The sequence below is a fragment of the Columba livia genome, chromosome W (genome assembly GCF_036013475.1).
Source record: "Columba livia isolate bColLiv1 breed racing homer chromosome W, bColLiv1.pat.W.v2, whole genome shotgun sequence".
Taxonomy (NCBI): Eukaryota; Metazoa; Chordata; class Aves; order Columbiformes; family Columbidae; genus Columba; species Columba livia.
Genome location: NC_088641.1, coordinates 15,439,959 through 15,583,240, shown reverse-complemented (window position 1 = coordinate 15,583,240; position 143,282 = coordinate 15,439,959). Strand labels below are relative to the sequence as shown.

At 46.0% G+C, this 143,282-nt stretch overlaps 3 protein-coding genes and 2 long non-coding RNA genes across 39 annotated transcripts in view; 2 read left to right on the top strand and 3 right to left on the bottom strand.

The window, feature by feature from the left end:
• The first annotated feature begins 14,655 nt into the window (after window positions 1–14,655).
• Window positions 14,656–35,667, top strand: LOC135577150 (uncharacterized). The gene is made up of 2 exons (XR_010468734.1): window positions 14,656–15,599; window positions 17,193–35,667. It is a non-coding gene; the product is annotated as an uncharacterized LOC135577150 (long non-coding RNA).
• A 7,494-nt stretch (window positions 35,668–43,161) lies between these two features.
• On the top strand, window positions 43,162–106,197 carry LOC135577146 (arrestin domain-containing protein 3-like). Of its 26 annotated transcripts, none has more exons than XR_010468725.1 (12): window positions 43,162–44,247; window positions 53,822–53,885; window positions 56,909–57,022; window positions 61,513–61,660; window positions 63,179–63,281; window positions 63,809–64,065; window positions 64,478–64,640; window positions 82,642–82,809; window positions 86,341–86,483; window positions 88,412–89,651; window positions 94,282–94,308; window positions 98,072–106,197. XR_010468725.1 is itself a non-coding variant. In XM_065044934.1 (12 exons), exons 1-10 carry the CDS (start codon window positions 43,968–43,970, stop codon window positions 89,639–89,641), a joined length of 1,572 nt encoding a protein of 523 aa, XP_064901006.1. In that variant the 5' UTR covers window positions 43,162–43,967; the 3' UTR covers window positions 89,642–89,651; window positions 94,282–94,308; window positions 98,072–106,197. The 26 variants fall into 26 exon arrangements, 19 of the variants coding, with proteins under 19 accessions (XP_064901006.1, XP_064901005.1, XP_064901003.1 ...); XR_010468724.1 differs by lacking the exon at window positions 98,072–106,197 and adding an exon at window positions 94,672–95,489; XR_010468727.1 differs by lacking the exons at window positions 94,282–94,308; window positions 98,072–106,197 and having other exon boundaries at window positions 88,412–88,504; window positions 89,219–89,367; window positions 89,510–90,873.
• LOC135577148 (uncharacterized) lies at window positions 63,777–66,081 on the bottom strand. The gene is made up of 3 exons (XR_010468732.1): window positions 65,523–66,081; window positions 64,524–64,625; window positions 63,777–64,115 (listed from the first exon to the last, which is right to left on the bottom strand). It is a non-coding gene; the product is annotated as an uncharacterized LOC135577148 (long non-coding RNA).
• On the bottom strand, window positions 106,187–110,413 carry LOC135577147 (gamma-secretase subunit Aph-1b-like). 3 transcript variants are annotated; one of them, XM_065044951.1, is made up of 5 exons: window positions 110,169–110,413; window positions 109,358–109,528; window positions 107,219–107,346; window positions 106,823–106,946; window positions 106,187–106,595 (listed from the first exon to the last, which is right to left on the bottom strand). In XM_065044951.1, the coding sequence occupies exons 3-5, from the start codon at window positions 107,339–107,341 to the stop codon at window positions 106,558–106,560; spliced, it is 285 nt and encodes a 94-aa protein (XP_064901023.1). In that variant the 5' UTR covers window positions 107,342–107,346; window positions 109,358–109,528; window positions 110,169–110,413; the 3' UTR covers window positions 106,187–106,557. The 3 variants fall into 3 exon arrangements, 2 of the variants coding, with proteins under 2 accessions (XP_064901023.1, XP_064901021.1); XR_010468731.1 differs by lacking the exon at window positions 106,823–106,946 and having other exon boundaries at window positions 110,169–110,408; XM_065044949.1 differs by lacking the exons at window positions 106,823–106,946; window positions 107,219–107,346 and having other exon boundaries at window positions 110,169–110,411.
• A 19,777-nt stretch (window positions 110,414–130,190) lies between these two features.
• Window positions 130,191–143,282, bottom strand: part of LOC135577143 (tropomyosin beta chain-like) — a 13,761-nt gene continuing 669 nt past the window's right edge. The window contains exons 2-9 of one of the 8 annotated variants that reach the window (XM_065044926.1): window positions 142,929–143,054; window positions 136,859–136,992; window positions 135,660–135,777; window positions 135,500–135,570; window positions 135,174–135,249; window positions 134,464–134,526; window positions 134,103–134,172; window positions 130,191–130,974 (exon numbers count right to left, since the gene is read on the bottom strand). In XM_065044926.1, the coding sequence (XP_064900998.1) occupies window positions 130,892–130,974; window positions 134,103–134,172; window positions 134,464–134,526; window positions 135,174–135,249; window positions 135,500–135,570; window positions 135,660–135,777; window positions 136,859–136,992; window positions 142,929–143,054 (741 nt within the window). In that variant the 3' untranslated portion in view covers window positions 130,191–130,891. Of the gene's footprint in view, window positions 133,769–134,102; window positions 134,173–134,463; window positions 134,527–134,656; window positions 134,733–135,173; window positions 135,250–135,499; window positions 135,571–135,659; window positions 135,778–136,858; window positions 136,993–138,995; window positions 139,550–142,928; window positions 143,055–143,282 lie in introns of those variants that run through there. The other 7 variants (XM_065044923.1, XM_065044925.1, XM_065044924.1 and 4 more) reach the window with 7 other exon arrangements.

The window sequence follows — 143,282 nt, the reverse complement described above, 5'->3', positions numbered from 1 at the left end:
GATTGAATTGGGTGTTAATTTAGAAGTAACGGGGAAAGAAATTCGGATAAGATTATGTCCTCTCAGGGTGGAAGATGAAAATAAAATTAATCCTGAAGTATGGTATACAGAAGACTCAGTAGGGAAGCTGGACATAACACCCTTTAAAGTTAAAATTTCTAGTCCAGAAATACCCATTCGTGTAAAACAATATCCAGTATCCGAAGAGGGCCGAAGGGGATTAAAACCAGAAATAGAAAGATTACTAGATAAAGGCCTACTCGAGCCCTGCATGTCCCCCTTTAAAATGGAGACTAGTACATGACCTGAGGGAGGTGAATAAAAGAACCGTGAGTCGATTCCCTGTAGTGGCCAACCCGTATACCCTCCTGAGTCAATTAGGTCCGTATGATCAATGGTATAGTGTTATAGATTTAAAGGATGCCTTTTGGGCTTGCCCGCTTGATGAAGAGAGCCGAGACTATTTTGCCTTTGCGATGGACTGTGCTTCCCCAGGGGTTTACGGAGTCACCTAACTCGTTCGGGCAAGCTTTAGAACAAATTCTGCAGGGATATGAGCGCAGTCCAGAAGTGGTACTAGTGCAATATGTAGATGATCTCTTGTTAGCAGGGCAAGACGAAGAAGTGGTTAGACAAGAAAGTATTAAATTATTAAATTTCCTTAGTCTACAGGGGCTCAAAGTGTCAAAGACCAAACTCCAGTTTGTTGAGCAAGAAGTCAAATATCTAGGACACTATTTAAGCAGGGGGACCAAACATTTGGACCCAGAAAGAGTAAATGGGATCTTGTCATTGCCAGCCCCAAAGTCTAAACGACAGATAGGACAAATATTAGGACTAACTGGATACTGTAGACAATGGATCGAAAATTATACAAAGAAGGTAAAATTTTTGTATGAAAAGTTAACACAGGAAAAACTGGTACAATGGACAGAACAAGATGAGGAACAATTTGATTGCATAAAGAAAGAGCTGATAAGTGCCCCTGTGTTGAGCTTGCCAGATGATACGGAAACCATTTTATTTGTTCACTAATATAGATGCAGGGACTGCATACGGGGTCTTGGCACAAGAATGGGCTGGACATAAAAAAAACAGTAGTTTATTTATCTAAATTGCTAGACCCCGTTAGCAGGGGTCGGCCAACATGCCTACAAGCAATAGTATCAGCTGCATTACTAGTAGAAGAAGCACAGAAAATAACATTTGGAGGAGAATTGCATGTTTTGACACCACATAATATACGAGGGGTGTTGCAACAAAAAAATCTGATAAATGGATAACAGATTCTAGGTTGTTAAAATACGAAAGTATTTTAATCAAATCCCCTAAATTAACCCTAGAAATTACTTCCTTGCAGAACCCTGCACAGTTCTTATATGGGAAATCTAGCAAACAATTAACACATGATTGTTTGCAAACAATTGAAGAGCAAAAATAAACAACAAATAAGGAAACGAGTTCCTGGCAGAAGGGAACTCACATACCGGCCATTCTCAACAATACAGATTGATTTTACAGAGTTACCCAAGGTCAGGCGATACCGCTATTTATTGGTGCTTGTAGACCATCTCAAGCACTTTGTGGAGGCATTTCCAACAACTAGGGCCCCTGCTCGTACGGTAGCAAAAATATTGTTAGAAGAAATAATTCCCCGATATGGAATAACTGAAGCTATCGATTCCGACCGGGGCCCACATTTTTCAAAGATTATTACAGAAATCTTTCAGGCACTAGGTACTGACTGGCAGTATCATACTCCATGGCATTCACAAAGCTCGGGAAGGGTCAAACGAATGAATGGAGAGACAAAAAAAGCAGCTTACTAAATTAATGATGGAGACCAAGATGTCATGCGTAAAATGTTTGCTGCTAGCAAGCACTGTTAAACATAAGGACCCAGCCAAGAACAGACCTCGGAATATCACCCTTTGAAATGTTATATGGAATGCCATTCGATTTAGAAACGCCACAAGATCACCCAAAAGTGAGTGATTTTCAGATGAAAAATTACTTAGTGAAGTTGTTGAAGCGAAGGAAATACCTTTGGGAAAAAGGGTTGGTGGTACAGCGTCCACCTCTGGACATAAAAATACATACCCTAGAACCTGGAGATAAGGTACTCATAAAAACATGGAAAGAAACATCATTAACCCCTCGATGGGAGGGACCTTTTGTTGTTTTACTCACTACAGAACAGCCATCCGAATTGCCGAAAAGGGGTGGACACACGCCAGCCGAGTTAAAGGTCCAGTCAAGACTAACGCCTGGACTGCAGAGCCCACAGACGACCCTCTGAAAGTTAAACTACGGAAACAATAAATGGACTTGGGCTTGTTGAATCATATCGTGCAAGTACAAAAAACAAAAAACAAAAAAAACAACAAAAAAAAACAAACACAAAAAACCACACAAGGATAAAGTTGTTTATGAATAGTTTATGAATATCCCATTTGTAAAAATCATAGAGTTAGATATATTAATATAAGTTGTAATTGTTATCCTTTTTATATGCTTTAGGTGCATAGTGTGCTGAAACAATTGGTGGTTGCATTGTATAGACGGTATTCCCCTAGAGGAATATGCAATCAGTGTTATAATATAGAATTAGAAATTACAGATTTGGCATTGAAATCAAAAGTCACACGAAAAAGAGATCCAACCCAACAGTCCTGACTGGTGGTGTATATACAGCCACGAAATATAGCCTGGGCGGTTTTGCTCTCACCCTAATGAACCAACCCCTCTAAAATACAAATAACAAGAGTGTGCTGTAGAACTACCATAAAGATGGTACCGTGCCACTCTCCTATAGTCAAAGACTATAATTGGGAAGCGTATAAACAAAGGCATGGAGAGCAAAAGCATTCAGGGTTTCCTGAAGAATATTCTTGCTGCCGAGAAGATTGTTTATCTCGTGGCTCGAAGCAACCAGGTCGACAGGCGAGGCACAGGAATAAGAAACGGTGGAAACAAGAGCCTGAGTGGAACTACGCCAAAATATTGGCCGAGCTACACACCCAGGCACTAGCTAAAAAGCAAGGAGGAATGAGCCAGAGTCAGTGCAGCCCAATCTGGTACACTATGTTGATGTTGCTATTATTGCTGAGCTATGGAGAAACAGCGCATAGACTGTATAAGTGGACTTCTAATTCAAGCAGAGGAAAGTCATGTGATTGAAGAAAATGTAACTGTAGGTGCACCCTCATTTAACGTAACCATTTGTGATTTATTAGGACATTTAGGTTCTGGGGAAGACTGGAATTTTGGTCACTGCAAACCTCCACATAAAAAGGGAAGTGCAGTATCAACTTATTGGTGCCCTAGCTCCAATCCAGGAAAGGGATATTGCAACTATCCTAATCAATATTATTGTGCTTATTGGGGTTGTGAGACAATCTCTCCCATCGCTTTATGGTAGTTCTGACCCAGGGAATTGCAAAACATTAGAAATTACAGTCTCGCAACCGCAAGACCAGGGGTGGTCAATTGGCAAAACTTGGGGTGTAAGGATCTGGGAGACTAGGACTGATCGAGGGACACTTATAAAGATACGAAAAGAACCTGCCCTAGAAGGGAAATCCCAATCAATAGGCCCTAAAGCAATAATAATGGGGAAATTAGAGATAAATAAAACTTCTAAAGATACTTCATATAACAATGACAGATAGCTCTGATATAGATGCATTTACACAATCGGAAGAAGTGAACCCACTTTGGACTCTAATAAATGCGAGCTATCAGGTGATTAACAAAACACACCCAAATTTAACAGCAGAATGCTGGTTATGCTTAACCACCAAACCACACCATATTTCGAAGCTGTTGGACTCGGCAGAGTTGGTATGAAACCTGGTTTAGACAATCACCTTGGCTTACAACCCTCCTCTCTACTATAGCAGGGCCGTTGATTCTCTTAATGCTAGTGTTGATGTTTGGACCATGTATTTTTAATAAAGTTATAGCTATTGTGAGAAGCAGGCTAGAAGCAGCACATTTATTATTAGTTAAAGCAAAGTATGAGCAGTTACCCAATCAAGATGATACTGAGTTATTTGTATTAAGTAGTCAAGAATTACAACGCTTTAATGAACAAAATAAGTAGAAAAAGAAAAGGGGGGAATTGTAATAAACAATTCTAAGAGTTAGAGATGCTTGTTCATTAAAACTTCTTAAAAGGAAACGCTCAGGGGTTATTGTGCAACACGGGAAGCCCCTGCCCTTTGTTATGCAATTGCCTTAAATGTTCGATCCTCTAAAGGTGGGGGGGGGGCAGGGGTAGGTGAGAAGATAGGAGATTAACTGCCTGGCAACAGAGGACACATTCGCAGAAAGAACGAGTGACGTGGCACTCTGAGCAACCAACCCGGGACCCTATAAAAAGGCTGGAAGAAGTTTTCCCGGTGCGCCATTGGAGAAGCCAATCTCATGGCCGCCCAGCGCTGTCTCTGCTTATTGCGTTGAAATCCATCGGGAATAAATTTGTGTTATTCAAGTTAATTTCGAGTCTAAATTTATTACAGTCATGAATATGTATAGGCGTTTCTGGGGTCATTATGAATATGTAATACCATACTGTATTTAAGCACACTTCTTATTGTTAAAAGTGTGCGTGTTGGGCGGAGTGAATCCCCCGCGCACCCAGCGCTGTTTTGCTTATGCTCTAATGAACACGTGTTTAAGGAATACAAGGAATTGGATTAAATGTTGTTTATCCATAGAAAAAGCGTAAGTTACTTATTTCACCGGTTTCCCAGGAAAGTAAACTTGCACTCCTCACTTCACAGCTAGCGCCCTCCCCCACCGTGCATACTCTGCCTCAGGGAAGCGGGGCCCGGAGCGCCCCCAATCCTGCACAGGGCTGACCTCGGGGTGGCCAGAGCCCGTTCGCCCCGCCCCCAGCACACACTAGAGTGCGGCCAAGGGAACCTACTCCCTCAGCCTCGCTTTTCCCCCACGTCCCAGCCCCCTATAATCAGCGGCTGTCATCGCCTTAGCAACAGGCTAACAAACTCCAGCAGGCCAATGATAAGGCGCGGACAGGGAGTGGGTCATGCTAGAGTACGAGGTGTTGAGTTAAACTCCGCTCCCTGAGGCGAGTGTTCGCAGTCCTGCCCCTGCAACCGAGGGAGGGGCAGCGGTGTTCCAGGACAACTACTTAAGTTTTTACCTGCCGCACATGGAACGGTTCGCACCCTGTCTCGCTTCTGGCGTCAGAACGTGTCAGATCTGTCCCTTCCCTGCCACTTTTTGTTCCCTTTACAGCCAAATGCAAGCACCTACTATCGGGGTCAGCATTTGGATCTACAGTCTGCATGCAAAGTCATTGCTGCTGCTGCTGCTGCTGCTTAAGCAGACAGTTAAAAGCATGGGGTGGCCCACCTATTTGTAAGCATACATCCTGCTATGCACGTTTCTGTCATCTGCAAAACAGAGGTGAACGAACTTCCACATGAGAGTTATTTCCGAGGCGCAAGTACAAAGAACATTTGAGCTACAAAGCCACCTCATGAGCGACCTGTGCTTGCTTGCATCAGGATAACATAATTTAAATCAATAGCAACTCCACTCTGCTACAGTATCTCTGCAGTAAATACATTACATATTTAAAAACAAACAACAACAACAAACACAAAAAGAACAAACCTACAAACAAACAAAAAAAAAAAACAACAACACACAAAAAACACCAAAAACCCACAAACAACACACCAAAACAACACACCAAAACACCCAACCCAAATTGTGTAATCAGTTTTAACATTTTTCTTGTGCATTTTCTTGTGCTATGAATTAAATCATCGCCACCACCTGACGTGTGCAACCAATCTGCAGAGAGAAGGAGTACTCCCTCCCTTCTTCCCAGGACCGGTCCCAAACAGGATTGAACCGCTTCTAACAAAGAGTGGAAACTTGAGAAAAAACAAGCTTAGAGCCCCCTTATACTTTCAAAATGTAACTACGTGAACAATAGATTAGCAAACTTAAGACCCACAATCCTGCTCACAATGTAATACCCCATTTCCATACCCAAAATAAGGGAATTATAGCAGGGCGCTTTCCATTTCTATAGGGGCTTCAAAGACCAGGTTTTCATTGAACGCAGGTTCTAGAACTCCCCAACTCAGAATCGATGCTCCGATCGTACAACCATGACCTCTTATTTGGCCTTTCAGACAGATTTTTACATTTGAGTCCCCTATAGAGGAGTCAAATAAAATAAATGAAAGCAATTTATAAGTATACTAGTTTAGAACAAAGAAAGAGATCGAAAACTACAGGTGGGGTGGTGATAGCACGTCAAATTAAGCCACAGGGAATCTTTTATCTGCTAACAATGAACCAACCTTAAAAATCGTCACATATCAGTCTGAAAGTCCAGACCTATATCTATTATGTGTCAAAAAGTCTAGTGTTATGTTTTAATTACATTTATAACTCAATAAGATGCTACCAAGAAAGCAATTTACTGCACATTCATATCTGGTTTTGATTTAACAACTGTTTTCCCCACAGAAAAACAAATCCTGCTAATATCACTAAGAAAAAAACGACATCGCATATATATATATATAAAAAAAAAAAACAAACAAACAAACAACAAACCACACCCCTGTTTAAAAAAAAATGCAAATCCTTATGAAAAGACTCTGTATTTTTACAGGTATTTAAGAAAGCCCTGTTTGCAGGTACTCTGAAAATGCCCCTCAACATGATTTTAATATTAAGTAAACATTCAAATAACAAAAAACCAAACAAAAACAAAAAACCCCCACCCCAAAACTAAGAACGTAACCAGCGTTTCCTCACCTTTAGAAACCGTGAAATCTATGAGACTGCATATTAAAAAGGGATAAACCAAGACAAGGCAAAGATGTGTCTTTTTCTGGAAAAATGTCTGCATGTAGTGAATAAGTGAAAAGCTTACCTCTTTCGTGCCCGAGTAGAACATCCTTATGGTTAAAATACTCTACTTCTTCAGTGTAATTTTGTGTATAGGCAGTGTTGGATCCAGCATTTCTAGATTCAGTCCAACGTACTTTTGCATATCCTCTTGCATGAATTTTAAGAGATTTCACTCTAGTTTCCCCAGTAACTTCTAAACTGACCCTTCCTGAGACTGTGTCCCCGCTAGAATAGACGAGGATATTGCTACCATTGAGACAGTCAAAGCTTATTGTTAAGCTCTTCACCTTCCCCAGCACCATATTTTATAGCAAAGTGTACAAAAATATACTGTAAAGGAAAAAAAAAAAAAAAAAACAAAAAAAAAACCAAAAAAAACCACAAACAAACCAACCAAACAACAACCAAAACCCCAAGGTCTCATACAAAATGCGATCTTCACTGCACACTGAACAACGTCTCTGCCACGCAAAGAGCCTACCAACAAGATCAGCGTGTCCTCTACAAATACTTCATCGGAATTACTGAGAAAACCCCAGCGACGGCAGCAGTCGCCTAACACTGCGATCTTCTTACAAAAACAGCTGCCCGCATGCTGCCAGCTCACTTTAAGAACAGTTTAGTGGAAAACAATTCCGCTGCGCATGCGCGAGTCGAGTCGTGGCGGTGGTTTACTCTGCCGCTTGCGCGTATCTTCCTTGTCGTGTGCGTTTTTCTTACGTTATTGCTTCCGTTTCGTGCAGAGAGCTGGAGTACTCTCTGGTGGAGCCAGGGCTCTACTGTGAGCCTGCAGGGCGGTGTTGAGATAGGTATTGAAGAACTGAAGAACTGAAACGTCTGCGGCGGGGGTTGGTGAGGGCTCCTTGTCCAGAGGGCTTCGATCTCCGTCTTGTATCACTGCGTGGCACGGTCTGGGGGCCCTGGCTGGCTGTCTGGGAGGTGTCTCGGAAGGAGCGGGCAGCTGAAATCGGGCAGCGGGCGGTGGGCGCCGGGCCCCGGAGTCTGGCCCGCGGCCGGCACGGGTTGTCCTCCCTCAGCCACGGGTTGCCTGGCTTAACAGCAAAAATAGCAACGATTCTGTCAGGGAAATGCTCGGCTTGTCTCTCAGTTACAGATCTCGCCCAAAGCTTTTGTTTTTCAAGCGGCCTTTGCCGGCCTGGCCCTTCGCTCTCTTCCCCCCCCCCCCTCCCCCCCCCCAGCAGCAGTACCCACCGTATTCACTGAGGGGGTGAGGGTACAAAAGCGAGGCATTATGCAAAAGTAAACATTTAAACCTCTATCAAGGTGAAGTTTTCTATGTTAATCCTTTTAAATGTAATTGTTCTACAGTATCGTAGTTTGGGGTCTGGTTTGTTTGCTGCTGCTGTTGGTTTTTTCCCCTGTGGTGCCTTTCTTGGATAAAGAAATGGCACCCTTCCTTCCATTCATGGAGTTCAGACAGGAGGGTCACAATTCCTGTCCTTCCAGTTCTGGGTTCGTTGTGACCGTGTACCTCTGTCAGTGTGGATCTGCACAGAATTTAAAATGCACAGCAGTTACCTTCTGCAGGTCCTTGAAGATCTGCAAAGTTTAAAGACCCAAATCTTGCTAACCAAGTAGATATTCATATGGATTTTTTTTGTATACATGTTGATAAGGAAGGGGACCTTCTTACATAATTTGGATATGGCATTGTGGTGGGGTTTTTTGGTTTGGTTTGTTTTGTTTGTTTGTTTGTTTTGTTGTTTGTTTGTTTGGTTTTTTTAATGCAGGTGATGTGTTTTGTATACTTGCTAGTTTGCCGGTGTAACACCCACCCCCACCCCTCCACCTTATATGTGATCTACAGACAGCGTAGCCCTAACTTGCCTTCCTCTCTCAGTAGAATTGCTGTCTCTTGCCAAGCCATTTTTGGACACACAACTTCAGAATAACACGGCTGCTGTCATGATGCGGGATGTGTTCTAAGCATTTCATGCCAACTCGTAGTATATTAATTTGAGCAATTTGCAGGCTGTTTGAATCCCGATATGTTATACTGGGCAGCAGACAGCTCTTTCCAGTTTCTGGATTATAGTCTGGTGGAAAATGCAGTGAATGGTAACCCTACTTCTCAGACATATTGGATCTCTTAGGAACAGCACTGATAAATCTAAGTTTCACTGCAACAGTGGCACGGCAGCAATTCAGAGCAATTTCTGGGGCTGCAGGCATGGTTCAGACTTCTTGGGTGTTTTTCTAAACACATTGAAATTTCTGGGAAATTTGGATTTCTATGCAATGCAAAAATCCACAATCTTTGAAGCTCCCTGATTTGCGTATATCAATATGCTGTTGTTATGATGTATGTTATGTTGTATGAGTTAATTAAAAGATATCCTGAATGATCAGATGTACTGATTTACATGAAAGTGACTCAGTTTTCAAGACTAGTTAGTGCTATAGGGACAACTTTTGTCCAAGATAAGAAGTAACAGGTGCCCTGGAGGTCACGCCCCCTCTTCTGGTCACACAGTCTGTTGTGATTGGGTGGCAGGACCAGTTGCCCCTTCCAGTTTACCCATAAGTACATCAGACCAGGAAGTCCCTTCCCCCTACATACACAGAGGACCACTGTTTGGTTGGGGTTTTTGGGGGGTGTGTGTTTTTGGTTTTGATTGTTTCCTTTGCTTTTGGGGTTTTTGTTTTGTTTTCAGATGCCGTTTTATGACAGGGAGCTGCCATTTTGTTAAACTTCAAAACCCATGTGTTTTCATACTGCTCTGTGATTGGCTGACAACCATTTCTTGATATCGTCATACTCACGTGTTCTCAGGCAGCCCTGTGGCTGGCAGGGCCAGCCACCCCTTTCTGTTTACAGAAGCATGTCAGAAAAGGAAGCCCCCTCTCACTCCCCATATGTTTTCGTACTGGTTTGTGATTGGCTGAGGGCTGGTTTCAACACTGTCATACCTACATGTTCTCAGTTCTCCCTCTGGTTGGCTGCCTGCTTCCTTTGGACCAGGAAATGCTCAGATATAAAAAAAATATATATACTTTTATATACAACGTATACAATATATATACACACACATATATATGAATGAGTGTACAAATATATATAAATATGTATTTTATTTATGTATACATAGATACGCTATTTTTATGTATCCTTGTATATGTGTATCTATATATAGACATATACGTTTATAAAGATATAGCATGATTGGCTGTTACTGTCAGATGACCTGGACAACAAGTGTCCCTGATAGTCTGCCAGAGCCATGGCATCACTTACAATCCTGTGTTTGCCATCAGTGATTGGGTGAGTCACCGCATGGGCGCATTGATGCTCATCTCAGTAAAATTTGGTTTATAATGTGTTGGCAGACTCCATTACTGTTCGGACCACACTAATTGGCATAGCGAGCAGGAAGGAGTCTTTCTAACACCTGCTGGAGACTTTAGCAAAGGAACAAGGTTGGAGCTCTCCCTGATGGGTAGAGGATTGGGTCCGAGATAACTGGACGAACCACCAGGCTATCGGGGATGAATTTGAACAGTGGCATGAGGCCAGCCATTGCAAACAAGGTAAGGGCAAAGGTGCCTTGATTGGCCTCCTGAGTTGTGCCCTAGATGCTGCCTGGGCTTAAATTACTGGGCTGCATGGCGCCCTTGAACAGGAAGAGGCAGCTAAGCAAGAGGATGAGAGTGATGCAGCAGAATGGTGATCCAACTGCCTGGCCTCTCAAACCCGTGTATCAATATTGGAGCGTAAGTGAACCCCCTTGGCTCAGTGGGGCCCAGTTCCCTCGAGGCCCGGCACGATCGTCCTGGTACAACAGCCCAAGTTAGGGCCGCCATAGGTACCATAATAAGTAGGAATATGCTGACCTTGACAATCAGGGCACGCAGCAACAATAGCACGTGCCTCAGAATTTGAAATGCCAAAGTGTCGTCTCAAGGCACGATAGCCTTGATGATAGAAATGATGTGAGGCTATTGCCTGTTAATTAACATCAGGAACAGGTCCTAAAGTCACTGCTGAAACTAGAGAATCTGCTTTTGCATTTCCTTCTATTATGAAACCTGGTAACGTAGTATGACTTTTAACATGCATGACATAATATTCATGATGACGCTTCTGAATTTCAAGCCATAACAGTTTTAAAATACCAAATAACTTTTCATTAGACACATGTCCCAATACAGCTTTATCCAACCGTTGTACAAGCCCAGCCACATAAGCAGAGTTTGTCACAATATTCACAGGGCCAGGAAAGGCCTGAAATGCCATGGTCATTGCTCTAAGTTCGACCACTTGTGGTGATCCTTCCTGATATTCTACTTGATGTTGCCACTGTGGCCCATCCTTCCAAACAATGGCTGCCTTGCCCGTCCTTCCTGATCCATCTGTAAATACTGTAGGTCCATTTACTGGGCTTGATTGATTCAATTGCTTCTGACCAAATCTTATCTGACTGCCTAATTTAATCACTGGATGTGAGGGCAAATGATAACTGATTTGACCTGTATAATTCATCATAGCTGCTTGTAGTGCAGAACTATTAGCCATACACCACTCAAAATAATCACTTTGCACAGGAAGCATGATCGTTTCTGGATCTCTTGCCATTAATTCCATGCAACGTAATCTGATTTTAATCAGATTTAATCTGAGCCACCAGTTCAAAAAGACCTGGGGCTGTCTTTTTTGACTTGGCTGGCAAAAAGACCCACTCTAAAATATGTAGAGGATCTCCCCACTTCTCATGCCATTGTGCGATCATGGCAAAAGGAATGCATTGATCAATCAAAACAATTGTTTGTACAGGCACTGTCAAATCAGTTCTCCATACGTGCTTACTACTGATTGCTTGTTCAATTTCTGCAATTACCTGCTGTGCTTCTGTTGTCAAGGTGCGAGGGGCAGAAATATTAGTGTCTCCTCGCAAGAGATCAAACAATGGCTGCAATTGAGAAGAGGGGATTCCTACATAAGGCCTTACCCAATTGATCATTCCTGCCAATTTTTGCACATCATTCAGTGTTTTGATTTTTACTTGCAGTTTTATAGGTTGTGGTATCACTGTCTGATCCAAAATTTTCATGCCCAAATAAAGCCGTGGCTGTTGTCGTTGCACCTTTTCAGGTGCAATAACCAGCCCATACTGATTTAATGACTCACGTGCTTTATTTTCCATTTCACTCAATTCTTGTGGCGTTGCTGCAGCCAACAAAATGTCATCCATATAATGACAGCAATACCCTGATGGAAACAAAGCACGTACTGGACTCAGAGCTTTTGCCACATACCATTGACATATGGTAGGTGAATTTTTCATCCCTTGTGGCAGCACTTTCCAATGATACCTTTTCGCTGGCTCTCCATTATTTACAGATGGAACAGTAAAGGCAAACTTTTCCATGTCTTGTTCTGCTAAAAGAATAGTAAAGAAACAATCCTTCAAATCTATTACAACAATTTCCCATTGCATTGGAATCATTGTAGGAGAAGGTAAACCTGGTTGCAAAGCTCCAATAGTTGCCATAACCTCATTAAGCTTTTGTAGGTCATGTAATAATCTCCATTTTCCAGATTTCTTTTTGATAACAAACACAGGAGTATTCCAAGGGCTATGTGAGACCTCTATGTGTCCCGCAGCTAGCTGTTCCATCACAAGAGATTGCAGGGCTGTAAGTTTTTCCTGAGCAAGGGGCCACTGATTGACCCATACTGGTCTTTCAGTTAACCATCTTAGTGCTAAAGTGGGCCGAGAAACACCCTGCATCACAGTGACCCCTGCTAAAAATCCGTAGTTATCCGTACTCCCCACTGCCCTAGGCAATCCCTCCCCCATAAATTCAGCGGGGCTGGGGCCACATAAGGTCTCACTGTAGCCCTTTGGTTTTCAGGATTAGCAATCACTATTGGTTTAGCTGACATCAAACTGTTTGCGACTCCACCCAGTCCCATCACACCCACAGTATTTGAAACCAAAGGCCAAGAAGGAGGCCAGTCCTGTTGTGAAATTATAGTGACATCTGCTCCTGTATCAAGCAGTCCAGTAAGGGTCACCTGGCTGGGAACAAAAGCATTCATTATGAGTGTACAAACCATTTGTGGCCTTTTCTCTGACGCTGTTTGAGACCAAAAAATAAGTGGCTTTCCAGTTGAACCAGGTCCATTGTCCCCACGAAGAACTTGCTCAGTCCTAGGAACAGAACTCAAAAAGGGCACAAGTTGAGCTAAAAGTGTTCCTTTTTGTATTGTCACAGGTGGTGTCGCTGTGGAAACCAAGGCACAAATTTGTCCTGTATAGTCCGCATCAATAACCCCCACGTGTACCATTAATCCTTGCAGGGTACTACTTGATCGTCCTATTAACAAAGCACTCAGTCCCCTGCCAATTGGCCCCCAAGCATCCAGGGGCACTTTATGCACCTCTTGAGTTGTTATAGTTACTGTGTGGGCGGTGGATACATCCATCCCGGCTGCTCCGCTGGTTTTTCCTGATAGTGTGTCGCAGAAGACTGCATGTGCACTGACCCCAGAAACGGATTGCCAGGGTTGCAAAGTGTTGTTGAAGGAGGCATTTGTGTCTGCACGCGCCCCTTCATGCTCTTCTTGTCGTTTCCCTGTGGCAGTAGCTGTCCGTTAGAATGATACCTAGAATGGCACTGCTTAGAAAAATGTCCCTTTTTTCCACATTTGAAGCAAGTTACTGAGGCTGTATCATAGACAGGTGTGTGTACAGCTTTTGAAGCCTGTTTGTTTTTACGTGGACTGATGAGTCTTACATGACCATTCCGACCGCGTTCATAGCACTTTTGATATTGTGTTTTAGCTGCTGCCATAGCAGCAGCAAGTGCAGTCATTTTATGTTCCACTGAACCGACCTTGGCACAAGCAGTAATCATTGCTTCTAAAGTTGGATCCCCTGGCAAAGTTTCAATCACTTTTTGGCAATCTGTATTAGCATTATCACGAGCTAGCTGTTTTACCAACAGTCCCCGGACATTCGCATCGAACACCTGACGTTCGACAGACGCTAGTAATTTTTCAACGAAGGAAAGAAACGGCTCTTTAGGACCCTGCTTGATAGCAGTATATCTCTGTTTTGGTTCTGCCAGCTCTGCTGTTCTAATTATAGCCTGGATCCCTATGGCCTTCACTTGCTCAAGCACTAGAGGAGGCCATTGCGCTTGAAGTTGCGGATCAATAAACCGCCCCGAGCCCATCAATACATCCACACCAGTAGAAGAACGGGGATCAGTTTCTGGGAAGCGTACGTTTACCACTGCTTGTGCCTCAGCCCTTTGCTGCCAAATACTTCGAAACACTGAGAGCTGTACAGGTTGAAAAATAACCTGAGCTAACTGAGAAACATCGTAGGGAGTCATAGCTTCCATAGATAACAAACGTAACAGCTGCATAACCGCAGGGGAGTTAGGCCCGTACTGAGCAGTGGCTTTTTGCAAATCTCGAATTACTTTCCAGGAATAAGAAACGTGCTCATGGGGCTCCCCCCCTGCAGGGTTATGGTATATGACGGGAAACGCCATAGAGTCAACAGGTTCAACGGGTGGCGCCTCAATAACAGGGGTAGGAACCGATATAGTTTCAGATAAGTCCCAGTCCCCCACCTCCATAGCTTTTTCCGTCACCCTTTTCCAGAAACGCACAGGGTCCCGTGGTCTAACTGTAATCGAAGCTGGGGGTAAATCCCAACTTTTTGGTAAGTTCTGCTTACGCTCTGAAACTACCCCCACCCTCAGGAATTTGCTCTGCAGCAGCGTGGGAGGGGGGCGGGGGCAGGCTGGGGGGACCCAAATCTATAGGAATTACGTTATTTGGCTCGGTCTGGCTCACCACGGGGGGGTCCTCCCCACCTAAATCTTCAGGCAAGGGGGGATAGGAAAAAAAATGTCCATTTTTTTCTTCCGTGACTGATAGCGGCGGGGCAGAGGGTTGAACTGTGATTAATGGCGGTGACGCAGACGGCGGAACCGCGGTTGATGATGGTAGAGCAGAGGTTTGAGCCGTGATTGATGACGGCGGAGCAGTCGGTTGAACGCACTGCTCTGACCGGTGCTCCGGGGGCCCCTCCCGAGATCGTATATAACCCAACGCTGTTTTTTCATGGGAGTCTTTCATAGCTTTTATCTGATCTCGGGGCCACACATACGTACGCTCCTCCTCTATTCCTTTTAACTTTCCAAGAAAGTGTCGCGGATCCTTATCCGTGTCAGATAATATGGACTTGGGCGGTTTTGACGAATCTTTAGTAACAGGGGGGGTCGGAGTAGTACTTAATCTTGCCTTTTCCTCCGAATCTGGCCCAGGAGGGCCAGGAAGACCATCCCCCTCCGCCACCTCTGCCTTATCCTGTTGCTGTTTTAACTCTTTCAGAGTATCTAATAACAAGCGCCAGGTTGTTAACAGTTCAGTTGCTTCCTTGGACCCTTGGGTAGCACTGTCAAACAGTTTATCTCCCAAGTCCATCCATTGTGACACACTAAATGCTGTCACAGGATTAACCTCTAAACCTTGTGCTTTGCCCCATAGTAACATTTTTCTTAAAGTCAGTTCCGGAAGGCTAACACCCCGCTTCTTCAGAAGCAGCTTCCATGTGGATAATATGTGGAGACGGAGCCCGGTACAGCTGATAAGAGCAGCCGAGGAGAGCTGCCGAAGATCCGGATCGTTGAAAAGACACCTCGCTAAGGAGTAGGTGAGCTACCGGGAACATGGGGGGAAACTTATCTAAAGAAGAGGGTACTATATTATCCACATGCTACCCAAGGGTCCAAGGAAGCAACTGAACTGTTAATGACGTGGTGCTTGTTATTAGATACTCTGAAAGAGTTAAAACAGCAACAGGCAGAGGCGGCGGAGGGGGATGGTCTTCCTGGCTCTCCTGGGCCAGATTCGGAGAAAAAAAGCAAGATTAAGTACTACTCCGACCTCCCCTGTTACTAAAGATTCGTCAAAACCGCCCAAGTCCATATTATCTGACACGGATAAGGATCCGCGGCACTTTCTTGGAAAGTTAAAAGGAATAAAGGAGGAGCGTACGTATGTGTGGCCCCGAGATCAGAAATAAATTATGAAAGAGTCGTATACATATGTGTGGCCCCGAGATCAGTTAAATCTATGAAAGACTCCCATGAAAAAACAGTGTTATAGTCTCGGGAGGGGCCCTCAGAGCACCAGTCGGAGCAGTGCGTTCGGCCGACCACTACGCTGTCATTAATCACGGCTCAAACCTCTCCTCTACCATCATCAACTGCGGTTCCGCCGTCTGCGTCACCGCCATTGATCACAGTTCAACCCTCTGCCGCACCGCTATCAGTCGCGGAAGAAAAAAAATGAACATTTTTTTTTTCCTATCCCCCCTTGCCTGGAGATTTAGGTGGGGAGGACCCCCCCATGGTGAGCCAGACCGAGCCAAATAACGTAATTCCTATGGATTTGGGTCCCCCCAACCTGCCCCCACCTCCCTCCCACACTGCTGAAAAGCGAATTCCTGAGGGTGGGGGTAGAGTTTCAGAGCGTAAACCGAACTTACCAAAAAGCTGGGATTTACCCCCAGTTTCGATTACAGTTAAACCACGGGACCCTGTGCGTTTCTGGAAGAGACACTAATTGAGACACCACAACTACAGGCACGATAACTTTCTGAAATCCTGAGGCAGTCAACAGACCTCGCATATCAAGCTATGATAAAGGTGCCTGAAACCAACAATACAGCCAAATCATTTGCAACTATTAATCAGGGTCCCAATAAGAATTACATGCAATTTATTGACCACTTTCAAGAGGCCATCAATAAGCAGGTTGAAAACTTAGAAGCTAAGGAAGCACTGGTCTTGAAAGTAGCAGTAGAGAATGCTAATGTTTGCTATCAACATGTTATCTGCAAGTTTTACAGTACATATTATGTGTTTCTGTGTATTGCCTCTCTGAAAATCAAGCAGCTTGTTAGGAATGTGAGTTAATTGCTTTACAGTGCGCCGTAAAAATCTCTCCCCATTTTTCCCAGTCGTGCTGCAAGCAGCCTGTGTTTTCTACCCCTCCCTCCCCCTTCTCAAGGTTTTTACTTGCAAGATGGGGTCAGGAATAATTGTTTTCAGTTGTGTTCCTGAAAAATCAGTATTGGGAGGTGTTTTAAAACTTAGGAAAGCGCTCAGAATTATGAGGAAGGAAGATCTTGTTAAATATTGAAATCAGTGTTCGCTGCTGTTTACGTTAAATGATTGGGAAAAGTGTCCGGAGAATAGAATCTTGAAGTATAACACCTTGTTGCAATTTATGTTGTTTTTAGGGCGAGAAGAGCAGGACAAAATAAATCCCTACAAGAGATCATTAGATCATTACAGACAGTTTTACAGCTGGAACGGTTTGAACGTCAACAAGCTGAGACAGAGTTAACTGATACCACACAGGTCACAGTAAACTTGCTGAAGTCTGCAAGCTGCTTTCCTCATTAACCTGTTTTCTTTGTGGGTATCGGTTTAAGCATGTTGCAATTTTGGTAGGTCTTTGTTATATGGTACGATAAGTTCACAGTCTGTTAAATTATGAGAATCCGTTGACTCAAAAAGTGCGTTTTGTGATAATACAGAAGATCATAAGTAATTTAGTTCTTTACTGCGTGAATGTGATGGTAAAATTTTGTGTGTAGTAGCTGTTATTTTTTTTTTCTTTTCTCTAGCATGCTACCTTTATTCCAGCATTCAGACTTGCGCAACTCTGTGACAGGCTGTGTCTCATCTCGGTGTGGTGGATTTGGCTTTTCCATATGCACACCATGTAAAGAATCCTGGTTTTGGAATAACAGCTGTAGCGCACCAGATGAGACACTAAAAAAAAAACAAAAACAAAACAAAACAAAACAAAAAAAAGGCCTTGCCCAGTCCAGCTCGCTGTGGTGGCCGATGGGGCTCCAGCGCGCACTGACCTATTTTGTCAGGGAGACCCAGAGGTACCTCCACCTGGCTGAGCAGTAAACGGTTCAAAGGTGCAATACAAAAATTGAGATATTGTCTTAAATTGGTGTAACTGTGATCCATCTGCTTATTTGAACTTGGTATATGGTTTTCACATCTGAGCTCAGTATTTTAGTTTGCATATTCATATTTGGTACCAAAAGAATCTTGTTTGGGGAGATAATTACAAAATGGGAACCGGTTCCACTGCTAAAATTTCACCTTGCCTCCCCTTAGGATGCATCCTTACACATTAGAGTAATTGCTTATATTGTTAGAAAAGCATTTAAATTGTTAAAATGCTATGACAGCTGTGAATTTGGAAGAGGTTGTATTTAAAAATTGCTAGAATATTAACTGATTTGGATCTAGGAAAATAGACTAATGGATTTATATACTGTTTTTTGACATCTCTAAATTGTAAAAGGTAAATGGAGCTAAGGAATGTAACTATTTCTGAGCTACTTGAAATTGCATATAAAGTGTATTATGGCTGGAATGAAACGGGAAAACTAAAGAGCAAAATATCCCAGGCCTCTGTGTAGGTTGTAACTGAGAAGTTTCCCAGAGCCTCCTACTTCATACCAGCCAGTATGCCAGCTGCGTGACCTTGGTTATATCTAAAACTGCAGCAGGAAGAGAAAGAAAAAACAACTGGAATAAACTGGCTGCCTGCCTTTAAAGCAGTGAAAGGGGGGTTCTCTCTTCCCCCCCCACTGCAGCGATGTAATACTGAATGGAGCAGTCCGAGGGTGAAGTTTAAAGGCATCCTTAGCAGACCCATAGTTCTAATGAAACTGGAAAATTAAACCAAAAATTTAATAGACTTATTCTGTGGTAATTAGTTGTAAGTGACTTCTTAGTAAATTCACCATGCTAGTTTTTGAGGTCATGAGAGAGAACGAAAGAAAAGCCGTTTTTTGAGACCAATGGAATGCCAAATTTGGAACAAAGTTTAAATACATGAATTCTTATAGTTGTTAGAAACGCCTATACCTCTCCTAGGTTAAGATTTGTTAAGTAAATTGTAAGCTCAAATAACATTTTCTGAGAATTCTGTTTAGTTGCATGTCCTACAAGAAGCTGCTTGGATGGCGCAGATCTGCTTGCTGCAAGTGAGAAATCTCCAAGGAAATTTCAAATGCTGTATTTCCACTAGTATTAACAGCCAATGTTTCGATAAAGCAAATACTACACTGATTGATCTGAAACAGGACTTCGATCTGGTAAGGGAAAACAATATCCAATAAATATGACAGCCAAAATGGAGTTGGAAACTTTGAGGAATAAATTTATGATAACCTTCCAGGTTGACTGCATTCGATTGGACTTGCAGATTTGTCTATGAAACAACCTGTGGCTATTGTGGGACAGTATGATGAGAATGCTAACAGACTGATATACCAATTGTTACTCTGATCAAGAAATGCAGGGAATGAATTTAAGTCTCATTAGGCCATGATCATTTTGTCATATATGTACCATTTGTGAAATTTAATTTTGATTTTTTTATTTGCAATCTATGTCCTTGTAAATTGCACTAGCTGATTGTCTGAACAGCACAGCTTTTGGCATGCCTAAATGTAAAATCTAAATTGCTGCAGAACCTGCAAGTCTTTAACATCAGGTCACCGACCATACTTGTATCTGGTCTGATCCTACATACTTGCACAGTATTTGTTGATATTTCTGGGAAGTCTCATGAAGCTGTAGTGGTCTGACGTGAAGATAACAATTGGCATCATTCTGTAAACATTACTGAAGGTTCAACCCAATTAGCAGAACTTGGCACAGCTTTACGTTACTTAGAGCTTTTTAAGGAGGAACCTCTAAATTTGATTTGTGATTTTGAGTACGTAGTCAAGATCCAATGCACGTATCTGAACTACTTTTGGTTTTTGTTTTTTTTTTTTAAACAAAAAGGGGGGAGAAGTAGGGAAAACACCACAAAACCAATTGTCAAAAGCATAGTATGTGATGAATCACTTATATCTAAGTGGTGCAACCCAAATTTGCCCTGTGATGAAACACTTTGCAAGTATGACCCAAAAACATGCTAAATCAGAAAGAACCTACGTTAGTTATGGTCAAATCACTAGTTAATGGTCAATGGAAAAGGCCACATCAATTGATAACCTGGGAAAAGGTTATACTTGTGTCATTACAGGCCAAGGATCAAAGTGGATTCCCACAAAATGGGTCAAGCCATGGCTGAATAAAGACAATAAAGATTTAACGGATGCAGATGGACAGGAGGGAGATAAGTTGTGAGGACTGTTTCAGATGTAAACCGTTGATCCTAATTCAGTGTTATAGATGCTCACAGACCTGGTGGTCTAGAAGCCTATTAGTAAGCAGGTGGTGTACCTTCTGTGGAGAATGGCAATTTGAACAATCAGCAGGAGAGCCAAAAGGGCGATATTACACTTAGACAGTCAATGCAAAGATGAGGTAAAATTATGAGACATTCCTACCGTAGTACCTACTGCACTCCTTCTCCCTAATCTAGCAGCTGGTAAAGCTTTAGGAGACATATCAAAGTTAAGCTATTTGTCTTCTGACCAGGCTAATCTAACTTCTGAGATACTAACTCAATTAATAGTAGATGTTGATGGTATTAGGCATGTTACACTTCAAAATCGTGTTGCTATAGATTTTTGTTGTTATTGTAAGGACATGGTTGTGATGAATTTAAGAGCAAGATGTTGTATTAACTTGTTTAATCATTCTGGATCTATTCATAGTACTTTAGACAAACTAAAATAGCACGTTAATAAGACTGTCATAGTAGAATTAAGGTTTGACAAATGGTTTAAAAGCTTGGAAATATGTGGGTAGGTGTTTCATCTTATGAAGTAAGGCTTAGCTACATCATATGTAACTGTAATCATTGTTGTTAATCATATGTTGTATGCTGCAGTGTATTTCAAAGATGATTCAGCATGCTGTAAACAAGGCCTGGCTGGTTCAAAAACAAAAAGGGAGAATTGTGGGAGATTTGAGGGATTTTCTTGAGGTTGTTGTGTGGATGGGTTCTATTAGATGGAGATTTAGTTCTGAACTAGCCAGGCTCAAATGAATTTCAAAGCCAGCTCGAAAGCTGAAAGCAGGACCTGCTGTGGGAGTGAGGCAGTTCTTCAATAACAGGGCCTCAACAAGATGTAAATCAACAGACCTATTAGCAATGAGATTCGGGTGCATGGACAGCTCGTGAACATAGACAATATCCAATCCACTAATGCATGCTTGGAGCGTGGACGTGTGATCAGGAAATAACTGCATATATAAGGAGGCTTGTTTATGTAATAAATGGCTTTGCTTGAATTCATATTGGATTGTATGGAGTCCATGAGTTTTTGCCCTCGCACGGCTGCTCCATCCCAGATAACTGCACAACCTTTGCCTACACAATCTATGCATATCAACCTATTAACAACCACACTTAGTGCTATTCCACCAGCCACGACTCAACACCTCCAGGCAGAGCAGTTCCAAGCCAAACGGGCACGTGCACACAGTCCCTTAAAATGGATGGCTAGAGAGCAGAGCTGCCAACGCAGCCCAGAACGACACCATAAAACACAGTCAACTGGAAAAGTCTGAGGCGCAAGACCCATCCACGCTTTCGGCTCATTACGCAAGGAAACCAGCACCCAATTGGCCATAGGCCAATCGGGACTGGCATTGCGGACCCCAGGAAGACAACTGAGAAGACTGCCCTGCCCCTTGAGCACAATGAGATGCCAGGATCGTCTAACAGGTGCAAGGCAGGCTTCCCAAACTACTCAACAATGCAGACACACAGGCCGGAGCTGCCCTGCCCAGCACAACCTGGCATCATGCTGAAATGTTCCCTGGCCCGTTTACCTGCCTAAAGGGGACTGTTCCAGGATGGCTCTCTCCCCATATCAACTTTTGTTGGAGCGATAAAGGACTCAGCAAACAATTCGATTCAATGTGAATTACGCTAAAGCCATTTATTACAGAAACAAGTCTCCTTATATACGCAACTATATTCTAATCACACGTCCACGCTCCAAGCATGGATTCGCTAAATGAGTATCATGGGCTGTCCATGCACTGGAGTCTCACTGATGATACATCCGATGATTCACGCCATGCCAGGACCCCGGTGATTGTGGAACGCCCCTCTTTCTCACAGCAGATTCTGCTCTCAGCTTCTCTAAGAGGCCTTGAGATTCCTTTGAGCCTGATTAATTCAGCAACAAATCTTTATCTATCAAAACCCCTCCACAAACTTTCAATACATTCATCAGTGATTTGGATGAGGGAATAGAGTGTACTATCAGCAGGTTTGCTGATGACACAAAGCTGGGAGGAGTGGCTGATATGCCAGAAGGCTGTGCTGCCATCCAGCAAGACCTGGACAGGCTGGAGAGTTGAGCAGGGAAAAATTTAATGAAATATAACAAGGGCAAGTGTAGAGTCTTGCATCTGGGCAGGAACAACCCCAGGTTCCAGTATAAGTTGGGGAATGACCTATTAGAGAGCAGTATAGGGAAAAGGGACCTGGAGGCCCTGGTGGACAGCAGGATGACCATGAGCCAGCACTGTGCCCTTGTGGCCAGGAAGGCCAATGGCATCCTGGGGTGTATTAGAAGGGGTGTGGTTAGCAGGTCAAGAGAGATTCTCCTTCCCCTCTACTCTGCCCTGGTGAGACCACATCTGGAATATTGTATCCAGTTCTGGGCCCCTCAGTTCAAGAAGGACAGGGAACTGCTGGAGAGAGTCCAGCACAGGGCAACAAAGATGATCAAGGGAGTGGAGCATCTCCCTTATGAGGAAAGGCTGAGGGAGCTGGGTCTCTTTAGCTTGGAGAAGAGGAGACTGAGGGGTGACCTCATTAATGTTTACAGATATATGAAGGGTGAGTGTCACGAGGATGGAGCCAGGCTCTTCTCGGTGACAACCAACAGTAGGACAAGGGGTAATGGGTACAAACTGGAACACAAAAGGTTCCACTTAAATTTGAGAAGAAACTTCCTCTCAGTGAGGGTGACAGAACACTGGAACAGGCTGCCCAGGGAGGTTGTGGAGTCTCCTACACTGGAGGCATTCAAAACCTGCCTGGACGCCTTCCTGTGTAACCTCATCTAGGTGTTCCTGCTCAGGCAGGGTGATTGTACTAGATGATCTTTCGAGGTCTCTTCCAATTCCTAACATTCTGTGATTCATTATACCTGAGATTCCTGCTTTGTTGTGAGAAAGAGCAGAGCATACCAGGAGGCTGCGTCTGCTCTGAACCTTGAGATATAGGTGAATGTAGCAGGCCCAGTGATCATCTACCACGGCCGAATTCTGCAGTGCCTGCATCTCCACTTGTGTCACCTCTGCCGGGGAGCTTAGTTGCTGTTGTGGAGATCCCCCGGTAGCGAGGTAACTAAATAAATTTGCTCTTTGCAATTGCATATATGGCCTTTGGCTCTTCTTGCGACCTGCCTGCGCCTGTGCTCAGAACCTTGTTGAACCTCATGACGTTTGCACAGGCTCCACCTCTCAAGCCTGTCGAGGTCCCTCTGGATGGCATTCCTTCCCTTCAGTGTGTCGACCACACCACATATCTTGGTGTCGTCAGCAACCTTGCTAAGGGTGCACTCAATCCCACTGTCCATGTCACCAACAAAGATGTTAGACAGCACCGGTCCCATTGCTGACCCCTGAGGAACACCACTCATTACTGGTCTCCACTTGGACGTCGAGCCGTTGACCGCAACTTGGAGTGTGACCATCCAGCCAATTCCTTATCCACTGAGTGTTCCATCTATCAAATCCACAACTCTCCAGTTTAGAGACAATGATGTCATGTGGGACAGTATCCAGGTAGAAGTCCAGGTAGAAGATGTCAGTTGCTCTTCCCTTATCCACCAACGCTGTAACCCTGTCATAGAAGGCCACCAAATTTGTCGAGCACGATTTGCCCTTAGTGAAGCCATATTGGCTGTCACCAATCACCTCCTTATTTGACATGTGCCTTAGCATAGTTTCCAGGAGGATGTGCTTCATGATCTTTCTGGGCATAGCAGTGAGATTGACTGGTCTGTAGTTCTCTGGGTCTTCCTTTTTTCCCTTTTTAAAAATGGGGGTTATGTTTCCCCTTTTCCAGTCAGTGGGAACTTCACCGGACTGTCATGAATTCTCAGATATGATGGATAGTGGCTTAGCAACTTCATCTACCAGTTCCCTCAGGACCCATGGATGCATCTCATCAGGTCCCATGGACTTGTGCACCTTCAGGTTCCTTAGATGGTCTCGAACCTGATCTTTTCCTACAATGGGTGATTCTTCGTTCTCCCAGTCCCTGCCTTTGACTTCTGCAACTTGGGCGGTGTGGCCAGAGCACCTCCTGGTGAAGACTGAGGCAAAAAAGTCATTGAGTACATCAGCCTTCTCCATATCCTGGGTAACCAGATCTCCCATTGTCTTCTGGAGAGGGCCCAGATTTTTCTCTCATCTTCCTTTTATCACTGACAGACCTATAGAAGCTTTTCTTGTTGCCCTTGATTGACCCTGGCCGGATTTAATTCTATCAGGGCTTTAGCTATCCTAACCCGATCCCTGGCTGCTCAGACAATTTCTTTGTATTCCTCTCAGGCTACCTGTCCTTTCACCCACCCTCTGTAGGCTTCCTTTTTGTGTTTGAGTTTGTCCGGGAGCTCCTTGTTAATCTGTGCAGGCCTCCTGGTGTTTCTGCCATGGAGCAAATCATACTGAGTGCCACCACGTGGCACAGACAAGACAACAAAGTGATCACGCCCAGTCAGCATGGGTTTATGAAAGGCAGGTCCTGCTTGACCAACCTCATCAGCTTCTATGACAAGGTGACCCGCTTAGTGGGTGAAGGAAAGGCTGTGGATGTTGTGTACTTAGAATTCAGTAAAGCCTTTGACACCGTATCCCACAGCATTCTCCTGGAGAAGCTGGCAGCTCATGGCCTGGACGGGCATACTCTTTGCTGGGTAATGAACTGGCTGGATGGCCGAGCCCGAAGAACGGAGTCAGATCCAGTTGGTGGCTGGTCACGAGTGGTGTTCCCCGGGGCTCAGTATTGGGGCCAGTTCTGTTTAATCTCTTTATCAATGATCTGGATGAGGGGATTGAGTGGACCCTTAGTAAGTTTGCAGATGACACCAAATTGGGTGGGAGTGGTGATCTGCTGGAGGGTTAGAAGGCTATATAGAGGGATCTGGACAGGCTGGATCGTTGGGCTGAGGCCAATCGGATGCGGTTCAACAAGGCCAAGTGCTGGGTCCTGCACTTGGGTCACAACAACCCCAGGCAGCGCTACAGGCCTGGGGAAGAGTGGCTGGAAAGCTGCCTGGAAGAAAAGGATCTGGGGTTGTTGATTGACAGCCGGCTGAATATGAGCCAGCAGTGTGCCCAGGTAGCCAAAAAGGCCAGCAGCATCCTGGCTTGTATCATGAACAGTGTGGCCAGCAGGACTAGGGAAGCGATCGCGCCACTGTACTAGGCGTTGGTGTGGCCCCACCTTGAACACTGTGTTCAGTTTTGGGCCCCTCATCATAAGAAAGACATTGAGGTACTAGAGAGAGTGCAGAGGAGGGCGACGAAGTTGGTGAGGGGCCTGGAGCACAAGTCTTATGAGGAGAGGTTGAGGGAACTGGGGCTGTTTAGCCTGGAGAAAAGGAGGCTGAGGGGAGACCTTATCACTGTCTGCAACTATCTGAAAGGAGTTTGTAGCATGGAGGGTGTTGATCTCTTGTCCCAAGTAGCAAGTGATAGGACAAGAGGAAATGGCCTCAAGTTGCGCCAGGGAAGGTTCAGATTGGATATGTGTACACATACGCAGGCACGTCACAAGAAGAGCCAGAGGCCTCGAATGAATTGCAAAGAGAAAGTTTTATTTTAGTTACTTCTCTACTGGGGGATCTCCGAAGTTGCACCTAAGCTCCCAGGCAGAGGTGACACAAGCGGGGACACAGGCGCTGGTAAGTTCAGCCCTGCTGGAAGATCACTGGGCCTGCTGAGCTCACCTGTATCTCAAGGCTTCAGGCAGGCACAGCCTCCCATTCTTTCTCAAAACAAAGCAAGAATCTCAGACATAGTGATAAGGTGCCTAGAGTTTCTCACAGGCCTATGTTATCTAACACAGAGGTTCTACACATCAAGCACATAAGGTCAGTAAAACAATTAGTGTGATCTATGTGTTTTTTCTACTGACAGGTGCAAGTCACTTGAGCATATTTACATTTAACTAACCTCCTCGCCAATCCTGCGCTACATTCCCATACAGGATACTAGGAAAAAATTCTTCATGGAACGGGTTGTGAAGCAGTGGAACAGGCTGCCCGGGGAAGTGGTGGAGTCACCATCCATGGAGGTGTTTAAAAGGCATTTAGACGAGGTTCTTAGGGACATGGTTTAGTGTTAGAGCTAGGTTATGGTTGGACTCGATGATCCTGAGGGTCTCTTCCAACCAAAATGATTCTATGATAGGAAAAGGGGTAATGGCTTTAAACTGAAAGAGGGTAAATTTAAATTAGATATAAGGAAGAAATTATTCACCATGAGGGTGGTGAGGCACTGGAACAGGCTGCCTGTAGAAGTTGTGGATGCCCTGTCACTGGAAGTGTTCAAGGCCAGGTTGGATAGGACTTTGAGCAACCTGATCTAGTGGAAGGTGTCCCTGCCTGGAACTGGAAGATCTTTAAGGTCCCTTTTTCTGCTAGATCCCCAGTAGCAGAAAAAGCGTAAGGCTTTTCATCCATTTTGAGCTTTGTTTTCCTTATGACAGGGTCATAGACCAGGCCCATTGCTGGAGAGTCAATGGCTGAAGCTTTGTTTTGAGGGTTAATAAAATGGTTCATACATTCCATCAACATGGAGAGGGACAGATAATAGCCTTTCCCCGAAGTATACTACCATGTCTTACCCTGCAGCGCTCTTTCAAAGATGGTGTCTTCCCTGATGTTATTCCAGCTGTGCGGATACTGTATTTTCTGCCAGCCCCACCTCCCACTTCCTCAAGAACTCCAGGGACGTCACCAGCTGTACAGTAAAGTTCAAGCTGGTGTTTTGTGGGAAGATTCTGGCACTGGCATTGCTGAATAGTGTCATGTAGAAACTGCCATCCTTCTCCCCCCACCCCCCCTGATGTCCTGAACTTGGAAGGCTTCTATCCAGCTGCTAAATTTCTGGGGCTAGCAACCCCACATCAGCAGCAGCTGTTTCTTTCTGCCTTTCCCTTTTGCAGCAATTGTCTTCTCAATTTTGTAGATTCTGTCCTCATCGGGATTCGCAGATTCACTTTTGAAGTTCTTCAGGGTAAAATGTCCCCTCAGTTGCTTCACGACCATAGCCTATTAAGTGGTACACAGGTCTCTGTCCCCTTCTCACAATTTCAGCTGCTATGAAAATTCCATCTGTGAAAGTCTGCTCATAACTTTTCTCAAATTTCTCTTTTGTTCTAGACACCCTGATGTGGTCTCCCTTTTTGAGCAGAGGCGCGAGTTCTTTAATTTTAAACACAGCCACGTATAAGGTTTTCCAAACCCTTGCAGAGTTTAAAGGGTTCATGTCCACAGTCCTGGCTCTGACAGTTCTGTGGAAGCTATGGTTATAGCTCTTTATAGACTCCAACAACACACCAATGTAGTGAAAATTGTTGCATGCTGTAAAATATCTCCACACCTTGGTTTTGAGCATCCTGCTAAAACACTCTATGACAGAGGCCTTTACTTCATTATTAGCAACAAAACAGTGAACATAGCTTTAACAGCTTGTTTAAAGGCTGGTTTAAAAATTCTTTTCCCTTTTAACAGAAGTGGCTGCGACGATTAGAAACGACGCACACCAGGACACAGACAGAAATTCACGCAGAGGCAGAGATCTTGTTCAGGAAGGAGTGCAGAGCCTGGCCAAGCAGAGAGCTGACCTAGGCCTAGGCTACCTTCTTTATTCACCATTGACAATTTATAGGATTTACAGGACTAAGATGTTTACAAAAGGTGTTTTTCCACTAATTGTTATTAAAAACACACTAAACTCATGTGAAGTTTGTCTCACTTGTTTTTCCACTTATTCACAGACCAGGCCCAAGGACATTCACACATCCCATGCACTTGGGGGCGGTTATCGGGCCCAAGATACCATTCTCACAAGTCTGGGCTATAACTTTTTACAGTTATGAGAAACGTACTTCAAAGTAATCTGTCCAAGGCCCTTTATATGTTATTATGTTAGTATTATGTCTTCAACCGTCCAAATGGTCATGTTAGTATTGATCTTCCTTTATCATCCAGATGGCTGGAACCGCACATCTTGCTTTCCCACATTTTACTTTCCAACAAGTGGCAGCGTGGACATGCGTACATAGTTGTTTCTCTCATATTCTCACTCCTCTCTCTCACAGCTGCTGTGCAGCATTTTTTTTACCCTTTCTTAAATATGTTATCACAGAGGCGCTACCAATGTCGCTGATTGGCTCAGCTTTGGCCAGCGGCAGGTCCGTCTTGGAGCCGGCTGAAACTGGCTCTGTCTGCCTTCTCACAGAAGCCACCCCTGCAGCGCCCCCACCCCCTCACTACCAAAACCTTGCCACGTAAACCAAATACAACAAGATATAAGGAGAGTGGAGGGGAATATGGAGTGGCAGGTGTGTCTTCCTCTGTAGGGCTGGAAGGGGGTCAGGGTCTGGTCTGGGGCCAAAAACATCCCCATCCCAGTTATCGCAGAACCACAGAATGTTAGGGATTGGAAGGGACCTTGAAAGATGATCTAGTCCAATCTCCCCGCCGGAGCAGGAACACCTAGATGAGGTTACACAGGAAGGCGTCCAGGCGGGTTTTGAATGTCTCCAGAGGAGACTCCACAACCTCCCTGGGCAGCCTGTTCCAGTGCTCTGTCACCCTCACTGTGAAGAAGTTTGTGGGAAACTGCAGCAGGTCTGTGGAATCCTTGATAGAAAATATGGCAGTAGAGATCAGCCTTGAAGACATTAAGATTTACCCTTGAGAAGGATGGGAGTAAAGGAGTATCCAGAGGTATGGAGTTGTACCCGTGAGAGAGGAGAGATGTACCCGTGAGAGAGAAGGGGATAGAAGAATAACATGGATGATAGCAAAATTAACCAATGAGATGTTAGTGCTGTAACTTGTAACCAATAGTGAAAAGACACATGAACTGGTAGAATTGTATAAAAATGCACTTGTAGCAATAAATGGCACCTATTACCTGTCACTTTCATCTTGAAAGAACTTGGTCCATGTCGTTTGTCCGTCTCAACCGCGACATCTGGTGACCCCGACGTGATCCTGCCTGAAGAGGATCTCGCATGACAAGGTGACAGCGTGAAGCTGTGAACAGCCGAAGAAGAGCTGTGGAGACGGAGCCCGGTACAGCTGATAAGAGCAGCCGAGGAGAGCTGCCGAAGATCTGGATCGTTGAAAAGACACCTCGCTAAGGAGGAGGTGAGCTACCGGGAACATGGGGGGAAACTTATCTAAAGAAGAGGGTACTATATTATCCACATGGAAGCTGCTTCTGAAGAAGCGGGGTGTTAGCCTTCCGGAACTGACTTTAAGAAAAATGTTACTGTCGGGGATTGGCTCAAGGAGCACAGACATGAGTCCACCAAGCAACTGTACGAGCAGAGCCCATTTTAGTTGACATAAGTAGGCCTTAGTTAGCTTGTCTATTAGGCCGTGGGAAAGGGGGGAACGGAAAAGTACTAACTAAGGCAGGGTCAGGATATTTTTGAAGAGATAAGAGTCAGAAGAATGTGGGATGCGCATAGCTAGCTAAACCCAAGTAGGTGGAGTAAGTAAATGTGCTTAGCCTATTAGATAGAGACAAGTATGCATAATTATGGTATTTGGTATAAATGCACGCTATCTCGGGCAATAAAGTTGAAGTATGCTTTATCACTCATATTGAGTCGGCTGCATTTCTTCCTCCGTCTGCTCGGGTCTGGAACTCTGATGGGACTTTTCTCTGCAATTGGCGCCCGAACCGGGGATCCGAAGCGGCGGATAGAAGCAAAAGGCGCCGGGAGAGCAGCGACCGGCGGGCAAGAGCGACCGAACACTGTGCTGCGGTGTGTCGACTCCGAAGCCTGAACCGACTGAAGTTCGCCAGTGCTGGGCTACAGGAAACAAGGGCTGCAAGAGGTCTCTTAATTTACCAAGAGGTACCGTACTATAATGATGAATAACGGGGAAATAGATTAAAAATGATGAATAACGGAGAGATAGATAACAGAGAAACGGATTAAAAGTGATAGATAATAGAGAAACGGATTAAAAGTGATAGATAACAGAGAAACGGGTTAAAAGTGATAAATAACAGAGAAACGGATTAAAAGTGATGAATAACGGAGAAACGGGTTAAAATGATGAATAACAGAGAAATGGATTTAGAAGTAGCCCTAGATTTATTACAAAGCTTTTTAGAAAAGCGAGGTGTTGATCATAGTTACGTTAAACAGCTAGCTGGTCTAGTAACATTGGGAAAAACTAAAGGCTGTTTTCAGGATCCTGATTTATTGTTTGATGAAGGAGAGTGGAGGAAATTGGGGGATGTGTTGTGGGATATGGTCATAGACGAGGATAAAACAGCTAAGAAACTGATGAAACCGTGGAGGGAAGTAATTAATAATATTAAGCGTCATAAAATGGAAAAGAATTTAGCCGCGGTAGCTTCACAGAAACTCGGCAAAATGGAGCCTTCCGCTCCGCCGATGGAAACGGGCATATCTGCGTTATCAGCGAAGAACCTTAAAAGACTATTAACTTGGTGCAGAGGCAATAGGTATCCTGCTGACCTGTCAGGAGTTTTTCAAATAGAGACTTGGAAAAAGATGGGAACTGTGTTGTGGAAGGCAATTAGTCACCGCGAAAGATATATTCTCGGCCTTGTAACCATCTGGAAACTGATAAATACTACAGTGAAGCAATTAAAACCTGAAAAGACTGTTACGAGCATTAGTGACTCAAAACTTGAACTTTGGGACAGTATAGAGCAGAAATTATGGGATAAAGTCAGCAATGGACATACAGAAGCTAAATCATTAGTAACTACATGGAAGCTTGAACGGTCTGCTGCTGCCGGAATTTTTGCAGCGTTGCAGCCTGATAAGTATCCTGAAAGTTGCGGTGAAGTTCACCCGGTTTGTGTCTGCGATACCCTCCCTATTCCATCCCCTGCTGTGCTTTCAGCATCCCCGATGGTTCAGCAGTCTGGGGCAGGGGGAGGAACAATGCCAAACGGTTAGCCTCCTGTACCATCATCTAACCCTGGTGAGAACAGCAAGTCCAGAGGATTGGTGTCAGACAAGTTACTCAAAGAACCTGTGAAAGCTGAGAATGCTAAAGTCGTAAACAAGTGTACTATCAGTTCCTTTTACCAATTTTACCAATCTGCTTTTCCTGCATTTTAACCCTCTAACTTCCACGAGAGAACAGAAGAAGTCACTGAAAATAGAACTGGACAACAGAACTGTGTGACAGATTAGATCAGCTAATAGCAAGTGAATCTGACAGTCAGCAATGTGGTCATGATAATCGTGACGGGAAACGGGGTGCTTCTGGGGACTCGGGGTATAAAACTTAGAAGTTAAGGAAGTACTGGTGTTGAAATTGGCAGTAGAGAATGCTAATGTTTGCTATCAACATGTTATTTGCGAGTTTTACAGTGCATATTATGTGCTGCTGTTTATTGCCTCTCTGAAAGTCAAGCAGCTTGTCAGGAATGTGAGTTAATTGTTTCACTGGTTGTTGTTAGAATTGTTTCTTTGTGGTATAAGTGCACCGTAAAACTTTCTCTCCACTTTTCCCACTCACGCTGCAAGCAGCCCTGTGCTTTTCCGTGGGGTCAGAAATTACTGTTTTCAGTCGTGTTCATAAAAAATCGGTATTGGGAGGTGTTTCAAAACATAGGGAAGCACTTGGAAATATGAGGAAAGAAGATCTTGTAAAATATTGTAATTAATGGTGGCTGCTGTATAAGTTAAATGATTGGGAAAAGTGTCCGGGGAATAGAATCTTGAAGTATAACACCTTGTTGCAATTAATGTTGTTTTTAGGGCGAGAAGAGTAAGACAAAATAAATCCCTACAAGAGATCATTAAATCATTTCAGACAGCTGAGAGAGAGTTAACTGATAACACACAGGTCACAGTAAACTTGCCGAAGTCTGCACAATGTTTTCCTTATTAGCCTGTTTTCTTTGTGGGTATCTGTTTAAGCACGTTGCAATTTTGGTAGGTCTTTGTTATATGGTACAGTAGGTTCACAGAGATTCATGAAAATCGGTTGACTCAAAAGGTGCGTTTTGTGATAGTACAAAAGATCATGAGTAATTTAGTTCCTTACTGCGTGAACGTGATGTTAAAATTTTATGTGTAGTAGCTGTTATATTTTTTTTTCTAGCGTACTAGCTTTATTCCAATATCCAGACTTGCGCAACTCTGTGACAGGCTGTCTCTCATCTCGGTGCACTAAATTTGGCCTTTTTGTATGCACATCAAGTGAAGAATCATGGTTTTAGAATAACAGTTGTAGCGCACCAGATGAGACACTATAAAAAAAAAAAAAAAAAAAAAAAAGGCCTTGCCCAGTCCAGCTTGCTGCGGGGGGGGGCGGATGCCAAATGGGCCTCCAGCGCGCACTGACCCATTTTGTCAGGGAGACCCAGAGGTATCTCCACCTGGCTGAGCAGTAAGCGGTTCAAGGTGCAATGCAAAAAATTGAGATATTGTCTTAAATTGGTGTAAGTGTGATCCATCTGCTTATTTGAACTTGGTATATGGTTTTCATATCTGAGCTCAGTATTTTAGTTTGTATATTCATATTCGGTACCAAAAGAATCTTGTTTGGGGAGATAATTACAAAATGGGAACCAGTTCCACTGCTAAAATTCCACCTTGCTCCCCCTTAGGATGCATCCTTACACATTAAAGTAATCGCTTATATTGTTAGAAAAGCATTTAAATTGTTAAAATACTATGATAGATGTGAACTTGGGGTATTGTATGAAGTTATGAAGTTGTATTTAAAGGTTGCTGGAATGTGAACTGATTTGGATCTAGGAAAATAGAATAATGGATTTATGTTTATTATACTGGTTTATACTCTAAATTGTAAAAGGTAAATGAAGCTAAGGAATGTGACTATTGCTGAGCTACTTGAAATTGCATATAAAGTGTATTATGGCTGGAATGAAATGGGAAAACAAAAGAGCAAAATATCCCAGGCCTGTGTGCAGCTCATTGTAACTGAGAAGTTTCCCAGAGCCTCCTACTTCGTACCAGCCAGTATGCCAGCTGCGTGACCCTGGTTATATCTACACTGCACAGAAAGAAAAAACAACTGGAAAAACCTGGCTGCCCGCTTTTAAAGCAGTGAAAGGGGGGGTTCTCTCTCCCCCCACTGCAGCGATGTAATAGAATGGAGCCGTCCGAGGGTGAAGTTTAAAGGCATCCTGAGCAGACCCGTAGTTCTAATGAAACTGGACAATTAAACCAAAAATTTGTTGGTAGACTTATCCTATGGTAATTAATTGTACGAGACTTCTTAGTAAATTCACCATGCTAGTTTTTGAGGGCATGGGAGACAACGAAAGAAAGGCCATTTTTTGAGACAAATGGAATGCCAGATTTGGAACAAAGTTTTAATACATGAATTCTTGTATTTGCCCAAAAGTCCTATACCTCTCTTGGGTCAGGATTTGTTAAGTAAATTGTAAGCTCAAATAACGTTTTCTGAGAATTCTGTTTAGTTGCATATCCTACAAGAAGGTGCTTGGATGGTGCAGATCTGCTTGTGCAAGTGAGAAATCTTCAAGGAACTTAGCAGCCAATGTTTTTGATAAAGCAAATACTACACTGAGAAATCTGAAACAGGACTTCAATCCGGTAAGGGAAAACAATATCCAATAAATATGACAGCCGAAATGGAGTTAGAAACTTTGAGGGATGAATTTATGACAACTTTACAGGATGACTGCATTTGATTGGACTTACAGATTTGTCTATGAAACAACCTGTGGCTATTGTGGGACAGTATGATGAGAATGCTAACAGACTAATATACCAATTGTCACTCTGATCAAGAAAATGCAGGGAATGAATTTAAGGCCATGATCCTTTTGTCATATATGTACTATTTGCGAAATTTAAGGAGCCTCTGAATTTGATTTGCGATTTTGAGTACGTAGTCAAGATCCAACGCACGTATCTGATTCTGAACTGTGTTTTTGTTTTGTTTTGTTTGTTTTGTTTTGTTTTGTTTTTTAAACAAAAAGGGGAATTGTCAAAAGGATTGTATGTGATGAATCACTTGTATCTAAGTGGTACAGCCTAAATTTGCCCTGTGATGAAACACTTTGTAACTATGACCCAAAACCATGCTAAATCAGAAAGAACCTGCATTAGTTATGGTCAAATCACTAGTTAACGTTCAATGGAAAAGGCCACACCAATTGATAACCTGGGGGAGAGGTTATGCTTATGTTTTTACAGATCAAGAGCTGCAATGGTTGCCAGCACGAAACGTGAAACCTGTGTTATCTTCCTGACAATGATTGTTGCAGCTGCTGTGTTTTGGATGCCTGCACAGACAAAGACTAACATGTGGATTACTTTAGCCAACATGACTGACCATCTATATGCCTAACTACGATGTCTCTGGAAAAAACGTTCCACACATGCTTGGTTGGTGTCTTCCTTGATGACTACAGCAGCATCACACGACTGTTTCAAATAGTGGTTGATGCAGAGGCATTGCAACGAACTGTAATAATACTAACACGGCACTTTGGATTAATTGCCACCTGGAAGCAGACATCGAACCACAGGAACTGGAATTGATGGCATCTATGCCCATGGATGCTTGTATTCAGCCGGTTTGTGAAAAGTGTCAGAACAGTATACAAGAACATGAATGGACAAAACTACAAAATGTTAATGCTACTCTTGGTGACTACAGAAATGAAACTCGACGGTGTAATGCTTCACAGAAGAATGCAAGGGATGTCATTGACAGCAACCCTAAAACCTCCTGTATGGTGTATTCTTGATCTGTGAAGATAGAGCCTGACCAGGAATTCCTTCTAACGCTGTTGGAGGACTGTGTATTTTGGGACTACTAACTCTCTTAACGTCCAATGTATCTATGATAATAGATCACAAAAGAGCAAGACGAGAAAAACACTTTTATGGATTTACAGAATAAGTCGAGATCCATCCACGAGGAGATTAAACAACTTACGGACCATTCACAGAAGATCAGAGAGGATGTGGGCCTCTTTGGCTTAGACGGCCTCATGAACTGGTTTGGACTAGGAGGATGGGTAAAAGGGCTTTTGCAGAGTGCTCTGGCTCTCTTAATCATAGTAGTAGTTGCATTAATATGCTTGAGTTGTGCTATATCATGTATTAAGAAGATTTTAGAGCAGACACTTGGGCAGCCTCTGCTCATTAAAAAAAAGAAAAAGGGGGAGATGTCGGGGATTGGCTCAAGGAGCACAGACATGAGTCCACCGAGCAACTGTACGAGCAGAGCCCATTTTAGTTGACATAAGTAGGCCTTAGTTAGCTTGTCTATTAGGCCGTGGGAAAGGGGGGAACGGAAAAGTACTAACTAAGGCAGGGTCAGGATATTTTTGAAGAGATAAGAGTCAGAAGAATGTGGGATGCGCATAGCTAGCTAAACCCAAGTAGGTGGAGTAAGTAAATGTGCTTAGCCTATTAAATAGAGACAAGTATGCATAATTATGGTATTTGGTATAAATGCACGCTATCTCGGGCAATAAAGTTGAAGTATGCTTTATCACTCATATTGAGTCGGCTGCATTTCTTCCTCCGTCCGCTCGGGTCTGGAACTCTGATGGAATTTTTCTCTCGGCATGTTACTATGGGGCAAAGCACAAGGTTTAGAGGTTAATCCTGTGACAGCATTTAGTGTGTCACAATGGATGGACTTGGGAGATAAACTGTTTGACAGTGCTACCCAAGGGTCCAAGGAAGCAACTGAACTGTTAACAACCTGGCGCTTGTTATTAGATACTCTGAAAGAGTTAAAACAGCAACAGGATAAGGCAGAGGTGGCGGAGGGGGATGGTCTTCCTGGCCCTCCTGGGCCAGATTCGGAGGAAAAGGCAAGATTAAGTACTACTCCGACCCCCCCTGTTACTAAAGATTCGTCAAAACCGCCCAAGTCCATATTATCTGACACGGATAAGGATCCGCGACACTTTCTTGGAAAGTTAAAAGGAATAGAGGAGGAGCGTACGTATGTGTGGCCCCGAGATCAGATAAAAGCTATGAAAGACTCCCATGAAAAAACAGCGTTGGGTTATATACGATCTCGGGAGGGGCCCCCGGAGCACCGGTCAGAGCAGTGCGTTCAACCGACTGCTCCGCCGTCATCAATCACGGCTCAAACCTCTGCTCTACCATCATCAACCGCGGTTCCGCCGTCTGCGTCACCGCCATTAATCACAGTTCAACCCTCTGCCCCGCCGCTATCAGTCACGGAAGAAAAAAATGGACATTTTTTTTCCTATCCCCCCTTGCCTGAAGATTTAGGTGGGGAGGACCCCCCCGTGGTGAGCCAGACCGAGCCAAATAACGTAATTCCTATAGATTTGGGTCCCCCCAGCCTGCCCCCGCCCCCCTCCCACGCTGCTGCAGAGCAAATTCCTGAGGGTGGGGGTAGTTTCAGAGCGTAAGCAGAACTTACCAAAAAGTTGGGATTTACCCCCAGCTTCGATTACAGTTAGACCACGGGACCCTGTGCGTTTCTGGAAAAGGGTGACGGAAAAAGCTATGGAGGTGGGGGACTGGGACTTATCTGAAACTATATCGGTTCCTACCCCTGTTATTGAGGCGCCACCCGTTGAACCTGTTGACTCTATGGCGTTTCCCGTCATATACCATAACCCTGCAGGGGGGGAGCCCCATGAGCACGTTTCTTATTCCTGGAAAGTAATTCGAGATTTGCAAAAAGCCACTGCTCAGTACGGGCCTAACTCCCCTGCGGTTATGCAGCTGTTACGTTTGTTATCTATGGAAGCTATGACTCCCTACGATGTTTCTCAGTTAGCTCAGGTTATTTTTCAACCTGTACAGCTCTCAGTGTTTCGAAGTATTTGGCAGCAAAGGGCTGAGGCACAAGCAGTGGTAAACGTACGCTTCCCAGAAACTGATCCCCGTTCTTCTACTGGTGTGGATGTATTGATGGGCTCGGGGCGGTTTATTGATCCGCAACTTCAAGCGCAATGGCCTCCTCTAGTGCTTGAGCAAGTGAAGGCCATAGGGATCCAGGCTATAATTAGAACAGCAGAGCTGGCAGAACCAAAACAGAGATATACTGCTATCAAGCAGGGTCCTAAAGAGCCGTTTCTTTCCTTCGTTGAAAAATTACTAGCGTCTGTCGAACGTCAGGTGTTCGATGCGAATGTCCGGGGACTGTTGGTAAAACAGCTAGCTCGTGATAATGCTAATACAGATTGCCAAAAAGTGATTGAAACTTTGCCAGGGGATCCAACTTTAGAAGCAATGATTACTGCTTGTGCCAAGGTCGGTTCAGTGGAACATAAAATGACTGCACTTGCTGCTGCTATGGCAGCAGCTAAAACACAATATCAAAAGTGCTATGAACGCGGTCGGAATGGTCATGTAAGACTCATCAGTCCACGTAAAAACAAACAGGCTTCAAAAGCTGTACACACACCTGTCTATGATACAGCCTCAGTAACTTGCTTCAAATGTGGAAAAAAGGGACATTTTTCTAAGCAGTGCCATTCTAGGTATCATTCTAACGGACAGCTACTGCCACAGGGAAACGACAAGAAGAGCATGAAGGGGCGCGTGCAGACACAAATGCCTCCTTCAACAACACTTTGCAACCCTGGCAATCCGTTTCTGGGGTCAGTGCACATGCAGTCTTCTGCGACACACTATCAGGAAAAACCAGCGGAGCAGCCGGGATGGATGTATCCACCGCCCACACAGTAACTATAACAACTCAAGAGGTGCATAAAGTGCCCCTGGATGCTTGGGGGCCAATTGGCAGGGGACTGAGTGCTTTGTTAATAGGACGATCAAGTAGTACCCTGCAAGGATTAATGGTACACGTGGGGGTTATTGATGCGGACTATACAGGACAAATTTGTGCCTTGGTTTCCACAGCGACACCACCTGTGACAATACAAAAAGGAACACTTTTAGCTCAACTTGTGCCCTTTTTGAGTTCTGTTCCTAGGACTGAGCAAGTTCTTCGTGGGGACAATGGACCTGGTTCAACTGGAAAGCCACTTATTTTTTGGTCTCAAACAGCGTCAGAGAAAAGGCCACAAATGGTTTGTACACTCATAATGAATGCTTTTGTTCCCAGCCAGGTGACCCTTACTGGACTGCTTGATACAGGAGCAGATGTCACTATAATTTCACAACAGGACTGGCCTCCTTCTTGGCCTTTGGTTTCAAATACTGTGGGTGTGATGGGACTGGGTGGAGTCGCAAACAGTTTGATGTCAGCTAAACCAATAGTGATTGCTAATCCTGAAAACCAAAGGGCTACAGTGAGACCTTATGTGGCCCCAGCCCCGCTGAATTTATGGGGGAGGGATTGCCTAGGGCAGTGGGGAGTACGGATAACTACGGATTTTTAGCAGGGGTCACTGTGATGCAGGGTGTTTCTCGGCCCACTTTAGCACTAAGATGGTTAACTGAAAGACCAGTATGGGTCAATCAGTGGCCCCTTGCTCAGGAAAAACTTACAGCCCTGCAATCTCTTGTGATGGAACAGCTAGCTGCGGGACACATAGAGGTCTCACATAGCCCTTGGAATACTCCTGTGTTTGTTATCAAAAAGAAATCTGGAAAATGGAGATTATTACATGACCTACAAAAGCTTAATGAGGTTATGGCAACTATTGGAGCTTTGCAACCAGGTTTACCTTCTCCTACAATGATTCCAATGCAATGGGAAATTGTTGTAATAGATTTGAAGGATTGTTTCTTTACTATTCTTTTAGCAGAACAAGACATGGAAAAGTTTGCCTTTACTGTTCCATCTGTAAATAATGGAGAGCCAGCGAAAAGGTATCATTGGAAAGTGCTGCCACAAGGGATGAAAAATTCACCTACCATATGTCAATGGTATGTGGCAAAAGCTCTGAGTCCAGTACGTGCTTTGTTTCCATCAGGGTATTGCTGTCATTATATGGATGACATTTTGTTGGCTGCAGCAACGCCACAAGAATTGAGTGAAATGGAAAATAAAGCACGTGAGTCATTAAATCAGTATGGGCTGGTTATTGCACCTGAAAAGGTGCAACGACAACAGCCACGGCTTTATTTGGGCATGAAAATTTTGGATCAGACAGTGATACCACAACCTATAAAACTGCAAGTAAAAATCAAAACACTGAATGATGTGCAAAAATTGGCAGGAATGATCAATTGGGTAAGGCCTTATGTAGGAATCCCCTCTTCTCAATTGCAGCCATTGTTTGATCTCTTGCGAGGAGACACTAATATTTCTGCCCCTCGCACCTTGACAACAGAAGCACAGCAGGTAATTGCAGAAATTGAACAAGCAATCAGTAGTAAGCACGTATGGAGAACTGATTTGACAGTGCCTGTACAAACAATTGTTTTGATTGATCAATGCATTCCTTTTGCCATGATCGCACAATGGCATGAGAAGTGGGGAGATCCTCTACATATTTTAGAGTGGGTCTTTTTGCCAGCCAAGTCAAAAAAGACAGCCCCAGGTCTTTTTGAACTGGTGGCTCAGATTAAATCTGATTAAAATCAGATTACGTTGCATGGAATTAATGGCAAGAGATCCAGAAACGATCATGCTTCCTGTGCAAAGTGATTATTTTGAGTGGTGTATGGCTAATAGTTCTGCACTACAAGCAGCTATGATGAATTATACAGGTCAAATCAGTTATCATTTGCCCTCACATCCAGTGATTAAATTAGGCAGTCAGATAAGATTTGGTCAGAAGCAATTGAATCAATCAAGCCCAGTAAATGGACCTACAGTATTTACAGATGGATCAGGAAGGACGGGCAAGGCAGCCATTGTTTGGAAGGATGGGCCACAGTGGCAACATCAAGTAGAATATCAGGAAGGATCACCACAAGTGGTCGAACTTAGAGCAATGACCATGGCATTTCAGGCCTTTCCTGGCCCTGTGAATATTGTGACAAACTCTGCTTATGTGGCTGGGCTTGTACAACGGTTGGATAAAGCTGTATTGGGACATGTGTCTAATGAAAAGTTATTTGGTATTTTAAAACTGTTATGGCTTGAAATTCAGAAGCGTCATCATGAATATTATGTCATGCATGTTAAAAGTCATACTACGTTACCAGGTTTCATAATAGAAGGAAATGCAAAAGCAGATTCTCTAGTTTCAGCAGTGACTTTAGGACCTGTTCCTGATGTTAATTAACAGGCAATAGCCTCACATCATTTCTATCATCAAGGCTATCGTGCCTTGAGACGACACTTTGGCATTTCAAATTCTGAGGCACGTGCTATTGTTGCTGCGTGCCCTGATTGTCAAGGTCAGCATATTCCTACTTATTATGGTACCTATGGCGGCCCTAACTTGGGCTGTTGTACCAGGACGATCGTGCCGGGCCTCGAGGGAACTGGGCCCCACTGAGCCAAGGGGGTTCACTTACGCTCCAATATTGATACACGGGTTTGAGAGGCCAGGCAGTTGGATCACCATTCTGCTGCATCACTCTCATCCTCTTGCTTAGCTGCCTCTTCCTGTTCAAGGGCGCCATGCAGCCCAGTAATTTAAGCCCAGGCAGCATCTAGGGCACAACTCAGGAGGCCAATCAAGGCACCTTTGCCCTTACCTTGTTTGCAATGGCTGGCCTCATGCCACTGTTCAAATTCATCCCCGATAGCCTGGTGGTTCGTCCAGTTATCTCGGACCCAATCCTCTACCCATCAGGGAGAGCTCCAACCTTGTTCCTTTGCTAAAGTCTCCAGCAGGTGTTAGAAAGACTCCTTCCTGCTCGCTATGCCAATTAGTGTGGTCCGAACAGTAATGGAGTCTGCCAACACATTATAAACCAAATTTTACTGAGATGAGCATCAATGCGCCCATGCGGTGACTCACCCAATCACTGATGGCAAACACAGGATTGTAAGTGATGCCATGGCTCTGGCAGACTATCAGGGACACTTGTTGTCCAGGTCATCTGACAGTAACAGCCAATCATGCTATATCTTTATAAACGTATATGTCTATATATAGATACACATATACAAGGATACATAAAAATAGCGTATCTATGTATACATAAATAAAATACATATTTATATATATTTGTACACTCATTCATATATATGTGTGTGTATATATATTGTATACGTTGTATATAAAAGTATATATATTTTTTTTATATCTGAGCATTTCCTGGTCCAAAGGAAGCAGGCAGCCAACCAGAGGGAGAACTGAGAACATGTAGGTATGACAGTGTTGAAACCAGCCCTCAGCCAATCACAAACCAGTACGAAAACATATGGGGAGTGAGAGGGGGCTTCCTTTTCTGACATGCTTCTGTAAACAGAAAGGGGTGGCTGGCCCTGCCAGCCACAGGGCTGCCTGAGAACACGTGAGTATGACGATATCAAGAAATGGTTGTCAGCCAATCACAGAGCAGTATGAAAACACATGGGTTTTGAAGTTTAACAAAATGGCAGCTCCCTGTCATAAAACGGCATCTGAAAACAAAACAAAAACCCCAAAAGCAAAGGAAACAATCAAAACCAAAAACACACACCCCCCAAAAACCCCAACCAAACAGTGGTCCTCTGTGTATGTAGGGGGAAGGGACTTCCTGGTCTGATGTACTTATGGGTAAACTGGAAGGGGCAACTGGTCCTGCCACCCAATCACAACAGACTGTGTGACCAGAAGAGGGGGCGTGACCTCCAGGGCACCTGTTACTTCTTATCTTGGACAAAAGTTGTCCCTATAGCACTAACTAGTCTTGAAAACTGAGTCACTTTCATGTAAATCAGTACATCTGATCATTCAGGATATCTTTTAATTAACTCATACAACATAACATACATCATAACAACAGCATATTGATATACGCAAATCAGGGAGCTTCAAAGATTGTGGATTTTTGCATTGCATAGAAATCCAAATTTCCCAGAAATTTCAATGTGTTTAGAAAAACACCCAAGAAGTCTGAACCATGCCTGCAGCCCCAGAAATTGCTCTGAATTGCTGCCGTGCCACTGTTGCAGTGAAACTTAGATTTATCAGTGCTGTTCCTAAGAGATCCAATATGTCTGAGAAGTAGGGTTACCATTCACTGCATTTTCCACCAGACTATAATCCAGAAACTGGAAAGAGCTGTCTGCTGCCCAGTATAACATATCGGGATTCAAACAGCCTGCAAATTGCTCAAATTAATATACTACGAGTTGGCATGAAATGCTTAGAACACATCCCGCATCATGACAGCAGCCGTGTTATTCTGAAGTTGTGTGTCCAAAAATGGCTTGGCAAGAGACAGCAATTCTACTGAGAGAGGAAGGCAAGTTAGGGCTACGCTGTCTGTAGATCACATATAAGGTGGAGGGGTGGGGGTGGGTGTTACACCGGCAAACTAGCAAGTATACAAAACACATCACCTGCATTAAAAAAACCAAACAAACAAACAACAAAACAAACAAACAAACAAAACAAACCAAACCAAAAAACCCCACCACAATGCCATATCCAAATTATGTAAGAAGGTCCCCTTCCTTATCAACATGTATACAAAAAAAATCCATATGAATATCTACTTGGTTAGCAAGATTTGGGTCTTTAAACTTTGCAGATCTTCAAGGACCTGCAGAAGGTAACTGCTGTGCATTTTAAATTCTGTGCAGATCCACACTGACAGAGGTACACGGTCACAACGAACCCAGAACTGGAAGGACAGGAATTGTGACCCTCCTGTCTGAACTCCATGAATGGAAGGAAGGGTGCCATTTCTTTATCCAAGAAAGGCACCACAGGGGAAAAAACCAACAGCAGCAGCAAACAAACCAGACCCCAAACTACGATACTGTAGAACAATTACATTTAAAAGGATTAACATAGAAAACTTCACCTTGATAGAGGTTTAAATGTTTACTTTTGCATAATGCCTCGCTTTTGTACCCTCACCCCCTCAGTGAATACGGTGGGTACTGCTGCTGGGGGGGGGGAGGGGGGGGGGGGAAGAGAGCGAAGGGCCAGGCCGGCAAAGGCCGCTTGAAAAACAAAAGCTTTGGGCGAGATCTGTAACTGAGAGACAAGCCGAGCATTTCCCTGACAGAATCGTTGCTATTTTTGCTGTTAAGCCAGGCAACCCGTGGCTGAGGGAGGACAACCCGTGCCGGCCGCGGGCCAGACTCCGGGGCCCGGCGCCCACCGCCCGCTGCCCGATTTCAGCTGCCCGCTCCTTCCGAGACACCTCCCAGACAGCCAGCCAGGGCCCCCAGACCGTGCCACGCAGTGATACAAGACGGAGATCGAAGCCCTCTGGACAAGGAGCCCTCACCAACCCCCGCCGCAGACGTTTCAGTTCTTCAGTTCTTCAATACCTATCTCAACACCGCCCTGCAGGCTCACAGTAGAGCCCTGGCTCCACCAGAGAGTACTCCAGCTCTCTGCACGAAACGGAAGCAATAACGTAAGAAAAACGCACACGACAAGGAAGATACGCGCAAGCGGCAGAGTAAACCACCGCCACGACTCGACTCGCGCATGCGCAGCGGAATTGTTTTCCACTAAACTGTTCTTAAAGTGAGCTGGCAGCATGCGGGCAGCTGTTTTTGTAAGAAGATCGCAGTGTTAGGCGACTGCTGCCGTCGCTGGGGTTTTCTCAGTAATTCCGATGAAGTATTTGTAGAGGACACGCTGATCTTGTTGGTAGGCTCTTTGCGTGGCAGAGACGTTGTTCAGTGTGCAGTGAAGATCGCATTTTGTATGAGACCTTGGGGTTTTGGTTGTTGTTTGGTTGGTTTGTTTGTGGTTTTTTTTGGTTTTTTTTTTGTTTTTTTTTTTTTTTTTTCCTTTACAGTATATTTTTGTACACTTTGCTATAAAATATGGTGCTGGGGAAGGTGAAGAGCTTAACAATAAGCTTTGACTGTCTCAATGGTAGCAATATCCTCGTCTATTCTAGCGGGGACACAGTCTCAGGAAGGGTCAGTTTAGAAGTTACTGGGGAAACTAGAGTGAAATCTCTTAAAATTCATGCAAGAGGATATGCAAAAGTACGTTGGACTGAATCTAGAAATGCTGGATCCAACACTGCCTATACACAAAATTACACTGAAGAAGTAGAGTATTTTAACCATAAGGATGTTCTACTCGGGCACGAAAGAGGTAAGCTTTTCACTTATTCACTACATGCAGACATTTTTCCAGAAAAAGACACATCTTTGCCTTGTCTTGGTTTATCCCTTTTTAATATGCAGTCTCATAGATTTCACGGTTTCTAAAGGTGAGGAAACGCTGGTTACGTTCTTAGTTTTGGGGTGGGGGTTTTTTGTTTTTGTTTGGTTTTTTGTTATTTGAATGTTTACTTAATATTAAAATCATGTTGAGGGGCATTTTCAGAGTACCTGCAAACAGGGCTTTCTTAAATACCTGTAAAAATACAGAGTCTTTTCATAAGGATTTGCATTTTTTTTTAAACAGGGGTGTGGTTTGTTGTTTGTTTGTTTGTTTTTTTTTTTTATATATATATATATGCGATGTCGTTTTTTTCTTAGTGATATTAGCAGGATTTGTTTTTCTGTGGGGAAAACAGTTGTTAAATCAAAACCAGATATGAATGTGCAGTAAATTGCTTTCTTGGTAGCATCTTATTGAGTTATAAATGTAATTAAAACATAACACTAGACTTTTTGACACATAATAGATATAGGTCTGGACTTTCAGACTGATATGTGACGATTTTTAAGGTTGGTTCATTGTTAGCAGATAAAAGATTCCCTGTGGCTTAATTTGACGTGCTATCACCACCCCACCTGTAGTTTTCGATCTCTTTCTTTGTTCTAAACTAGTATACTTATAAATTGCTTTCATTTATTTTATTTGACTCCTCTATAGGGGACTCAAATGTAAAAATCTGTCTGAAAGGCCAAATAAGAGGTCATGGTTGTACGATCGGAGCATCGATTCTGAGTTGGGGAGTTCTAGAACCTGCGTTCAATGAAAACCTGGTCTTTGAAGCCCCTATAGAAATGGAAAGCGCCCTGCTATAATTCCCTTATTTTGGGTATGGAAATGGGGTATTACATTGTGAGCAGGATTGTGGGTCTTAAGTTTGCTAATCTATTGTTCACGTAGTTACATTTTGAAAGTATAAGGGGGCTCTAAGCTTGTTTTTTCTCAAGTTTCCACTCTTTGTTAGAAGCGGTTCAATCCTGTTTGGGACCGGTCCTGGGAAGAAGGGAGGGAGTACTCCTTCTCTCTGCAGATTGGTTGCACACGTCAGGTGGTGGCGATGATTTAATTCATAGCACAAGAAAATGCACAAGAAAAATGTTAAAACTGATTACACAATTTGGGTTGGGTGTTTTGGTGTGTTGTTTTGGTGTGTTGTTTGTGGGTTTTTGGTGTTTTTTGTGTGTTGTTGTTTTTTTTTTTTGTTTGTTTGTAGGTTTGTTCTTTTTGTGTTTGTTGTTGTTGTTTGTTTTTAAATATGTAATGTATTTACTGCAGAGATACTGTAGCAGAGTGGAGTTGCTATTGATTTAAATTATGTTATCCTGATGCAAGCAAGCACAGGTCGCTCATGAGGTGGCTTTGTAGCTCAAATGTTCTTTGTACTTGCGCCTCGGAAATAACTCTCATGTGGAAGTTCGTTCACCTCTGTTTTGCAGATGACAGAAACGTGCATAGCAGGATGTATGCTTACAAATAGGTGGGCCACCCCATGCTTTTAACTGTCTGCTTAAGCAGCAGCAGCAGCAGCAGCAATGACTTTGCATGCAGACTGTAGATCCAAATGCTGACCCCGATAGTAGGTGCTTGCATTTGGCTGTAAAGGGAACAAAAAGTGGCAGGGAAGGGACAGATCTGACACGTTCTGACGCCAGAAGCGAGACAGGGTGCGAACCGTTCCATGTGCGGCAGGTAAAAACTTAAGTAGTTGTCCTGGAACACCGCTGCCCCTCCCTCGGTTGCAGGGGCAGGACTGCGAACACTCGCCTCAGGGAGCGGAGTTTAACTCAACACCTCGTACTCTAGCATGACCCACTCCCTGTCCGCGCCTTATCATTGGCCTGCTGGAGTTTGTTAGCCTGTTGCTAAGGCGATGACAGCCGCTGATTATAGGGGGCTGGGACGTGGGGGAAAAGCGAGGCTGAGGGAGTAGGTTCCCTTGGCCGCACTCTAGTGTGTGCTGGGGGCGGGGCGAACGGGCTCTGGCCACCCCGAGGTCAGCCCTGTGCAGGATTGGGGGCGCTCCGGGCCCCGCTTCCCTGAGGCAGAGTATGCACGGTGGGGGAGGGCGCTAGCTGTGAAGTGAGGAGTGCAAGTTTACTTTCCTGGGAAACCGGTGAAATAAGTAACTTACGCTTTTTCTATGGATAAACAACATTTAATCCAATTCCTTGTATTCCTTAAACACGTGTTCATTAGAGCATAAGCAAAACAGCGCTGGGTGCGCGGGGGATTCACTCCGCCCAACACGCACACTTTTAACAATAAGAAGTGTGCTTAAATACAGTATGGTATTACATATTCATAATGACCCCAGAAACGCCTATACATATTCATGACTGTAATAAATTTAGACTCGAAATTAACTTGAATAACACAAATTTATTCCCGATGGATTTCAACGCAATAAGCAGAGACAGCGCTGGGCGGCCATGAGATTGGCTTCTCCAATGGCGCACCGGGAAAACTTCTTCCAGCCTTTTTATAGGGTCCCGGGTTGGTTGCTCAGAGTGCCACGTCACTCGTTCTTTCTGCGAATGTGTCCTCTGTTGCCAGGCAGTTAATCTCCTATCTTCTCACCTACCCCTGCCCCCCCCCCACCTTTAGAGGATCGAACATTTAAGGCAATTGCATAACAAAGGGCAGGGGCTTCCCGTGTTGCACAATAACCCCTGAGCGTTTCCTTTTAAGAAGTTTTAATGAACAAGCATCTCTAACTCTTAGAATTGTTTATTACAATTCCCCCCTTTTCTTTTTCTACTTATTTTGTTCATTAAAGCGTTGTAATTCTTGACTACTTAATACAAATAACTCAGTATCATCTTGATTGGGTAACTGCTCATACTTTGCTTTAACTAATAATAAATGTGCTGCTTCTAGCCTGCTTCTCACAATAGCTATAACTTTATTAAAAATACATGGTCCAAACATCAACACTAGCATTAAGAGAATCAACGGCCCTGCTATAGTAGAGAGGAGGGTTGTAAGCCAAGGTGATTGTCTAAACCAGGTTTCATACCAACTCTGCCGAGTCCAACAGCTTCGAAATATGGTGTGGTTTGGTGGTTAAGCATAACCAGCATTCTGCTGTTAAATTTGGGTGTGTTTTGTTAATCACCTGATAGCTCGCATTTATTAGAGTCCAAAGTGGGTTCACTTCTTCCGATTGTGTAAATGCATCTATATCAGAGCTATCTGTCATTGTTATATGAAGTATCTTTAGAAGTTTTATTTATCTCTAATTTCCCCATTATTATTGCTTTAGGGCCTATTGATTGGGATTTCCCTTCTAGGGCAGGTTCTTTTCGTATCTTTATAAGTGTCCCTCGATCAGTCCTAGTCTCCCAGATCCTTACACCCCAAGTTTTGCCAATTGACCACCCCTGGTCTTGCGGTTGCGAGACTGTAATTTCTAATGTTTTGCAATTCCCTGGGTCAGAACTACCATAAAGCGATGGGAGAGATTGTCTCACAACCCCAATAAGCACAATAATATTGATTAGGATAGTTGCAATATCCCTTTCCTGGATTGGAGCTAGGGCACCAATAAGTTGATACTGCACTTCCCTTTTTATGTGGAGGTTTGCAGTGACCAAAATTCCAGTCTTCCCCAGAACCTAAATGTCCTAATAAATCACAAATGGTTACGTTAAATGAGGGTGCACCTACAGTTACATTTTCTTCAATCACATGACTTTCCTCTGCTTGAATTAGAAGTCCACTTATACAGTCTATGCGCTGTTTCTCCATAGCTCAGCAATAATAGCAACATCAACATAGTGTACCAGATTGGGCTGCACTGACTCTGGCTCATTCCTCCTTGCTTTTTAGCTAGTGCCTGGGTGTGTAGCTCGGCCAATATTTTGGCGTAGTTCCACTCAGGCTCTTGTTTCCACCGTTTCTTATTCCTGTGCCTCGCCTGTCGACCTGGTTGCTTCGAGCCACGAGATAAACAATCTTCTCGGCAGCAAGAATATTCTTCAGGAAACCCTGAATGCTTTTGCTCTCCATGCCTTTGTTTATACGCTTCCCAATTATAGTCTTTGACTATAGGAGAGTGGCACGGTACCATCTTTATGGTAGTTCTACAGCACACTCTTGTTATTTGTATTTTAGAGGGGTTGGTTCATTAGGGTGAGAGCAAAACCGCCCAGGCTATATTTCGTGGCTGTATATACACCACCAGTCAGGACTGTTGGGTTGGATCTCTTTTTCGTGTGACTTTTGATTTCAATGCCAAATCTGTAATTTCTAATTCTATATTATAACACTGATTGCATATTCCTCTAGGGGAATACCGTCTATACAATGCAACCACCAATTGTTTCAGCACACTATGCACCTAAAGCATATAAAAAGGATAACAATTACAACTTATATTAATATATCTAACTCTATGATTTTTACAAATGGGATATTCATAAACTATTCATAAACAACTTTATCCTTGTGTGGTTTTTTGTGTTTGTTTTTTTTTGTTGTTTTTTTTGTTTTTTGTTTTTTGTACTTGCACGATATGATTCAACAAGCCCAAGTCCATTTATTGTTTCCGTAGTTTAACTTTCAGAGGGTCGTCTGTGGGCTCTGCAGTCCAGGCGTTAGTCTTGACTGGACCTTTAACTCGGCTGGCGTGTGTCCACCCCTTTTCGGCAATTCGGATGGCTGTTCTGTAGTGAGTAAAACAACAAAAGGTCCCTCCCATCGAGGGGTTAATGATGTTTCTTTCCATGTTTTTATGAGTACCTTATCTCCAGGTTCTAGGGTATGTATTTTTATGTCCAGAGGTGGACGCTGTACCACCAACCCTTTTTCCCAAAGGTATTTCCTTCGCTTCAACAACTTCACTAAGTAATTTTTCATCTGAAAATCACTCACTTTTGGGTGATCTTGTGGCGTTTCTAAATCGAATGGCATTCCATATAACATTTCAAAGGGTGATATTCCGAGGTCTGTTCTTGGCTGGGTCCTTATGTTTAACAGTGCTTGCTAGCAGCAAACATTTTACGCATGACATCTTGGTCTCCATCATTAATTTAGTAAGCTGCTTTTTTTGTCTCTCCATTCATTCGTTTGACCCTTCCCGAGCTTTGTGAATGCCATGGAGTATGATACTGCCAGTCAGTACCTAGTGCCTGAAAGATTTCTGTAATAATCTTTGAAAAATGTGGGCCCCGGTCGGAATCGATAGCTTCAGTTATTCCATATCGGGGAATTATTTCTTCTAACAATATTTTTGCTACCGTACGAGCAGGGGCCCTAGTTGTTGGAAATGCCTCCACAAAGTGCTTGAGATGGTCTACAAGCACCAATAAATAGCGGTATCGCCTGACCTTGGGTAACTCTGTAAAATCAATCTGTATTGTTGAGAATGGCCGGTATGTGAGTTCCCTTCTGCCAGGAACTCGTTTCCTTATTTGTTGTTTATTTTTGCTCTTCAATTGTTTGCAAACAATCATGTGTTAATTGTTTGCTAGATTTCCCATATAAGAACTGTGCAGGGTTCTGCAAGGAAGTAATTTCTAGGGTTAATTTAGGGGATTTGATTAAAATACTTTCGTATTTTAACAACCTAGAATCTGTTATCCATTTATCAGATTTTTTTGTTGCAACACCCCTCGTATATTATGTGGTGTCAAAACATGCAATTCTCCTCCAAATGTTATTTTCTGTGCTTCTTCTACTAGTAATGCAGCTGATACTATTGCTTGTAGGCATGTTGGCCGACCCCTGCTAACGGGGTCTAGCAATTTAGATAAATAAACTACTGTTTTTTTTATGTCCAGCCCATTCTTGTGCCAAGACCCCGTATGCAGTCCCTGCATCTATATTAGTGAACAAATAAAATGGTTTCCGTATCATCTGGCAAGCTCAACACAGGGGCACTTATCAGCTCTTTCTTTATGCAATCAAATTGTTCCTCATCTTGTTCTGTCCATTGTACCAGTTTTTCCTGTGTTAACTTTTCATACAAAAATTTTACCTTCTTTGTATAATTTTCGATCCATTGTCTACAGTATCCAGTTAGTCCTAATATTTGTCCTATCTGTCGTTTAGACTTTGGGGCTGGCAATGACAAGATCCCATTTACTCTTTCTGGGTCCAAATGTTTGGTCCCCCTGCTTAAATAGTGTCCTAGATATTTGACTTCTTGCTCAACAAACTGGAGTTTGGTCTTTGACACTTTGAGCCCCTGTAGACTAAGGAAATTTAATAATTTAATACTTTCTTGTCTAACCACTTCTTCGTCTTGCCCTGCTAACAAGAGATCATCTACATATTGCACTAGTACCACTTCTGGACTGCGCTCATATCCCTGCAGAATTTGTTCTAAAGCTTGCCCGAACGAGTTAGGTGACTCCGTAAACCCCTGGGGAAGCACAGTCCATCGCAAAGGCAAAATAGTCTCGGCTCTCTTCATCAAGCGGGCAAGCCCAAAAGGCATCCTTTAAATCTATAACACTATACCATTGATCATACGGACCTAATTGACTCAGGAGGGTATACGGGTTGGCCACTACAGGGAATCGACTCACGGTTCTTTTATTCACCTCCCTCAGGTCATGTACTAGTCTCCATTTTAAAGGGGGACATGCAGGGCTCGAGTAGGCCTTTATCTAGTAATCTTTCTATTTCTGGTTTTAATCCCCTTCGGCCCTCTTCGGATACTGGATATTGTTTTACACGAATGGGTATTTCTGGACTAGAAATTTTAACTTTAAAGGGTGTTATGTCCAGCTTCCCTACTGAGTCTTCTGTATACCATACTTCAGGATTAATTTTATTTTCATCTTCCACCCTGAGAGGACATAATCTTATCCGAATTTCTTTCCCCGTTACTTCTAAATTAACACCCAATTCAATCATTAAATCCCGTCCCAAGAGATTATATTCAGCTTCAGGAACTAAAAGTAAATTTCCCGCTCCTATTTTGAAATCGGTTTCAATAACTACTCCTTTTATAACAGGGAGCCAAAATGGCTCTCCCTTTGCCCCAATTACTTGCATAGTGTTGGAAGATATCTCACATCCCTTGGGTAAAGTTTGCATGGTAGATCGTTCTGCTCCAGAATCTACAAGAAATTCAATTTCTTGCTGCTGAGGACCCACTTTTAGTTTTATCAAGGGCTCCGTTCCTTTTTGGGTCCCCAGCAAAAAGAGCCCCTGACACCCCTATTCCGCTTTAAACATTTTCTCATCCGCCATTTTCTTCCTACAGTTCCACAGTAAAAGCATTCTCTCTGCTCACCCCGTTCCATTGCAGTCTTTTCATTAAGGGGTCTTGCCTTAGGAATAGGGCCCCTTATACTGTGCCCTTCGGTCTCTGGATTTCCATTGCTGCTGGGCTGTACCTTCTCTGACTGCTGCAACCATCATTCGTACAGTCCTCCGCTCTTTCTCATCCTCTCTCCTAACATACACTTTCTGAGCTTCCCTCAATAGTTCATCTAACCCACGATTTTGCCAATCTCCTAATTTTTCTACCTTTTTCCTAATATCTATCCAAGATCTAGCTACAAATTGTGTTTTTAACAGCGCCTCTCCCACAGGGGTACTAGGGTCTAACCCCGAATACAATTGTAAGTTTTTCCTGAGCCGTTCCAACCACTCTGTAGGTGTTTCATCTTTCTTTTGGTGTTCACTAAATACCTTGCCAATGTTCTGACCCCTTGGAACAGACTCTCTAATGCCTTGGACTAATATAGTCCGTAGGTCTTGCATATGACCCCCATGTAATGGATCCTGATTGTTCCAGTCAGGTCTTTGCAGCGGCCATTTTGTGACGGCTGCAGGACCTTGCTGATGCTGTTCATCCCAAATCCGCATACCGGCCCTACGGATCATTCCCCTCTCTTCTGCAGTGAACAATATTCCTATTATCGATTGCAACTCGTCCCACGTGTATATGTTGGGCCCTAAAAATTGGTCAACACGCTCCGCTACTCCCAACGGGTCTTCTAGCAAACTCCCCATTTCCTTTTTAAAATCTCTAACATCCCTGGAATTAAGAGGTACCGCCACATAACCCATTCCCACCTGAGGTCCTCCCATTGCGATCTGTCACAGCGGATGTAGTTGCCCCAGTGTTTGCTGTTGCTGTTGTCTAGTCTTGCTAAGCGTGACAGGCCCCGTGGACTGGTTATCATCCGAACCCTCTGGGTTCGGTGCCGAAGGGGGTGTACTAGGGACTGGGCTAGGAACTGGTACCGGGGGTGGCGGTGGTGGTACATAAGGTGGGGGTGTCATTGGGATCTCTTCCTCATGCTGCTTATTTCTCTGGCGGCCATGTTTATCACCCCCCTTTTCTTTTAATGGGTGTAGATTAACCCTAGTCTCTGATCTTATCCATAATAATGCATATTCACTTTCTTCTGAACTAAAAGGCTCCTTTGAATTAACATAAATGTTTAAAGCCTGACAGATCCAGTCCTCAAATGATCCGAAAACTGGCCAATATAGGTGGTCTCTACGGATCTCTTTACCACCCCAAACTTCCATACAATAATTCATCATTTTCGTTTTGCTTTTACCCCGCCTAGAGGGATAATCATCCCAATACTTAATCATTAATCCTAACGGACTATCTGGGGGAATTGGGGGAAGCCTTTCCTGCGGTTGCCCTCCCATGGGAACAGAATGCCTACTTTTCTTCTGTCCCATCTTCTGAGATACCCTCCGCTGTATCTCAGGAATCCCAACCCAGTGGATAACCGGCCTATACTCACGCGTCCTGCGTCTTCACTCGGGTCTTCGTGCACAAAGTTTAAGGGGCTGCCGGCATTTACTTTGCTTATTGCAATTTAGAATGTTCGTTGGTGAAGGATCCGGTGACAAGAGTCCCACAAGGGCCGCTTAAAAAAAGAAGCGGGGCGCCTCCCTTAGAGGGGTTGCCACCGAATATCCTTCATCCGAGTCACGGCACCAAATTGTAATAAATTTTGACTCGAAGTTAACTTGAATAACACAAATTTATTCCCGATGGATTTCAACGCAATAAGCAAAGATGGCGCTGGGCGGCCATGAGATTGGCTTCTCCAATGGTGCACCGGGAAAACTTCTTCCAGCCTTTTTATAGGGTCCCGGGTTGGTTGCTCAGAGTGCCACGTCACTCGTTCTTTCTGCGAATGTGTCCTCTGTTGTCAGGCAGTTAATCTCCTATCTTCTCACCTACCCCTGCCCCCCTCCCACCTTTAGAGGATCAAACATTTAAGGCAATTGCATAGCAAAGGGCAGGGGCTTCCCGTGTTGCACAATAACCCCTGAGTGTTTCCCTTTAAGAAGCTTTAATGAACAAACATCTCTAACTCTTAGAATTGTTTATTACAACGACCTTTCCCGCTTTTTATTAAAATGAGTCTCAGATAACCATTTACATATTCCCCTCCTTGACCCCTCCCCTGTTGCGCCTGCGCAATGTCACTTGGTGAATTTGAGGAAGGGTCTTTAGGGGTCTTTGGATGAAGGCTCCTTCAGCTTTGTCACAGTGGACTTTTTACCTTTGGCTCATTAGAAGGAACTGGCTGGAATCCAAGCTACCAAAACGACTGGAACCAGACTGGTGCCTCCTTTTTGCTGTAAGTCTTGGCTATCTTGTCTCCTCAAGGTTGCAGCTGGTGCTGTAAAACTTCTTATCTCTGCATTTAACGAAGTCCTGCTTTTTTTTTTTTTTTTGTTGTTTTTCTTAGCACAATTAGTTATATATAGCTCTAAACTAGATATTAATTATGTGGTTTAAAATGTTAGCTTGTTAGTAGGCCCTTATTATATAGTTGCTTAACCCTTAAAATGTTAGTTTGCTCTATCAATATAACTTCCTAAACAAGTTTCATAACTTTTTACATAGAACTTAACCACTTTTCCCTTTTCCAAGTTCAGAGTCCGTGCCTCATTTGGTTATACCTGTAAACATTAAACATTTTAGCACGAATCACAACTGCATTTTTCACACCGGGAGGTGGGGTGTTTAATTTCAAATTCAGCAGTTACTGGTTACTGCTTTCTTCCTTGCTGCCCGTCCCCTCACCCCCTCTTCTGGATCCGATCGTGGCCTTGGTAGGACGCTGTGGGCGCTGCACCGCTAAGAGAGAGTGCTGTCACCCTGGTCACTTTCTGTTGGTAATGCCTGTCAATGTCACCCTTGACGGCTCAGAGGGCACACAGCCTTTATTGGCAAAGTCCACACATCCACTGGGCTAGCAAGAGGCTGCGAGCAGGGGTGGCCATTGGGACACATGGCCCTGCAGCCTCTCACTTGATTGTCTTTCCCCTCCCACACCCCTGGCCAGCACTATCTGTAATTGCTTTTCAGTAATGGTCAGCATGTGCTCCTGAGAGAAGTGCAGGATTGGGGTGCCACCTTGCACATAGCGCGGGGCAGGCCGGGGCAAGCCAGCAGCATGGCCCTGTGGTATGAGGAGACCGGATGGTGAGGCATGGGTGGTGCCCTTACCTCTGCGGTAGTCAGGGTAGGCTGTGAGCAGAGTTGCTGAGCAAATGCACTGGGGTGTAATGTATACTGTATGTATATGAGTGGCTGGCAGGGGATCTGCTCATGCCTGTTTAGGCCAGTCCTCTCCTGCTCCAGCCTAGTCTGTGATTGACAGCTCAGTACTGGAAAAAGGGAAACATCGCACCCATTTTTAAAAAGGGTAGAAAGGAGGACCCCTGGGAACTACCAACCTGTTAGCCTCGCCTCTGTGCCTGGGAAGATCATGGAACAGATCCTCCTAGGAACTATGCTAAGGCACATGGAGGACAGGGAGGTGACTCAATATAGCCAGCATGGCTTCACCAAGGGCAAGTCCTGCCTGACCCAGCCTAGTGGCCTTCTGTGAGGGAGTAACTATGTCAGTGGACGAAGGAAGGGCTACGGATGTCATCTGTCTGGACGTCATCCAGAGGGACCTGGACAAGCTTGAGAAGTAGGCCCGTGTGAACCTCATGAGGAGAAGGAGTTAGAGGTACTGGTGGATGAAAAATTGGACACGAGACAGCAATGTGCGTTTGCAGCCCAGAAGGCCAATTGTATCTTGGACTGCATCAAAAGAAGCATGGCCAGCAGGTTGAGGGAGGTGATTCTGCTCTGGTGAGACCCCACCTGGAGTACTGCATTCAGCTATGCAGCCCTCAGTACAGGAAAGATGTGGACCTGTTGGAGAGGGTCCAGAGGAGGGCCACAGAAATGATGAGAGGGCTGGAGCACCACTCCTGTGAGGACAGGCTGAGGGAGTTGGGGTTGTTCAGCCTGGAGAAGAGAAGGCTCCCGGGAGACCTTGTTGCAGCCTTTCAGTGCTTGAAAGGGGCCTATAAGAAGGATGGGGACAGACATTTTAGCAGGGCCTGTTGAGCAATAGGGACTGCTGATCTGGCAGGAAGGCAGTGAAGAAGGGATGGAAAAATGCTTATGTGCAAGGAAAAGATTATTACTTTTATTGAAAAAGAAAAAAAAAGCACACGCAAAAAAACCCCAACAAACAAAAAACAGACAAAACCTTCTGAGTTTTTTGTTAACAATAACAACAAAAAGCATTATACACATTGTTTTGATCTTTCAGCGTATTGAAGATTCTGAATTCATGACATTGTGTGGAGGATGCATTTGTGTAAATAGCCTTTAGTGTTTTTATGTTTTTGTTCAGTTTTGTTTCAGCATTTGTCGCGCACTAAAGGAACTGGAGCATCAACATTTTTGTAGGACAACAGGAACTAAAAATAAAAACATCTTAGAATGTACCAACATTACTTCATGATGTTTCAGACTATTAGCAATAGGTAGCATCTTTTGCATAATCCCACTACATGTGTTTTTATTACTCCAACTCTTGTATATGTGGTGTGCAATTATTTTCTCTAAGTAACTTTATATTTTGATGGAATCAGCATTTTTCTGGTTTCATGGTAATTATATCAGAACAAACCACAACTTTGTTGGAGCATTTAAAGCTATACAAGGAATCATGACTATAAACCAAGGTCAGCTTTCTTGTTGAAATTAGAAGATGTTTGCGTCTTTGCTTTGCCCCCAAATTTGTTTGCTAATTTCTAGGTGGTGCTTCTGCACTTAAGAAGAAACCTCCCCCCCCCCCCCCCCCCCCAAAAAAACAAAAAACAAACAAAAAAATAAACAAACAAAACAAAAAAAACCAAACCAAAAAAAAAAAAAAAAAAAAAACACAAAAAAAACCCACACCACCGAAACAGACAAACAAAAACCCCAAACAACAATTTTTGGACACTTGCTAGGCAGGAGATAGAAGGAAGCTGAATTACTAAATTTGATCTATTAACGTAGCAGACTTAATACTAATATCACTTAATAGTATTAGAGAGCTCTATTTCATTTTAAGTTTTAACTAGAAATCATATTGGAAAACATAGTTTCCTTTACATATCTTAAAGCAGTTAATCTTCTGCTTTTATGCAAGGTTAATCTTGCCTAACCTTAAAAATTCTGCATCCATACATCTAGCAGTTAATACAGATGGACTGGAGAGACTTGTTTCTGGGACGCTGCATTCTTTGTATTGTAAAGAACGTATAAATCTCTCTTATTCTGGAAAAGAAACCTATATAATTATGCTGTGTAAAATGTTCACAGGTGGAATAGCATATTGAGTTTTTCCCTCCTAGATGATGACAATTCTGAAGCAGGCCTTCACACCATTCATTCAGGAAGGCATGAATATGCATTCAGCTTTGAGCTTCCACAGATGTAAGTACTTGCATGCAGTATGCAGCTTGTGTGAGAGAAGGCTAAGATACATACCTGCTTAAGAAAAACTCTTGCGGGTGGAGGGGAAACCTTTTCAATGGTAGTAGGAGTTGTGTCCAGATGTGATAGAGGACATAATCTCATTAAACTGAAGAGGTTGCTTTTAAACTGGTTAAGAGTTTTTCACAAAACAGGAACACATTGCTGCCCAGTTGGTTACTCTCTCTCTTTTGACTGAGGTCTATTGACTCATTATGTTTTGTAGTATTTTTCCCCTTTGCAGGAGAGGGGAATTTGTGTCGAGTCCTGCGGAGTGGCTGAGGTATCTTCTAAATAAACAGGGCTTTACTGGAGCCGTGCAGGCCATCAGAACTAGCAATAACAGCTGAACTGTTCAAGCTCAGTCTGAAACAGATGTGGCAAGCTTAACCACATTTTGGGGGGGGGGGGGAGAAAAAAAAAAAGTTTTGTGTTCTGTTTGTTTTTTAAATAGTTTAAATAGGATGTATGCACTCAGGCTGACCTTTATGCAAAAAGCCAGGATGGAAATAAGGAAATAGATGGGTGAATGAAGCAAGAAATATTCCCATACCTAATCCTGCTTGTCTTGGAAAGCAAAGGTGAAGCAAGAATGATAGCAGAAGTCTTAAGATAAATTGCCACGTACGCAGACAAAAAAAGTTTGAGGTGTTTAATGTATATGTTGTGAAGGGAAGATTTATACATAGAGGAGCTACCAATGTGGAAAATAGCTAAAACACAAGGTGCAGGAAAATTAAACAAAAAGGAACAGAGAGAGTGTGGAAATGGATGAAAGAAGGGAGGCAGGAGGAGCCTTTTACTTTAAAAACTGAGTGCTGAAGTCATTAAGGTTAATAAAAATTGGCAGAATATTAGACTAACATCTAATATGAAAGCTAATAAACCATCTGCTTATTGGAGGGGCTGGCTATAGCAGAACCTGTAGATGATAAATGCTTTTATGGATCAGTTTCAGTGAATAGCACGGGGCTTTATGGTAGATATTATTGGAACACTGAAGAAGACCCATATATATGGAGACTTTTAGAAGCCAATTTAAGGTTCGGATGAAAGTCTCATGTGTAAGAAGTGATAAGGATGATACTGGTTTAACAAGGCCAAGTGCCAGGTCCTGCACTTGGGTCACAACAGCCCCAGGCAGCGCTACAGGCTCGGAAGAGTGGCTGGAAAGCTGCCTGGTGGAAAAGGATCTGGGGGTGTTGATTGACAGCTGGCTGAATATGAGCCAGCAGTGTGCCCAGGTGGCCAAAAAGTCCAACAGCATCCTGGCTTGTATTAAGAATAGTGTGACCAGCAGGACTAGAGAAGTGATTGTGCTGCTGTACTTGGTGCTGGTGAGGTCCCACCTTGTGTGTTCAGTTCTGTGTTCAGTTTTGGGCCCCTCATCATAAGAAGGACATTGAGGTACTAGAGAGGGTGCAGACCTTATTGCTGTCTACAGCTACCTGAAAGGAGTTTGTAGCATGGAGGGTGTTGGTCTCTTCTCCCAAATAGCAAGTGATGGGACAAGAAGAAATGGCCTCAAGTTGTGCCAGGGGAGGTTTAGACTGGATGCTAGGAGAAAAATCTTCACGGAAAGGGTTGTCAGGCATTGGAACAGGCTGCCCAGGGAAGTGGTGGAGTCACCATCCCTGAAGGTGTTGAGAAGGCATTTAGATAAGGTTTTTAGGGACATGGTTTAGTGTTAGAGCTAGGTTATGGTTGGACTCAATGATCCTGAGGGTCTCTTCCAACCAAAATGATTCTATGATATTCCCTCGAGTTGGAAGGGATTTTTAAATATGAATGAACAAACTAGTATATGTGAATATGGAATATTATGTTTGAGATGACCAGTAAAATAGCACAAGTGTTGATTAAAATACTGAAGTTCTTTTCAAGTGACTTGAAGGAATAACGATGAAGCCATCTTTGATAATACCGAAACAATGAAGGCTGGTAATAAAAGGCCTGAAGAATATCAGTTTGACACTGCCTCCTTACTGTTTCTTCCTATCTTGTATCCATAGAATAGTTCTAAATTTTATTTAAAACAAAACCCATGTGGTGGGTTGACTTTGGCTGGCTGCCAGCCCTCTACACCATTGTTCTCTCACTCTCCCTCATGAATAGGACAGGGAGAGAAAATAAGGTGGGCGAGCTTGTGGGTTGAGATAAAGGCAATTTAATAAGAAAAACAGAAACTGTACATGGAAGCAAAGCAAAAATAAGAATTCATTTGCTGCTTCCCATCAGTAGGCAGATGTCGAGCCATGTCCTAGAAGGCAGGGCCTCAGTATGTGTAGTGGTTGCTTGAGAAGACAAACACCATAACCATGAATGTCTGTGTCAGCCCTGTCCATCTTCTACCCCCTCCCCCCCCCCCCCCCCCCCCACACTTCAGCTTTTATCGCTGAGCCTGACATCATATGGGATGGAATATCCCTTTGGTCAGTTTGGGTCAGCTGTCCTGGCTATGTTCCTTCCCAACCTCTTGTCCACACCCAGCCTATTGGCCTTTGGGAATGGGGTATTGGAGAGACAGCCTTGATGCTGTGCAAGCACTGCTCAGCCGTAGCTAAAACATTGGTGTGTTATGAACACTGTTCTAGCCACAAATGCAAAGCATGGCGCTATATGGACTGTTTTGAGGAAAGCCAACTCCATCCTAGGCAGACCCAGTGCAACCAAACACAAAGCAATAGTGGAAGAAAACAAGACACTGACTAGCCTTACTGATTTTTGCCATACAGGGTACTGAAGCAGGATGAAACAATGAAGACTGATTAGAAAAACCTTTCATTTGCGGTATTGGGGGGGGAGAAGTAAACATTTCCAATGTGCAAAGGGATGTCAAACCTGTAGCAGAAAGAATCACTCTATTAAAGTACTAGCACATCTAGTATTATTCCATATACAAGTTAGGGAGGGAAGCTTTGACCATAACTTATCTTTTGTTAGGATGCATTTCAAACATAGTGCAATATACAAGTTCTTCCTTTGAGATTAAAGGCAAAAAATGTTAGGAAAAGACAAGTTACAGTTAGCAGGACATGAATATAAAAATCTTATGCCCTTCATCTTATGATGTTGGGGGAAGGGAAGGGAAGGAAGAGGGAGAGGAAGAGAAAAGGGCAATACTGAAAAGTTTGGAGTCCCTTTCCACTTCCCTCACCCCCCCCCCCATCCAGCTCTCCAAAATGACTTCCTTTGTCTTTCAGCATTCAGAGCAGAATAGTCTTTACATTTTATATATATAAATATAGTCGAGGTTTTGATTGCGGGGTGACAATAAAACCGTGGCAGATGTATTGTTAACCCCCTCTCTCCCCCCTTCCCACTAAGGACGGGCGGTTGGGAGGGAAAGGAGGACAGAGAGAAGAGAGTTGGAAAAATTAAGTGTTTTACTAATGCTACTGATAAAATAGAGGAAAATGGTACAAAATATACAAAACTAATCTTGAAAGTCCTGGCAACTGCTCCTGCAGATTGTAGGGCTGGCACCCAAAGTCCTGGACTGGACTCTGCAGCCAACCGGAACTGGATTCAGTCTGTCACTAGGCCTCAGTTTGCAGGGGCGACTAGCAAGGTCCTCTCCTAATGTTGGCCATAAGGAAAAAAGGGGCAAGATCCTCGTGATCTCCCACTTTTATATGAAGTATGACGTGAATGGGATGGAATACTTCAGTTGGTCAGTTTCTTGGTCACCTGTTTCTCATCGCCCCTCTCGCGAGATGCGCATCCATCCTTGTGAATAACCTTGCATTCCATTGCCATGTTTACCAAAACATGTATCTGGTTTTCCAGGAAAATGCAGTTAATATGAAAGCTTTAGCTGACAGGCGAATTCACTAAAAGAGAAACTTGTTTTTAACAAAACCAGGACACTATCTATCTATCTATCTAAAAAAAAATAAGATGGCCTCATCAGGGTAAAGGAAAATTAGAAGATGCTCAAAATAGCCTTTCTCTATTCAGAACTCTAAATTGAAATATTTAACTGCTGTACTTAAGGCAAAACAAACTACGAAAGCACTCAGTTATAGCTAAAATAAACCACTGAGATACTAGCCAAGTAAATAATACACAATTATTTACAGAATAGTGTCCAAACCAATAATTGGATGGTACTAATGCTAATTTTATTTGGTGGTCTTAATTTGACCTTAAAAGGGCATGCTTTATTCTACGCTTGAAAATGGTCTCTGAAGTCCAAGGGAAATGTGTACTATTCTGGCATTTTCTAGCACAATTCTTTAATTGAGTCTTAAAACTTCTACAGAACTACTGTTGGATGAATTGGAGATGATATTTTCTCCCAACTTTAATCTTACATTTTTCTGTGATATGGAAGCTTTGCAAATAACATTTGCTTATTATGATGCACTGAAAATACAGTTTTACATAGTAATTCCTAATCTGAGTGTTATTGGAAAGAGAAAAATTTTATTCAACTTTGTCCTGCACAGACCACTTGCTACCTCCTTTGAAGGCAGACATGGCGGTGTGCGCTATTGGGTGAAAGCTGAATTGCATAGGCCTTGGCTTCTACCAGTAAAATTAAAGAAGGAATTTACAGTCTTTGAACATATAGATATCAACACTCCCTCATTACTGGTAAGAACTGACAGAATCACTTGTTCTTTTTTTGAGATAAAAATAATGAAGTATGACTGAAACAACATCAACATGTAATTTTACCTAATATTTATTTTCTAGTTAAACTGCAACTCATATTTTAAGCATTGTATCAGTTTAGCAACTCTTTAACTGCTGTTACTTTGAAGGCTAAGTTATCCTATACTTGGAGTATTGGAGATCCCACAATTTAGTAGTATCAAGGAAGAAAACTTGGTGAACTGTTCCTCTTCAATTACAAATAAAGAATAATCTATGGAAGGAACAGCGCAACTCTTGATATTTGAGTGAGGGGCTGCTACCTTAAAAATGCAAAGTAAAAAGTTTATTGCAGTGCATAGTTGATAATTTCCATGTGGATAGTTTCACAGTATCACAGTATGTTTGGGATTGGAAGGGACCTCAAAAGATCATCTAGTCCAATCCCCCTGCTGGAGCAGGAACGCCTAGGTGAGGTCGCACAGGAACATGTCCAGGCGGGTTTTGAATGTCTCCAGAGAAGGAGACTCCACAACCTCCCTGGGCAGCCTGTTCCAGTGCTCTGACACCCTTACTGAGAAGAAGTTTTTTCTCAAATTTAAGCGGAACCTCTTGTGTTCCAGTTTGATCCCATTGCCCCTTGTCCTATCATTGTTTGCCACCGAGAAGAGCCTGGCTCCATCCTCATGGCACTCACCCTTTATATATTTATAAACATTAATGAGTTTTCAACTGTTGGGGAGAAACTATCACAATTCTGTTTAATCCTTTCCTGAAATTTCATTTTATAAAAATAACTTTAATATCACAACTGCTTTCAATGAGGATTTTATTTCAATCTGGCCTAAAAATCCTCTATTTCATCCCTTCCTTGAATTTTAATCTAGAGGAACAAAAAAATGTGCAAGTCCACTGAAACGGGTTTCTTGTGTGTATGGGTGAAAAATCAGGCTTGCAAAGGGACCTTGCACAAACTCCATCAAAATCAAAGTTCTCTCTTTGGATCAAGCCTTAAGTCCTGATGTTGTGTAAAATAAGTCTTTTTAATATAGATGAAACAGGATCATTCAGAAACCAAGGAAATAGAAGGAGTCAAGATTACAGTAGTTTATCTTAGTTAATTTGCTTCTGAAATACAGCTTAATGGAAAATGTGAAGATGTTCTAATTTACTGTTAGTTACATTAAAAGCTCTGCAACAGTGCGCTGGGATGTGTAGGCTATGAAGCTTTTTGTTTTAAGCTATACAGTGTTTATTCTTAGTATTAAAAACTGTTTTAAGTACGGCTGTAATATGGAGAATGGCAGAAAAAGCAATACTAATACAGCAGTGGAGTTAGGACAAACATTATATAATACCATTTAAATTGCTGAGACTTTTCCTGTGGATGTTGCTTTATCAAAATATGTAATAGTATGCACATCATCAAAATGATTATTTTCCTGTGTTGATTTAAATACCTGAAGAGTTTTCTATGAAACTTCTAATTTAATGGACAATATTTTTCCCTTCTTGCAGTCACCCCAAGCAGGCACAAAAGAAAAGACTCTGTGTTGTTGGCTTTGTACCTCAGGCCCAATATCCTTAAGTGCCAAAATTGAAAGAAAGGGCTATACCCCAGGTATGTAATATAAGTAGTTATGGGAGATGTTTTTCCTTCCCTTTTAGAGTTTGTGCTTAGTGTTTTTGTATAAATGGAACATTAAGGATATTTTTACCGCCGTAGTCTGCACTTTGCAATTTTCTCGGTGTACTCTGTTAACAAAGACAGCGCTACTTGTATCTCTAGATTGTTGAAGGACTGGTATGGGTGGGGTTTTTTGTTTTTTGGTGATGTGTGGTGTGTGGGGGGGTTTTTTTGTTTTGTTTTTTTTTTTTTTGTTTTGTTTTTTTTTTGTTTTGTTTTGTTTTTTTTTGTTTGTTTGTTTGTTTTTGTGTTGTGGTTTTTTTTTTTTTCCTTTTAGAGCAGCTCATGTGGATTTTGCTTCTATTAGCATCAGTGGATGTTTTTGCAGGTAGACCAGTGAAAGTAGCATCTGGTGTGTTATAACAGTATACAGAATGTGACAGTTTGCTTAAGCTGCCTTGTAAACATAAAGAGAACTTGAAATTCTAGTGTGGTTTTGTTTGTTTGTTTATTTGTTTCAGGTGAATCAATTCAGATCTTTGCAGAGATTGAGAACTGCTCTTCCCGTATGGTGGTGCCAAAAGCAACCATTTACCAAACACAGGCATTCTATGCCAAAGGGAAAATGAAGCAAGTCAAACAGGTTGTTGCCAACCTCTGTGGGGAATCCTTGTCAGCTGGCAAAACAGAAACCTGGAATGGCAAACAGTTGAAAATTCCACCTGTTTCCCCTTCAATCCTTGACTGTAGTATAATCCGCGTGGAGTATTCACTGACGGTATGTTGGGCGGTCTGTTTCACTCTTGAGAATGAATAGCTTCTGACGTTCTGTACAAATTCATAGCACAGCATTTTGTGATAATTAGTTATGAAAAAAATGCATGTTCTGGTATTAGTGTCCTGACAGGAGATCTGGTAAGTAAATTTAGTTTAAATCATGCAAGTTCTTAAAACAGTTGTGTGTCAACTAAGCAAGCATTTAATTAGTAGACTGCGTTTCCATGTGAAGGCTCGTGTTAAGACTCTTAACTTGAAGAGCTCATGTCTCCATAGAGGCACGGGCCCTAGAAGAGACTATTAGAAACAAGCTCCTCATGGAAACTTCTATAGAGAGACAACTTAGTCTAATACTTATGAAGTGCTGATAAAACCTCACATTTTAATCATACACTTGTTTCATTTTTCTTCAGGTATATGTTGATATTCCAGGAGCTATGGATTTATTCCTTAACTTACCACTGGTTGTTGGTACCATTCCTCTACATCCATTTGGTAGCAGAACATCAAGTGTGAGCAGCCAGCGTAGCATGAACGTGAATTGGCTTGGTCTGACACTGCCTGAAAGACCAGAAGGTAGCTTGACAATACAAATCCCGATCAATTTGCTAGTTTGTTTTGATTTTTGTCTGCTTTATTCATTGCAGTCTTGCTAAAAGAGTCAAATTACACCCCTTCGTAATAAAGCCCACAGGAAATCTGTTGTGGATGTTTTCTTGACACCTGCTTGTCCTATGTGCAAGAGCAGAGTTTCTTCCCTCCTGGCCTTTCTTTCTCTAGGACAGGCAGTGGGCTAGTGGACTAGAGGACTGCAATGTTCTGTCATTCCTACCTGTACAGGAATAAATAATCTTTGGTATGCTTTAAATTTTAAGGGGATAATTAAGCCACAATAAACAGAGGTCAGTCTGGTTTTGGACATAAGCTTAATATTAGAATAAAATTAAATAGTCTAGTCTCACTGTTTTGTTAAACACATTTTTAATAAGTTACCTACCTGCTGGTGAATCTTACAGACATGGAAGTCTGTTGTTATTTTACTAATATTGACTTGATCATGCCTAATTTTCATAATAATATTATATATTAGAATTTGGAATATGGTTAAATGAATAGACTATGTAACATATATGACAAAAGTTTTAATGAAGGTTTAAGCTCAATAGCTACAAACCTTCAAAAAAAGAGGAGAGATTAATACCTGTATTTCTGATTATTAAGCTGTATTTCTGATCATTAAGAAATCACAGGTGTTATGGTTTAAGGCAAAGCGGCAATAAACTGTGGCAGACGCTCTCTGTTATCCCCTTTACCTCCCACCACCCCTTCCTTTAAATCAGAAAGATGATAAAAAAGATAAGGGGAAAGGAAGAGAGACTTAGACTTCAAGTTGGAGAGTTTTAAGGGGTTTTACTAATGCTACTAATAAATAGAGAATATATACAAAATATACAAAACCAATCTCAAGTGCTCTCGATGTGGAGTTGGTGTCCCTCCAGCAGCAGTGGAGCTGGATGTACGGAGCTGGCACCTCCAGCAGGTGCAGCTCAGGCCCCCGGAAGTCATGGGCAGGACTTCACAGCAAACTAGAACCTGGTTGCAGGGATGCAGGGCCTGAGGCCTGTAGATCATAGGCAGACAGACTGGGTCCTCTCTAGATGCCGGCCATGGTCAAAGAGAGCGTGACCCTCGTGATCACCCTCTTATATAGGGGGTATGATGATTATGGGATGGAATGCTTCCATTGGTCAGTTCTAGTCACCTGTTCCATCCACCCCTCCTCAAACACGCCCCTCTCACAATGGACCGTGGGAAAACTTATCAGTCTTTCTTGGCTACCATAGTAATAAATCTAAACACGAGCTTCTTCAGCATTCCGTTGGTCTCTTATCAGCACCGAGTACAGCATCTTAGGAGAAATATGCAGGCTAAGTCTCAGAAACGTACAGTCACCTAGAAGAACTTAGCTGAAAGAAAAATCACTGAGAGAACCAGTCTTGTTTTTAACAAAACCAGGACAACAGGATTCATATAGTTTAGGAAAATATAGGAGCGTAGCAATTTTTTTTTAAGACTAACCAACCACAATGTGCTTTGTATAAGCGTAACTTGTACCAGAGGTAACTTTGTGCTTAGTAATTATACCCTGTTGTTAGGATTGTCATAGATTTATGGCATATTCTTCTGAAACAAGACCTGGTCTTGAGAAACCAAACCTGAAGCAGGATGCTGAAGTAATAATTAACCAAAGGCTATACAGTGTTGCTTAACGGATAAGCTTGTGTACTGCCAACGTGGAGAGTTTAGTTAGTAGGCATGCGATGAAGATGAGAAATGACCTCTGAAGAGGAAGAAATGACCACCAAAAAGACTGTAGTACCCACAAAAGGGACGTTAGATGGCAGCAGACACTATAGAATAAATAGCCTCATGTTTATGTAATTAATTCTTAGAATAGATGTGTAATATGTTAATAGTTGTCCTGGTTTTGTTAAAAACAAGACCAGTTCTCTTTTAGTTTCCCTATTTGAGCCTGCTGTGTGATTAATGCAATCCACTTCATGTAGCATCAGTTTCATGATGTGTGGAAGAAACCTTACCCTAGTACTGGTAATCGGGGTGCTAGGAGGAGCTGTGCTTCAGTACCGATCACTTCTGAAGCAGCTCGAACTCCTTCATATGCTGCCAGTATCTCTTTTTCAGTTGGAGTGTAATCAGCCTCCGAGCCTTTATATCCTCTACTCCAAAACCCCAGGGGTCGACCTCGAGTCTCACCTGGTGCCTTTTGCCAGAGGCTCCAGGTAGGACCATTGTCCCCAGCTGCAGTATAGAGCACATTCTTAATACCTTGTCCTGTTCGGACTGGTCCAAGGGCGACTGCATGTACAATCTCATGTTTAATTTGTTCAAAGGCTTGCCGTTGCTCAGGGCCCCATTGAAAATCACATTTCTTTCGAGTCATTTGATAAAGGGGGCACACAATCTGACTGTAATCTGGAACATGCATTTTCCAGAAACCCACAACACCTAAGAAGACTTATGTTTCCTTTTTGCTAGTTGGTAGGGACATAGCTATTATTTTGTTAATCACTTCTATCAGGATCTAGCAACGCTCATCTTGCCATTTAATTCCCAGAAACTGAATCTCTCAGGCAGGTCCCTTGACCTTAGCTCTCTTTATGGCAAAACCATCTTTCAAAAGAATTTGAATTATGCTCTCACCTTTCTTGAAGACTTCTGCTGCTGTATCACCCCATACGATGATGTCATCAGTGTATTGCAGGTGTTCTGGAGCTTTACATTGTTCCAGTGCAGCCTGGATCAGTCCATGGCAGATGGTAGGGCTATGTTTCCCCTGGGGCAGTCAATTCCAGGTGTACCGGATACACCTTCAGGTAAAGGCAAACTGTGGCCTGCATTCTGCTGCTAAAGGAATAGAGAAAAATGCATTAGCTATGTCATTTGTGGCATACCACTTGGCTGCCTTTGACTCCAGTTCATATTGCAGTTCTAACATGTCTGGCATGGCAGCGTAACTGTTACAGTGGCGTAACTTCATTTAGGCCACGATAATCTATTCCATTCTCCATTAGGCTTTGGCACAGGCAAATAAACACAATTTAATAAAATAACTGTTATCTCAATCCAAGTTTCTACCCTCCCTTTTTATTCTCTTCCTTATTTGGGGAGTGGGGGGAGGGGAGTGAACAAGCAGATATCGTGGTTATATTGCGAGCTCGAGCTAAACCACGACAACCATACTTCTTGGAAACCTGCTGAAACATAGAATCATAGAATAGTTTGGATTGGAAGGGACCTTCAAAGGTCAACTAGTCTCTATTCCAACCCCCCTGCAATGAACAGGGACATCTTCAACTAGCTCAGGTTGCTCAGAGCCCCATCCAGCCTGGCCTTGCATGTTTCCAGGGATGGGGCATCTACCACCTCTCTGGGCAACCTGTTCTAATGTTTTACCACCCTCATTGTAAAAAAAGTCTTCACGTCTATCCTGAATCTCCCCTCTTTTATTGCAACAGGCCATACTGAAGAGTCTGTCCTCATCTTTCTTATAGGCCTGTTTTAATACTGAATAAGGTCTCCCCTGAGCCTTCTCCAGGCTGAAGAACCCCTAATGTCTCAGCCTTTCCTCATAGGACAAGCATTCCAGCCCTCTGATCATTTCTGTGGCCCTCCTCTGGACCCTCTCCAACAGGTCCATGTCTTTCCTGTACTGAGGGCTCCTAGAGCTTGGATGCAGTATTCCAGGTGACATCTCATGAGAGCGGAGTAGAAGAGGAGAATCACCTCCCTTGACCTGCTGGTCACGCTTCTTTTGATGCAGACCAAGGTAGTTTTGTGCATTAATTTTACTTATTCCCGCATCTTCTGGACATCGGCTTCTACTCTGGTCAATATACATGCAACAAGTGATATTGATAATTGTACATATTCCCCCTTGTGATGCTAACAAAGTATCTAATGCTATTCTATTTTGCAGTGTAATTTTCGAGAGTTGTGAAATCTCTTCTTGTAATGCTGTAATTGCATCAGCAGTATTATTGCCAAGAATTTCTATTGCCACTGAAATACTAAGGCCTTTTCAAATTCACTCACTCCCAACCAGGGAAGAAACCATCTAGTGAAGTAATGAAATGTGGTTGGCCTTTCTACTAGTGGGTTACTAGGTTTGGTCCTATGAACAAATGTTTGTAATCATGATCCTGATTCCATAGTCAAATTTGAGAACACAGAAATATTAGGAGTAATAGCTCCTAAGGTGCAAGTTCCCAACCAGTCTCCGGGTAATATTTTGTCAGTATTATCCAAAACCACCCTTTTCCGTCAGGTACAGACCAGGGTGTATTGGAAAAGTCCCCAAGTATTCCCACTATTCCTATTTTCATTGTTTGGTTACAATTGTTCAAGTTGCTCACAAAGGTAATACCATTGTATAAGAGCTTAAATTGACTGGAAAGGGCCTGACATTTTACACGTTGCGTATTTTCTCTTTGCTTCTGGGATTATCACCTTCCATTGTTGTGAATCAACATAGTATCAATAGAAAGTAGTATTTGTTCCATGTTATGTCATTTGGTATAGGGATCTCTAACAGAGGAATGCTTGAAGGTGAGTAACTTGGGAGGTGAGTACGTATACAACAGTTAGTTTTTTTTAGTAATTTAGAATATGGTTTGTGACAAGTTAAAATAGAGGCTTTTTCTCCACTCGTAATGGGGCTGTACAAATTTAGATATTCCCTTTACTTATGTAATAAGCACAACGAATGCTAGTAACTTCACCCATAAGATTTCCATAATCCTTCCTATAAGGCTGGTACATATAGCAAGAGGGATAAAACCCCTTTGTCCTGGTTTTGTTAAAACCAAGTTTCTCTTTTAGTGATTTTTCCTGTCAGCTAAAGTCTTCTTACTAACTGCACTTTTCTGAAAGCTAGATACATGTTTTGGTAGACATAGCAATGGAATGCAAGGTCGCAGATAAGGATGCACATCCTGTGAGAGAGGCAACTAGTAGTGAACTGAAACAGGTGACTGAAACTGAACAACTAAGTATTCCATCCTGTTCACATGATACTTCATATAAAAGTGGGAGATCATGAGGATCTTGTCCCTTCTTCCTATGGCCAACATTAGGAGAAGACCTTGTGAATTGTCCCTGCGAACTGAGGCCTAGTGACAGACTGAATCCAGTTCTGGTTTGCTGCAGAGTCCAATCCAGGGCTTCTGGGTACAGGCTCTGCTGCTGCTGAAGCAGTGCTGATCTTTGCCGGGATTTTAAATATTGGTTTTGTATATTTTGTATTATATTATCTATTTTATTAGTAGCATTAGTAAAACATTTTTAATATTTTTCCAACTCTCTTCCCTCTGTCTTTCTTTCCCTTCCAATCACCTGCATTTAGTGGGGAGGGGGGGTTGGGGGGAAGGGGGGCTGGGGGGAAGAGGGGGTTAATTAAACATCTGCCATGGTTTATTGTCACCTTGCGATCAAACCATGGCACCCTTATAACAGCCTCAGATGGTCTGCTTAACTAGGCATCTGGGGAGTCCTGCATCCAAACAGCTCTGAAAAAAGAAACAAAAATGACACAAATTTGGAACTCCTTCATCCTTCAGAAATTCAAATGGTTTCAGTTTCCAAAGTAGCAATTGTGGTAGGTTCCTCCATCGCTGGTCATTGTTCATCTACTGAATGATCCTTAGGTAGCCGTTTAACATGTGAATGATGGATCCAGGTTTCCTTCCCTGTAACCTTTACAGAAAAGTAAGAATTTAATAAGACAGTACACAGTCCCTCCCACCTGGGTTCCAGTTTAGATTTATGGGAAAATACTTTTATTAAAACTCTGTCTCTAGGCTGCAAATAATGTATGTATATCTCTGCAGGGATGGGTTGGTACCACTGAGCATGATTCCTTTTAATTTTGAAACTTTCTTGTAAATGTTTTTGTATCTCCAATACAAATTGGGTAACCCATTCATTTCCATCTAAGAGGCTGGTCCTAGCAGGGACAAAGATGTTTGCCAAACATTATTCCTGTTGATGAAAACCCTAGTGATTGGTGAGGGATATTTCCAGTATCCCATAGTACTATACCTAAAACTTCAGGCCCTTTCAAACCTATCTGACTATAAGTTTGAATAATTTTATTATTTCTTTTAATTTCATTGGAGCTTTTGTTATGAGTTGGACAGTGTACTACAGCAGTTTTCTTTGGAAGCTTTGTAGCTTCCAACAGCATTTGGATTTCAGTTCCTTTAGAAATATTCTTTTCTGCTGAGGTAAGGAACTCTCGTTCTTTCCACAGCATAGCTGTTGCATGACATACTCCAAAAGAATCAGTACAAATAGTTATCCACTGATTACATTCCCACCAGGCTGCTTTTGTTAATACAGTTAATTCATCCCCTTGGGCACTCACTGAGGGGTGTAGAGGTTCTGCTTCAAGTACCTCTAAGTTTCTCACCACTGTGTGGTCCAGGTGTTGTTTTCCATTCATATAGTATGAAGATCTATTCCTGTGTAACATCATCTAGGTGGGGGGATTGGACTAGATGATCTTTCAAAGTCCCTTCCAATCCCTAACATTCTATGATTCTATGATTCTATTGGTGAAAAAGGTTAGATCAGAGTTCTTTAGAGGTTAATCTTGCAGATCTTCCTGTAGGCGGCTGGAGTGAAACACTACCTCAGCACAATCATGATGTGTCTCACCATTGGAGGGAATAGGCAGTAAAATTGCTGGATTTAAAACATTACAACTTTTTAAAATAATTTTATCTACATTTAAAATAATTAATTCATAATAATGAGCTCTTTGTGGGGACGATGCTTGTGTAGCATGCTGTTTAAGAATAAGTTCTACTTCATGCTGGACATACATGGTGGTTGGCTGACCCAGGACTAATGGTCTGTTCCTTTTTATGACAGTTATGTTGCTGCTATTGCAGGACTTTGTCAAGATATTTCTACAATAGTCTGGACATGTTCTGGATCTATTAATCTTTGTCCTTTTGTTAATATTAATTCTAAATATTTTACTTTCTGCTGACACAACTGAAGCTTGGAGAGAGATATACAATGACCTTTTTCTGCTAAAGCAGTACATAGACAAATAGCATCTTTCAAGCAATCTTTGTATGTCTTGCTGACAAATAACAAATCATCTACATATTGTACAAGTATAGGACTTCCAGGTAATATAATATCTTTCAAATTTTTTCTTTGCCACTCCAGCATGTGATCCTTAAAATAGCTGCAGATGTCAGAGGTGGCTTGGTCCACAAACACATTTGATGCCAATTTATAATTAGAATTCTGGAGAGTCATTCCACTGTATGTCAATGAAGCCTGTTGCAATCTTCCCCAGTAGTCACTGGGGTGTTACTCTGGCCTCCATCTACATTCCTGTATTTTAGTTTAATTTACTGTTACCTTCTCACAAGCTCTAATCACATTTATCAGATTTCTAAACACTGTTTGGCAATTATCTCTATCTGTTTGGTTATTATAATCCAAATTAGAATCAACCTGAGGCCAGGCAGTCCAATTTCCCCCTGCCTGTAGGGTTAATTCCACATTCTTTTTGATTATCTTTCTGTCTGGATGGAATAACTCAACAACAGGTTAACATCAGCCCAGGATGGATTATATCCTGAACAAATATTGGAAAATAATGATGCACATTGACCTCCATCTTCCCTTAACCTGGGCATTCAATTTCCCCACATAACCAAATCTTCAGAGTTCCAGGGGTGATGGGTATAACAATAGAGGTGGTGGAGGAACATTTCTCACACACATTCCCTCCCCCTCCCCCCGGCTGCATTACAAGAGGATCGGGGAATCCAGCAGAAGCAGTGGGGACAGCAGAAGTGACTGGGGGGACGATACAGAGAGAGGAGCTTAGGGTGGTGCAGAAACTGGCTCTGCAGGTGCCTCAGTTAAATTAGTCACAATTGCTGCAGCTAAAGTTCTTCCTTGAGGTTTTTGACCTCATTTTCAACCATCCTCTTTATGGTGATTATATGTCCAATTATCTCATACATACCAATAATCCACATGCTGAGGTTTTTAATCTTCTAAAATTTTCTGGAGTGTAGCCAATTTCTTTAATTCAAAGGATCCTTTGTGGGGCCATACCCCCACTCTGACTGCTGGCCAGTCTTCCTTACACAATGTATTGCTTGTTTGTTTTGGTTTTTTAATGAATCTGTAGCGCCATCTATTTTCCTCCAGCTTTCTAGTACCTTAGCTAAGGGCATCCCCTTCTGTATGCCAGGTACATTCCCCATATCTGTATGCCAAATTTGTGTGCCTTACACTGATCAGGCTGTGCACACCTATCCTAGTGCACTTCCAACTCGAACCCACTCAGCATCAAAAAGCTTACAACATGGTAGTGGAATTTTAGCATGCACCAATGCTTAGAATTTAGTAGTGTAAATTTAACATTCACTGGTTAGCATCTCCTGTCTCTAAAGTTCCCAGGTGAACTAACCCGATGCTGGCAATTGGACGTTTGGAGATGAGAGAGTCTGACATCCATTGGTGATTGCCTAGACTCCCATCTGGGTTGCCAAACTATTATGGAAATTACACATGCCAGCCACCATAACAGGATTTGACTCTAGGTTTCTGCATAAGCCAAAAGACACATTCCTTCATGAAAGTAATTTTTATTAATAGTGCTACAGCTCGAGCTGGGTGCCTCTGAAGAGGGACCCCAGACAAAGAAATACCTGGGCAATTATGCCCTTACTATCTAAGTTCCCCACCCCTCACGCAATAGTTCAGACCAATAGTAATATTAAGGTCTGAGGTCTTCTTGCTTTTTTATTGGTTTGATTTGTTTGCTGTTTTGTTGCTAAGTGGTCATCTTATACAATATCACATCCTCTTAGGTTGGTTTCGGCCAATTCTGTAGTTAGTTATTCAGCATGTTGTAATACCATTATTACAGTTCATATGCCACAATCTATAGGCTTTCTCTATTCTAGCTACTATTTGTTGGAATGAATAAAGGACTCAGCATTCCGATTCAATGTGAATCATGCAAAGCCATTTATTACAGAAACAAGCCTCCTTATATATACAACTATTCTCTGATCACGTGTCCATGCTCCAAGCATGCATTCACTAATTGGATATCATCTATGTTCACGAGCTGTCCACGCTCTGGAGTCTCACTTCTGATAGGTCTGTTGATTTAAGTCTTGTTGAGGCCCTGTTATTGTAGAACTGCCTCCCTCCCACGGCAGGTCCTCTTTTCAGCTTTCCAAGGTGGCCTTGAAATTCCTTTGGGCCTGGCTAGTTCAGTAACAAATCTCCATCTAATAGAAACCCATCCACAATTATTAATGTTTAAGCTGCTAGCTCTAAGTTTTTACTAACTTTCTCTACAAGAAGACCCAGGGTTTTCCCTCTGGCATGCAGGAGACCTGGTCCTGCTCAGAGGAGGCAGTGCCCTCTGGGAGCATCCCCCTTGCCAGGGCAGAAGGAGGAGTGGGAAAGCAAAGGCCGAGGAGAGGGCCTGAAGGCAGAGGGATGTAGTGGAAGTCCAGAGACCTGCTGCCTGGCAGAGGTGTGTTTGCTGCCAACATTTCCCTTCCATTCATGTGGTGGGTTTTTTTCTCCTTTTCAAGGTCCTAACCACAATGACTGGAGCTATGAAGGTAAATACCCTGCAGTTACTCCTGCTTTTTTCCTATCACCCAGCAGACCCTGGGCCTGAGCCAGCCCTGGTTAAATGATTACAGGCTCCTGTGCACACTCTGTGGCTCGCTCATCCCTCCTGCCCAACCCTGCCACCTCAGTGGTACCTGAATCTGGGCACAGATGGGTTGAAGGGCTGGGGTTTGCTCTGATTTGAGCAGGAAGCAGCATCTGCATCAATGTCCTCCTGGGTGTGGGGGATGCCCTCAGATTAGGGCTCCTCCCTGAACAGGTGTTTGCCTGATCCTGTGCCAAACTGGATGTGTCTTGCAGCCTGTGCTGGGACTTTCACCTGCTCAGGGATTAGCTTGTGTCCCACAGGACACCTTTGTCACCCTCCCTCCCCATCCTGCCTGGCCCTGATCTCCCACCATGGCTTAGAAGGCTTCTCCACAGTACCTGTGATGGGCATTGCTGCAGCTGTAGTGCAAATGCACCCCTTCCTGCGGCGATTGAGAATGACACATATGGAGATGCAGACAGAGACACGCAGACACAGAGTTCTTGTTAGCAGCGAGAGCAGAGCCAGCCAGAGCTGAGCCTTCTTTACTTAACAGTTCTCAATTTATAGGTTTACAGATAAGGGCTTGGACCTGCAGAGAAAAGTCCCATCAGAGTTCCAGACCCGAGCGGACGGAGGAAGAAATGCAGCCGACTCAATATGAGTGATAAAGCATACTTCAACTTTATTGCCCGAGATAGCGTGCATTTATACCAAATACCATAATTATGCATACTTGTCTCTATCTAATAGGCTAAGCACATTTACTTACTCCACCTACTTGGGTTTAGCTAGCTATGCGCATCCCACATTCTTCTGACTCTTATCTCTTCAAAAATATCCTGACCCTGCCTTAGTTAGTACTTTTCCGTTCCCCCCTTTCCCACGGCCTAATAGACAAGCTAACTAAGGCCTACTTATGTCAACTAAAATGGGCTCTGCTCGTACAGTTGCTTGGTGGACTCATGTCTGTGCTCCTCGAGCCAATCCCCGACATCTCCCCCCTTTTCTTTTATTAATGAGCAGAGGCTGCCCAAGTGTCTGCTCTAAAATCTTCTTAATACATGATATAGCACAACTCAAGCATATTAATGCAACTACTACTATGATTAAGAGAGCCAGAGCACTCTGCAAAAGCCCTTTTACCCATCCTCCTAGTCCAAACCAGTTCATGAGGCCCTCTAAGCCAAAGAGGCCCACATCCTCTCTGATCTTCTGTGAATGGTCCGTAAGTTGTTTAATCTCCTCGTGGATGGATCTCGACTTATTCTGTAAATCCATACAGCACATTCCGTCAAATTCCTCACATCCATGGCCATGGGCTAATAACAAAAGTCTCCTGTGACTGTATTCTGCAGTGTAGCATGTCTTACAGAATCTACATCTAACAAAAGTCCACTTAAAGCCTTAGAAGTTCTGTTTATTTGCTTAACTAGCCAGCATCCTAACTTTTCTAAAGTATTTAAAGCTTTAGTTGTGCCAACACTAGATACAAGAGATCCTAAAACCCTTACCCTGATCCTCAATAATCTACATTATCATCACATTTTGACTCATATACACGCAAAAAGTGTTTTTCTCGTCCTGCTCTTTTGTGATCTATTATCATAGATACATTGGACGTTAAGAGAGTTAGTAGTCCCAAAATACACAGTCCTCCAACAGCGTTAGAAGGAATTCCTGGTCAGGCTCTATCTTCACAGATCAAGAATACACCATACAGGAGGTTTTAGGGTCGCTGTCAATGACATCCCTTGCATTCTTCTGTGAAGCATTACACCGTCGAGTTTCATTTCTGTAGTCACCAAGGGTAGCATTAACATTTTGTAGTTTTGTCCATTCATGTTCTTGTATACTGTTCTGACACTTTTCACAAACCGGCTGGATACAAGTGTCCATGGGCATAGATGCCATCAATTCCAGTTCCTGTGGTTCGATGTCTGCTTCCAGGTGGCAATTAATCCAAAGTGCCGTGTTAGTATTATTACAGTTCGTTGCAATGCCTCTGCATCAACCACTATTTGAAACAGTCGTGTGATGCTGCTGTAGTCATCAAGGAAGACACCAACCAAGCATGTGTGGAACGTTTTTTCCAGAGACATCGTAGTTAGGCATATAGATGGTCAGTCATGTTGGCTAAAGTAATCCACATGTTAGTCTTTGTCTGTGCAGGCATCCAAAACACAGCAGCTGCAACAATCATTGTCAGGAAGATAACACAGGTTTCACGTTTCGTGCTGGCAGCCATTGCAGCTCTTGATCTGTAAAAACATAAGCATAACCTCTCCCCCAGGTTATCAATTGGTGTGGCCTTTTCCATTGAACGTTAACTAGTGATTTGACCATAACTAATGCAGGTTCTTTCTGATTTAGCATGGTTTTGGGTCATAGTTACAAAGTGTTTCATCACAGGGCAAATTTAGGCTGCACCACTTAGATACAAGTGATTCATCACATACAATCCTTTTGACAATTCCCCTTTTTGTTTAAAAAACAAAACAAACAAAACAAAACAAAAACACAGTTCAGAATCAGATACGTGTGTTGGATCTTGACTACGTACTCAAAATCGCAAATCAAATTCAGAGGTTCCTTAAATTTCCCAAATGGTACATATATGACAAAAGGATCATGGCCTTAAATTCATTCCCTGCATTTTCTTGATCAGAGTGACAATTGGTATATTAGTCTGTTAGCATTCTCATCATACTGTCCCACAATAGCCACAGGTTGTTTCATAGACAAATCTGTAAGTCCAATCAAATGCAGTCATCCTGTAAAGTTGTCATAAATTCATTCCTCAAAGTTTCTAACTCCATTTTGGCTGTCATATTTACTGGATATTGTTTTCCCTTACCGGATTGAAGTCCTGTTTCAGATTTCTCAGTGTAGTATTTGCTTTATCAAAAACATTGGCTGTTAATACTAGTAGAAATACAGCATTCAAAAGTTCCTTGAAGATTTCTCACTTGCACAAGCAGATCTGCACCATCCAAGCACCTTCTTATAGGATATGCAACTAAACAGAATTCTCAGAAAACGTTATTTGAGCTTACAATTTACTTAACAAATCCTGACCCAAGAGAGGTATAGGACTTTTGGGCAAATACAAGAATTCATGTATTAAAACTTTGTTCCAAATCTGGCATTCCATTTGTCTCAAAAAATGGCCTTTCTTTCGTTGTCTCCCATGCCCTCAAAAACTAGCATGGTGAATTTACTAAGAAGTCTCGTACAATTAATTACCATAGGATAAGTCTACCAACAAATTTTTGGTTTAATTGTCCAGTTTCATTAGAACTACGGGTCTGCTCAGGATGCCTTTAAACTTCACCCTCGGACGGCTCCATTCTATTACATCGCTGCAGTGGGGGGAGAGAGAACCCCCCCTTTCACTGCTTTAAAAGCGGGCAGCCAGGTTTTTCCAGTTGTTCTTTCTTTCTGTGCAGTGTAGATATAACCAGGGTCACGCAGCTGGCATACTGGCTGGTACGAAGTAGGAGGCTCTGGGAAACTTCTCAGTTACAATGAGCTGCACACAGGCCTGGGATATTTTGCTCTTTTGTTTTCCCATTTCATTCCAGCCATAATACACTTTATATGCAATTTCAAGTAGCTCAGCAATAGTCACATTCCTTAGCTTCATTTACCTTTTACAATTTAGAGTATAAACCAGTATAATAAACATAAATCCATTATTCTATTTTCCTAGATCCAAATCAGTTCACATTCCAGCAACCTTTAAATACAACTTCATAACTTCATACAATACCCCAAGTTCACATCTATCATAGTATTTTAACAATTTAAATGCTTTTCTAACAATATAAGCGATTACTTTAATGTGTAAGGATGCATCCTAAGGGGGAGCAAGGTGGAATTTTAGCAGTGGAACTGGTTCCCATTTTGTAATTATCTCCCCAAACAAGATTCTTTTGGTACCGAATATGAATATACAAACTAAAATACTGAGCTCAGATATGAAAACCATATACCAAGTTCAAATAAGCAGATGGATCACACTTACACCAATTTAAGACAATATCTCAATTTTTTGCATTGCACCTTGAACCGCTTACTGCTCAGCCAGGTGGAGATACCTCTGGGTCTCCCTGACAAAATGGGTCAGTGCGCGCTGGAGGCCCATTTGGCATCCGCCCCCCCCCGCAGCAAGCTGGACTGGGCAAGGCCTTTTTTTTTTTTTTTTTTTTTTTTATAGTGTCTCATCTGGTGCGCTACAACTGTTATTCTAAAACCATGATTCTTCACTTGATGTGCATACAAAAAGGCCAAATTTAGTGCACCGAGATGAGAGACAGCCTGTCACAGAGTTGCGCAAGTCTGGATATTGGAATAAAGCTAGTACGCTAGAAAAAAAAATATAACAGCTACTACACATAAAATTTTAACATCACGTTCACGCAGTAAGGAACTAAATTACTCATGATCTTTTGTACTATCACAAAACGCACCTTTTGAGTCAACCGATTTTCATGAATCTCTGTGAACCTACTGTACCATATAACAAAGACCTACCAAAATTGCAACGTGCTTAAACAGATACCCACAAAGAAAACAGGCTAATAAGGAAAACATTGTGCAGACTTCAGCAAGTTTACTGTGACCTGCGTGTTATCAGTTAACTCTCTCTCAGCTGTCTGAAATGATTTAATGATCTCTTGTAGGGATTTATTTTGTCTTACTCTTCTCGCCCTAAAAACAACATTAATTGCAATAAGGTGTTATACTTCAAGATTCTATTCCCCGGACACTTTTCCCAATCATTTAACTTATACAGCAGCCACCATTAATTACAATATTTTACAAGATCTTCTTTCCTCATATTTCCAAGTGCTTCCCTATGTTTTGAAACACCTCCCAATACCAATTTTTTATGAACATGACTGAAAACAGTAATTTCTGACCCCACGGAAAAGCACAGGGCTGCTTGCAGCGTGAGTGGGAAAAGTGGAGAGAAAGTTTTACGGTGCACTTATACCACAAAGAAACAATTCTAACAACAACCAGTAAAACAATTAACTCACTTTCCTGACAAGCTGCTTGACTTTCAGAGAGGCAATAAACAGGAGCACATAATATGCACTGTAAAACTCGCAAATAACATGTTGATAGCAAACTTTAGCATTCTCTACTGCTATTTTCAACACCAGTACTTCCTTAACTTCTAAGTTTTATACCCTGAGTCCCCAGGAGCACCGCCTTTCCCGTCATGATTATCATGACCACATTGCCGACTGTCAGATTCACTTGCTGTTAGCTGATCTAATCTGTCACACAGTTCTGTTGTCCAGTTCTATTTTCAGTGACTTCTTCTGTTCTCTCGTGGAAGTTAGAGGGTTAAAATGCAGGAAAAGCAGATTGGTAAAATTGGTAAAAGGAACTGATAGTACACTTGTTTACGACTTTAGCATTCTCAGCTTTCACAGGTTCTTTGAGTAACTTGTCTGACACCAATCCTCTGGACTTGCTGTTCTCACCAGGGTTAGATGATGGTACAGGAGGCTAACCGTTTGGCATTGTTCCTCCCCCCGCCCCAGACTGCTGAACCATCGGGGGTGCCGAAAGCACAGCAGGGGATGGAATAGGGAGGGTATCGCAGACACAAACCGGGTGAATTTCACCACAACTTTCAGGATACTTATCAGGCTGCAACGCTGCAAAAATTCCGGCAGCAGCAGACCGTTCAAGCTTCCATGTAGTTACTAATGATTTAGCTTCTGTATGTCCATTGCTGACTTTATCCCATAATTTCTGCTCTATACTGTCCCAAAGTTCAAGTTTTGAGTCACTAATGCTCGTAACAGTCTTTTCAGGTTTTAATTGCTTCACTGTAGTATTTATCAGTTTCCAGATGGTTACAAGGCCGAGAATATATCTTTCGCGGTGACTAATTGCCTTCCACAACACAGTTCCCATCTTTTTCCAAGTCTCTATTTGAAAAACTCCTGACAGGTCAGCAGGATACCTATTGCCTCTGCACCAAGTTAATAGTCTTTTAAGGTTCTTCGCTGATAACGCAGATATGCCCGTTTCCATCGGCGGAGCGGAAGGCTCCATTTTGCCGAGTTTCTGTGAAGCTACCACGGCTAAATTCTTTTCCACTTTATGACGCTTAATATTATTAATTACTTCCCTCCACAGTTTCTTCAGTTTCTTAGCTGTTTTATCCTCGTCTATGACCATATCCCACAACACATCCCCTAATTTCCTCCACTCTCCTTCATCAAACAATAAATCAGGATCCTGAAAACACCCCTTAGTTTTCCCCGTTGCTACTAGACCAGCTAGCTGTTTAACGCAACTATAATCAACCCCCCGCTTTTCTAAAAAGCTTTGTAATAAATCTAGGGCTACTTCTAAATCCATTTCTCTGTTATTCATCATTTTAACCCTTTTCTCCGTTATTCATCACTTTTAATCCATTTCTCTGTTATCTGTCACTTTTAATCCGTTTCTCTATTATCTATCACTTTTAATCCGTTTCTCTGTTATCTATTTCTCCGTTATTCATCATTTTTAATCTATTTCTCCGTTATTCATCATTATTAATCTATTTCTCCGTTATTCATCATTATAGTACGGTACCTCTTGCTAAATTAAGAGACCTCTTGCAGCCCTTGTTTCCTGTAGCCCAGCACTGGCGAACTTCAGTCGGTTCAGGCTTCGGAGTCGACACACCGCAGCACAGTGTTCGGTCGCTCTTGCCCGCCGGTCGCTGCTCTCCCGGCGCCTTTTGCTTCTATCCGCCGCTTCGGATCGCCGGTTCGGGCGCCAATTGCAGAGAAAAGTCCCATCAGAGTTCCAGACCCGAGCGGACGGAGGAAGAAATGCAGCCGACTCAATATGAGTGATAAAGCATACTTCAACTTTATTGCCCGAGATAGCGTGCATTTATACCAAATACCATAATTATGCATACTTGTCTCTATCTAATAGGCTAAGCACATTTACTTACTCCACCTACTTGGGTTTAGCTAGCTATGCACATCCCACATTCTTCTGACTCTTATCTCTTCAAAAATATCCTGACCCTGCCTTAGTTAGTACTTTTCCGTTCCCCCCTTTCCCACGGCCTAATAGACAAGGTAACTAAGGCCTACTTATGTCAACTAAAATGGGCTCTGCTCGTACAGTTGCTTGGTGGACTCATGTCTGTGCTCCTTGAGCCAATCCCCGACATGGACCAAGAGGTTAGGATGTTTTTTTTCAATAATTGTTATTCCAAACATACCACACTCATCTTGTTACTGTTTTCAGTCACATTCCCATGCATATCTTCTGGGCAGTTTTCCGACCCACACATTCACATGCCCAGGCCCAACATTTATACATCATGTATATGGGGGCAGTTTTCCATCCTGAGATATTCTCACTGGCCTGAGCTATCACTCCTTACACTCATAAAAAACATATTTCTATATAACCTGTCCAAGGCCCTTCATGTTTTGACTAATTGCTGTAATTTAATCATGTTAGTATTATTCGTCCAGATGGTCATGTTAGTATTGATCTTCCTTTATCATCCAGGTGGCTGCAACCACATGTTCTGCTGTTCCCACACCTTTCTGCCACAGTAGTGGGCCAGGCCCTGGCATCATCACTCTGCTTGGGATCAAGGGTTGGCTAGGACCTGCTAATGCACAGCTCAGTCTTTACAGGGGTCCTCTGAGGAGCTGGCGAGGTGAGCCTGGGCTTGCACTGGCCCAAGGCATGCTGTTATAGAGGCAGCCCCTGTGCTGTGAGCAGAGGTTTTAGGGGCATCAGCCGTGCTTATCCCAGCTATGGTACTGCAGAGAAGCAGCAATTTTAACAGTCACTGCAGCCATGTGAGCTGGCCCTTTGCAGGGTTGTACCAGCACTGCTGCAGCTGGGAACCCATCAGACCTGTAGCTGTGGACTCACATGATCCCAGCAGCGGTGTGGCCCCTCGCTCATGGGGCTCAGGTAGCAGAGCAGGCAAAGTGGTAGGTCACTACCTGCCAGAGGCCAGGCTGTGTAAGGCAGCAAGTGTGTGATGAGCTGCAGAGCAGCAGAGCAGCAGCTCCTTGGCCTGCCAAGTCCTTTTGTAAATGATCCTCTTGTGCGCTTCCCAAACACCCCTAAAATAGACTTTCCTGGCAGCTCACCACACTCTGAGATCTTTCCTGGTACAGCTGCATGCAGTCATATGGTGGCTCCCAAGCTAACTTGGTGGAAACTAACCTTGTGTGCATGGCTTATTCCCTGGCCAGTGCCCTTCCCCACCACCTACCAAACCTCCTTTCTGGCAGGCTTCTTGCCTGGGTCATCTCATTGGTGCTCCCTCCCTCCCTGTACTAGACTGGAAGCACTGGGGCGTGGACTATCCAGGCTGCGTGGGCACCACACAGCAGCCTATCAACATCGACACAGCCAGGACCATGTTCAGCCCCCAGCTATGGCTGATCCAGCTCTCTGGCTTCAGCCTGCCTGCCAATGAGCTCAAGCTGAGGAACAGTGGGCACACAGGTGGGTGCAAAGGCACAGGCTAGAGCTCAGGCAGAGCCTGCTTAGCCTTTCCTGGCAGGACCAGACTTCTCTGACACCCTTCCCTGGGCTCTGGGAAGGGGATTATCTTACAGGCTGCAGTTGCATTGCCTTCAAGGCCAAAAGGGAAGCATTGGGCTGCTGAGTCCATGTGCTTTCCTGGCTGGAGGGGAGAAACCAGGAGACAGAGAACTCACTGCCTTTGGGAGCTTGCTCCAGGAATTTGTTATAACCCATGTTTCCTTTAAAAATGTGTCCCTGGTATTTCTGATGCAGGTTTACGGCAAATGGTTCCTCTCATGCATTTCATTTTTAAAGGATTATTTAGTCTCTGATGTGGCTTAGCCTTTAAGGTTAGGATACAGTCTTTTAGGATACAACATTGGCTGACTTCTTTGAATGTGTGTTTTAGGATGCTGTCTCAGGATCTTAAGACATTTTGTAGAGGTTTTAGAATGTTTTTTGGAAATTCCAGACACAGATTATTTTAGTATCAGTCTGACCATGCCAGATATGGAGGGAAAAACCCATCTCCTTCCCACTCGCCACCTCATAGCCAGGAATGGTGGTCCTGGTTGCTACTGGCTCTTTCTGGGAGCACATTGAGTGTTTTGTACATGCTGGTGTCTGTCAGTCCCTGAGCTTAGAAAAGCTGGCAGAGACAGGGATTTGAATTCTCTGAAGGTATCACACAGTATCGCAGTATGTTTGGGATTGGAAGGGACCTCGAAAGATCATCTAGTCCAATCCCCCTGCTGGAGCAGGAACACCTACGTGAGGTCGCACAGGAACATGTCCAGGTGGATTTTGAATGTCTGCAGAGAAGGAGACTCCACAACCTCCCTGGGCAGCCTGTTCCAGTGCTCTGACACCCTCATTGAGAAGAAGTTTTTTCTCAAATTTAAGTGGAACCTCTTGCGTTCCAGCTTGATCCCATTACCCCTTGTCCTATCATTGTTTGCCATTGAGAAGAGCCTGGCTCCATCCTCATGGCACTCACCCTTTATATATTTATAAACATTAATAAGGTCACCCCTTAGTCTCCTCTTCCCCAAACTAAAGAGACCCAGCTCCCTCAGCCTTTCCTCATAAGGGAGGTGCTCCACTCCCTTAATCATCTTCGTTGCCCTACGCTGGACCCTCTCCAGCAGTTCCCTGTCCTTCTTGAACTGAGGGGCCCAGAACTGGACACAATATTCCAGATTTGGTGTCACCAGGGCGGAGTAGAGGGGAAGGAGGACCTCTCTCGATCTACTAACCACCCCCCTTCTAATACACCCCAGGATGCCATTGGCCTTCCTGGCCACAAGGGCACAGTGCTGGCTCATGGTCATCCTGTTGTCCACCAGGACCCCCAGGTCCCTTTCCCCTACACTGCTCTCTAATATGTAATTTCCCAACCTATACTGGAACCTGGGGTTGTTCCTGCCCAGATGCAGGACTCTACACTTTCCCTTGTTAAATTTCATTAGGTTATTCCCCGCCCAACTCTCCAGCCTGTCCAGGTCCCGCTGGATGGCAGCACAGCCTTCTGGCATGTCAGCCACTCCTCCCAGCTTAGTGTCATCAGCAAACTTGCTGATAGTACACTCAATTCCCTCATCCAAATCGTTAATGAATATATTGAATAATATTGGCCCCAGTACTGACCCCTGAGGCACTCCACTAGAAACTGGCCTCCAACTAGACTCCACACCATTGACTACCACTCTCTGGCTTCTCTCCTTAAGCCAGTTTGCAACCCACCACCCCCGGCTGACCTCGACCACGAGGTTCAGCCGAGATTAGGATGCTCAGAGGGAAACGTACAGGGACAGCGTGATTCCCGGCGAGTCCCGATCCCCGCAGCCCCAGCAGCCATTGCGAGAGAGCGGCTGACGTTGGGGGGGGCGTTCCCACGGTGACGGCAGGAGGTTTAAAAGCGGCTGAAACTCGATACTAGCGTTCAGTCAGCTGATCAGAGCCAGCCCAGCGAGAGCCGGAGCCGGCGGGGTTCAGCCGACCACGAGGTTCAGACAAGATTAGGAAGCTCAGAGGGAAACGTCCTTGGCACCAAGGTCCAAGGCACCTCCTTGCCCTGGTAGCTAGTGACGTGGAACTGATCTGTGTATGCAGCAAACTCAACAGATTGGACTCACTGTGCATGGTCAGATCAGTCATGCAGTGCCTGCACAGAGCTTTCTATTATTGCCTCCTGCCCTAGCATGCCTGCAGAGTTAAACTAGTTGCCATTTTAGACACCCTGACATCTGGTGTTGCTTGGTTTTCAGAAAAGCAGTCAGAACATTTTAATTGGGGTGGGAGATAAGTAGTTGCTCACATACTTATAAGATGCTTTTTCTTTATTCTGGCAACTGCTGGTCTGCTTTATAAAAAGCCATAAATAAAAAGATGCAAGTCTACCAAGTCTACTAAGATATTTGCACAGTTACTCTTTTTTGGAATATAAAGTATATACACCCTATAAGCTTTTGCAAGGGCCTGAAAATTACTCTGGTAACTAGTAGAATTAATGTACTGATTTAGATGTACAAAAGAGATGTAAAAGCAGATAAATTCCCAGGGATGGAGCAGTCTCTCGCTTCCGGTATTTGAGTTTTGTATTTCTGAGCCCAGTAGCAGGGAACGCCACAGAGAACAAATGACTCATCACAGTCCTGTTACACTGTTAATCCCAAATCTGTGCCCTAGGTCTATGATGTGACTGAGACACTTCACCTGTAAAGGAGGAGGTAGGAAAATAGTTGATTTTTTTAAAAGGAGGAAAAGGTGCCTAGAAGAATAAGACAGCCTTTCTTAAGGTCCAGGGATGATCTCGATATTTTTGCTGCATGTCCAGGTAACTCAGCTTTTAGATCTGCTGTTTGAGTCCAAGATACCTGGCTAAACCACATGAAAGTAAAAGGCAAAACCAAGTATGTATTTACTGTACCCAAAGAAGCAAAGTTTTGGCTCTAAATACTTTCAGAAGATTTAATGCTTCTGTGTCACCAGCTCCAGTGCTGGTCAGACACTCACAGGCCCCTTTGTTTGAATGGTCCCAGTTTGCCAAGTGCAGCAGCTCTCTGTCCCTGAATGTCCTGCTCTCATAGGTATTCACCACTCTGTCAATATCTTTCTCCATGAGTTTTGTCCACAGTCTCTTTATATTATTCTCACTTACTGAATAAATTGTTGGATCACATCTGGCCTGGAGCTGGCCCCTGGGAGTCTCTGCGGGAATGGGGGAGAGGGTGCCTATTCACTTTCCAGCATTTTCATAGCAGCTATTTTTGAAGCTGATGTATTTACCAGGGTGTCTTGCAACCTGAAGCTGAAAGTTGAAGCCTGTTGCATTGGCACACGTCTGGGCATTGACCCACCCATAGCCTCATTAAAGATGGAAAGCAACCTTGTTTGTTGTAGCAAATTTCCGCAAGCCCAGGGTGACTCCCTGGAGACATCTCTGCGTACCTTGTGGGATAGACTGGACTTTGTGTTTTACTGACTGACCTCTTCCTTCTGCCCTTGCAGTTGTCCTTGAGCTGCCTGAGTCACTGGCCATCACCAGTGGCTACACCCAGCAGTACCAAGCCATGCAGCTGTACCTGCACTGGGGCTCCCTGTCAGGACCCAGCTTGGAACACACCATCAACAGGTGCCACTTTGCTGTAGAGGTAAGGAGCCCTTGTGGTGGTGCATGCATCCTTTCCTCTCCTGGTGCTGGAGTGCTGTCCTGGTCCTAGCCTATGGCCCTGGTTGTCAATAGATGAAAGCTGTAACTACTTGGCCAGGACCCCTGCTCCCCGGGCAGCTTTGCAGCAGCAGAGATCAGTGTAGGAACCCATGCTTTGGTGCCGAGTACACAAAACAAGAGCCAAACTCATACTGCAGCGTGCAGTGCAGAGGTGAGGAGGAGACATGATGCTCTGCCCGCAGGTGGCCTGAGGCTGATCATGTGTGAGCAATGCAGTCTGTCCCTCTGCTGCAGCCAAATCCTGGGCTGATGGAGCAGGAGCCACAGCAGTCCCCAGGCTGAGGAAGCCAGCTCCTCGGGCAGCCATGAGCAACCTGCTTTGGGAGCTACAGGAACTGATTACTCTGTACACATTGTCTTCCTGCTCTGCAGATCCCATCTGGCTTCGTTCCTCCTTCAGTAGTGCTGTCCTCATACCGAGTCCAGCTCTGCAAATACAACCCCCCAGTATCCAGGGCAGAATACTGGTTTGCTGTCCATGACCAGGGAAGTTCCTGTGGGCAGCCCTTCATGCTTGCTGCTTCGCAGTGGCACACTTTCTTGGTCCCATGTGGCAGAATGCAACCACCCCTCTCTCCCCCTCCCTCCTTCAGTATGGAAGGAGTGGGCACATCTTCCTCTTTCTCTGCTAGTTGAGGCTAACAGCTTCTTTTGTTTGGCCCCAGAGCACCCTGGCCAGGGCCATTAGAAGAAGGGAGTGCCAAGGCACACTGGGTGCAGGGGATGTTTGGAGGCTTCAGGGGCACCCACAGCCAGTGTGGGGGGTGCAGAGAAGCTTCTGGAATGCCTACAGTCAGATCTGAGCAGATAAAAACTGGATTCTCGCCGAGACTCCGCCCATTGTCACGGGTCTCTCGGAGCACGAGCAAGATGCTGCCGCCGAGAGCCCCCCTCCCCGGGATGGGGACTCCGCTTGCCTTGCCGCCACGTGTGTAAGTAAAACTTCTCGCAGGATTGCGAGTATATTTATACTTTTCATGCACATATGCATGTATAACTTTCCGCGCTCCATATGAGCGCGTGTAAAATTAATCCTCGCACAATCGCGAGTGTATTTTCCTCCCGTGCACATATGCACGAGTAACTTTCCGTGCACATTTGCACGCATACTTTAAATTATTTCCTCGCACAATCACGAGTGTATTTTCCTTCCGTGCACACTTGCACGCGTAACTTTCCGTGCCCAATACGAGCACGTGTATAAATTATTTCCTCGCACAATCGCGAGTGGCTGCCGAGAGCCCCTCGCACAATCGCGAGTGTATTTTCCTCCTGTGCTTCCACATAAACACGTGTAGGATTCCGTGCACACTTGCACGTGTAAGTAAATTAACCCTCGGAGGAATTGCGGGTGTATTATAAATTTACCCTCGCGGAATCGCGAGTGTACACTTCCCGTACTCACTACGAGTGTGTGTATCTCTTTAATAATAATCCTGCACTGTGTTTAGGCAAGTGTGTATTTCTCTGGGACTCAGGGACGGCTCCGGCATTGTTTTGGGTGAAGCCACGTGCATGCACGCTGTGGACCGCCTGTTGTATTAGTTGCTGCCTCTCAATAATTTTCCTCAACTGATATCCGAACCTGTATTTAAGTCACTTTTGGAGTGCTAAAACCCTATTTCTCACCGGTTTAATAAAAGTTGGTTTTGGACCTTGTTGTCCCTTAAATTAACCTACGGGGTGCCTCCGTGACATCCCACCAGCATATTCCCTTCCTAGGAGGGGTGTTCAGCACAGTTAGTGCATGTCTCTCCCAGCCCTTGCTCTGGCAGGCTAGAGCCCCATGGCACTAAGCGCCTCTTGGAGGTGCCCATCCTGCATCAGGGTTGCATGTTTCCCTTCCAGATCCATGTGGTCCACTGCAACACCAAGCATGAGAGCTTTAAGGAGGCAATGGTCTACCCGGATGGCCTGGCTATACTGAGAGCCTTCCTGGAGGCAAGTCCCATAGCTCAGCCCTGGGTGAGAAGGGGTAGGAGCAGTGCTGGGGGAGAGTGGGACTAGGAGGGCAGAGTTAGGCACAGTTTTGGGGACAGGCAAAGGTGCAAATGTACCTGGAGAAAGAGAGGGCAAGGCAGCCCTGATGGGAGGAAGGGGTCACTTAGGACAGGGTACCCCTCTCAGGGAATAATTCTTCCCTGGTGGTACCGCCATCACCACCCAGTCTTTGTTCAGCCCCAGTGCTTGTCATTTCTGTGGCGTCTCTGTGTTGCAGGTTAGGCCAAGGAAGAACCCATACTGTCAGAAAATACTTGAGCAACTGTACAAAATCCAAAGAGAACATAAGGCCCTGTCCCACCTAGTACTTGTCCGAGAAGCTGCAGCCCAGCAGAGAAACCCACTGCATGGCAGAGAGGCTGCAGCAGGCATTTGCCATGTGTATGTGAGAAGGGGAGCATTGCACAGCTTGTACAGAAACAGCTTTCCAATGTGCCCTATGCTCTCACATGCTTTCCCCTGCCTCCACGGCAAACCTACTGACCTTTCTCCAGCACACTAGGTGCAGCAGGGAGGACCCTGGCATATGTGGTGCCAGGCTGGGCTGGAGGGATGCTCCAGATTAGGTCTGTTCCCATGATCTCCATGCTGGTCCTGCTTGTTGTCCTCCAAGGGGTTGTCCCACTCTTGCTCTCACGGTGTTTCTTCTCCCAGGAAAGGAAGTCTTGGTGCCTGGATTCAACATCACAGGCCTGCTGCCTGCCAACCTGAAACTCTACTACCACTACAGTGGCTCTCCGATCACCCCTTCCTGCTACCAGTGGATGGTCTTCAACCAGGGCATACTGCTCTCTCATGAACAGGTCCATCAGGGCAAGGAGCTCCATGCTCAGTCTTTCCCAGCCTCTCTCTGCAAACATACACCATCTGCATCTGTCCCCTGAGGCTCGTCTGGCTTCCAAAGGCAGGACACACCCTGCTCTGTTCATGCTGCTCTCTTTCTAGATGTCAGTGCTGGTGACAAGCCTGAGGAACGATGACAGCAAACCTCTGCAGAACAACTTACAGCTGGTGCTGGACCTGCATGGACAACAGATGCCAGCAAGTTTCCAAACCACCCTCCTTTTGGTGAAGTAGCTGCCTTCTGGTAAGGAGCATGTGAATGTGCTCAGGCCTCACCCAGCCGCGGGGTAGCAGAGATGGGGCAAGGAGTGGGAGTTGAGGCTTCATGTCTCTTTTGGAAATGCAGCATTTGCATGGGTTAGCTCTGCCAGGCAGGTGACTGGTCTTGCCAGGCAGGCACTGGTCTCAAGATCCCACTCTCCCCCATTTCTGCGCTTGTCCCACCCTGCATGGAGAGGATTGGTTTCTAGGAACTAGTTTGTCCTTGGTCTTGCAGAAGCAACAGTAGCATGGCTGGGGTATGTGTGGTCAAGGGCAAATAGCCAACTCCTAGCATCCCAGACAGATTCTTCATCCCCAAACGCAATAGCTAATTTGGTAGGAGCTGCAGAGGTACATGCTTGCAGCAAGCATCCCACTGCCAAGTGCCAAGACCTGCAGGGGACTCCTCCCGAAGGCTGCACTCTGCCAGTGGGTGACACAGCCATCCTGGCCAGGCGCACGGTCCCCTGCTTGATGCATCCCCATCTACCTGTCCTCTGTTTGTCCTTGAAGGCTTTTCTTGTGTTAGTAGTTTCCAATGATGAGAAGAAATTCATGTTAACCCTCAGGTATGACTATCACTTTGCATCACTGAATTCTTGCCCGTTACTGCTCTCTGAGATCACTGAGGGTTTTCTGTCCAACATCCGATTCCTTTTCAGTTTTGAGAGGTGACTCAGATTTGTCATTCCCCTTGGTTGGAAAAGAGTATACATGATACTTAAGGTCCGTAAACAAAGACTTATTTTGCAGCTCGGCCCAATTGGTAAATGATTTAGTAGTGACAGAAAGATTTACATAAAAAGAGTTTTGAGGCACATGTGGTGTGGGAATGGCAGGATGTGCAGTTCCAGCTAAATAGCCTTGGACAGGTTATACAGAAGTATGTTTTTTATAAGTATAAGGAATGATGGCCCAGGCCAGTGAGAATGATATCTCGGGTCAGAAAAATGCCCCTATATGTATGATGTGTGAATGTTGGGCCTGGGCATGTGAATGAGTGGGTTGGAACACCACCCACAAGATATGCATGGGAATGTGACTGAAAACAGTCATAACATGAGTGTGGTGTGTTTAGAATAACATTTTTTGAAAAAACTATCTAACCTCTTAGTCCATGCCCATATCTGTAAACCTATACATTGAGAACTGTTAATAAAAGAGAGCTCAGCTCTGGCTGGCTCTGCTCTCGCTGCTAACAAGAACTCTGTGCCTGTGTGTCTCTGTCTGTGTCTGTACGAATCATTCCTCATCGCCACAATGTGGGGTTTTAAACCTTACGTTACTACCCTGTTTCCCCAAAAATAAGACAGGATCTTATATTAATTTTTGCTCCAAAACTTATTACTTTTTTACATGTATAGCTGCCAAGGCACTATTTAAATTGACTTTTTAATGAACTGTAACTAGGGCTTATTTTTGGGATAGGTCTTATTTTCCAGGAAACAGGGTATATAACTTAATAAAAGAAAAGCAAAAGAATAGAAAAAGGGGGGGGAGGGAAGGAAAGAGAGACAGAGATTTCACCACCCTTATGGCTCCTACGATGAGAATGATGGGGTTCATAGTCTGGATCCAACAATGTGTAGTGTCCTCTGGGGTCTGGCTCGGTTCATGCGATGAGACTGGTGGGCAGAGTAGTCCTCAGGATGGTGGGCACACTGCCAGTGCTTGTACAGGTGAGCTTTTTATAGTCCTCTGGACTGCAATGCTTGTGTAATCTTTGGTCTTTTGTGCAGGCATCGCTGGAGGGCAATTGTGAAAGGTGGAAGAGTTCCAAAGGGTCTAGAACAGGGGTGTCAAACTCATTTTCACCGGGGGCCACATCAGCCTCGTGGTTGCCTTCAAAGGGCCAAATGTAATTTTAGGACTATTTTTGCAGTCCTAAAATTACATTTATACAGACCCATTTTAAAAGGTCTATATAAACTAAATCAAATAGATTTAAGTATTGCATTTTTGAATGCTAAATTTGGTTTTAATTAACAAAAGCAAATATTCGTAATAATCTACTAGATGTGAAACTGGTTTTGAGAGCAACAGGAAAGTAAAAGGCTTTCAGAATAGAATCAGAAATGGTGTGTGGCTTCTTTCCACTCCATGGCAACTCAATAGCATTAGTTTCACCAGTTTCAGTAACACTCAATAACTGTAATTACATATTAATTAAAAAGAGATAAAACATTCAGGTACTCTTATACAGCCTTTAGCTTTTCCAACACTTTTCTCCTCTCTGACCCTCCTCATCCTCCAAACTGTTACACATGAGCACATCTTCTAATCAGAAATACCATAGAAATTACAGCATACTACTCCTCCACACTTCACTTGAGCAGCTTGAAGTATTCCTGTTAGCACAAGCAGAAGAGGGAAATGCTGGCATCACATAATAATGCAATATACAGCTGGTAAAATTATAAAAACCTCAGAGAAAAACAAATATAACAAAGTTATTTTTAAAACAATGATGTGCTCTCTTCTGCAAGGCCCATTTTTTTCTGTGCACAGAGAAATCCCAAAAGGTATTTTCTCTAACCGTAACTTTATTGCAATGATAATCCTGTAATGCAGGGATGTCAAACTCATTCAAAAGCCGTTCTCCTGCTCCTGCAGCACAATGCACATCACACATGCTGAACAATTGACTAGCACCCTGGCAGGAGCCTAGAGACAAGGAGCTTGGCACTGCTGTTGGGTGCTGGGCCGGATAAAACAAGGAGGTGAGCCGGATCTGGCCTGCGGGCCATGTGTTTGACACCTGTGGTATAGAAGGGTCTAGAGCCATCTGGGGTCTTCTCTCTTAGTGCCGGGCCGGGCCTATCAGAACACTGAACTGGGCCAATCAGAACACCTTTGTCACACCCCTACCTCCCGTGGCAGCCAGCCTTTTGTCTGTGGCTTGTTGGCTTGTGGTTGACATGTAAATCCCAATTCGCCTTATCATGATGTTCCATCTCCTGTGGCTCTGCAGAACTAGTTTTGCCACAGTGTTTGAGACATTACCCTTTCAGTCTCTCACACCTATGTTTTGTGTCAAGGTGACTAATAGAAACAGCACAAAGCCTTGGTTGCAGGTCTTTGGGCAGTGCCTCAGTAACCACACACCACGAGGCAGGGCATTCCCCCCCTGCAGCTAGCTTGCTAACAGCCATACGCTTTTAATCACTGTGGTCTTCATTCAGCCTGGCTAGCAGTTTCTCATGTGGCACCACATCAAATACTTCACTGAAGTCAGGAGAGATAAAATCTATATTTTCTTTTATCTACAATATCACTTATCAAAGAAGAATATCAAGTTAGGCTAGCGTATCTTTGGTAAGCCTGTTAGATACTTCATAATATTTTCCACTTACTCCAAGCCTTTCTTTTGATACTTGCTTGCAGAAGCTCTTCCAAAGTGTCCAGCCACTGAGGCTGGGGCAATGGGAGCTGGTAATGGCCAGCTGCCTCCTCCCAGGGAGCTGCTCACCATCTTGCTACAGGCAGCTGTCCCTGTGGTTGTGGCCTGCCAGGCTCATCCCATGCTCCTCTCTAGGGTCTCCTGCAGGACTTGGTGCAGTCATGGGGTGCTGCAGTGCTCCCTGTCTGCCCGCTTCCCAGGAGGTGTCAGCCATGGTGGGGGAGTTTCTGGTTGGACTCAGTGAGGCTTTCGTATGGGCTGTAGTTCAAGGAATTTTTTTTCCCCTGTAATGTTTTTGGCAGAATGTTGGGGCCAGGCTTGGGAGCTGCTGGGGATGCAGAAGGCAGCTCTCTCCTGTCTGTTCACAGGCAATGGGGAATCTTGCAGACAGCCCTGCTTTGACAGCATAGCCTGAAACCCTTCAGGCTTGACATTTCCCTCCCCACACACCTTGAGCAACCTCTTGACTGTGCTGTCTTTGTTCTAGGTAGGGACAGCTCAGCAGCAGCAGGAAGGTGAGGTGCTGGCCTGAAGGAGGGGAAGGTGGCCAGGAGAGCATACCTGCTTGGAAAGGGGAGTCCTGGCAGCTGTGTGCTGAGCAGGGGGCAGGCAGCCATGGTGTGGGTGAGGGGCTGCCCTAGCATCTGCACATCTGTAAGAAACTATTATCTTGCCAATATAATAAGCTCAGGCATGATCTCTCACAAATCATATTTTATTAATGACTTTGCAAGACCAGGTGTTCTACCTAAGGTAGGCACCCTGAACAAGGCTCAAGCCTCTGCCTATATTCCCTTAGTCCCGGACGCAAATTCCCTCCCCTGTTCCCCAGTGGTTAGGTACTCCAGGGTTTACAGCCTATCCGATGCTTCCCAGATGTCCTGCCTCACTCTCACTAGTGCCTCTCTCACTACTCTGATTCTAATGACCCCCTCCCGTTATTTACTTATTTCCATTTAAGGTATGGTTTCTTGGCTCTCTGGCTATTACCTGCCCCCCTAACATAACCTTTAACCAAAGAAATCGGTTTACACTAGTACATTTCCGCAATTAGTGCAAAGAGGCTTTGTTTTATGTTTAAGGTCTGATAGTCTGGATGTCTCTCAGTCTTTATCGGGTTTCAGATTTACAGTTGCGAAAACAATATTCTTTCTTTAATAGCTCCTTACACATCTGGCTCTCACAGACATCTTCTTTTCTTTGTGTCTTGCAGGACACTCCAGGTCTTCATTTCAGGCAGGTAAGCTGAGGCTGCTGCTTTCATGTCCCCTCTGCCTTTAGGCCACCAGCTTTCTCCAGCTTTGCCCCATCTCCCTCAATCAGTAGCCACAGGGGACTGTCCCCAGTACAACATGCCTGTGCTCAGCTTGCTTGCAGAGAATGTGCTGGCCATGCTCTTCAGGGTGTTCTTTGCCATCATGGCACTGACCTTCCTGCTGTACAGTGACAGGAAGCTGCAGGAGGAGGGGCTCCAGGGGGTGGCAAGGGTCAGTCTGGGGCATGGGAAAGGGGGGTTAATGGTGGTCTCTCAGGCAGCAACACAGGTTAGCAGGCCCCCCCTGCCTCCTCTAACACCCCCCCCTTTCTCTTCCTCCTTCACCAGTCTCGACTCATTGACCAAATCCAAGGTCATCTACACAGCAGCCACCATGGACAACACCATGTGAGCCCTGTGCCTCTGCAGAGGTCCTGGCCCTGCTGACTCAGCCTGCCCCATTCCACCTTCCCCTACTCCTGCCCCAGGCTGAGGGAGGGCCAGTGCTCTAGTAGTCCTTGGCCGCACAGGCTGCCCACATGAACTGTTTACCTGGGGCAGTGTGCTGTTTTGACTGAAAATGAGTTAATTTTCTTCATGCAGTTAAAAACCTTTCTTTTTAATAGCTAGCACAGTCATTATTTGGACTGTTTGAGAAGAGATAACACCCCAGCACAGAGTTAATGTTTTTAATTGCTCTGGTCTGAGAGCCAAGGACTTTCTGAGCACTCTGCCCACAGGTGTGAGGCACTGAGGAAGGGGGACTTAGATAGGGCAGACCTTGACTGACATCCAGACTGATCAATTAGAGTATTCCATCCCATTAGTGTCATGCTTCATAATTAAGGAGAGTCGGGATCTTCTGCTTTCTCTCATTTCTTGGCTTTCTTCTTTGTGTTAGAGCTGGGGGAGTTCTGTTTGGGACGTTTAGTTTGGCCTTTTGCTGTTTTGCAGAGGCCTCTGGGCCTTTTTTCCTTTTTTTCCTCTCTTTGGGATCAGCTGTTCAGGACCAGGTGCTGCTTCCTGGGGCTGGCTGCTTAGTGTGGATGGAGTTAGTGAGGAATTGCCTTGAGTATCTTTTATTTTTTTTTCTATTTCATATATATTTTTACTAGTAGTGTATTAATATTTTGTTATTTTATTAAACTGTGTTCATCTCAAACCAAGTTTCTCTTTTCCCTTTTGATTTGCTCCCCTATTTGGTGAGACTGAGGAGGGAGGCGAGTGAGTGGCTATTGTGGTTGTGTTGCTAGCTTGGGTTAAACCACGACAGGCAGCATCTGGCCTCAGCAGATATTTTTGTTATTTAAAAAAAAAAAAAAAGTAAAACCCTTCCATGGTGCCAGCTGTCTCTGCTGTCCTAGTGAAATAAACAACTCAAGCTACTCCAATCATGAATAGCAGCACTTAATACCATTTATTATAATGTGTTTGATAAAGCATAAGCAAAACAGTGCTGGGTGCGCAGGGAGCCTGCGCTCCACCAACACGCACACTAAGATCTCCAAACTGGCCCTTTTATTGTCCTTGAGTTCTGGATTTTGGTTAGTTTCAGCCTATTTTTTGTTTCTCTGGTATTACTTGTTCTTTCCTTTGCAGTCTTCAGGAGGCCTTCTTGCGGTTGGTCATTCTGGAGGAAGTTCCTCTTTTTTCCTCCGTGTCTTCTTCTTACCTTGTTACCTTCTAGTTTCACAACAGTTTTACAGTTGGTTTAAAGCAAGCCAGGTTTACAATTAGCCACACAGTTTGCTCAAAGTTATTTCCTTTGTCCTAGCTCCATGCCTTATTTGGTTAAGAGGGGGTCTTATTAGCAATCGCAATGTCTTTTGTAACTTTCGTAATGTCCTTTTTGTAACTTTCCATGCAAGTAGAATAGCTGCGCTCTTTTAGCGCGAATCAAAATTACATTTTTCACACTAGTCTGAAGCTATCAGGCAGGAACAGACACTGGTGGAGCTGGACCCACAGCAGAGGGATGCACTCCTTACTGACCAGTACACGGCATCAGCCTCTGTGCCTTGGGCAGAGCTCTAAAGCAAGCAACACAGGGCTGCTTGCACAGCCTAGCCCTGCCCTCCATCTTTCTGGGACTTCTTCCTCTTCTTTGTGCAATGTGTTGGAAAAACATAGCCATGGCTTAGTAGGGCTGGAGAAAGAGCTGAAAGTTGGCAGAGGCACAGCTTCCTTGCTGGCTGGCCCCTACCCAGCTCCCCTCCAGATCTGATGTAGCTGGAACGGTCCCTGACCCATGGCTGCCTCCCACCTTTCCTGGCAGCTCCAGCACAGCCACAGCCAAGCCCTGGGAAGCTCCACTGAAGCCAAGAGAAATGGGCCGTACCTGGGGTGGGGGGGATGGGGACTTGCAGGTCTCTGGTTCTCAGCAGCCTCCACCTCAAAGTGGTAAAAGCAGAGATGGAGAGGGCAGGAACAAGATCTTCAGGCAACTGGGGTCTGCAACTGCGAGCCACCCCCTGTGGTCACACCAGCTCGAACCACTGCCACCAGCAGTGCATTGTAGTTTAGCCCCAGCCCCCCCCAGCCAGCAACTAGGACCACGTGCTGCTCGCTCACTCCTCCCCCACCCCCGGTGGGATGTGAAGGGAGAATCAGGAGACAAAAGGCAAAATTCGTGGGTTGGGATAAGAACAGTTTAACGGAACAGTGGAAAAAAAAATAGTGAAAGCGAGGGACACACAGAGCAATCTCTCACTGTATGGTAATACCAATGTACAGCCCGTTTCCGTGCAATGATTCACCTGAGCAGTGATCAAAAACTCCCAGCCACAGCTCACGCCCAAACCTCTCCCCCTCCCGGAGAGCAGCTCGTGCTCACAACACAATAGCGCCGAACCACGTGGTCCAGAGAGAACCGAAGTGTCCCAGACCACCTGGCTCCCTGGCAGTTAGAAAGGGAGCCTCCTCCCCGGCCAGTCCCCAGTTCTAAAACTGTGCATGACCTTATATAATAACGAATACCCTTTTGGTTAGTTTTGGGTCAGCTGTCCTGGCTGTGTGTCCCCCTAGCTTCCTGAGGAAATTAACCCTATCTCAGCCAATGCAGCACACTGTGGCACACACCCCCCCCACTCATCTATGGTGCTTCTTTTTTTGGTATAAAAGCCCACTGTGGACTTCTCAGCCCTGAGCCTGATGGCAGTTTCTCTCTCCCAGCCCTGTAGCACAGCATCAGGGCTGATGCCTACCTGAAAACTCGCCTCTGAGGGCAGGAGAGAGCAATGATCCACTGGCATGGCCCCCTGAAACTCCCTCCCCAAGCTGGGCTGGCACCAGTTGCCAGGTCGCATCTCCTCCCAAATCCAGTGCCACCCTCTGTATGACACTGTCTTCTCCCGTTCTCCTCCTGCCCTGGATGCTGTCAGCCCCCTTGGGTCCCCCAGCACCACTGGCTGCTCCCAACTCACCATCCCTGCCCATCCCCTCCCATGCTGGGATGTCAGCTCACTGAAGTTACCACAGTCCAGCGTGGGGGTCCATGGCTCCCAAGGCAGCAAGGCTAGGCCAAGAGACAGACAAAGCAGCACCATAGCAGTCAGCCCTGGCCCAGAGTCTGGCAGCACTTTGCAATACCATTTCTTCCACCCTGCAGTGAGGAAGCAGCACAGGTTTCCCCCTACTCTGGCATAGGAGAAAGCACATCTTCTGCAGCAGGGGGAGAAGCAATGGCTTTCTTTCGACTCAGACCTCTGGCAGTCCTTCCCAAGCAAGCTAACTGGGGCTCTACTCACAGCAGGTCCAGCAAAGCCAAATTCAAAGCCAAGTCCTGTTGCCTCTAAGAAGGCAGTGACGACCTGGTTCAGGAACAGCACGGTGACCACCCCCAGGTCGCTCGGTCCATCAGCTCACAGACACCAATGTGGTAGACGGCAAATGGCGCTTATTGGCAGGTAACACAGCATTATATACCTTGAGTTTACAACGTCACTTCCATCTGCTTACCTCACACACTTCTACCGATCTAGGGAGGGGCTACTACCTTTCCGTACAGCGCAAGATCTTCCGGCCGCCAGACCCTAACTACCTACATTTCCCCCCTCCCTAAGCACAACTAAATTAGCTAAAATATAAAAGTCTTAAAAAAATTGTGCTTCTACCTTAGTGCAATACTTTGTGAATAAAGTGAACAATAAGGCACTATAAATTGGTGAAAACTAGGGGGTGACGGTGTGCGATACTTTGTAAATAATCTTTAGAGTTAGACTTCATAACGTGAACAATAAGGCACTATAAACTGGTAAAAACTAGGGAGTGACAGTTAGTAATGGAGTGTAGCTAGGGATAACTAGTGATAACACTGGGTAAATACCCTTTTAAAGTAGTTGCTGGTGTTCAGTCATCATGATGTTAACTTGCTCTAGCAGGCTTTTAACAAACGACACAAGCTTATTTAGTATTCAGGGTCCGAAGATCAGTGTTAATATGACCATAATGATCGGCTCTGCCAAGGTAGATATCAGGGCGGTTAACCATGGTGAATGGCTAAACCATGACTCAAACCATCCCTGTAGGGCTTCTCTATCTCTTTTCCTTTTTTCTAGACCCTCCCTAAGTTTGGCCATTGTGTCTCTGACAATCCCTGTGTTGTCTGCATATACACAACATTCCTCCCCTAACGCTGCACAAAGTCCACCTCGTAAAAACAAGAGATCCAGTCCTCTATGATTTTGTAAAACAACTTCGGACAATGATCTCAATGACTTTTTCAACGCAGTGATCGATTGTTCAGTTTGAACCAAATCTTCATCTACTGCTGCTCTGAGGGAATGAAACTTTTGATTTTGTTTCACTAGCGATGCTATCCCTGTTCCTGCCCCCGTGGCTCCAATGGCAAGAAGGGTAGCTATGGTCAGAACGGTAATGGGTTCTTGCTTTTGTATGTGACCAAAAGTTGAAGGGGATTGATGATTATATATGTATTCTTCAAGATGGTACATGATTCTCGGAATAATCATTACTTGTATGCAAAATTCACTGTTTTGATCAAACACACTAAGAGACACACATGGCATAACTCCAGTTTCTGAACATATCCATTTGGTACTTTTGGCAGGAACTAACCATTTGACTTTCGGTTCATTTTCTAGTGTGAACTCATTTGCACATAACGCTTTTTTCTCAGGGGGTACTGTACCGACACATGTGCCTTGCCCTGATACATATTGCATTGTTATTCCCGGGTTGTTCGTGGAGTTCCACAGACACTGTGGTGGATTAGGCCTGCCTACCAGTTCTAGTTTGGAGGGTATACCTACTGCTTCATAAAAGGGGGGCCTTACGTTGTAGCAAAGCCAGCAGTTTACTGTCATATTTCGATTGGTAGAATTCAAGAGCTGGTATGTTGAGTTCAGCAAATTCCATAGGGGGGGGCATTTCAAGTTTCAAAGTACTAAATGTCTTGGTACTGTCTACTAAGGGCTTGGGTGCTTGCGGGCTGAGAACCGGGTTAGGCCCAAGTGCCTGGGGTGTTTGTAGCTTGACCTTGATGATTTGTATTAGTGTTCCTGAATCTTTAAAAGTGGTGCGAAGAAATACTGACCACATTTTCCCCACAACCCAACCCGCATTGGTTGGGTTTCGGATCTCTAAGTTTAGATTGGCGCAATTACCTCTTTGATTCAGCATTGCATTGTACGCAAATATTGGAGGGGAACACCCTTTTGGTCCCCATCTTACATGCAGAAATTCGTCCTCTTTTTCTGGTCTCCATCTATTGCTTGTTACAATGGTCTCACACCCCCAATATCTGCAAAACATATATCCCGGATAGTTGCAATAACCTTTTCCTGGGTTTGAACTAGGGCATCAATATGTTCCCCATAACGATTTAGATGTGGGAAACAAGTCACCAAATGTAATTGTGAAAGTTGGAGCACCTGCTGTTGTGTTTTCCCTTATCACTCGATCATTTGAAGCGTCCCGTAGGAGTCACTTGAATGGCTGATGGTGACTGTAATCTGGTTCTGCTTTACCTGTAGCAACAAACCCCAGAATCAAGATCACACATAAGTGTTGCAGCTTCCCTCCACGGAGGCCGCTTCGCTGTTGTCTGGATTCTATCAGTGCGGAACTCTCAGGCTCAGACAGGATGCTTGCCGACTTGTTGACTTCTCTTGTCACCGGGGTACACGGATTACGAGGGCGCCCAATGATCCGGTCCTGAAAACAGAAACTCAGAGTTTTCATTAGTTTTAGTCTGAAGATCCAGTTTAATGGACTTAAGCGGACACCATCTGACTCTGCCATCTTTTTTGACCGCAGCATACCCTCACCCTGTCAGAACTAATTTCCACCCCGGTTCCCATTCTCCTAGCTCATTTCTGACAACAACTGATGGGCCTTCTTCTAGTGCTCAAGTGGTCCAATGTTTTTGGGCAGGGCTATTCACCTCCTCCCCCCTGGGGAATTGATTTAGTGCTAGCAAAGCAGTTGCTAGCAAGCGTGCCTGGTCTCCTGAGGGAACGGTGGTGTTAAAACCTTCTGTGTTTGCTAATACTTCTAACTTAGATTTCAGAGTTTGATTTGCTCGTTCGACTATAGCCTGTCCTGTACTATTATACGGGATGCCGTGCGTTAGAGTAATACCCCATTTCTGAACGAATGCCTGGACTGATTTGGACACGAAATGCGAACCACTGTCTGTTTTGATCTGATTAGGGACGCCAAGCCACGCCATGGCTGTCAGCCAATGTTGGATGGTTGCTTTGGAGTCGGCCTTAAGATGCTGTGTAGCTACGATCACCCCGCTATATGTGTCCACGGTTACTGCTAGCCACGCTCGAGGTCTCAGCAACTGACAGAGTGTAAAGTCCGACTGCCACACCTCGGAGGCTTTGAGACCTCTGGGGTTGACTCCACTGGACCACAGTGGTGCTTTTTGACAGTGGGGACACGTAGCTACTATGTGTTTTGCGTCGGCGGTCGAAATCCCATATCTCTTTGCTAAGGCCTTAGTTCCAATGTGGAGGGACTCGTGTAGCTGATGGGCATCTCTTAGTGTCCATAACCCTTTTGCAGCGGCGTCTGCTTTATCATTACCGATTTGGTAAAACCCTTTGATTGGGTCGTGGCAGTTGACGTGGATGACCGATATGGTTCCTTTTCGGGAGGAAAGTGCTTCTTCTAGCATTAGAGCAGCTGTGGATGTTGACACACCAGGCCCCGACATGGCCAAGCAAAGTTTGGCTACGAACATCGAATCGGTCACTATGTTGAGGTGTTCCATGGGGAACAGTCCACACGCTAGTACCACGGCCGTCACTTCTAATAGCTGGACTGAAAGCGCACTATCGGTCATTTTAATGCAGTGCCATTCTTCTCCCGATTGCCATACCACTGCTGCGGTTGAGGTCACTGAAGAAGCATCTGTGAAGACTGTTGGTCCCTGCTGGGGTCGGTCCATGATCTTCTGTGGAAGGTTGATGTTGACAATTTTCAGCATTTGAGCCCAAGGGGGCTTGATAGCGTGATGGACTTCTCCGCGAAATCCGGCAAGGGCCACGGCCAGAGATTCCGACATCGCCATTGATTGCGTTAGCAGCTGTTTGCGCAAGGGTAAATATATCCTAACGGGTTCAATACCTAGGTGCCTTAGGGCGAGTTTTCGGCCTTTCATGATGAGATTGCCAAGGCACTTGACTCCTGGAGAGAATGCACGTGACGGTTTTCCCAGGACTATCCACTGTATTGGTCGAGCTTTTTCATGGGGGCCCTGGGCTAGTGCCCCTACTCCCCCTCCTTCTGTGAAGGATACATACAGATCAAGTGGTTTGTGTGGGTTCCACCTGGCAAGCGTGCTTGATGATATTTGTTGCTCAATAAAATCGAGAGAGTCCATTGCTTCTGTTGTCAGGGTCTTCTGCTCCCACGGGTTTTTTCCTTTTAAAAGATCGTGCAGGGGAGCCATGGTCTCGGGAGGAATCAGGACGATGTTGCGGAGCCATTGTAGGGATCCCACTAATTGTTGCGCATCATGAAGCGTCTTGATGTCCCGACGGATTTTTATCTGAGGAGGGGTTATGTAAGAACTCGTGATCCCCACTCCCAAAAAACTTACACATGGTCCCTTTTTAATTTTTGCACTCGCGATTTTGAACCCGTTTGTTTTTAGGGTTTCCGAGACTGTTGACACCAGCTGGTCCACTTGACTCCCTGACGGTGCGGCGATCAGGATGTCGTCCATGTATTGAATGATTGTCACGGTCGGGTCACTGCACCGAACTGGTGCCAGCGCCCGATCCACCATGATCTGGCAGATGGTAGGCGAGTTGATCATTCCTTGAGGCAGCACTTTCCACTGGAAGCGTAGGTTAGGACGTTGGCTGTTTGGAAACACGATAGAAAAAGCAAACCACTCCTTGTCTTCTTCATGTAAAGGTATTGAGAAAAAACAGTCTTTAATATCAAGGATGGCACAAGGTTGCCCCTCTGGTATCATAGAGTTCATGGGCAACAACGTTTGAACAGGACCCATTGGTTGAATTGTCTTTTTTATTTCACGCAGAACATGGAGGAGACTAAACCCTTCGCCGGTTCGCTTGGGTATTACAAAAACAGGAGTGTTCCAAGGGCTGGTAGAAGGCTCTATGTGACCCCGTTGCAGTTTGCGGTCGACTAACTCGAGAAGAGCATCCATTCGAGGCTTTGACAGGGGCCACTGCTCGACCCACACTGGATCGGACGATTTCCATGTCAATTTGATCGGTGGAAGTGGGTATGCGGCAGTGGCCCTCACGATAAATTTGTCACCCTGGTTTTCAATAGGGCTAAAGCGTCCCTTCCCAACAGGGGTGGGACTCCTGGCAAGACATACGGGAAGAGAGTAATGTTTTTTTCCGGTCCCTTTTCTGTGTGAAGTGTGATTGCAACCAATTGAACACTCTTCCGAGCTCGGGTTAGTCCCCCGACTCCACCCACCATGGAAGCATCTTCCAGTTCCCAACATGGAGGCCAGTTCGTCTCAGGGATAACTGTAACGTCTGCTCCGGTATCAATCAAGAAGGGGACACTAATGGTGGTGCTATTTGAGGTATTATAAAGGGAGCAGACCCCCCACACCACTGGCGGGCTATCACACGTTATGGCCAGAGCCACCCTGGGGTCTCGCCCCCAGGGGGTGGTGCTTGCTGTCCCTGAGATGAAGGCGGGTTTGGCTGGTCAGCTGGTTGTGCTGTAAGGTTGGTCACCTCTTGAGGGGGCAGTGGGTTCAGGGGAACTGGTTTTTGAGGCACCGGGTTTGGAAGCACCAAGTTCGGGAGCACCGCGCTCCATGTGGGGTTGGCATAATTGGGCCGCCTCATATCCCAAGTGGGAGAGGGCTGTGCACGGCCCAATTGCCCTCTCCCCCACCCGTTTCCCTGAGTCTTAGATCTGCATTCCTTGGCGAAGTGCCCCCTCTTTCCGCAGGCCCAGCACGGTCCTTTGGGTCGGTTTTGGTGTGGGGGGAGCACTGTTGACGGATCCCCCAACTGAGGGCAATGTGCTGTGACGTGGCCTGCCTGGCCACATTTAAAACATACCATCATGTTAGTTATTGCGGTGCAAACAGCTGCCTGGATCAGGGCTAGGTGCTCTTCTTTCGCAACATGTTTAATCATGTCCGCGATGCTGGACTCCGCTGGCAGTGATCGCAAAATATCTTTGGTCGTCGAATTGCACTGCTGGCGTAGGCATTCTGCTGTGACTGGGCCTTTTGCCTCTGCAGGCAGTGTCGAGGAGTCGATCACTGACTGGAGGCGATCTACAAATTGCGTGAAGCTCTCACTTTCACTTTGTTTTATTGTCGACCATGGCGATGGTTTGGCAATAATTCTACAGGCTGTGCGAATAGCCTCTCTAGCTGCACGTGTTGCCGTAACTTCTTGGGCCCGCATGCCCTGGGCCTTTAACTGGGGGGTGATCATTGTTGGATCTGAGCCCATTAGCCGCTGCAGGTTAGAACCATGTAGCGGGTGATCCGCCCCAGTTACTTGGGCCAGTTGTTTCGTACAGTTGTCCTCCCATTCTTGTTGAAAAACGATCATCCCTGCCCCATCAAAGATCAGCCTACAGGCTTGTTTAATATCATACGGGAGCATGTCATCTCCCCCGAAAACACCGTCTATGAGGGTGAAGACCATGGCAGAATTAAGCCCTTTATCCGCAATGGCTTTAACAATCGCTTGTATATCCTTAGGGTTTATTGGTGTGTGAACCCTTTGTCCCCCGTCCGTCACCCGGACCAGGAACGCCAGCGCGGCCGATGGGGCCCAGTTGGCGCACGCTATCTTAATCTTCCTCCAATCCGTAAGAGGAATTTTTTCCCCTCGCAGTTCCGCTTTATTTCGGAAGGGGATATTTTTGCTTTTAATTCTGTTTGTCCCCATTTCCTCCTCCGAATATGAATCGGTATCTGAATCGGAGTCGGAACTCGACTGACCAGTCACTTCCGTTTCTGATCCGGAACTTGACTGACCGGTTACTTCCGAGTTCCGGCCCCGCCCACTACCCTTGCGGGCGGGCCGCTCTCTGCTCCGGCCCCGCCCACTACCCTCCCTCTTGGCTCGCCCCGCCTTCTGCTCGGGGAGGTGTCCACCCCCCAATGGCACCGCTCCAGATGAACACCTTGATCGGCTCTCCGCCCCTTGTCCACGCCTCCACCGCCCCCAAAGCTCCGCCCTCTATTGTTCTCTTCCACTCGCTCGCGCGCGCCAGCCAGGTCCAACACTACCTCCACATTCCCACCAAGGACATCTTCGTCCCGCCCCTCGCCCCCGCGCTGGGGGCCATCTTGGGGCGCATATGGCGGGGGTCTCCCGACTCCCTCAGACCCTGGTTTCTCATCGGCGCGCCTGGCTTCCTCGGCTAACCCGCCCCCAAAAGATTTAGCTCGCTCCTGCGCCTCCGTGAGCGGGTCGAAGTTCGGGGATTGGGGGGGTTTTCGCCCTCTCGCTGATCTTTGGGCTCAGCAGGATCGTCACTATCTGGGGGGTGCAGGGTCTGCGTAGCCGCCTCGGGGGGGTCGCCCTCTCGCAGACCTTTAGGCTCAGCAGGATCGTTTCTATCTGGGGGGTACAGGGTCTGCGTAGCCGCCCCGACCCCTAGTTGTGGGGTGGCCAACAAACAAGCCTGTGCTGCCTTCCAGGTTTCCTGCGCTTGCATGGCCTTCTGCAGAGCCTGTACAACTTTCCCCCACGACTTAAGGTTTTTCCCACAACCTGAGGACATCGTCTCCTCGGCAAGCGCTTTAGTGCACTTGTCCCACACCTCAGGGTGGAGAATATCCACCGGCTGGTCAATGACCCCAATTTGTAAAAGCCTTGCAACTGCGAGAGTAAAATATTTAGGCTTACAATCAATACCCAATTGCTTATGTAACTGAGATACGACCTTCACGAGGGCTTCCATCCTCCTTGTAATAAGTGATGGTCAAAATTTTTAATGTTGAACAAATCGAGTAGGATTCAATTGTATTATGCATATTATTGTAAGCAGTAACTGTGCTTGTGCGAGTTTGATTATGTTTTGTAGAACCTTGTAGTAGTAGTTAAAGACAATGCCATAAATAACAGGACTACCAGGTGGTGCCATAAATAACAGGACTACCGGATGGTGTCATAGATAACAGGACTCCCGGATGGTGCCACAGATAATAGGACTCCCAGATGGTGTTACAGATAACAAAGCGCTCGGATGTTGCAACAGATAACAAAAGTTCCAGAGGCGGAAATTCCCAGCACGTAAACGAACGCATAACGTATATAAGCACATACGAAAGGTTGATTTGGTGTGCCTGTTGGTGGAACTGAGCTTCCCCCGGTCACCCAGCGCTGTTTTGCCTAATTACCGCTTGCTAAATAAAATCGATTGATTGACGCAGAATCGATTTATTGGCTCTTATTTATAACACTCCTCGCAGCTCTGGGAGCGTCCCCCCTGCCGGGCTGGTCCTGCCGCTCCGGCCACTGTTCACCTGAATCCAGGGTTCCCGGGTTTTGGCACCAAAGTCCCCCAAAACCGAGCTGTTCTCTGGGGGCTCTCAAAGGGGTGGCAGAGCAAGCCAGCCCCAGCCACACTGCTCAGCTGACTGCTGCAGCAAGACCCCAGCGCCTGCCCCTCCAGGGCTGGCCAGGGTCCACCAGTCTAGGAGAAAAGATATTGCAGAGAAGGCAAGGGCTGCTCTTGCCACCAGAATGGAGGGGAAGGCAGGGGTGGCTGGGGACAGGAACATCCCATGGAGCCTCAAGATTCCAGCTGAGGGTTGGCATCGCTCTGTAGACCTGCGGGAAGCAAGAGAGGAGGGAGGCAGTTTTCACCACACTCTTTACCCCATCCACTTTCCCCAGGAGAGACAACAACCCAAGCCCCAGCATCTCCTCTAGTTTGGCAGCCAAGGGGATGATGCCCTTGCTCCATCCCTGGGGCACCCTCTTCCCACCCCAGCACTGGTCCTAGTATCCAGAAGAAACTGCAGAGTCCCTTGTCCCCATTATGGAGCAGGACTTACAGAGCAGGAAGCGCCACAGGTTCTGGGCAGAGCCCCCTGAGAGCAGATAAGCCCAAGTGGCGGCAGTGGCCATCAGCAAGTAGGAAGGCATCAGGCTGCCTGTGTACAGGGGGTTGTAAAAAGTCTGGGGAGAGAGGTGGGAGAGGGAAAGGGTGAGCAGGGAGGAGAGGGCAGTGCCAAGATGGGTGGCAGTGTCACCACCTCAATAAATGGAACAGGACACGGAACACCAGCTTTGGCATTCAGTTTGCAGAGGAACTGTCCCATGCAGGAATGGTTGCAGAACCCCAAAACCCAACTGCTTCGCTGGTGCCAAAGGCTGTTGCCCCCTCAGCACAGGGACCAGCATGCACCACAGCCATCCCCCTGCACAGAGTTCTACTCCTGGCTACTCACCGATCCTGAGACAGCAAGGTGCATGACAACAACAGCTGCGATCTCCTGCCAGCGCTGATGCTCACAGCCATGGAAGAAGAGGATCCCCCAGAAGGTGTGAAGGAAAATCAGCACCATGGTCATAAAGACTGCAGAAAGCAGCAGAGGGATGTTACCAGCCAGCCAATTGCCCTGGCCCAGCCCGCAGTCTCAGGGAGGAATGGAGAGGAGCCAAGGCAGAGGAGTAGGGTCACTGCTGGGTCAGACTGGGAAGTGCTAGGAGGGATGGGAGAGAGGAGCAGGGAGGGTTGCAGGACAGAGAGAAGGGTTTGGCACAGAAAGATGTGACAGGGGACCACAAAGGGTTCAGATGAGTATGGGGAGTGGCAGCAAGGTGCAGCATGGAGGGGAGACCACAGGGGGCTGAGCCCCAGCCCCCCCAGGTCTGCCACCTCTGTGGTGGGGCAGAGATGTGAGCGAAGGGTGCTAGTCCCTCATCTGAGGTCAGGAAGTAGAGCTGTGAGTCCTCATGGATGCCTATGGTACCAGGCCCTAACGCATCTGCCAGGAGATTGATCATGGAGAAGGCACTGCTCATGAGCCCGAAGCCCATGCCAGCCACTGCCAGGACAGGGATGCTGTCAAACATAGCCACCCAGGGCCACCCCAGGCACCTCTCAGCCCCTCGGGGGACCCAGCCAGCTTCAAGGTATGAAACCTCTCTTTCCCCCTGGCACTGTGCCTAGCCCTGCCTGGCTGCCCTGCACAGCACTCACTATATGCAATTTGCTGGATGGAAATGGGGGAGCAGCCATCCTCGCTGAGGGCCACCAGCCCCTTGATGGCCTTCCTGCAGAGGGAAAGCTGGAGGCCAGCACAGCCTGGTTGCCTCCCAGGGCATGGTGCAGCACCAGGACAGAGGAGGTGGGAGCTGGGGTCTCACTCTGCACCATCCTACCATCCTGGTAACCTCCTCATCACTGAAACACAACACCTGCAGTGGACAGCATCCGCAGGACCACCCTGAACCACTGGACAAACCACACATGTGAAAACCATGCAAAGCCACATGGAAAGATTTCCACAGAGGAACGCGAGTGCAGGCCAGCCCTAAAGAGCAGGAGTGGGGTGAGCAGGACATCGGGTGCAAAGTGAGCAGCACCCCTACGCAGAAAACAGCCTCAGCACCGTCATGGGAGGCGCATGCCAGGAGGGTCTATCTGATCTTGGCAGTAATTATCTTAGAAGAAGGTGGGAAAAAAATTGAGAAGGTGCAGAGAAGAGCTCAAAGAACTAGAAAAAATATTTGGGGGGAAAAAATGAGAGAGCTGAGCTTCATAAGTTTTATCAGCTAGAGGTGTGGCAGGTAAGGAGGACGACAGACAGCTCTGAAGCCCCAGGAGGTCAGCTGTGCTTGCAGACAGAGATCAGCAGGGCAATGAAACCCAGTGGTTTGTGTTAGAGGCTGCTCCGTGGAGCTCTGCTACCCTCTGCCTGCCCACCTCAAGCAACGCTCTGCCACAGGGAGAGGTGCAAGCCTATGTATCTGCTCCTCCCCCAGCCTTCCCCAAGCCCTTCATACCACACCAGCACCCAGCCAGCTGGGAAGGTGAGGACTGCTGGGGGGGCAATGAGGGATACTGACTCCAATATCACCTCCTCTTGTCTGCCTGCCCAGGCCAATACAGTATCCACCCACTCACCCATCCAAAAGCAGTGGGCACAAGCCCCCTCACTCTGGGCCGGCAGCACCAGGGAGGCCGGGAGCTGCAGAGGCTGCGTCTAGACTTTGCCAGGGCTGGGAACCATGCAACACCCTGCAGAGCACTGAAACCACTTTCAGGCTGTCCCCACTGACACAAAGCCACTCCTAAGAAAGGAACAAGACTTGCCAAGAGACGAGGGCAGATCCCTAACCCTTCCCCATCCTCCATGCAGCAAAGCAAGTAGGGCTGCTCTGCCCTGCCATCCGAGACCCGCTTGAGGTCAACGTACCAACACAAGTACTACTTGTGCACTCCCAGCGAGGACCAAGGCGGCTTGGTGCCATGTTTTGCATCCTCCCCGCCTAGGAGCCCCAGCCAAAATCTGGATCTGCCATAGCTGGGAGGATGGAAAGACCATTCAGCAGCGCTGGAGCAGGGTGGGAGATGCCCTTACCTGAGGAGCTTGTAGTAGAGAAAGCGGAAGGCCTCCTGCAGCAGCACAGAGAACATCACCCCAAATATCAAGAGCCCCTTCTGAAATGGCTCATCCCAGAGATCGCTGGCTTTAACTGCGATAAACCAGATAAGGGAGGAAAACAGCAGCGATGCCAGCCAGAAGAAGGCTCTGCAAGAGAGAGAGTGCCTGCTGGCACCAGGATCCTGTGTGGCACCAGGATTGTGTTGGTACTGGCAATGGCAGCAGTGCCCCAGCCTTGCCCACTCTCCTATAAGTACCAGTGCTGTTCTGGCACCAGTGCTGGGCAGGTGGTGCCTGTACCAGTACCACTGTAGTGCCTGCACTCCTCCTCTGCTGGTAACCAGAACTGGCACCAGGGCCCCTGCCAAGCTCACACCAGTACTAATACCAGTGCCAGGCTCATATTCATGTCAATACCTGTACCATACCCTACTGATCTCATGGCAATACTGGTACCACTGCCCCTGTTGTGCACATGTTAGTACCACTACTGACCCCATGCCATTACCAATACCAGTGTCCCTCTCCATCATGCCCATGCCATGTGGTAACCACAATGGTACCAGTATAATACCAGTACTGGAGTCCCTATTGTGAAAAGAATGGCACCACTATAAGTACTGGTACCGGTGCCCCTGTCGTGCCCACAACAGCACCAGTCCCCTGTTGCGTGTCTGTCCATACCAGTACCGATACCAGTACCAGCACCCCCTCCACGGCCACACCAGTACCCACGGTGGCACCAGTGTCCCTCCCGCACCAGTACCGGCACCGGTGCCGGACTGACCCAGCGATAAGGATAATGATGCGGAGCGGGTCACGGGCAATGGTGAAGAGGAAGAGGCCGAGCGCCGGCCCGAAGGCGATGAAGTTGCATCCGAAGAAGATGGGGAGCGTCATGTCAGCGGGGCCCCGGACACGGGACCGGGGACAGAACTCAGCGATTCAGCTCGGCTCGGCTCAGCTCAGCCCCACGTCCCCGTCTCCCTTTCCCTCCCCCTCCTTTCCGGGGCCGCCTGACGTCACACGCCGCCTGCGCGCCGTCGCTGCCGGAAGGGCCGCGCTGGGCGGGGTTTGAGCCGGAGTGGGACGAGGCTAGAGTCTCTAATTGGGGGGGCACGGTCTGCACTGGGGAGGAGTTGGATCTGTTGTGCAGAGGGGCATAGCCTGAACCCCGGGGCTCGGGCCTGTCATGAGGGGTCACAGTTTGCACTGGGGGGCTCAGGCCTGTCACAGGGAGGTGAACCTGGACCTGTCATGGGAGGACATGGCCTGCACCAGTTGGGGACCAGGTCCTAAGCCTATCACAGGGGACATGGCCTGCATTGGGGGGACCTGATCCTGTCATGAGGGAGCAGGGCCTGCACCATTTAGGGACCTGGTCCTGTCACGGGGGGTCATGGCTTGCACTGATGGTAAGGACTTGGTCCTGTCACCAGGGGGCACAGTCTGTACCAGGAGCTCAGGTCTGTCACGGCAGGCAGAAGGCCTGCACTGGGAGTGCAGAGAGAAATCCCATCAGAGTTCCAGACCCGAGCGGACGGAGGAAGAAATGCGGCCGACCCAATATGAGTGATAAAGCATACTTCAACTTTATTGCCCGAGATAGCATGCATTTATACCAAATACCATAATTATGCATACTTGTCTCTATCTAATAGGCTAAGCACATTTACTTACTCCACCTACTTGGGTTTAGCTAGCTATGCGCATCCCACATTCTTCTGACTCTTATCTCTTCAAAAATATCCTGACCCTGCCTTAGTTAGTACTTTTCCGTTCCCCCCTTTCCCACGGCCTAATAGACAAGCTAACTAAGGCCTACTTATGTCAACTAAAATGGGCTCTGCTCGTACAGTTGCTTGGTGGACTCATGTCTGTGCTCCTTGAGCCAATCCCCGACATCTCCCCCTTTTTCTTTCTTCAATGAGCAGAGCCTGCCCAAGTGTCTGCTCTAAAATCTTCTTAATACATGATATAGCACAACTCAAGCATATTAATGCAACTACTACTATGATTAAGAGAGCCAGAGCACTCTGCAAAAGCCCTTTTACCCATCCTCCTAGTCCAAACCAGTTCATGAGGCCGTCTAAGCCAAAGAGGCCCACATCCTCTCTGATCTTCTGTGAATGGTCCGTAAGTTGTTTAATCTCCTCGTGGATGGATCTCGACTTATTCTGTAAATCCATAAAAGTGTTTTTCTCGTCTTGCTCTTTTGTGATCTATTATCATAGATACATTGGACGTTAAGAGAGTTAGTAGTCCCAAAATACACAGTCCTCCAACAGCGTTAGAAGGAATTCCTGGTCAGGCTCTATCTTCACAGATCAAGAATACACCATACAGGAGGTTTTAGGGTTGCTGTCAATGACATCCCTTGCATTCTTCTGTGAAGCATTACACCGTCGAGTTTCATTTCTGTAGTCACCAAGAGTAGCATTAACATTTTGTAGTTTTGTCCATTCATGTTCTTGTATACTGTTCTGACACTTTTCACAAACCGGCTGAATACAAGCATCCATGGGCATAGATGCCATCAATTCCAGTTCCTGTGGTTCGATGTCTGCTTCCAGGTGGCAATTAATCCAAAGTGCCGTGTTAGTATTATTACAGTTCGTTGCAATGCCTCTGCATCAACCACTATTTGAAACAGTCGTGTGATGCTGCTGTAGTCATCAAGGAAGACACCAACCAAGCATGTGTGGAACGTTTTTTCCAGAGACATCGTAGTTAGGCATATAGATGGTCAGTCATGTTGGCTAAAGTAATCCACATGTTAGTCTTTGTCTGTGCAGGCATCCAAAACACAGCAGCTGCAACAATCATTGTCAGGAAGATAACACAGGTTTCACGTTTCGTGCTGGCAACCATTGCAGCTCTTGATCTGTAAAAACATAAGCATAACCTCTCCCCCAGGTTATCAATTGGTGTGGCCTTTTCCATTGAACGTTAACTAGTGATTTGACCATAACTAATGCAGGTTCTTTCTGATTTAGCATGGTTTTGGGTCATAGTTACAAAGTGTTTCATCACAGGGCAAATTTAGGCTGTACCACTTAGATACAAGTGATTCATCACATACAATCCTTTTGACAATTCCCCTTTTTGTTTAAAAAACAAAACAAAACAAAACAAACAAAACAAAACAAAAACACAGTTCAGAATCAGATACGTGCGTTGGATCTTGACTACGTACTCAAAATCGCAAATCAAATTCAGAGGCTCCTTAAATTTCGCAAATAGTACATATATGACAAAAGGATCATGGCCTTAAATTCATTCCCTGCATTTTCTTGATCAGAGTGACAATTGGTATATTAGTCTGTTAGCATTCTCATCATACTGTCCCACAATAGCCACAGGTTGTTTCATAGACAAATCTGTAAGTCCAATCAAATGCAGTCATCCTGTAAAGTTGTCATAAATTCATCCCTCAAAGTTTCTAACTCCATTTCGGCTGTCATATTTATTGGATATTGTTTTCCCTTACCGGATTGAAGTCCTGTTTCAGATTTCTCAGTGTAGTATTTGCTTTATCAAAAACATTGGCTGCTAAGTTCCTTGAAGATTTCTCACTTGCACAAGCAGATCTGCACCATCCAAGCACCTTCTTGTAGGATATGCAACTAAACAGAATTCTCAGAAAACGTTATTTGAGCTTACAATTTACTTAACAAATCCTGACCCAAGAGAGGTATAGGACTTTTGGGCAAATACAAGAATTCATGTATTAAAACTTTGTTCCAAATCTGGCATTCCATTTGTCTCAAAAAACGGCCTTTCTTTCGTTGTCTCTAGCATGGTGAATTTACTAAGAAGTCTCGTACAATTAATTACCATAGGATAAGTCCATCAACAAATTTTTGGTTTAATTGTCCAGTTTAATTAAAACTATGGGTCTGCTCAGGATGCCTTTAAACTTCACCCTCGGACGGCTCCATTCTATTACATCGCTGCAGTGGGGGGAGAGAGAACCCCCCCTTTCACTGCTTTAAAAGCGGGCAGCCAGGTTTTTCCAGTTGTTTTTTCTTTCTGTGCAGTGTAGATATAACCAGGGTCACGCAGCTGGCATACTGGCTGGTACGAAGTAGGAGGCTCTGGGAAACTTCTCAGTTACAATGAGCTGCACACAGGCCTGGGATATTTTGCTCTTTTGTTTTCCCATTTCATTTCAGCCATAATACACTTTATATGCAATTTCAAGTAGCTCAGCAATAGTCACATTCCTTAGCTTCATTTACCTTTTACAATTTAGAGTATAAACCAGTATAATAAACATAAATCCATTATTCTATTTTCCTAGATCCAAATCAGTTCACATTCCAGCAACCTTTAAATACAACTTCATAACTTCATACAATACCCCAAGTTCACATCTATCATAGTATTTTAACAATTTAAATGCTTTTCTAACAATATAAGCGATTACTTTAATGTGTAAGGATGCATCCTAAGGGGGAGCAAGGTGGAATTTTAACAGTGGAACCGGTTCCCGTTTTGTAATTATCTCCCCAAACAAGATTCTTTTGGTACTGAATATGAATATACAAACTAAAATACTGAGCTCAGATATGAAAACCATATACCAAGTTCAAATAAGCAGATGGATCACACTTACACCAATTTAAGACAATATCTCAATTTTTTGCATTGCACCTCGAACCGCTCACTGCTCAGCCAGGTGGAGATACCTCTGGGTCTCCCTGACAAAATGGGTCAGTGCGCGCTGGAGGCCCATTTGGCATCCGCCCCCCCCCGCAGCAAGCTGGACTGGGCAAGGCTTTTTTTTTTTTTTTTTATAGTGTCTCATCTGGTGCGCTACAACTGTTATTCTAAAACCATGATTCTTCACTTGATGTGCATACAAAAAGGCCAAATTTAGTGCACCGAGATGAGAGACAGCCTGTCACAGAGTTGCGCAAGTCTGGATATTGGAATAAAGCTAGTACGCGAGAAAAAAAAAAAAATATAACAGCTACTACACATAAAATCTTAACATCACATTCACACAGTAAGGAACTAAATTACTCATGATCTTTTGTACTATCACAAAACGCACCTTTTGAGTCAACCGATTCTCATGATTTAACAGGTGAACTTATCGTACCATATAACAAAGACCTACCAAAATTGCAACATGCTTAAACAGATACCCACAAAGAAAACAGGCTAATAAGGAAAACATTGTGCAGACTTCGGCAAGTTTACTGTGACCTGTGTGTTATCAGTTAACTCTCTCTCAGCTGTCTGAAATGATTTAATGATCTCTTGTAGGGATTTATTTTGTCTTACTCTTCTCACCCTAAAAACAACATTAATTGCAATAAGGTGTTATACTTCAAGATTCTATTCCCCGGACACTTTTCCCAATCATTTAACTTATACAGCAGCCACCATTAATTACAATATTTTACAAGATCTTCTTTCCTCATATTTCCAAGTGCTTCCCTATGTTTTGAAACACCTCCCAATACCAATTTTTTATGAACACGACTGAAAACAGTAATTTCTGACCCCATGGAAAAGCACAGGGCTGCTTGCAGCGTGAGTGGGAAAAGTGGAGAGAAAGTTTTACGGTGCACTTATACCACAAAGAAACAATTCTAACAACAACCAGTAAAACAATTAACTCACATTCCTGACAAGCTGCTTGACTTTCAGAGAGGCAATAAACAGCAGCACATAATATGCACTGTAAAACTCGCAAATAACATGTTGATAGCAAACTTTAGCATTCTCTACTGCCAATTCCAAAACCAGTGCTTCCTTAACTTCTAAGTTTTATACCCTGAGTCCCCAGAAGCACCACCTTTCCCGTCACGATTATCATGACCACATTGTTGACTGTCAGATTCCCTTGCTGTTAATTGATCTAATCTGTCACACAGTTCTGTTGTCCAGTTCTATTTTCAGTGACTTCTTCTGTTCTCTCGTGGAAGTTAGAGGGTTAAAATGCATCAGGCTGCAACGCTGCAAAAATTCCGGCAGCAGCAGACCGTTCAAGCTTCCATGTAGTTACTAATGATTTAGCTTCTGTATCTCCATTGCTGACTTTATCCCATAATTTCTGCTCTATAGTGTCCCAAAGTTCAAGTTTTGAGTCACTAATGCTCGTAACAGTCTTTTCAGGTTTTAATTGCTTCACTGTAGTATTTATCAGTTTCCAGATGGTTACAAGGCCGAGAATATATCTTTCGCGGTGACTAATTGCCTTCCACAACACAGTTCCCATCTTTTTCCAAGTCTCTATTTGAAAAACTCCTGACAGGTCAGCAGGATACCTATTGCCTCTGCACCAAGTTAATAGTCTTTTAAGGTTCTTCGCTGATAACGCAGATATGCCCGTTTCCATCGGCGGAGCGGAAGGCTCCATTTTGCCGAGTTTCTGTGAAGCTACCACGGCTAAATTCTTTTCCACTTTATGACGCTTAATATTATTAATTACTTCCCTCCACAGTTTCTTCAGTTTCTTAGCTGTTTTATCCTCGTCTATGACCATATCCCACAACACATCCCCCAATTTCCTCCACTCTCCTTCATCAAACAATAAATCAGGATCCTGAAAACACCCCTTAGTTTTCCCCGTTGCTACTAGACCAGCTAGCTGTTTAACGCAACTATAATTAACCCCCCGCTTTTCTAAAAAGCTTTGTAATAAATCTAGGGCTACTTCTAAATCCATTTCTCTGTTATTCATCATTTTAACCCGTTTCTCCGTTATTCATCACTTTTAATCCGTTTCTCCGTTATTTATCACTTTTAATCCGTTTCTCTGTTATCTATCTCTTTTAATCCGTTTCTCTGTTATCTATCTCTTCGTTATTCATCATTTTTAATCTATTTCTCCGTTATTCATCACTTTAGTACGGTACCTCTTGCTAAATTAAGAGACCTCTTGCAGCCCTTGTTTCCTGTAGCCCAGCACTGGCGAACTTCAGTCGGTTCAGGCTTCGGAGACGACACACCGCAGCACAGTGTTCGGTCGCTCTTGCCCGCCGGTCGCTGCTCTCCTGGCGCCTTTTGCTTCTATCCGCCGCTTCGGATCCCCTGTTCGGGCGCCAACCTCCTGGTTGTACTCCTGTCTTAATTTCCCCCATATCTATCTTTCTTTTTACTAAAGGATTATTTTTCAAGCAAATTTCACACTTATCTGTGATAGACTTTGCCATTGTTAACATCTGGACTGAGATAATCCATTTTCTCAGATATGTTACCAATGCTTCTGCACCCCAATGACACTTCTGGTGTTCTGCCTGAAGTATTCCTCTCATAGTCGTAATTGGCACCACAACTTGTTCATTGGACGGTTACATATCACCCAGAATTATCCTTGCTGGCTTTTACTAAATTTGCCAATCTCTCGTCTTCTGTAGAATATTTAGGTGCCTCTGAAGGTAATAAATCAATTGCTCTTACCTTCTGGGAGACAAGACCCACCATTGTCCAAACTTGTTGTGCCACTGATCGAGCTGTCTGATCGGCAAGTCGATTTCCTTCAATAATTTTCGATGTTCCACTCTGATGAGCTTTACAGTGCATAATGGCAACTAGTGATGGCTTTTGAACGGCATTAATCAAGTTCAATATTTCCTTCTAGTATTTGATGTTTGTTCCCTGAGAGGAAAGTAGTCCACGCTCTTTCCAGAGGGCTCCATGCACATGAACAACACCGAACACATATTTTGAATCAGTCCAAATATTGACCCTTTTGTCCTCACTGAGCTCCAATGCCCTAGTTAGGGCAATCAGCTCAGCTTTCTGTGCTGATGTGTTTGGTGGTAGGGATTTGGCTTTGGTTACTGTTTTGGCAGTAGTAATCGCATATCCTGCGTACCGCACTCCGCTTTCCACAAAACTACTGCCATCAGTAAAAAGTTCCCAATCCATCTCTTCCAATGGGGTATCCTTCAGATTGGGACGACTTGCATGGGTGTATTTGATGACCTCCACACACAATCATGTTCCAAATTCTCTTCTTCAGTTTCTGCATTTAAAAACACAGCTGGATTCATTAGGTTAGTTGTTTTAAAATAACATCATCTTGTTCTGTCAGGATCGCTTGATATTTCATCATTCTGCTTGGGGAAAGCCAATGGCCCCCCTTTTGTTCCAATACAGTAGTCACCATGTGGGATACAAATACTTCAATCTTTTTCCCCATGGTCAATTTCCGAACTTCCTGGATTAATATCACGGTAGCAGCCACTGCCCGCAAGCACGCCAGCCATCCAGCACTTACCGGATCAAGTTGTTTAGAGAAATAACCTACAGGCCTTTTCCAGGATCCCAGCCGTTGGGTTAATACTCCTAAGGCAAGTCTCTGTTGTTCATGTACGAATAACTGAAAGTCTTTGCTTAAGTCAGGTAGGCCCAAAGCAGGTGCTTTTATTAAAGCTTGTTTCAATTTTTGGAAAGCTTCTTGTTGCGGCTTTCCCCACACTAAGGTCTTATTCTTCTGCGCCTCATATAAAGGTTTGGCAATAAGTCCATAGTCCATGATCCAGAGCCTGCACCATCCTGTCATTCCTAGAAAAGATCTTAATTCATGTAAGTTTCGTGGTTCTGAGATAGCACAGATAGCATGCACATGGTGTATACCTAGTCTTCGCTGTCCTTGAGAAAGCTCACATCCTAGATAGATCACAGTCATGGATGCAATCTGACCTTTATTTTTCGACACTTTATATCCATTCATTCCTAATTGATTCAATATTTCAATTGTTACCTGGATGTAGAGTTCTTGGGTCTCAGCAGCAATCAGAATATCATCCACATATTGCAGCAACAAATACCATTGTCGGGGAATTCCGATATGCCGATATGGCCTCTTGTAGTTTACTCCTCGAGCTCTTTGGCTAGTTGATTCCCAAAGATAGTCGGACTATTCTTAAATCCTTGTGGAAGGCGCGTCCAGGTTAATTGGGTCTTTCTTCCCTTGTGTGGATTTTCCCACTCAAAAGCAAATAACTTTTTACTTTCCTGGTCAAGGGGTATGCAGAAGAAGGCATCTTTTAAATCAAGTACTGTAAACCATTTATATTCCTCTTTCACAGATGTTAACAAGGTATATGGATTTGCAACTACCGGATGTATATCCTTAGTGATCTGGTTTATTGCCTGTAAGTCCTGGACTAATCAATAGCTACCATCAGGTTACTTTACTGGAAAATTGGAGTATTATATTCCGATTCACATTCTTCTAGAATTCCATATTTCAAAAATTTCACAATCAAAGATGCTATTCCTAATTTAGCTTCTAATTTCAACGGGTACTGCTTCAACTGTACTGGTTTTGCACCTTCCTTCAGCTCCACTTTCACAGGTTTAGCTGTTTTTGACCTCCCGGGTATATCAGTTTCCCATATTGTGGGAATTACTGCATCTTCTACTGCCTGTGGTATTTTACAATTGGATTTTCTTTTAATAATAAAATTTGTCCTACCTTTGACTCTGAAATTTTCATTACCAAATCTCCATCCTCAAATGTTATTATGGCATCTAATTTAGTCAGCAAATCTCGTCCTAAAAGAAAGACTGGACAATCTGGGACATATAAGAACTCGTGGGTTAGTTCCTTTTCTCCAAAGCACAAATCCAAAGGTTGTAAGAATGGCCGTACCTCCTCCTTCCCTGTGGCACCACTCCGCTACCCGGGAGTCCCCGGCAGCCCTTGCGGAACCGGCTGACGTGGCGCGGCCGTTACCACGGTGACGGGGGTCACACCCCTCCCTCTTGCTTTGAAAAAGCCTCCGGAAGCCCACCAGGTGCTGGGAGGTGGATGTGTTTGTGAGGTAGGTAAGCACTACTCAAACTGTGCTGCAGCAGCGACTGGGGCTGCTCGTGCAGTAGGGTTCAGAGGTTCTATCACTCTTTGCTGTTAGACCTCTCACTTGTTGCTGGTGACACAGACTGGGGTGTGGCAGGGCAAGTAGACTGGACACAACTAGCTCTTGTAGGTGAGTTTGCCCAGGGTTTCATTTTGTTTTCTTGTCCCCAGTTTAACTAAGGGTAGTAATGGTTTCTAGAAAAAGGAAAGCTGTTGCTGCCATTAATACAAAGAGTGTGTCTACACAGACACTACCTGCCAAGAAGGATGCAGCCACCCAGGCTTCTGGCTGCGCAGAGTGTCTGTGCCTGGCATTAGTACCAGAGAATGGTATGGGAGGCACCTGTGTATGATGTGACCAGGTCAATGACTTACTGTGCCTAGTGGCAGAGCTTAAGGAAGAGATGGAGAGACTAAGGGGCATTAGGGAGCGTGAAGAAGAAATAGACTGGTGGGGTCAGGCTCTTTTGACTCCTAAGGGTGTGTAACAGGAGATGGCAAAGCCCTGTCCCTCCTGCCATAAGGCAGATAGAGCAGATCTAATTGATGGGGGGGAATGGAAACAGGTCCCTGATCGGAGAGGTAAAAGAACCCTCTCTCGAACCCTGTCACCACCCTTGGTGCCCTTAACAAATAGATATGAGGCCCTGGACCCTGAAAATCGGGCAGAGGACAGCCAAGAAGTTCCACCTGGAGAGCCCTCTGGATGGACCTCATTTATAAAAAGAATCACAACTGCAGCTGTAAGAAGAAAAAAAAAAAGAAGAGTGGTAGTAGTTGGCGACTCCCTTCTGAGGGGAACAGAGGACCCTATATGTCACCCAGACCCATCCCACAGGGAGGTCTGCTGCCTTCCTGGGGCCAGGGTGAGGGACATTAATAGAAGACTTCTGGAGCTAATTCAACCCTCAGACTACTATCACCTGTTAGAAGTCCAAGCTGGCAGCGAGGACATCAACAGAAGAAGTACCAAGATAATTAAAAAAGACTTTAAAGCACTGGGTCGGTCAGTTCATGGGACGGGAACACAAGTGATATTTGCCTCAGTTCCTGTGCTATCTGGGATGGATGAGTAGCTAAATAAAGAGAGGAGCAGAAAAGCCCATCTCATCAACAGGTGGCTTAAGGATTGGTGTCATTGTCAAAATTTTGGGTTTTTTGACCATGGGGCAAACTCCGTGGTACCTGGTCTCCTCAAATCAGATGGGCTTCATCCTTCTAGGGAGAGCAAGAGGACTATAGCCCATAAGTTGGTAGGGCTGATCAGGAGGGCTTTAAACTAGGTTTGAAGGGGGAAGGGATTGAAACTGGGCTCTCCAAAGATCAGCCTAAGGATGGAAAGCCCGAATTAAGAGGGAAATCAGCAGCCCACTTGAAGTGCATGTACACTAATGCATGCAGTATGGGCAACAAACAAGAGGAGCTGGAAGCCATCGTGCAGCAGGAAAGCTATGACATAGTTGCCATCACAGAAACACGGTGGGATGACTCATATGACTGGAGTGCTGCTATGTGTGGCTACAAGCTCTTCAGAAAAGATAGGCAGGGTAGGAGAGGTGGAGGGGTGGCTTTATATGTTAGAGAGTCACTCGACTCTGTTAAACTTGAGGTCAGCAGTGACAAGGTTGAGTGCCTGTGGACCAGAATCAGAGGGAAGTCCAACAAGGCTGACATCCTCGTGGGTGTCTGTTACAGACCACCCAACCAGGATGATGAAGGAGATGAATTATTCTACAAGCAGCTGGCAGATGTCTCAAAATCGACGGCCCTTGTTCTTGTGGGTGACTTTAACCTGCCGGATATCTGCTGGGAGCTCAATACTGCACAGAAGAGGCAGTCTAGGAAGTTCCTAGAGTGTATAGAGGACAATTTCCTTCATCAGCTGGTAAATGAGCCTACCAGGGGCAAGACCCCGCTAGACCTACTGTTTACAAACAGAGAAGGGCTGGTGGGAGATGTAGTGGTTGGAGGCCGCCTGGGGCATAGCGACCATGAAATAATAGAATTTTCAATACTCAGAGATGCAGGGAGAACCATTAACAAAACCTCTATGCTGGACTTCCGGAGGGCAGATTTTTGCCTATTCAGAAGTCTAGTTCAGAGCATACCCTGGGAAACAATGCTTAAAAACAAGGGGGCCCAGGAGGGTTGGACATGCTTCAAGCAGGTGGTTTTGAGTGCACAGGAACAGGCTATACCAGTGTGCCGAAAGGCTAGCCGGCGGGGAAGACAACCGGCTTGGCTAAACAGGGAGATTCTGAATGAAATCAGAAATAAAAAGAGACTTTACCGACTGTGGAAAAAAGGGCTGGCTACTTATGAAGAATTTATGGAAATAGCTAGATCATGCAGAAAAAAAAATCAGGAAAACAAAAGTGCAATTTGAAGTTAATTTGGCCAATTCTGTCAGGGATAATAAAAAGTCCTTCTTCAAATATGTTAATAACAAAAGGAGGGGCAAGGAAAACCTCCATTCTCTGTTGGACTCTGAAGGAAATATAGTTAACAAAGATGAGGAGAAAGCTGAGGTACTTAATACCTACTTTGCCTCAGTTTTTACCAGTAAGACAGGTGGCCCTCAGGACAACTCATCTCTGGAGGTGGTTGACAGAGATAGGAAGCCAAATAGGCCCCTTGTATTCCAGGAGGAAATAGTTGGTGATTTACTGAGCCATCTGGATCCTCACAAGTCTATGGGACCAGATGGGATCCATCCTAGGGTGATGAGGGAGCTAGCAGAAGAACTTGCCAAGCCGCTCTCCATCATCTTCCAACAGTCCTGGCTCACTGGGGAGGTCCCATATGATTGGAAATCGGCCAATGTTACCCCAGTCCACAAAAAGGGCTGCAGAGCTGACCCTGGCAACTACAGGCCTGTCAGCCTGACCTCGGTGCCTGGTAGGGTTATGGAGCAGATCATCCTGAATGGAATCACACAGCACCTTCAGGATGGACAAGGGATCAGACCCAGCCAGCATGGGTTTAGGAGGGGCAGGTCCTGTCTGACCAACCTGATCTCCTTTTATGATCAGGTGACCCAGCTGGTGGATGAGGGGAAAGCCGTGGATGTGGTCTATCTGGACTTCAGCAAGGCCTTTGACACTGTCTCCCATAATATACTCTTGCAAAAGCTGGTAGCCCATGGCTTGGACAAGTGTACTCTACGCTGGGTTAAGAACTGGCTGGAGGGCTGGGCCCAGAGAGTGCTGGTGAATGGGGCTGCATCCAGCTGGCGGCCAGTCACTAGTGGTGTTCCCCAGGGGTCAGTGTTGGGTCCAGTCCTGTTGAACATCTTTATTGACGATTTAGATGAGGGGATTGAGACCATCATCAGCAAATTTGCTGATGACACCAAGCTGGGAGGGAGTGTCGACCTGCTGGAAGGCAGGAGGGCTCTGCAGAGGGATCTGGATAGACTGGAAAAATGGGCTGATTCCAATGGGATGAAGTTCAATAAGGCCAAGTGCCGGGTGCTGCACTTTGGTCACAACAACCCCCTGCAGCGCTACAGGCTGGGCGCAGAGTGGCTGGAGAGCAGTCAGACAGAAAGGGACCTGGGGGTACTAATTGACAGGAAGCTCAACATGAGCCATCAGTGTGCCCAGGTGGCCAAGAAGGCCAACGGTATCCTGTCCTGTATCCAAAACAGCGTGGTCAGCAGGACAAGGGAAGTGATCCTTCCCCTGTACTCTGCATTGGGGAGGCCACACCTGGAGTATTGTGTTCAGTTCTGGGCCCCTCAGTTCAGGAAAGACATTGAAGTGCTGGAGTGGGTCCAGAGAAGGGCAACATGACTGGTGAAGGGACTTGAACATAAGACCTATGGGGAGAGGCTGAGGGAGCTGGGGTTCTTTAGTCTAGAGAAGAGGAGGCTTAGAGGTGACCTCATCACTCTCTATAACTACCTGAAGGGAAGTTATAGCCAGGTGGGGATTGGTCTCTTCTCCCAGGCAGTTAGCAATAGGACAAGGGGGCATGGGCTTAAACTCTGCCAGGGGAAATTTAGGCTGGATATTAGAAAGAAATTCTTTACAGAGAGAGTGGTCAGGCATTGGAATGGCTGCCCAGGGAGGTGCTGGACTCGCCGTCCTTGGAGGTTTTTAAACTGAGATTGAACATGGCACTTAGTGCCATGATCTAGTAAACGGACTAGAGTTGGACCAAGGGTTGGACTCGATGATCTCTGAGGTCTTTTCCAACCCAGTCGATTCTGTGATTCTGTGATTCTGTAATACATTTTGCTATGTTATATGCTCCTATGCAAGCATATTTTGTGGCAAATTGATCTACTAATGCTTGCGTTCCCCAGTGCATAATATCATGTAACCTGTTCGTTATACCGACTGCAGTTACTTTTGGAACTACTTCTCTCCCATCTTCTAATCTCCATTGTTCACCTTGCTGCTTTGCCCCTAGTTTGGTTAGCTTTTCTTTTTCTACAGTACTGAAGACATATATATTTGAGCGTGAACGACTAGGACACTGTCTATCTTTTAGCCCAAGACAAGTACAGGGAATAGCGTCTACGTTAAACTCTTTCCAGCACTCATAGCAAGGGAAATCGTTTTCCCTTTCTGTTCCTTGTCCGCAATTAGGGCAATTTTCTCTTAATCTCTTTGGATCTGGCAGCTCACAAGTCAATCCTTTAAGATTTAATAAGGCCGCCCTTTTTGCTTCTTCGTCTGCAAGGTTATTTCCCCTAATAATGGGATTCAGGCCTTTCTGGTGTCCCTTTATATGAACCACTGCTATTGCTCTAGGTTTTCTTATTTCTTGCAAGATTTGTGCGATCAATTCCTGATGTATTAAGTTTTTCCCTTGGGAATTTATCAACCCTCGTTCTTCCCAAATTTTACCAAATGTATGTACTACTCCAAATGCATACTTCGAATCCGTATATATGGTTCCACTACCCGTGCCGATCCATTGTAAGGCTCTTAAAACAGCATACATCTCACAGGCTTGTGCTGACCACCCAGGATTTAATGGCCCTGATTCTAAGACCTTATTAGTTTTTCCGTTTATTATTGCATATCCTGATTTACATTTCCCTTCAATGACTCGAGCCATCTACAAACAATTTTTCTCCTTCTGACAATTCCTCTTCTTCTAAGTCAGGTCATATTTTTGTTTGCTCTTCAACTGTTTGCAAACGATCATGTGTTAATTGTTTGCTAAATTTCCCATATAAGAACTGTGCAAGGTTCTGCAAGGAAGTAATTTCTAGGGTTAATTTAGGGGATTCAATTAAAATACTTTCATATTTTAACAACCTAGAATCTGTTATCCATTTATCAGATTTTTGTTGCAAAACCCCTCGTATATTATGTGGTGTCAAAACATGCAATTCTCCTCCAAATGTTATTTTCTGTGCTTCTTCTACTAGTAATGCAGCTGATACTATTGCTTGTAGGCATGTTGGCCAACCCCTGCTAACGGGGTCTAGCAATTTAGATAAATAAACTACCAGTTTTTGTATGTCCAGCCCATTCTTGTGCCAAGACCCCATATGCAGTCCCTGCATCTATATTAGTGAACAAATAAAATGGTTTCCGTATCATCTGGCAAGCTCAACACAGGGGCACTTATCAGCTCTTTCTTTATGCAATCAAATTGTTCCTCATCTTGTTCTGTCCATTGTACCAGTTTTTCCTGTGTTAACTTTTCATACAAAAATTTTACCTTCTTTGTATAATTTTCGATCCATTGTCTACAGTATCCAGTTAGTCCTAATATTTGTCCTATCTGTCGTTTAGACTTTGGGGCTGGCAATGACAAGATCCCATTTACTCTTTCTGGGTCCAAATGTTTGGTCCCCCTGCTTAAATAGTGTCCTAGATATTTGACTTCTTGCTCAACAAACTGGAGTTTGGTCTTTGACACTTTGAGCCCCTGTAGACTAAGGAAATTTAATAATTTAATACTTTCTTGTCTAACCACTTCTTCGTCTTGCCCTGCTAACAAGAGATCATCTACATATTGCACTAGTACCACTTCTGGACTGCGCTCATATCCCTGCAGAATTTGTTCTAAAGCTTGCCCGAACGAGTTAGGTGACTCCGTAAACCCCTGGGGAAGCACAGTCCATCGCAAAGGCAAAATAGTCTCGGCTCTCTTCATCAAGCGGGCAAGCCCAAAAGGCATCCTTTAAATCTATAACACTATACCATTGATCATACGGACCTAATTGACTCAGGAGGGTATACGGGTTGGCCACTACAGGGAATCGACTCACGGTTCTTTTATTCACCTCCCTCAGGTCATGTACTAGTCTCCATTTTAAAGGGGGACATGCAGGGCTCGAGTAGGCCTTTATCTAGTAATCTTTCTATTTCTGGTTTTAATCCCCTTCGGCCCTCTTCGGATACTGGATATTGTTTTACACGAATGGGTATTTCTGGACTAGAAATTTTAACTTTAAAGGGTGTTATGTCCAGCTTCCCTACTGAGTCTTCTGTATACCATACTTCAGGATTAATTTTATTTTCATCTTCCACCCTGAGAGGACATAATCTTATCCGAATTTCTTTCCCCGTTACTTCTAAATTAACACCCAATTCAATCATTAAATCCCGTCCCAAGAGATTATATTCAGCTTCAGGAACTAAAAGTAAATTTCCCGCTCCTATTTTGAAATCGGTTTCAATAACTACTCCTTTTATAACAGGGAGCCAAAATGGCTCTCCCTTTGCCCCAATTACTTGCATAGTGTTGGAAGATATCTCACATCCCTTGGGTAAAGTTTGCATGGTAGATCGTTCTGCTCCAGAATCTACAAGAAATTCAATTTCTTGCTGCTGAGGACCCACTTTTAGTTTTATCAAGGGCTCCGTTCCTTTTTGGGTCCCCAGCAAAAAGAGCCCCTGACACCCCTATTCCGCTTTAAACATTTTCTCATCCGCCATTTTCTTCCTACAGTTCCACAGTAAAAGCATTCTCTCTGCTCACCCCGTTCCATTGCAGTCTTTTCATTAAGGGGTCTTGCCTTAGGAATAGGGCCCCTTATACTGTGCCCTTCGGTCTCTGGATTTCCATTGCTGCTGGGCTGTACCTTCTCTGACTGCTGCAACCATCATTCGTACAGTCCTCCGCTCTTTCTCATCCTCTCTCCTAACATACACTTTCTGAGCTTCCCTCAATAGTTCATCTAACCCACGATTTTGCCAATCTCCTAATTTTTCTACCTTTTTCCTAATATCTATCCAAGATCTAGCTACAAATTGTGTTTTTAACAGCGCCTCTCCCACAGGGGTACTAGGGTCTAACCCCGAATACAATTGTAAGTTTTTCCTGAGCCGTTCCAACCACTCTGTAGGTGTTTCATCTTTCTTTTGGTGTTCACTAAATACCTTGCCAATGTTCTGACCCCTTGGAACAGACTCTCTAATGCCTTGGACTAATATAGTCCGTAGGTCTTGCATATGACCCCCATGTAATGGATCCTGATTGTTCCAGTCAGGTCTTTGCAGCGGCCATTTTGTGACGGCTGCAGGACCTTGCTGATGCTGTTCATCCCAAATCCGCATACCGGCCCTACGGATCATTCCCCTCTCTTCTGCAGTGAACAATATTCCTATTATCGATTGCAACTCGTCCCACGTGTATATGTTGGGCCCTAAAAATTGGTCAACACGCTCCGCTACTCCCAACGGGTCTTCTAGCAAACTCCCCATTTCCTTTTTAAAATCTCTAACATCCCTGGAATTAAGAGGTACCGCCACATAACCCATTCCCACCTGAGGTCCTCCCATTGCGATCTGTCACAGCGGATGTAGTTGCCCCAGTGTTTGCTGTTGCTGTTGTCTAGTCTTGCTAAGCGTGACAGGCCCCGTGGACTGGTTATCATCCGAACCCTCTGGGTTCGGTGCCGAAGGGGGTGTACTAGGGACTGGGCTAGGAACTGGTACCGGGGGTGGCGGTGGTGGTACATAAGGTGGGGGTGTCATTGGGATCTCTTCCTCATGCTGCTTATTTCTCTGGCGGCCATGTTTATCACCCCCCTTTTCTTTTAATGGGTGTAGATTAACCCTAGTCTCTGATCTTATCCATAATAATGCATATTCACTTTCTTCTGAACTAAAAGGCTCCTTTGAATTAACATAAATGTTTAAAGCCTGACAGATCCAGTCCTCAAATGATCCGAAAACTGGCCAATATAGGTGGTCTCTACGGATCTCTTTACCACCCCAAACTTCCATACAATAATTCATCATTTTCGTTTTGCTTTTACCCCGCCTAGAGGGATAATCATCCCAATACTTAATCATTAATCCTAACGGACTATCTGGGGGAATTGGGGGAAGCCTTTCCTGCGGTTGCCCTCCCATGGGAACAGAATGCCTACTTTTCTTCTGTCCCATCTTCTGAGATACCCTCCGCTGTATCTCAGGAATCCCAACCCAGTGGATAACCGGCCTATACTCACGCGTCCTGCGTCTTCACTCGGGTCTTCGTGCACAAAGTTTAAGGGGCTGCCGGCATTTACTTTGCTTATTGCAATTTAGAATGTTCGTTGGTGAAGGATCCGGTGACAAGAGTCCCACAAGGGCCGCTTAAAAAAAGAAGCGGGGCGCCTCCCTTAGAGGGGTTGCCACCGAATATCCTTCATCCGAGTCACGGCACCAAATTGTAATAAATTTTGACTCGAAGTTAACTTGAATAACACAAATTTATTCCCGATGGATTTCAACGCAATAAGCAAAGATGGCGCTGGGCGGCCATGAGATTGGCTTCTCCAATGGTGCACCGGGAAAACTTCTTCCAGCCTTTTTATAGGGTCCCGGGTTGGTTGCTCAGAGTGCCACGTCACTCGTTCTTTCTGCGAATGTGTCCTCTGTTGCCAGGCAGTTAATCTCCTATCTTCTCACCTACCCCTGCCCCCCCCCACCTTTAGAGGATCGAACATTTAAGGCAATTGCATAACAAAGGGCAGGGGCTTCCCGTGTTGCACAAGAACCCCTGAGTGTTTCCTTTTAAGAAGCTTTAATGAACAAACATCTCTAACTCTTAGAATTGTTTATTACACAGGGGACCCATCCTGATAGAAGTGCAGGGCAGGCTTATTTGCAGTGGAGGGCACTGCTCACTGGGACAGGCTCTTGCAGAAGAGGTAGTTTTGCACTCTTGTTCCTTTTGCAGCCAGACAAACTGGAAGGTGCTTTGACCAAACAACAGAAAAACTCAGCTCATGTGCTGTGGAAAAGCAAGGAGGACCTAAGGAGGAGCCCTATCTGCTGGCCATGACAGCTGTGCATTGTCCTTCCTCTCCAGCATGTCCTAGGGAGGGAGGCTGTGGCTCCCGGCAGGTCCTACACCCCAGGAAGACAACCAGAAAATGAGTAGTACCCCATGCGAGGGGAGCCCTTTTCCCTGTAGGAGGTCTTGGAGCCACAAACCAGAGGTGCTGGGCTGGGGGGAGGGCAGTAGGCCAGCAGCACCTGGTCAGGAGAGAGATGCACTCACCACCCTCCTTTTCTAAGCTGAGAGGTGCAGCAAATAAAGAAAAGCAGATAACAGAAGCTATCCCTGCCAGCTGCTCACTGGGGCTATGGTCCAGCTCAGCAAGGAGTCAGCATGAATTATGTTTTCTGGCAGCATGAGGCTGTGCCTTTAGAGGGATATTCACTGGGTAGTGTGAAACAACAGGGCTTGGTGCACATTGTGGAGGGGCCCAAAGGTGAGGGCAGGACTAGATCATTACTTTGGGCATCCTCAGGGAATACAGCCTTTTTTGGTGACAATTATGAGATACATCCTGCCACTCTTTGTGTTGGAGAAAACACAGCAGGCCAGGAGGACACTTACTGAATGCTTTGGAAATTGTTTGTCTACTGCATTAATATTTGCTAGTTTATACAGCTGTCCCTCAGGCAGGCATTCAGCAACTGGTAATAGAAAATGTAACTAGTGCATGGGGTAAGCAGCTAACCACAGACCTGGAGAAGACCCTGGTAAGTAATAGCGTGTACATGTGTGATCATGTTTGTATGCATGCTCAGATGGAATCATGAACATGAACCATGAAACAGACTCCATGAAAAGGTCAAATATGTGCTAGGTCAGCTGAGATAGGGTTAATTTCCACAGGAAGCTGGGGGGATGATACAGGCCCAAAACTAGCCAAAGGGCTGTTCGATACCATATAAGGTCATGTTCAGCTATAAAAGGGGGGCTGGCCAGGGTGGCAGTCTCTGAGTGGGACAGTCCAGGACCTCTCTGTTCTCTCCAGAAGGCGCGATCGGGGCTATTGTGTTTTGGGCACAAGCTGCTGTCCCGGACGGGGGAGATTTCGACACAGGCTGCTGCGGTCGGGAATCCACTTGCAGCTTTGGAGGAGGCAAGCTGCAGTGTCAGGATTGTCACGTGGTGAGATTGCACTGTGTATCCATCACTTTGTATATTCTTTAATTTATTATTGTTGGTTTTTTTGTTTGTTTGTTTTGGGTATTTGTTTTTGTTTTTGTTTTTTTTTTTGCTGTTCCATTAAACTGTTCTTAGCTGAACCCACAAGTTTTTCCTTTTGTTTCCCGATTCTCCTCTCCATCCCACTGGGGGTGGGGGAAGGGGTGAGTGAGCAGCACGTGGTGTTAGTTGCTGGCTGGGGAAGCGCTGAGACTAAACTACAACAAAGACCTTATGGCTTCCTCAAGTTCCAGGCAGGAAACATGCCAATTGTTGAAGGGGACGCACCAATGACATAACTCTACCACTGTGCACTTGAAGAGGATGGTCAGTTTGGACTGAGCTTGAGACTTGAAGGTTTTCCATGCATCCCAAGGAGGTGATGGAGACGTGAGAACACAGCCCAAACCATGCATATTATCACTCCCAGCCCCTCATGGCTGCAGAGGACATCCTTACACGGGCCATACCTGCCCTGGACCCAAGACCCTGCAGAGTCTCTTTGTGCAAACTGGGCATGGAAACCCTTACCACATCTCCCAGTGCCTGTGCCCACTCACAAGGACCAAGCACACCCATCCATTTTGTCAAACTGCTTTAATATTTGGACATGAAGACAGGACAGAGCCAAACAGGCTGTGCACAGGCCCCTCAGTTCCAGAAGGACAGGGAACTGCTGGAGAGGGTCCAGCGTAGGGCAATGAAGATGATTAAGGGAGTGGAGCAGTGGGGAAAGGCTGAGGGAGCTGGGTCTCTTTAGTTTGGAGAAGAGGAGACTGAGGGGGGACCTCATTAATGTTTATAAATATATAAAGGGTGAGTGCCATGAGGATGGAGCCAGGCTCTTCTCGGTGGCCAACAATGATAGGACAAGGGGTAATGGGATCAAGCTGGAACACAAGAGGTTCCGCTTAAATTTGAGAAAAAACTTCTTCTCAGTAAGGGTGACAGAGCACTGGAACAGGCTGCCCAGGGAGGTTGTGGAGTCTCCTTCTCTGGAGACATTCAAAACCCGCCTGGACATGTTCCTGTGCGACCTCACCTAGGCGTTCCTGCTCCAGCAGGGGGATTGGACTAGATGATCTTTTGAGGTCCCTTCCAATCCCAAACATACTGTGATACTGTGAAGACACCCCTGAGCCACAATGTAATGCTGCACAGGCTTCCTTTCTCAATGGGTGTGTGGATTTGGCTGAGATGCAGTTTAGCTGATGACGTCCTGAGTGTGCCAGGGGGGTGCATGTGTGGAGTAGGGAAGGGGGACAGGGGCTCCCTAGGGCAGCTCAGAGGTTGTTCAGCTCCAACAAGGTCTGGTCCAGGACCTGGTGAATGCCCACATTCTCCTCTTTGGCGCTGGCCAGACTCTCTGTGAACACAAGGGACACACAGCCAGCCACACACATGGACACAGACACAGCCCAAGCATACAGAGGCACAGCCAGACCCATGCACACCACACCAAGCACAGACATGCACACACACACACAGACAGACATTTCAGTACAGCACCAGCCTCCAGCTGCTTGGGGCATCCCTGCAGAGCAGAGTCTGCACAAGCAGCCCCACCACTTGCAGGGATGAATCTAGCCACTCCAGGATCTTCCAGGGGCAGCCAGGCCAACTGGGCCAGTCACTCAGGGTGGGCAGTCCCTACTCTTTGGCATTTCCATTCTCCCATGATGCCCCTTTACCAATGGCCAGGCCCTTCACAGCATGGATACTGCTGATAGGTACCTCTCCCTGGCCAGCTGCCAGCATGGTCCTGTCTCTGTGCTCTGCCCACAGCATGTCCTGCCCTGGGGCATCACCACCATCCGGTTGTGGGCTAGCACATAAATCCTTGGCCAGCAAAAGAAGAGAGCCAGTGCCTGCTGCATGACCCATCAGTGCTCCATGAAGAAGAGAGAAAGGCAGGCAGAGAGGACAGCAGATGGAGAAGGAGCAGAGCTCTGCTGGGCAGCCTGCTGCCAAGTCAGTCTCTGGCACTCACTTCAAAACAGCATCTTTCTTCCTTCTAGAGATGGGGATGAGATGAGAGCTCTGCCCACCAAGCCCTGTCTCCCAGCACTCCTGGCCAGGCTCTTCTCCATCCTCCACCCCAGGTTTGGGGCAACAGGCACTGCTGGGTCCCCAGCTCCTGTCCCAGCCCTCCCACCCCACTCCAAGGTGATCCTCCCTGCATAGTTTGGGGTGACCAGAGTGTGGGGGAAGAGGCTGGCCAACAACTCCTGGGACAAGAGGAGGAAGGCAGCGATACAAGCCACTGCATCCCTCCCCAGCAGGGTCAGACTGATGCCAGGGGGAACAGCCATCACTGTGTGGGCATCCCAGGACATTGCAAAAACTCTTGTTCCTCTCCCACAAAAAAAACAATCAGCTCCAGAGGGCTCTCTGTCCCCCCTAAGCAGAGCAGTTACTCCCAGGGGAATAAGCCAAGGCTCCACACACTGCCTAACCCCAGTGGGGAGGGGCTCCCAGCTCTGAGCCACCCTGGCCGAAAGGAGGCAGGGAGAAGGGTCAGCAGCAGCCCGGGTGCAGGAAGCTGGGCTGGAGCCAGGAGTTCTCAGCAGCTCAGCTGTTAAGTTTGGTAAGGATGACCTGAAGCTCATTAGCGAGAATGCATTTTTTTCTGGCCTCCTGCTGAGAAAGCTCTAGAGAAAATGGAGACATCAGTGCAGCAGAGGGAAGAGAAAGGTGAGTTAGTGAAAAGAGACAGTGTTCCCCAAAACCCTTGCTGGAAACCCTGCTGCTGCCCAGCCAGCAGTGGGGAATGACTGGGCTGGCAGGAAGAGGCAGCCAGTCCTGGGGCAGGAACAGGGCAGCAGGTCCATCAGTTTGGGAATAGAGTTGTGGAGTGGGGTAGGATACTGAGGAAGGAGGAGGAAGATGAGGACCAGGGACCCGTTTAGGGACAGGGATCGCTGCTTAAGGGAAGGGTCAGCCCCTTCAGTGTAGGAGGGTGATGCAGGAGAGATGCCAGGGATGAGATTGCTGTTTGTGGGCAATGTCTGGGAATGGGGACAGGGAATGGACAGGATCAGGTCTAACCCCACTATTTTAGTCCAAAAGAATCATGGAAAAGGTGGCACGAGATGAGGAAAGCTGTGTCTGAGAGCCAGGGGGTGGTGGGAGTCATCTATTCCCTGAGCAGAGGCATAAAGGGCCCCATCCCACTAAAACTGGCAGTGTGGGAGCTGCTCGGGGCTCAGCCACAGCCATCCCAGGGGTCCCACAGCTGTGAGATGCCTGCAACCACCTCCTACCACCCAACTGCCAGCACCCACATGAGACAAGCAGAAGATGAGGAACAGAGCAACATGAAGGAAACAAAGGAGAAATGGAGGAAAGAAAAAGCTTTATTGAGACCAATTCAGTAACCCAGAGGGACAGAACAGAAAAGAAAAAGTCATGAAATGCAAACTGAAGAGCAATGTGCAAAGGACAGAAGGGAGGCAGGGGGAAGGGAGGAGAAGGGGTTTGGGGGCTGCGTGCCTGGGGACAGGCTGCCTGCACAGCCAGACACCCCCCATCCCTTGGGCCTAAGCCCTCTGTTTTGGTGGTGGAGGTGCTGCTTCCCCTGTGCAGGTCATCCCCCACCCTGGGCTCAGCAAGCAGAACCAGGGGGCTTTGCTGGGGGGATGTGGGGGGCAGGTGTCCCCCCAGTGCCAGAGCTGTGGAGTCCCTGGTGTTTGTGCTGCCAGGGAGCCGAAGAGGGAGCTACTGAAGCAAAGGGCTCCTGGGCACAGCTCTGTTCCCTGCCGAGCAATGCTAGGGCACAGACCTGGAACTGCATGGACACCATCTGCCCAGTGCATGGAAGTCCTGGGGGTTGTTCGCCTTCCCTGCCAAACACCCCTAAGCACCTACACCTCATCTCCCCACAAATAGGGGTATAGTGGGAACACCCTGGTCCAACTCCTGTCCCAAAAGAGCCAACGCACAGGCACAGACTGGGAAGGACAGAGAGGATAGAGCAGGCAGGGAAAGTAATGGGATGGCTGGGCAGGCAAGCAGCTGAGCTGGGGAGGGGTGAGGCAGGTGTGTGGGGGGAAACAGTGCTGGTGCCCAGTGGGGGGCTCAGAGGGAAGTGATGTCATTAAGCGCATTGTCCAGTTCCTCACTGATGGCTTTGTACTTCATCTTCTGTGCATACACTTCATCTGCAGGTGGGGGATGGGCAGGGGGCAGGAGGTGGAGCAAGGTTGGGGGGTGGGCAATGGAGAGAGAGAGTGGCTGTGAGCAGAGGGTTGAGGGCAGCAAGAACGTGCGGACACAGGTGGTGTAGATGCGGCCCTATTCCCCACCTGAGGGCAGAGCCACAGACCCCAGCAGCTCTGCGCTCCCACACAGGACACCACAGCATCCAGCCTCCCCCCTCCCAGGACCCCTGCCCACCCCCTCACCCTGGCCAAGCCTTGTCAAGCCTCACTAGGGGCACATCCTGGCCAGTGCTCCCCAGGAAAGAGGGACATGGGGCCAGTAAGGACATTTTACCTTCTAGATCATCGATGGTTTTCTCCAGCTTCGCCACAGATCGCTCTGCAAACTCTGCCCGGGTCTCAGCCTGTAGGAGTGCAGGGGGAAGAGGGTGAGCTGCAGGGCACAATGGGGACAGTGCAGGCACTGTACCCCAAATCTGCCCCATCTGTATCTCCCATATCCCCCTCCCATGAGCCCTCCCCTGGGAAAGGCAAGGGACAAGGACCCCATGGACCATGCTGCAGGGCTGCAATTTGGGGAAGGGTGAGAGGACACAAGCATAACCGGGCCAAAGCCCATATGGGCTGTCGAACTTGTGCCTGCATCAATGCAGTGCCAGCCCCTCTCTTGGGGGTCCTGGCCCCACACTCCTTACCTCCTTCAGTTTTTCCCCTAGAAGTTTGATTTCCTCCTCATACTTGTCCTCCTTGGTGGAATACTGCAGAGACAGATGGGTACCCATGAGCCCCACAGGATACCTCTGGCCATCCTTTGCTCCAGTAGGAGACCCCAGCATACCCAAGACCCTGCACACTCTGCCCAGCCCCAGCAGCCCCACTGGGTCCTACCTTGTCAGCCTGGGCCTCCAGGGACTTCAAGTTGTTGGTGACAATTTTCAGCTCCTCCTCTAGGTCACCACATTTACTACATCCCAAGTAGAAGCCACCAGGTGGGAGAGTGGGGCCAAGGGTAGGTGAGAGGGGGGAGCAGAAAGAGCAGGTTCAGGGAAGGAGAAAAGAAAGAGAGAAGTTGAAAGAGAAGAAAACTCAAGCAGCACAGGTGGAGAAGGAGTAGAGCCACTGCAAGTGGAAGCTGCCAGAATGCATCCGTTCCTCATGCCTCCACACACAGACACCTCAGGCCTTGCTGCTGGCCGGGCTCCCACCAGCCCTGCCGAGAAGGAGAGCAGGCACAGAGGGATGGAGGAGCATGCCCAGCCTGCACCTGCCAGAGAGAAAGGTGAGGGGAAGTCGGTGGCAGAGGCAGCAGTGCAGAGAGGAGAGAGGTGGCTCACATGGTTCAAAGAGATAGCAACAGAGAGAGGGAGGGGCTGCTGCATGTTGCCCTGCACCCCTGCCCCAGTACCTCTTCCTCTGAGGCAATGAGGGATTTGAGAGTCTGGTCCATGGTCCGCAGCTCTTCTTCCAATTGTCTCACTCGGCTGGGGTGGAAGAGGGGCACCCCAGGGGGAGGGGACAGCAGAGAACACAGTCAAGGACATGCTGCCAGCAGGCTGGCAACCTCCTGCCCCAAGCCTGTGAGCCCAGGGACCACCCTGAGAGCAGACCCTGCTGTTCCCAGGGAGGGACATCCCTGTCCCCACATGCACACACAGCCACCTCCCACTGCCAGGGACTCAGAGCAAGGACCGCATGGGACCCCCACATACTGCCCTCTGGGAACCCACTCACCTTTCTGCCACCTCTGCCCTCTCCTCCGAGCGTTCCAGCTCTCCCTCAAGGACAACCAGCTTGCGGGCAACCTGTTGATGGCGGCAAGGGGCACAGGGCTGTAGGGAGGCAGCCCCGAGTGCCGCTGGGGAGGTCAGCACTGGGGGAAGGGGGCACACACCTCCTCATATTTGCGGTCAGCCTCCTCCGCTATGTGCTTTGCCTCCTTCAGCTGCATTTCCTGGAGCTCCATCTTCTCCTCATCCTTCATGGCCCTGTTTTCAATGACCTTCATGCCTCTGAGGAAAGCCCAAGCCAGAAGATGTTACTGCTGTGGGTCAAAGTGGCACCTGTACCTCCCACCCACCCAACTGTGACGTAACCCTGACATCCTCCAGCTCCAGAGACCTGGGACACCAGCACTCACTGGCCACTTCATGCAGTAGGGACATGCCAATGGTACCCCAAGGATGCTTCTGTGCACAATTAAAGCAGTGGATCTGACCCCAAGGCCACCTCAGGGCCACGTCCCAGAGAGAGATGTGGCCATGGTTCCTCTCAACCAGGCAGGTCCTGAATCCATCATCCGGAGTGGGTAAAAATGTGTGCAGCCCAGGATGAACCGGCTGCAACCTCCACAAATCAGCCTGATAGTCCAACAACCTTTAGGAAATACTAGAAAACATTCTGTGGCAAAGCCTTTTCCCATTCAGGGGTGATGCTTACAAGCAGGGGGTCACCAAACCCACACAAACACTCATGGCAGGGACTCCCTGCAGACTCTTCCACTCTCGGTCAGATGCTGTTGCTCAAACTGGTCTTTACTAATGGAGGGAAGAACTAATGTAACTGTCAGGAATGCCATGACTTGTCCAGGCATTCCCATACAACCTGAGTGCCCTTGCTTGCATGGCTCCTGCCCAGTAAACCTGCTTGCCACAAGGATGGGGAAACACCCTGCAGGACTTTTTTTTGAATGATGCTGGTTCATTCTTAAAGGTCAACTGCAGTTTCCTCGCACAGAAGTTCCCTCCTGGGCCATTGTTCAGCTCTTGAGCAGAGGAGGCTGCTCTGGGGCAAAAAACAGCCTCTGAGCACCCTCTGGCTTTGGTTACAGACTGATATTTGTATAGTCACCAGATCAAATTTTTCAGGATTTTATGGGTGCCCTGGGAATTACAAAGTGTGCCAAGAACACCCATATCTGGGGGGCTTCTCTGTATTGTGGCTTTGCTCTTTCCCTTTTGAGTCTGCAGGAAAACCAACACAAACCCCATAAGAACACTTCAGGGGTATCTCCAAACCCCACTGCGAAACCAAGGGGGCTGCCTGCAATCAAGGGTAACCCAATGCCACCCTTGCTGTCCCTCCCCATCGCACCTCTCGCTCTCATCAGCTGCCTTCTCAGCCTCTTCCAGCTTCTGCAGGGCAGTGGCCAGGCGCTCCTGGGCTCGATCCAGTTCCTCCTCCACCAGCTGGATGCGGCGGTTCAGAGAAGCCACTTCGGCCTCGGCCTAGGGGAGCAGAAACCCCTTGGTTACCCCCCATGTGACATATATATCTATATATATTAAGAAAAAAGAGAGCAATTTTGGCAGTTACTTTTGCATTCTCTATCCAGAACACCCCTTGGTACTGCACAACAAGCCCGGCTACACATCCCATTGCTTTTCTATAGGGACAACAGGGCTCTCTCCATCCCTAGTGCCCTATTTGATGCTGGCTCCTCCTGGCCATGCAACCCGAACTGGGGATGTGTAGCCCCTCCACTGTGTCCTCACACCTCCAGCTCCCACCTTGGAGAGGGACAAGGTGTTTTTGCCAGGGTAGGGGGGCTGGAGTGGCCATGCCATCATGGGGATGATATTTGGGGTTTGCAGAGTAAAGAGGAAAGAATGCTCTGCGTGGCTTCACTCCTGAAAAGGAGATTGAAGCTGCTTGTGGATTTCCTGTTTACAGAGGCAGTGGAGTGAGCTAGGAGCCTCTTCTGTGGGGAACCCCCCTAGCCCCTCACAATGGGGCAGCCTGAAGCTGAGTGCAGCCCCCTGCAACCCCTCCCCCCCACTTCCCCCCGGCTGATGTACAGCACAGTACTGGGGGCAGTTGAGTGAATCACCCTCAGTAGGCTGGAGCCCGTCTAAGCAGCAGGTGCTGGGGCCTACAGGACCAGGGCTCCTTGCTTTCCCAGGATCCCCACACGCAGGGCCAGGAGCCAAGGCCAGACGGAAACAGTGGCCCTGGCCCCCACCAGCCCCTTGACACCTGGCCCCACACTCTTTCCATCTGGTAAAAGTCTTCTGCCTGCTCAGTCACCACTGCCTCAGCAGCTCCTGGCCCCACCCCCCACCAGAGGGACTGTGAGGAATTAAAACCCAAGATGCAAAGAGATGAGTGGAAATGAGACCTTGCTGCTGGGAGCAGCCCCATGCACCAAGATGCAGGGAAGCATGTGCCAACCCAGGGGATAATGCATCCTCCTGCTTATTCACAGGGTGGAGTAGGCCTGGCCAGCTGAAGCACTTGGCCCAGGCTGGCCTCCTGCTCCAGCACTGGGAATGCTCTGGGGGACGTTGGCCAAGCAGGGGGTCTGTGGGAGCAGTGAGGGGCTGTTACCCTGCATGGCCCTGCTGAGCACCTGTGGTCCCCCATGGTGAGCCAGTAGGGTGAGGACGGGCATAGGTAGCTGGCACAACAGCTGCCTTCACCTGGTGAACACCCTCTTTCTGCAGCTGCAGAAAGGGGCCATTTCCTCCACACATAGCTCGAGTGACAATACCCCAAGTACCACACCCAGCTCTGCCACCTCTGATATAGTGAAGGTGTTAAAGGAGTGGGCATAGGAAAAAGAGAGGAAAAAACCTCACCAGCTCCAATGACAATAAAAGGGCCAAACCAGGAACAAGCTGCAGCCTGGAAATGCTCTTCCACTGCCAGAGTGGAAATTTTGGCACATGGCAGTGCAAAGGGGTGGCTTGTCCCCACAAAGGAAAACACTGGAGAGCCAAAGGCTCTGCAACTGCTATGGCCCAGACCGCAGAGCCTGCTGGAAGCCAGACAAGAGACTGGGTGTGGTATTTTTAGCCGTGCACACAGCTGGCCTTTGAGGGACAGAATCCTTTCCCAGGATCTGCCTGACCCCAAGCAGAGCCAAGGCAGAGCTTTCTGCTGACTGCTCCCCCATGCCCCAAAAACCGGGGAAGCCCTGGGAAGCCCTGCTGCACGGAGCATTCCTACCAAGACCCATGAAGGAGGCAGCCAGAGGAGGCAGCTTGGAGGCAGGGATGCCGCCGCGGCACCTGGATGGTAGCGCCCTCCAGCTCCCCGGGACCTCCCGGCGCTCCGCCTCGGGGGCAACCAGCCCGGCTACCGGGGCGGGGGGGGGGGGGGGGGCAGCCGGGACCATCCCGCGGGGAAGAATGCCGGCGGCGTTGCCAGAGCCGGTGAGGCATCCCGGGAAGCTGCCGGGGCGCCCCCTTCCGTGCCCCCTCCCCAGCACCCCTCCCGCCCTAGGCCTTACCCGCTCCCGGGCCTGCCGCTCGGCATCGGCCTCCCGCTGCAGGTGCTCGGCGCGCTCCTCTGCCTCGTCGGCCACCTGCTGCAGGCACTGTATCTTCTTCTTGACGGCGTCGATGGAGCTGGTGCCGGCCATGGCACGGAGCGACCAGCGGGAAGGCCGCGCCGCCGAGCCCTTTGTGGGATCCGCCCGGCTCGGGCAGGAAACGATCAAGCAGCAGCCGCTCCCGCCGCCCACCCTGCCTCCATCCCTTCCTGATCTTCCTGCTCCTCCTCCTGCTGCCACGGTCTGACCTGGTCCGGCGCTACCCCGAGCAGTCCACAAAGACCCCCAGGAAGGGCGCACGGTGCCCACCTCTAGCAGGCAACAGACGGGGTGCACAGTCCCCCTCCACCCTAAAGAGGATATAGTGTGCCCTCCTGAGCACATAGTCCTCCCCAGGCAGAGGTCACTGTCCCTACACCCCCCAAGGCAAGATGCAGAGTGGCTTCTGGACAGAACACACCATCCCTCCCACACCAGGCAGAGTGCATGATGCCTCCAGGCAAGGTGTATGGTGCCCCACCCCCCCCTCCAGCAGATACACACTGCCCATGGGCAAGGCACATGGTGCCCCCCCCGGATATAGAACAGTCCCCCCCCCCAAGCAGGGCACATGGATTTTCTTCCCCCCCAGACAGGGGTGCACAGTCCTACCAAGCTCCCCTAGAATGATGGAGAGGAGCCCAGGGAATTTGGGGGTACCAGAACCTGGCCTCTACGAGCCCCCATGGACATGGGAGCTATGTACCCATGGGTGCTCCCCAAGCTCTACCCCCTACACCCCCTGTTGCAGAGTCAGAGGGTCATGGGCTTTTGCCCCATAGGGGCCATGGGGCAGAGCCCACTTCTGAGCACCCCCCCAGGGGACCAGTGGCTGGAGCTGCGGGGTACAGCCAGGATCCCAGCAGCTATCCCACTCAGCCCCTTGGTATCCACTTCCCCAAGTGGGGAACTGGCCAGCAACCCCACAGAGACCCATGGGGGCCCCTGCACCCCCCAGCTGCCCCAAGGGCTCTGCCCTATAGGGGAGGCCAGTTACCAGCTTCCCAGCTCTGCATCTTGGCCAGGGCACATGCCCTGATCCATCAGGAAGGGCTGATGCTGGTGGCACTCAATCTTCCCTTAAGGAGCTCTGACAGCTCCCGGGCAGCCCCAGCTGCACTTCACACCTGCCTCCAGGGACACTGATTTCCAGATTGATCCCACCAGCTGCCCTTGTCTTCAGGGTCAGGGGGCCTGAGGGAGATCCAACCACACCACCGGCAGAGCCCTGCAGCCCTTCATCCCCCTGCCAAGCAGTGGCAGAAGAGGTGACACTGCAAGTCCCTTGGTAGCACATGGCCTCAGGCTTGGCTTCAGTCCTGGCTGGTCCTGCACCACCCCCAGCCCAACTTGTGAGTGTCGAGAGTGCTCCCAGGATGGCACGCAGTGCCGGGAGCAGAAAGCGGGGTCCCTGCCAGCAAAGGGGCAGAGATGAGCTGGCTGTGGACAGGAAGGGGGTAGGTTGGGGGGCAGGTTAGGGGGTAGCCGCCTGGCCGGGCTGAGTGTCTCCTGCTCTGGCCCCACCCAGGGATGCAGTCACTTCCCAGCAGAGCCTGGTTCCCTCCCCCTGGCTCAGGGAATCACCAAATAAGAGCAAAGTCTCAGTCGGGGAGAGCAGCTGGGGCGGGAACTTGGGTGAAGCCTTTGGGAACATGGTCTGGAAACTACGGAGTTTCCCTGAGCCCCTGCTGCACCCTGTGGGGTAGCGGAGGATGCGAGGGGCTGGGGGGTGCTGCTCTGGCTAAACCTGCTTTGCCGGCTGCACTGTATCCAGCAGCCCCTGCCAGCATCCTGCTGTGGGCCCCACGAGCTGTCCATCCTGGGGACAAGGAGGTGGTGGGGCCACAGTGGCCTCACAGAGCTGCTGGGAAGGGGCTGCCAGTGTTGCATTTGCACTCCTTAGTGAAGTTCCCGTGGGCTTTGTGCACTGCTACCCCATGCCGGAGGCAGGGCAGTGCCAGAGCACAGGGACATTTATTCTTTTAAGGCATTTGTTGACATTTTTGCTGAGAGCAAGAGCCTGCCTGGATCACTGTGATGGGTCCTGACCTGGCCAAGGGATGGGGACACTCTGTGCTCACAGGCACACACTGTCCTGGCAGCTAAGAGGGGCACAAGGGTCCCCGGGGGGGCAAGTGGGTAGGCTCCAGGGGTCTAACCTGTGCTTTCTTTGCCAGAGCCAGGAACAGTGCTGTGCCTTGTCCTGGGGAGGAGGTAACACCAGCCATGGCACATTCAGGTCCCTGGTGTGGGGACCTGGTGACTCCCAGTGCCCCGCACACAGCACAGCCTGTCCAGGCTTCGTCTTGGCTCCCAGCCCTAACCACAACACCCCCCTGCAGCCAGCCTGCCCTCCCTGACACTGCAGGAGTCCTCCATCTCCATGCCTTCCCTCCTCAGCTGCACCCTGGAGGGGTTGGTGGCTCCTGTCCCCCGTATCTGCTGGGACAGGACTCTCCTTGCCAAAGCCCACAGACTTGCTGAGCCGCTGTGGACCAAGAGCGCAGCAATGCACCCTCCCTGCCCAGGACAGCATTGCATGGCCCGCTGCCAGCAGCAAACTGCTCTGCATCCTGTGGCTGATGTCTGCCCTGTGCCACTGTTTGCCCCTTCCTCCAAGCCCTTCACCAGGGACATCCTGTACATGCTCAGCCAGATCCTGCACTGAGCTTGCCTTGTCCTGAACCAGCATGGATCCAGTCAGACCAGTCCAGACCCCTGCTACACATGGCAGCCGCCCTGCCCAGCTTGACATGCCTGCCCCATGTCAGGATAAATGTGCCCTTCCAGAGGATTTTTAATGTTTAAACTATGTGGTTTAGTATCTAACTAAACTGGGGCAGGTCTGTAGGGTCAGCAAACAATGCTGGGGAGCCCTTCAGCTGCTCTCTGGGGGCTCCAGGCTGCTCCAGGGACTTGTGCTACTGCTACTTGTCCTTGTCTGCTTGCCCCTGTCCTTGGCAGCCACCTCAGAGATTTGACCCATCTCTCCCATTTAGCTCCATAACCCATTTGAGACTGAATTTTTTGTTCTCTGTCCTAAAAAGCCTGGCCATGCCCTGCTGGCTGCAGTCCAGCCAGCTCTCGTTTAGCTTCTCCTCCAGTTTCCAGGGTTGGTTTTCATCAAAGAAGGGCTGGCTATCAAAAGGAGGATTTATTTATAGGGTGTCAAATACCCTGCGTGGCACCGCAGGTCATTATACCCCATTCCTGAGAAGCTCCATGGCTGCACACAGATGCTCCACCCTTCATTCTGGCCAGGTACAAGCCAATTTCAACACCTTCCTAACATCTACCCCTGCAGGATCAATTTCCCAGGAGAAACATCAGTCACAGCACTAAACAAAACTCTTCCTGGCCTTGCTCTTTCCAGGGTACAGGGTGGCACATTGGACCCCAAAATGGCCACAGCCCCCCCATGCACCCCAAACATCCTTCTTCACAGCCAGCTCTCAGCAGCTGGCCATGGGCAAGAGCTTTTTTCATTTCTCTGCTCTTTTTTGCTTTCCTGCCAGTTTAGCAAGCACTGCAGACTTTTTTTCTACAAGCATCGTGGGGGCGTGTGCCCAGGGACTGGTGACACAGCTCAGGACACTTGTCCCCATTAGCTTTGGGGAGCGGGACAGGCAGCTGCCCCATGAAGCTCCAAAAATGACTGAGCAGTGCCTGACACAGCCTTCCTGGCTCCTGCACCCCGAGCAGGATCTGGCCAGCCCCCACCCTGCAACTCAGCTGGGTTCAGTGTCAGCATCGCAGGAATGGTGACATTTTCCATATAAGGCTTCCCTCTTCCTTCACCCCTCTGAGGCCCAGCGCCCATGCAGGGGAGGAGTTGCTGACATGCCTACTTACCTCTGTAGCTTTCTTCTCTGCCTGCTCCAGCTTCTCCTGGGCCTCCTTGACAGACTCAGAGTACTTCTCCACTTCATCCTCTGTGCCCTTCAGCTTCTTCTGTAGGCCCTGCTGTTCCTCCTCCAGCTAGGGAAGGGACAGAGGGTGGGGGTCAGGGGCGATGGTGGTGCTCGCAAGGCTGGGGAGGGGATGGTCAGCCTCCTCCTGTAGTGGCCAAGGTTGGGGGCACAGCAAGAGCATGTAGACATGCTCGCTCTGTTGACTTTGGGGCCACATGTCCTCGAGGAGCCCTTGGTTCCCAAGGCCAGAGCAACCCCCAGTATCCTTGAGCCCAGCAGGGGTAAAGGGGTGGTG

Bases quoted from the DNA above. Each gene is read 5' to 3' on its own strand.
- LOC135577146 (XM_065044930.1), top strand. From the start codon at position 43,968: ATGGTGCTGGGGAAGGTGAAGAGCTTAACAATAAGCTTTGACTGTCTC. The intron at 64,641-82,641 runs GTAGCTTGACAA...TCCCTGTACTAG, and splicing joins ACTGCCTGAAAGACCAGAAG to ACTGGAAGCACTGGGGCGTG. The intron at 86,484-88,411 runs GTAAGGAGCCCT...TTTCCCTTCCAG, and splicing joins GGTGCCACTTTGCTGTAGAG to ATCCATGTGGTCCACTGCAA.
- LOC135577147 (XM_065044949.1), bottom strand. From the start codon at position 110,281: ATGACGCTCCCCATCTTCTTCGGATGCAACTTCATCGCCTTCGGGCCG. The intron at 109,529-110,168 runs GTCAGTCCGGCA...TCTCTCTTGCAG, and splicing joins ATCATTATCCTTATCGCTGG to AGCCTTCTTCTGGCTGGCAT. The intron at 106,596-109,357 runs GTAAGGGCATCT...TGCTTCCCGCAG, and splicing joins CTCTACTACAAGCTCCTCAG to GTCTACAGAGCGATGCCAAC.